Raw genomic sequence first — 144,179 nt, forward strand, 5'->3', positions numbered from 1 at the left:
ACCTCAAGATACTTTAACAATTTGGGGCACCCTGCCCTTCCAGATAAATTTGCTTATTGGTTTTTCTATTTCTGAAAAATAAGTTGTTCAGATTTTGATTGGTATTATGTTGAATCTGTAAATCAATTTAGGTAGAATTGACATCTTAACTATATTTAGTCTTCCAATCCATGAACATGGTATACCCTTCCATCTATTTAGGTCTTCTGCAATTTCTTTTAACAGTTTCTTGTAGTTTTCTTTGTATAGGTCTTGTGTCTCTTTAGTTAAATTTATTCTTAAGTATTTTATTCTTTTAGTTGCAATTGTAAATGGAATTCATTTCTTGATTTCCCCCTCAGCTTGTTCATTACTAGTGTATAGAAATGCTACAAATTTTTGAATGTTGATCTTGTAACCTGCTACTTTGCTGTACTCATTTATTAGCTCTAGTAGTTTTGTTGTGGATTTTTCTGGGTTTTTGACGTATAGTATCATATTGTCTGCAAACAGTGATAGTTTTACTTCTTCCTTTCCAATTTTGATGCCTTGTATTTCTTTTTCTTGTCTAATTGCTCTGACTAGAACTTCCAACATGATGTTGAATAACAGTGATGATAGTGGAGTCCTTGTCTTGTTCCTGATCTTAGGGGGAAAGTTTTCAATTTTTCCCCATTCAGGATGATATTAGCTGTGGGTTTTTCATATATTCCCTTTATCATTTTAAGGAAATTCCCTTGTATTCCTATCCTTTGAAGTGTTTTCAACAGGAAAGGATGTTGAATCTTGTCAAATGCCTTCTCTGCATCACTTGAGATGATCATGTGATTTTTCTGCTTTGATTTGTTGATATGGTGCATTACATTAATTGATTTTTTTATGTTGAACCATCCTTGCATACCTGGGATGAATCCTACTTGGTCATGATGTATAATTCTTTTAATGTGTTGGTGGATTCGATTTGCTAGAGTTTTGTTGAGATCCTACTTGGTCATGATGTATAATTCTTTTAATGTGTTGGTGGATTCGATTTGCTAGAGTTTTGTTGAGGATTTTTGCATCTATATTCATTAGAGAGATCGGTCTGTTTTTTTTTTTTTTTGTAATATCTTTGCGTGGTTTTGGTGTGAGGGCGATGTTGGCTTCATAGTATGAATTAGGTAGCTTTCCCTCCACTTCAGTTTTTTTGAAGAGTTTGAACAGGGTTGGTACTAATTCTTTCTGGAATGTTTGGTAGAATTCATATGTGAAGCCGTCTGGTCCTGGACTTTTGTTTTTGGGAAGCTTTTGAATGACCGATTCAATTTCTTTACTTGTGGTTGGTTTGTTGAGGTCATCTATTTCTTCTTGAGTCAAAGATCGTTGTTCATGTTTTTCTAGGAACTTGTCCATTTCATCTACGTTGTTGTATTTATTAGCATCAAGTTGTTCACAGTATCCTGTTATTACCTCCTTTATTTCTCTGGGGTCAGTGGTTATGTCTCCTCTTCCATTTCTGATCTTATTTATTTGCGTCCTCTCTCTTCTTCTTTTTGTCAATCTTGCTTAGGACCCATCAATCTTATGATTTTCTCATAGAACCAACTTCTGGTCCTATTGATTTTCTCTATTGTTTTCATGTTCTCAATTTCATTTATTTCTGCTCTAATCTTTGTCATTTCTTTCCTTTTGCTTGTTTTGGGGTTAGTTTGCTGTTCTTTCTCCAGTTCTCCCAAGTGGACAGTTTATTCCTGAATTTTTGCCCTTTCTTCTTTTTTGATATAGGCATTTAGGGCAATAAATTTCCCTCTTAGCACTGCCTTTGCTGCGTCCCATAGGTTTTGATATGTTGTGTTTTCATTTTCATTCACCTCGAGATATTTACTAATTTCTCATGTAATTTCTTCCTTGACCCACTGTTGTTTAAGAGTGTGTTGTTGAGCCTCCAAGTATTTGTGAAATTTCTGGCACTCTGCCTATTATTGATTTCCAACTTCATTCCTTTATGATCTGAGAAAGTGTTGTGTATAATTTCAATCTTTTTAAATTTGTTGAGGCTTGCTTTGTGACCCAGCATATGGTCTATCTTTGAGAATGATCCATGAGCACTCTCCCAAGTGGACAGTTTATTCCTGAATTTTTGCCCTTTCTTCTTTTTTGATATAGGCATTTAAGGCAATAAATTTCCCTCTTAGCACTGCCTTTGCTGTGTCCCATAGGTTTTTATATGTTGTGTTTTCATTTTCATTCACCTCGAGATATTTACTAATTATCTCCATGCTGGGGGCGTGGTGGAGACAGAGGAAAGGCTGTAGGCTGGTTTTAATGGCTTCAAGTTGCGAAGTCCTGGGATCTGAATTCCTTGAGAGAGGGATTCCACCTGAGTTGCGTTTCACCCCTCCCGTGGGGAAGTTTCAGGTGGTAGACAGCCCTGAAAGTGGCCTGTTTCTGTACCCGGGGCAGTTGCAGCCTGTGCAATCCTGGTGTCGAGTCCAGATGCAACCAAGCCTCCACAGAAACAGCCCCAGTAGGCTCTGCTTCATCCCCTTTCCTCCCTTTCAGTCAGCCCAATAGGCGACTTCCACCTTGATCAGTTTCGCCTGAGTTGGGGGCCCACTTCTAGCAGTCAGAATTTGTTTGTTAATGCCGCTATTGGTGTTTGGTTGGACCCAGTCCCTCCCACTGTTGGAGACTCTTTTCTTTCCCTCTGGGAAGCTGCCCATGGGGGAGGGGTGCCGGTTGCTGGCCGCTGCGGCTTGTGGAACCCACCGCTCCGAGACCCGCAGCTGGTCTGGAGACCCACAGCCCATCCAGGAAGCTGACTGTGAGGGAGGGGCACTGGCTGCCAGCCTCTGCAGCTTGGGAAAGTGCGTGTGGCTCATGAAACTCACTGTTGCGGAGTCTCATAGCTGGTCCAGCTGGTCCAGACTGGGGTACGCTGTGTGTCCGGTCTCTTTCATGGCTCCGGGAGCTGCTCTGTACTGTTTCTGGTCATTTAGTTGTTGCTCTGGAGGAGGAACTAAAACACACACACCTTACTAAGCCGCCATCTTGGCCCCTCCCTAATTTAGGTTGAATTTATATCTTAACTATATTTAGTTTTTCCATCCATGAGCACAGTATGCTCTTCTATTTGTTTAAGTCTCCTGTGATTTCTTTAAGCAATTTCTTGTAGTTTTCTTTGTATAGGTCTTTTGTATCCTTAGTTAAATTTATTCCTAAATATTTTATTCTTTTGGTTGCAATTGTAAATGGAATTTTTAAAATTTACCCCTCAGATTGTTCATTACTAGTGTGTAGAAGCGCTACAGGTTTTTGAGTGTTGATCTTGTAACCTTTCACTTTGCTGTACTTCTTTATTGGCTCTAGTAGTTTTCCTGTGGATTTTTTTTTGGGGGGGGTTTACATATAGTATCATATCATCTGTAAACAGTGAGAGTTTTACTTCTTTCTCTCCAGTTTTGATGCCTTGTATTTCTTTTCCTTGTCTAATTGCTCTTCCAAAACAATGTAGAATAATAATGGTGATAGTGGACATAATTGTCTTGTTCCTGATCTTAGGGGAAACTGCAGTTTTTACCCATTGAGGATCATGTTAGCTCTGGGTTTTTTATATATTCCCATTATCATGCTGTGGAAGTTCCCTTCTATTCCTATCCTTTGAAGTGTTTTCAACAGGAAAGGATGTTGAATCTTGTCAAATGCCTTCTCTGCATCAATTGAGATGATCATGTGATTTTTCTGCTTTGATTTGTTGATATGGTGCATTACATTAATTGATTTTCTTATATTGAACCATCCTTGCATACCTGGGATGAATCCTACTTGGTCATGATGCATAATTCTTTTAATGTGTTGCTGGATTCGATTTGCTAGAATTTTATTGAGGATTTTGCATCTATATTCATTAGAAAGTTTGGTTTGCAATTTTCTTTTCTTGTAGTATCTTTTTCTGGTTTTGGTATGAATGTGAAGTTGGCTTCCAGAATGAGTTAGGTAGCCTTCCCTTCTCTTCTATTAAAAAAAAATTATTAATAAAACCAATCAACATACAATATGAACATTCTTTTTTTAATCACATAGTTGTATATTCAAGATTTTTTTTTCATGGGCAGGCACCAGAAATCGACCCTAGGTCTCCAGCATGGCAGGCGAGTACTTAAACTGCTGAGCCACCATGGTCTGCCCCTTGGATTTTTTAAAGAGTTTGAGCAGGATTGGTACTATCTGCTTTTTGAATGTTTGGTAGAATTCACATGTGAAGCCATCAGGTGCTGGACTCTTCTTTTTGAGGAGCTTCTTAATAATTAATTCAATTTCTTTACCTGTGATTGGTTTACTGAGGTCGTCTGTTTCTTCTCAAGTCAATGTTGGTTGTTCACGTCTTTCTAGGAATCTACATTGTCGAGTTTATTAGGATAGAGTTGTTCATAGTCTCCTCTCATTACCTCCTGTATTTCTGCAGGGTCAGTGGTTATGTTTTCTCTTCCAGTTCTGATTTTATTGATTTGTATCCTCTCTCTGCTTTTTGTTAACCTTGCTAAGGGTTCCATCTATCTTATTGGTTTTCTGATAGAACTGACTTCTGGATTTGTTGATTTTCTAAATTGCTTTCATGTTCTCAATTTCATTTATTCCTGCTCTAATCTTCATTATTTCTTCCCTTTTGCTTGCTTTGGGGTTAGTTTGCCATTCTTTCTCTAGTGCTTCAAGTGAATAATTAATTCCTTGATTTTTGCTCTTTCTTCTTTTTTGATACAGACATTTAGAGCAACACATTTCCCTCTTAGCACTGCCTTTGCTGCATCCCACAAATTTTGATATATTGTGTTTTCATTTTCTTTTGCTTTGAGATATTTACTGATTTCTCTTATAACTTCTTCTTTGATCCACTGGTTGCTTAAGAGTGTGCTGTTGAACCTCTATATATTTGTGAATTTTCTGGCCCTCTGCCTGTTATTGATTTCCAACTTCAGTTCTTTATGATCTGAGAAAGTGTTTTGTATGATTCCTATCTTTTTAAAATTTATTGATACTTGCTTTGTGACCCAGCATATGGTCTGTTCTTGAGAATGATCCATGAACACTTGAGAAAAAAAGGGGTATCCTGTTGTTGTGAGGTGTAATGTTCTATAAATGTCTGTTAAGTCTAGCTCATGTATTGTATTATTCAAATTTCCAGTTTCTTTGTTAATCCTCTGTCTAGATGTTTTGTTCATTGATAAGAGTGGGGAATTGAGTTCTCCAACTGTTATGTTAGATTTGTCTATTTTTCTTTTCAGAATTTACCTCATGTATTTTGGAGCACTCTGGCTTGTTGCATAAATATTTATGATTCATATGTCTTCTTGTTGAATTGTTCCTTTTATTAATACATAGCATCCTTCTTTGTCTCTTTTAATTGTTCTATATTTGAAGTTTAATTTGTTGGATATCAGTATAGCTTCTCCTGCTCTTTTCTGATTGTTGTTTGCATGAAATATCTTTCCCCAACCTTTCTCTTTCAACTTATGTTTATCCTTGGGTCTAAAATGTGTTTCCTGTAGACAGCATATAGATAGTTCCTGTTTTTTATTCCATTCTGCCAGTCTATGTCTTTTGATTTGGGGAGTTTAATCCCTTAACATTTAGTATTATTACTGCAAGGGCAGTACTTTTTTTTTTTTAACATTTTTCCTTTTGGATTTTACATGTCACATCTAATTTTCCTTCTTTTTTACCTTTACTAATAATCTTCATCTCTACACTCTTCTCCACACCTTTCTCTCTTGTCTTTTCTATGTCTCTAGTACTCCCGTTAGTATTTCTTGCAGAGCTGGTCTCTTGGTCACAAATTCTCTCAGTGATTTTTTTGTCTGAAAATGTTCTAATTTGCCCTTCATTTGTGTGTGTGTGTGTGGGGGTAAGCACTGGGAATTGAACCCAGGCCTCTGGTATAGTAGGTAAGAACTCTGTCTGTCATGGCGAGCCACCATGGTCCAACTCACTCATTTTTGGAGGACAATTTTTCTGGATATAGATTCTTGCTTGAAAGTCTTTTTCTTTTCATACCTTAAAAATATCATACCTCTGTCTTCTTACCTCTATGGTTTCTGCTGAGAAATCTGCAGATGGTCTCATTGAGCATTCATTGAATGTGATGGATTGCTTTTCTCTTGCCACTTCCAAAATTCTCTCTTTCTCTTTGACATCTGACATTCTGATTAGTAAGTTTCTTGGAGTATGTATATTTGGATCTATTCTGTTTGGTGTCTGCTGCAGTTCTTTGATGTGTAATTTTACGTCTTTTGTAAGAGTTGGGAAATTTTCAGTGATAATTTCCTCCATTAGTTTTTCTCCTCCTTTTCCCTTCTTTTCTCCTTCTGAGACACCCACAACATGTATATTCATGTGTTTCATGTTGGCATTCAATTCTCTGAATTCTTGCTCATATATTTCCATTCTTTTCTCTATATTTTCTTTTGCTTGATAGATTTCAGATGTTCTATCCATAAGTTCACTAATTCTATCTTCTGCTTCTTGACATCTAGCATTGTAGGTTTCCATTGTTTTTTCATCTCTTCTACTGTGCCTTTCATTCCCATAAATTCTGTAATTTGTTTTTTCAGTCTTTCAATTTCTTCTTTTTGTTCATCCCTTGCCTTTTTAAAATAATTTTTTATTAATTAAAAAAATTACAAGAAAGAAATGCAAACATCTTTAGTATATGCACATTCTGTTCTACATATATAATCAGTAATTCACAATATCATCACATAGTTGCACATTCATCATCATGATCATTTCTTAGAACATTTGCATCAATTCAGAAAAAGAAATAAAAAGACAACAGAAAAAGAAAAAATATTTTATATACGCTACCTCTTACCCCTCCCTTTCATTGATCACTAGCATTTCAAACTAAATTTATTTTAACATTTGTTCCCCATATTATTTATTTTTATTCCATATGTTCTACTCATCTGTTGACAAGGTACATAAAGGTTTTCACATTCACACAGTCACATTATGAAAGCTATATCATTATACAATCATCATCAAGAAATATGGCTACTGGAACACAACTCTACATTTTCAGGCAGTTCCCTCCAACCTCTCCATTACATCTTGGATAGCAAGGTGATATCTACTTAATGTACAAGAATAACCTCCAGGATAACCTCTTGACTCTGTATGGAATCTCACAGCCATTGACATTTTGTCTCATTTCACTCTTCCCCCTTTTGGTCGAGAAGGTTTTCTCAATCCCTTGATGCTGAGTCTCAGCTCATTCTAGGATTTCTGCCCCATGTTGCCAGGCAGGTCCACACCCCTGGGAGTCATGTCCCACATAGACAGGGGGAGAGTGGTGAGTTTCCTTGTTGTATTGGCTGGAGAAAGAGGCCACATCTGAATAACAAAAGAAATTCTCTTGGGGGGTGACTCTTAGGCCTAATTTTAAGCAGACTTGACCTATCCATTGTGGGGTTAAGTTTCATGTGAACAAACCCCAAGACTGAGGGCTCAGCCTATAGCTTTGGTTGTCTACACTGCTTGCGAGAATATCAATAATTCAACTTGGGGAGTTTGAATTTTCTCCCATTCTCACTGTTCCCTGAAGGGGACTTTGAAAATACTTTTTCACTCACTGATCAAATCACTCTGGGATTCATCAGGGTATCACTCTGGACAAACCAATAAATCTCATGTCCTACCCAAGGTTCAATGTATTTATGTTGTTCAACCAACTATCTACATAAGTTATATTAGGAGATGCACTAGTCAAAATATAAATTTTGTACCAAATAAACATTTTTTATTTAGTCACACATAAGTTGAAATTTTAAAATATTAATTAACATCTATTTTCAGCACCCTGTAGTAATGACATTCCTTTGTTCTTCCTCATGCAAAAACATTTTTAAATTTGTACATTAGTCATTATCACTATACGCTCTAGGCATTTCTAGATTATACCATCTCAATCTTTATTGTCTATCTTTCGTTGTGATTTCATTTATGACCCCAGCCCTCCTCCCTCTATCATTCTCACATTCAGCTTCATTCAGTGTTTTAACATAACTGTATTACAGTTAGGTAGTGCTGTGCTGTCCGTTTCTGAGTTTTTATATTCAGTCCTGTTGCACAATCTGTATCCCTTCAGCTCCAGTTACCCAATATCTTATCCTATTTCTATGTCCTGATGGTCTCTGTTACCAATGAAATATTCCAAGTTTATTCACTAATATCAGTTCCTATCAGTGAGACCATACAGTATTTGTCCTTTTGTTTTTGGCTAATCACACTCAGCATAATGTCCTTAAGGTCCATCCATGTTGTTACATACTTCGTAACTTTATTCTGTCTTACAGCTGCATAATATTCCATCTTATGTATATGCCACAGTTTGTTTAGCCACCCACCTGTTGATGGACATTTTGGGTGTTTTCATCTCTTGGTAATTGTAAATAATGCTGCCATAAACATTGGTGTGCAAATGTCCATTTGTGTCCTTGCTCTCATGTCCTTTGAGTAGAGACAGCATATAGATGGGTCTTGTTTTTTAATCCATTCTGCCAGTCTATTTCTTTTGATTGGGAAGTTTAATCCATTAACATTTAGTGTTATTACTGCACGGGTAGTACTTTCTTCTATCATTTTGCCTTCTGGATTTTATGTGTCTATCTAATTTTCCTTCTTTTTACCTTTACTCAGAGTCTTCCTTTCTACACTCTTCTCCACAACTCTCTCTTCTGTCTTTTCATATCTGTCTCTAGTGCTCCCTTTAGTATTTCTTGAAGAGCTGGTCTCTTTGTCACAAATTCTCTCTGATTTTTTGTCTGAAAATGTTTTAATTTCTCCCTCATTTTTGAAGGACAGTTTTGCTGGATATAGAATTCTTGGTTGGCAGTTTTTCTCTTTTAATAATTTAAATAGATCATCCCACTGTCTTCTCACCTCCATGGTTTCTGCTGAGAGATCTACTCAAAGTCTTATTGGGTTTCCCTTGTATGTGATGAATTGCTTTTCTCTTGTTGCTCTCAGGATTCTCTCTTTCTCATTGACCTCTGACATGGTGATTAGTAAATGTCTTAGAATACATCTGTTTGGATCTATTCTCTTTGGGGTATGCTGTACTTCTTGAATCTGTCATTTTAAGTCTTTCATAAGAGTTGGGAAATTTTCAGTGATAATTCCCTTCATTAGTTTTTCTCCTCATTTTCCCTTCTCTTCTCCTTCTGGGACACCCACAACACATATATTTGTGCACTTCATATTGTCTTTCAGTTCCCTGAGTCACTGCTCATATTTTTCCATTTTTCCCCCTATATTTTCTTTTTCTTGCTGGATTTCAGATGTTGTTCCATCCTCCAGTTCAGAAATCCTATGTTCTGTCTCTTGAAATCTACCATTGTAGGTTTCCATTTTTTTTCATCTCTTCTACCATGACTTTCATTCCCATAAGTTCTGTAATTTGTTTTTTCAGACTTTTGATTTCTTCTTTTTGTTCATTCCTTGCCTTCTTTATATTCTTCCTCAATTCATTCATTTGGTTTTTGATGAGGCTTTCCATGTCTGTTCATATATTCTGAATGAAATATTTCAGCTCCTGTATGTCATTTGAATTGCTGGTTTGTTCCTTTGACTGGGCCATATCTTCAATTTTCCTAGTGTGATTTGTTATTTTTTGCTGGTGTCTGGGCATTTAATTACCTTAATTAGTTTATTATGGAGATTGTTTGCAGGTCTTTTACCTTGGGTTTTCTTGCTGGATGAATTTGTTGTCTATCTGTTCTTTGACATTCAGTTCAGCCATATTTGGACCTCTAGCTTAGGTTTCGTTTAACAGAGGAGAAATTTTCAGTTCTTGTTTTCTTGTTTCTTGCCCTGCTTGTATGGTGCCTTCTTCCCCCCACACTTAGTAGGGTCTACTTAGGTATTATAGACTGAAGCCAGATTTTCCCAGACCACACTGTCCTCCTATCAGGAGGAGAGAGTCACCTGCATCAGTTTTCTCCAAGGGTGAGACCCAGAAGGTTGAAATACTTTCCTGTGAAATCTCTGGACTCCATTTTTCTTATCCTGCCTAGTATGTGCTACTTGTCTGCCTGCAGGTCCCATCAGCATAAGATGATGTGGTGTCTTTTACTTTGGCTGGGGGCATGGTGGAGACAGAGGAGGCATTGTAGGCTGGTTTTAATGGCTTTAAATTACCAAGCCCTGGCATCTAAATTTATTGAGAGAGGGATTCTACCTGAGTTGGGCTTCACATCTCCCCTGAGGAAGGCACAGGCTCCAGACAAGCCCTCATATGAGTTGGTTTCTGCCTATGCCTGGGGCAGTTGCAGCCTGAGGAGCCCTGCTGCTCTATCCAAAGGCAGTCAAGACTTTGTAGAAACACAGCCACAAAGACCTCTGTTTCCTTCTCTTTTTTCCTTTTTCCATCAGCCCTGCCCCCTTGGCACCATGGCAAAAATGAGTGACCTCTGCTTTGACCAGGTTCACCTGAGCTGGGGGCCTATTTTTAGTAGTCAGAATTTGTTAATTAATTCTACAATTGGCCTTTGGTTGGGCTCAGCCCCTGATGCTGGTAAAGTCTCTTTACTTTCCCCTCTGGAAAGCAGCCTGCGGGAGAGGGGCGCTGGCCACCATGGCTTGGGGAATGCATGGTTCTGGGGGGCTCGCAGCTGGTCCAGTTGGGGGTACACTGTGCGTCCCATCACAGACGTGGCCCCAGGAGCTGTTCTGTACTGTGTCTGGTTATTTAGTAGTTGTTCTGGAGGACGAACTAAAATGTGCACATTGTTAAGCCACCATCTTGGCCTGGCAGTCCCCATTCCTTGCCTTTTTTATATCCTTCCTCAAATCATTGATTTGATTTTTGATGAGGCTTTCCATGCCTTTTAGAACATTCTGAATTAATTATTTCAACTCCTGTATCTCAACTGAATTGTTGGTTTGTTCCTTTGACTGGGCCACATCTTCAATTTTTGCAGTGTGGTTATTTTTTGCCAGCATCCAGACATTTAATTTCTTTAATTAGTTTATTCTGGAGATTGTTTTCACTTTTTTTCACTTAAGATTTTCTTGCTGGATGAATTTGTGGTCTATTTGTTCTTTGACATTCAGTTCAGCTTATTCTAGACCTCTAGATTAGGTTTTGTTTAACAGATTGGAATTTTTCACTTCTTGCTTTCTTGTTTCCTGCTCTGCCTGTATGGCCCCTTTTTCCCCTTAGGAAAGTCTACTTAGTATTATGGGCCCCAGTCAGATTTTCCCAGACCAAATTGGCCTCCTCTCAGGAGTAAAGAGTCACCTGCATCAGTTTTCCCTGAGGGTGAGACCAGCAGGTAAAAGAGTTTCCTATGAAGCCTCTAGACTCTATGTTTTTCCTATCCTCCCCACTATGTGGTGCTTGTCTGCCTGTGGGTCCCACCAGCACAAGGTAATGTGGTGTCTTTGACTTCAGCAGACTCTTCCTGCTGGGGATGTGACTGAGACAGAGGAGAGGTTGTATGCTGGCTTTAATCATTTCAGTTTTACAGACCTTTGTGTTTGAATTCCTTGAGGGAGGGACTCCACTTGAGCTGAGCCTCATCCCTCTCCTGGACAAGGCACGGACTCCCAACAAGCTCTCAGACAAGCATAATTCCACACTTTCTGGGGCAGTTGGAGCCTGAGAAGTGGTTCTGGGTGGAATTACAATGATCCAGCTTGTTCAGACTGGTATATACTGTATATCCAGCACTCATGTGGCCCCAGAAGCCATTCTGTACTGTTCCTGGCTATTTACTAGCTGCTCTGAGGGATGAACTAAATCCCACACCTCACTAAACTGTGAGGCCCCTTCCCTCTTAATTCCCAGTCTTGTAATGTACTTATGAAGTTGTATATCCAAGATATGTTGGCTTCATGAAATGAGATCACTTCATTTTTCTGTTATTTGTAAGTATTTTCAGAAGGTTGACATCATTAAATAAATGTATTTAGAAGAATTACTACATTTATGGCAGAAATATATAGCTTTTGTGGGAATAGATTTTCATTAAAATAAACAAAATTCTTCTCCTGTTTATTAATTACATTGTATTTTGAATTCTAAGGAAATAGTTAAATAAGGTACAGCATGCCACAAAATGGTTCTGCATTTTGAATTACCTTATTTTTTTGTTTAATAATATAATGGCATCTCCTTTTGTCAATCCAAGCAACAATAACACTTGTGAATGTAAAAAGCAACCCCACAAAAAGTGTATACTCTAACATTAAAAATTTTGCATTTACATTTCATGTCATAGGATCAGATTTAATGATAAATTGTACTCTTTTGATTGTCTGCCTTACTAAATATTTAGAAAATTATTCTGTAAGATTAATAAATATCCCAAGTTTATTTCTGTATTTTACCTAGGAATTATGAAATGTGGTTGAGCTAATTATAATGAGTTATGGATTTAATAATACCCTCATATTTTCTCATTTTATTGGAGAAAGATTATTTCATATTTGAAAATGGAATAATTAACTAAGACATTAAATCTATATCTTCTCTCTATTATCAGAGATAAAACGATCATTGTGGAAATAATTTAAAGCAGAAATATTCCAATATTTACTGCAATAGAAAGTGAAAAAAATAATAATTTCAAGTAATAAAAGAAACATGAGAGGATGAACAAATATTCCATAGAGAGGATAGAGCAGGTGTCACATTGGGTCATAAATTGTGACAGCAGCAAAGAATGACAATTATTATTTCAAGAATTTTTGGTCCATTTTTTTCTTCTGCTAAATAACATCTATTTCTTATATCCTTTTTATTCTGTACATTGGGAGTTCTTTAATTGGCATATAGTGTTTTACCTAAGAAAAAGATAGAAGTTTCTCAGTGTTATGAAATGGATGTATGTAATAGATGGAAAGGATTTCAGAACAAAATTTGCACTGGAATATTTGTATTTTCAAGTCTGTATATGTGAAATGACTTGTCAATATTAATAATAAATAAATTAAGAATATTAATACCAGTATTGATATTGATACTGTCCACACATATAATTCATTCAGAGATTAGCACAGTTACTTCTCTTTCAATCTTCCAAAATGTTTGTAAATCCTTCTCACTGATAGATGATAAACATAAACTATACAAAGAATGAGATTCATGGAAATGTAATTTGTAGTTTTCATTTACCATGAAACTATGAAATAAGACTTGGGTGTAAGTGATTGGACCCAACAACGGATAACATGCCATATGAAGATAGATTCTCATGTTGAAAATGCTACTATGTGTGCAAAAACTTATGCTAATTTCATGCACTAGAATCTCAGCAGAAAAATCTTTCTCCAATATTTCTTTGGAACAAAACACCACATAAATCTTTTGTCTCCTTTTTTCACTAATGTATTTTAAACCTAATTTAAAATAAATTACACCAAATTTAACTAAAGAAATTAACAAGTTAATTGAAGAATTGCTTTTGAACCCTGATTTTGTTTTAGTAATTACAGTGCTGATATTTTTGTGTTGCTAGTTTGGTCTTGCAGAACAGCCATGATGAAATTAGGATGTGTGCAACACTTTCAAATTGCTAATTGTGAATATACTTGTATTTTTAATGCAATTTTATTGAGATATATTCACTTGTATTTTAACAGTATCTTTAAAATGTTATAGTGCAAAAATGCCAAACTCAAATTTTTAATGATATATGTTTTATAGTTCTGATGCACATCTGACAGAAACAGAGGCCCTGAAGTGTTTTATATATATATATATACATCCATTTTTGACTCCACTACTTGAAATCTGTGTGAAATTGGTCAACTTTTAAATTTAAGAAATTCAGGTTTTATTCATAGTGCCTTTCCAAGAGGAACAATGGGAGGTCTGAGGATTTAATATATAAATAAAGCAATTTTAACTCTGCTTAGCATGTGAGAAGTACTCAATGAAAGTTAAATTAATTTAATATCATACACTCACAAGGACCTTAAAGCTAGCTCTACCTTAAATTAACATCTTTGATATCCCTATATAGCCAGAGATTTCATTTTGTAACAACTCACTTCTGAAGATTGATAAAGATATTTGCCTCCCTACATATATAGAAAACATATATAGAGATCATTTGGGGATTGGAAGGTCAGGGACCTTTAATGAAATGTGTCTATTATACAAATACACAAACAAAAGCAATGATGATGAATATATAAAAATGAAATAGACAAAGTTATCTTTATACATGTAAAATATGTGCTGTGTGAGTATATCTGTATGTACATGTATATTGTTGTTATTTTTAAATAAGATGCCTGATATTCAACAAACTGATGGAGTTAAACATAGCTCATGAAATAAAATGTTTCTACTTTTTAAGGTTTGTCATTTTTGTATTTAATGAAACCAGTCAGAAAAATAAAATTATACATTATGGATCAATCTCACTCCTAATTCTACCAACCTATAAAAATCAAAACTCATCTTCATATTGTGAAACATTTAACATTTTCCAATACTTGTCATTGTTCCATAAGATTTAATTAAGCAATTCACTGTATAATAAGAATTGGATACTACTTTATGCAGCATTTCCTTTTACATGCATAGAGTTTGGGTAATATTTTGAGGTAAATTATAAAAGGTAAATTAGACTATATTATTTCTGAAAAATATATAGGATATAATTTTAAGACAAAAAAATCCCAATGATAATAGGCAAATTGATAACGTTATTATTTTGTGAGTAGTTAATTAATTCAACTATCACCCATGTTTTGGCAGGACAGTTAAATGTAATGATATATAATAGTCAATTCTATTTTGAGTTAGTATAAATATATATGAAATTGAGCAGCTCTTACATACCAGGTTTTTTATTTACCACATGTGTTTGATGCCATATATCCTTCAGAGATCTTCAATAACAAAAGAGGAAACATTGTTTCAAAAATCCTTTGAATTGCAAAATATATTGTTAATATAGCAATTAAATATCTTTTAAAAGGGGCGGTGAAAATATTTATTTATTTATTTATTTACTGTTGTGGAATCAAAGATAAATAATTTTAAATGCTCTAAATGGAAGAATTTTTATTTTTGAATTAAAACATTGCATAAACTTTGATACATTCACCTGGGAAAAATAATAATAAGTATAAATAAATCCTTCTCTCCCAGGACCAGTAAAGCATAAATTAATAATACATAGGGAATAAAATGTACAAATTCACTAGTTGTGGTAAATATGGACAGGTCTTTATTTCCTTCATATTCTTAGATCTTTCTAGTTATTTCTAATGAATAAACTGACTCTTAAGATTAAAAAATACTTCATTTTGAAAGGTAATTAAAAGTACTAATTACTTGGGCAATGGTGGCTCAGTGGCAGACTTCTCACCTGCCATGCCAGAGACCTGGGATTGATTCCTGGATTCTGCCCATACCAAGAAAAGTACTAATTACATATCAATATATTGATGAGAGAAAATATCTTACCAAATTATGGAGCAGTATATTTATAGACAAATGTTATTTTATAGGTCATATTGTGAAAATCACTTGAACAACAAAAGGGAACATTATATGTTATATCAAAACCACAGTGTGTGATTATGCCTACCTCTTTGCATATTGATCTATAGTTCAGTGTTCATTGAAATGAAAAAAAGTTCATTTCCTAAATGAAAACTAGGGAATCAGATACCAAGATATTTGTTGCAAGGAAGAATAGGCAGTACTCCAAACTCCAGAATTCTTATTGACTGCCAAGTCTCTTGATGGATCTGCAAAGCCATTTTGTAGGAGGGAATACACAAAACTAGGAGATGATTAAGGATATAAGAAGAAAGCCCTTTAATAATTAACTATTTTATATTCTATATATCTTACTTAGTTTCTATCTGCATTACTTTAGTTGACACATGTGTCACTAATTCAGAATAACCAATTCCATTCTATACATAGAGTGTATGTGTAAGGTATATATATATAATATACTAAATAAAGCAGTTATGTTTAGAGGTAACTAAATTAATTCACTTTCAAGAATCCAATTGCTTTTAGTGTTTGTTCATGTGATTTTTTTCATTAAATATTTTTCCTCCCACTCTCCATTACTTTAAGACCAAATGAATGAAGTTTTCAAGAATATTGCAAATAAGGCACAGTATAAGGACAAATGCAAAAAGAATCCTGAGTCAAGGATTACTTTTTATTTACCTAAATTGGCTTTTTTGAAGAAAATGCTACAAAATATTGAATAATTTTCAACCATCAACTGAAAATAAAAATCTGAAATAAGCATCATGCATGCTGTGATTTTTAGTTATAGTACATATTATATATTTTACTGTATTTTAGATTCCTTTAATATGATTTGCAAAACAAAATTTTGAAGTAAAACATAAATTATTGAAATACAAATCACAATTCATATATTTTTTAGCAGAGTGGAGCTTCCCTGAGATTAAGCAAAGTTAATGAGTCCATGGCATTTTGAAATACTTCTTGCTGCTCTGTTATCTTGTATTTGTTCACTATTTGTTGAAGAAGTAGTGAGATATATAGGCTCACAGTACTTAAAATAAATATAAATGGTGTAATGCATTATTCTTGCAATCAATTATTTTACTTAAGGGACAATTCTTGTTACATACAGTTTACATACATTTTCCTAAAGAGAGCATCATAAGAGATGGGGGTGCTTCCAACCATGAGAAATGTCACTTAGGCTATGGCAACCAGTGGCTTTGATTATCCCTTTCAGGAAAGAGGTTATTTAATTCCCTGTGGTTTGAAATTTATTTTTTTGATGATTGGTTGTTGTTTCACTACTCCCAAAATTTAGAGGAATATCATGAATAATGTATTGCCTGTACATTAATAATTTTAACAAATCTACTCATTTCATGTTTTTTAATTAGAGAAGCAGTGGGTTTACAGAAAAATCAGGCATAATATACAAGATTCCTATATGCCACCCCACCACCTAAACCTTACATTGGTGTGTAACATTTGTTACACTTGATGACAACCCATTTTAATAATTGTACTGTTAATTAAAATTCATGGTTTAGCTTAGAGTTCACTATGTAGTGTCACCCTCCCTCTTATTCCTATAAAATAACATATGAGTTGATGGAGGTTCTCTCCATGTAGCACCTTCACACTAAGTTATTTCCACTTTGTACTATATGCTTGTTGCTTCCCTTCACACAGAGCTCTACTGGATTATGCACAGATGAACATCCCCGAGCACTCTGGCCAAAGTATAACACTAATAGAATTATGTTCTCAAAATGTGTTTCCATTGTTTTTATGGTTTGTCATATCCTTGACAATCTTTTAAGCAAGTGGAGTCAAATTACTGCATCTCACTCTGCAGGCATCTAGGTTGATAGTGAGCTTTTTCCATCTCATTTAGATGGTTCATTGTTTTCTGCTATCAAATTATAAGAAAGAAAATAAATTCCTTATCTTGATTTCAAAATAAAGAACACTTAAACAATATTTTTCTTTTCAATGCCAATAGGTAACATGCCAAGGAGAAGAAACAAGGAAAACAGAAAATTTTAAATGAAATAGTGGTCCTGGTAAACTGCTGCCTAAATATGAAAAATTTACTTAATCTCTCTGAAAATCAAATTTGCCAAAAGCAGAAGAATAATCTCTTTCAGTTATATTACAAAACTAAAATAGTATATGTAAAACAACTAACATATTTCTCATAGTTGTACATAAGATTACTAAATAACTGCTGGTTCCTTTTCACAGGGAGGTCTTGGAGATCAGGATTAACAAAAGCAGAAAATGTTTTGAAGGGTCTGTGTTGGATATATATAATATGTATAAATTAGCTATAATATAGAAAGATATACTAGGTAAATTATCTATACAGATAGAAATAAGTGCTGGAGGGAGAGAGAAAATAGAAAAATGTATGTGCTCATTTTTAAATCAAATTCTGCTTATTTACATTATCAAAATTTTAAGAATTTTAATTGCATTTCCTTGAAATACCGACAGAGTAGTTTCTTGGCAATTTTGAATTAAACCTTTTAAGTCAGCATGAACTGACATTGCAATAGTATTAGAACAACTTTGTGGTAAACAGATTTTGTAATAGTTGAGACATAAAATATAACATTGTATGCCTAGGGAAGATAATGATTGCACATTATACAATGGAAATAGACCCAATTTTTGGTAGGAATAGAGTGTTGTCTATTGTCTTCAGCCTATTGAATTAAGAATTAGAGATGGACTAATCAGACAAGTGGAACTGACTTTCTTCTCTTGGGCCAATTTCACCGCGTTCAATACCCTCGTCTCCTTGGTCAAATTTTTTATTTTCTTGTGACCATTTTTGACAATATCATGATGATTATTCTCATTTGGATAGATGCCCAACTGCCGCGTCCTCTTTTTCCTCCCCGGTTTGACACGGTTCCCTGGAAGGAAGGGCGGTGGCAAGGCCTTCAACGCCCCAAAAGAGGACGAGGCATAAAATGGTGTAATAGAAAAATACTGGGATTAACGACACTAATTGTGTGTTTCTTGTTGCTGGTTGTGCTCCAAGCATTATATCAAAACGAATCAGAAAGCAAAAGAATTGGAAAAAATGATACAAATTGTACAAATTGCAAAACCTTGTTAATGACTGTTTGGAAAAAATTAGGTTGGGACGCCCCCATTAAGCAAGTCATGCTGCAGATACAGCAGGCAGAAGTGCTTTTAGAACAAGTCACAGAAAAGTACCCCATAGAAAGTAAACACTTACAATTAAAAAACCCTGCATTGAGCCATCCTGGAAATTTACTCCCCCACCACGGCACCAGTCCATTGCTATAAAACAATAAAAAATCTAAGTAAACAATGTAACCTTTTAATCAAAACAAGCTAACCTTTAACCAGACTAAAATAGGTCTTGACATATTGCCTCACCTGTAGAATAATAGGAAAAGAAAGTCTAAACTCAGAAAACTGCAAACACAATGTCTGTGGTTTAAGCCAATATCTTGCTGCTATTAAAATCTTGTGTAAGTGTTCCTAAGAAAATCAAAACGTGTACTTTCGCTTTGCTTCCCTGAACCTGTAACTTTACCTAAAACGTAAGCCATGACACAACCATGATTCTGTGATACCTGTTTCCTTGCCAAAAATAAGGGTATAAAATCAGTTAAGCAAAAATAAATCTAAGCAACTCTTCTCAGAAGAAAATTCTCTAAGCTGTCTCTTGGTGTTCTTCTCGCGCCGACGACCCTCCACACCTTCAAGCCCGTTCCCTCTGCTGCGGCTGGACTGCGGCACTCAACTTATAAAACTAAGTTCTTATCTTAGCCAACTTTCCCTCATAGACCTCTTATAGGCCTCAACATTTCTCCCAAAGATATCCATAGATTTCTTGTCTGGGAAGAATAGCATTTCCTTTACTAATTGTGAAATTAAGCTTTTATTCTTTGCAACCATTATCGGAGCAAAGTACCTTCTTCTGGAAGTATTGGGTTATGACCACTGTGTGACTATATGTCATCTTGTCCATTATTCAGATCTTACATACCCTACAGTTTGTGCCTTCATGGTGGCTGGCAGCTGGCCCAATGCTCTGCTCAGTGCCTTGGTCAATGTAATAAATATTCTAAATCTCCTTTACTGCACCTTCCTGGGCCTCCATAATTTCTTTTGTGAGATCCCCACTCTTTTGAAACTTGTATGTGCTGATACATCTCTTTATGAAACTGGACTTTATGTTAGTTGTGTTGTGTATATTCTCATTCCAATATCTGCCATTATGACCTCATATGGGCAGATACTGTCTACTGTTTTGAGATTATGGTTGAAGTTATAGATGAGAAAGGCTTTGACAACCTCTTTATCCAATATGATTTTGATGTGTCTCTTCTATGGAACAGCCATCATCAAATATTTTCTCCCCAAAACCTATTATTCTGCTGATCTTATTGAAACAATGTCTGCTTCTGCACTATCCTCACTCTCATGCTCAACCCCTCCTCTGTAGTCTTTGAAACAAAAAGTTGGCTGGAACCCTCAGGAAAGTTTTGAGAAGGTAAATCTTCTTAAAATATTGATATCATTTGCAAATAATCCATGAAAGGACAGACCTTATTTACAGAATGGTATTTATAACAAAGTTAGAAAATGTACTAGAAAACATACAACCACAGAAAACCAATGCTTTTCTGCAGACAACTCATGGATAAATTCCTTTAGCCTACCCTTGGTAAAATGACAATGGATCAGATCACTCCTTCCTGCCGAGCTTCACGTGAGTTTAACAGAACTATCAACGGAATGCTGTATTTCAGGAGATATCAAAAACTTGCAAGTCTCACAAACAATAGAGAACACAAATGTCTTTTGACATTAGAAATGAGGAAAAATTCATAAGCTAGGTAATATTGACTCTATGCTGAATTTTACAATTTGCCTTTTTAAATGGCAGCATTATAATATTGTAACATCATTTTAAATAAACAATTGCAACACACTTCTCATAAATTAATATCCTCAATTCTTAAGGTAACATTTGAATCTAAGTATATTATTCTACTATGGCTCCCCAAAGTATATTTTTTCTGGTTTATTTTAGAAGTTATGTTATTTAAATAATTGTTAAATGCACATATATGCTTTAAATATTTCATAATATTTACATAATCAGCAATGAGAATATAGCCTATTATATATGGTAATCTTCTAAAATATTACCACATTTATTGTGTAGGCCCTTTTCCATTTATTTACATATATGCTCATATATGTATGTATATATGGATGCACATTTATATGCAAATACATATTTATATGTATATATGTACCTATATAAATTTATACATAGATATACACAGATGAATATGTATGTATGTATACATATAAATATGAAAGAACACACATATATTTATGTGAATAGCTCTCCTTATTTCTATGGATTTTTCCCTGATGTGTATTCTAAAGTGAAAATATTTCTTAAGTGAAATATTTTCATTTATTATTAAATTACTTATTATTAATGAAAAATCACTAATCCATTGTCTCTCTTATAATTCAGTGTAGCTACCATCTCTTATTTATCAGAATTTCTACAACTTTCATTTTTTACTTTGGTTATAAGTATGTCTCATCACTTCACATTATGTGTTTATTTTTATTCCTAATGTTTGGTATTATCTTTTAAATTTTAATTTACAATTCCACCTTTATCCAACTACCCAGTATGCAATTCTATGTCTAAATAGCCGTCTTTTTAGAGTAGCAGCAAATATTTAATCATCAATAAATTGCCTCTAGACCTCAAAGTGTTAATTGGTTTGATAAAAGAGCAAGGGTACTATTATAATTTGGGTTGGTAAAATGTGGTGCCTTTAGTCAAATCTTCAATTCATAAAACCTTTTCAGGGCAAGTCTCATTTAATAAATTAGCTGGAATAGAGGCTCACAATTTAAGTCAGTAAAAATTGCAAGAATGGTAAGATGACAGTTTATCATGTTCACTGGAGACATCCTCCCCAGTTATTTTATTAGTACCCTGAGGAATAGGCTGGGATAAAGTGATGAGATTTAAGGTAGAAAGTGTAGCATTGGCAGTCTGGGAGTCTGGCCTTGCAACTGGATATAACACAGTGGATGCAATTGGAGTGCTACCGAGGCCCTTGTAGGTGTGTCATTGATGGATTCCTAATTTGACATCCTAGGCTCCTTTGTCATTTTTTAAAGGCAATTAATTTAAAAAAATTTTTTTTTACATGGGTAGGCACCAGGAATCGAGCCCAGGTCCTCTGGCATGGCAGGTGAGAATTCTTGCCTGCTGAGCCACCGTGGCCCACCCTAAAGGCAATCATTATTAAATGTCTATAAGGGTAGTCACTTTTCCAGTGCCCAATCTCACTACAGATGTCACACTATTAAATATACAGCTACAAAGTTTCTCAGCTATTCCATTCCTAGGTATTTACCTAAGAGATATAAAGACATATGTCCATACAAACACCTGTACATGAATGGGGCTTTATTTATAAGCACCCCAAACTGGAAAAAAACCACAAATGTTCATCACAGGTGAAAGGGCTATACAAGGGAATAGTTAGCAACAAGAGTGGAATAAACCATTGATAGATGCAATGAATTACGGATGAATCGCAAAATAATTATGCTGACTAACAAGAGCCAGACAAAAAAGAACACAGTATAGGATTCCACTCGTGCAAATTTTTTGAAAATGAAAATAAATCTATGATGATGGAAATCAGATCCATGATTACCTGGGACCAGTTTTGGGATCAGAAAAGAGAGAGGGTTGATTATAAAGTGCTGTGAGGAATATGTGGAGGTGATGGTGATGGAAATATGATTGTGGTGATGTTTTTATGAGTGTACACAAACGTGAAAACTCACCAAATTGTAGGTTTAAAACTGCCCAATTATGATACAATCAAATGTTTTTAAAAAAAAGAACAGACTAAAAACAGGGTCTCTAATCCCATAAGATGTGCTTCTCTGATATAGATCTGTCTATAGGCTCCCTGGGTGATTCAATCAGGTGATCTCAATGGGAATTCTCCAACGATATGAAGAGACTCCAATGATAAAATTGAGAAAAATATTGATGCCCCATATTCTAATAGAAATAGTTCCTCTTATCAAATTCTGAGAGGAAAAGAAAGTCTAAATATTAAATTACTTTTGAAATTAATTTACCCCAAAATGCAAAGCACAGAACCAAATTATCTTGCCCTTTAAGGTAAAAGTACAATGAAATGAAGGTCCTTCCCCATTTTTTATTCTGCTCACTCACAGCCAGAAATGCTTTATAATACCTAGGTGCACTCCTTCAGCATCTGCAACCTGGGGTGTCTTCCAAAGGAATGAATATGACTCATTTAGGTCCTCAGAAGTTAATTCCAGATCAATTCTATAGTGTTACTCAATTTTTGAAAGGGCTCCAAAAGTTAATAGAATACCAAAGATAATCACAACTCTGGTTTCACATCCAACAAATTTAAAAAGCAGTTTTCCTGGACAAAATTATGCTGCCAGAACCCAGCATTTATTATTGCCAAAGACTATAGCAGAAATTTATGAATCTGGAAGAAAGAGGATAGCTGGAGAAAGCCTTTTAGTTTCACCAGAATGCTGGGAATTTTCTTAATTGTCCAGGGTTCATGACCTGCACATGTAAACTAAATAGGGGAAATTTCTCAGCAAGAGGTTAAATTTATTATTATGCCTATAGTATGCACACTGTATCTTCTCTCTCATAGAGTAGCAGTTGAGACACTGCTATTATCTTGTGAAGTATAAAATTTGCAGTAGTTACACTCCAATCACCATTTCTTACTTGAGGGTCTGATCTTTTTCATCTGGTATGTATACAAAATACCTTTATATTGAAATTTGCTCCTTTGTGCTGCATTTCAATGACTGGCATGAACAATTTAAATGTTGAACTTCTCTAGAACTCTGTACTGCATACAAGTCATCTAACTTGTAAAGACAGCAAATACTAGTAAAGTCATATATTTCTATGAATATTATTTTTCTATTATTAAATCTTTGCTACAGATGAGGTTGCTTTCCAGGGTCTCCACAGCCTCTGATGAGGCTCCTGCTGTTTATACATGAATATGAAATGTAGTTCAAGGTCAAGCTGCAGTCACCTGCACCTTGAGGCTGCCTGAACTTGGCAGTGTCTTTGTAAATTGTTTAAATCTTGCTTTGTTCATGCTTGCCATCCAGGAGACCAGCATTTGGGAGAGCCCCACTCCCACATTCTGTGCTTTCTCTGAAGTCTGTATGCCTCCATGTATCACTCTGGCTTCTTTGCTCAGAAATCCTGAATTTCATTGGCCTTCCTGAATCAAGGTATCTTTCCTTGGATGCCTTAGATTGGACATTTCTACAGACTTGTTTCAACTGGTACATTTCCATGGCATAAAAAACTTAACTTGCAACCGATTAAACTCCCTTTATTAAAAGTTGTTCTGTTTCTGGTGTATTGCAATCCAGCAGCTAGCAAACTAGAACATCTCCTCAGTCCTGCCTCCATCCCTCATTCTTACCTTCACCAATAGAGCCTGCCCTGTACAATTCACAGTACAGAAAGAGTAATCAAAACAACATACTCTCTTGAGGTGGGGCAAGATGGCAGCTTAATGAGGTGTGGAATTTAGTTTCTCCTCCAGACCAGCAAGTAAATAGCTGGAAACAGTACAGAACAACTTCTGGGGGATCATCAGTGACCAGACACACTGCATACATCAGTCTGGACTGAGTAGAATGGCTGAGATCCCACACAGGACCTGGTGCTGCTTCCCCATGGACATGGTAGGCTTATTTCTCAAAGGAAAAGGAAATAGACTTTAGTAGCAACAAGGGCCTACCTAACTCAACCGAGCTCCAATTGTGGAATTAAATAACAAATTCCCACTACTGAAAACAGGTTCACAGCACAGATAAACCTGGAATATGCACTAAAGGTACTAGGAGCTTTTGCCCCTTCAGGGAAAGTGTGGGGCTGATGGGGAGAAAAAACACAGGTATTTTGAGTTGGACAGCATGCAATACTGGAAAAGAGCTGGACCCCAAGAAAAAGGGTCATATAGAACATCGAGATGCTCATACTGTGAACCACCAACTCAAGCTTTTGATCAGCAAATTTGAGGAGTAGGGGTCTGGCTCTGTAAAAGGAATTTTTTTTTCCTTTCTTAAAAACCTCATTAGATAGAACTGCAAGCACTGTCAGGTTCCAGTACTACTCCAGGCAAGGGCAAAACTAAAGCATGTCTTAGAGACAAAGTAACGAGTCAAATGAAAGATATTAATTCCCCAAAGGGTGTATCTTCCCCAAGAAAAGGGGGATGGGCCCCAGTTCAAGTGAAAGCCCTCCTTTAAGGAATTCATGTCTAGGGACTAGAAAACAAAAATCAAAGCCCACTTATTATCTCACCTCTGCCTCAACCATGTCCCTGGCAGGAAGAGTTTGCTGAAGTTAAAAAGGCACTGCATCACTTTAAGCTGGTGGGAAGCTGTGGACAGACAAGCACCACAAGCTGGGCAAGATAGGAAAATCAGAGAGTCTAGAGGCTTCATAGGAATGTCTGACAACCAGCTAGATCTCACCCTAGGGGAAAACTGATATGGCTCCTCTCTCCTCCTGAGCCTTGGGTTGGGCTTGGTGGTCTGGAATAATCTGACTGGAGTCTATAATGTCTAAGGAGATTTTCCTGAAAATAAAAAGGATCCATAAAGGCAGGGAAAAACAGAAAAACAAAAAACTGAAAAATTATGATCAGTTGGACAGAACCTATGCTAAAGGTTTAGAATAAGCTGAACTGAACATCAAGGAACAGGTAGAAAACAAAGTCAACCACCAAGGAAGCCTTAGGTAAAAGAGCGAAAAGAACCTCCAGAATAAACTAATTAAAGAAGTCAAATGCCTAGATGCCAGAAAAAAATGAGTCATTTTAAGAAAATCAAAGATATGGCCCAGTCAAAGGAAAAAACCAACATTTCAAATGAGATATAGTAGTTGAAATAACTAATTCAGGATGTTCAAATAAACATGCAAAATATCATCAAAAATCAAATCAGTGAGTTGAGGGAGGACAAAAGGAAGAAATTGGGTGAATATAAAGTAGAACTTGAAAGATTGAAAAAAACATATTGCAGACCTTATGGAAATGAAAAGCACAATGGAAGAGATTAAAAAACAATGGGGGGTGGGCAACCAAAAGAATAAAATATTGAGGAATAAATTTAAGTAAGGAAACAAAAGACCTATACACAGAAAACTATAAGAAATTGCTAAAAAAATAAAAAATCATGGAAGGTCTAAATAAATGGAAAGGCATACTGTGTTCACAGACTGGAAGACTAAATATAGTTAAGATGTTAATTCTACATGCAACTATGTGATGATATTGTGAATTGCTGAGCGTATGTGTTGGGAATGTTTCTTTCTTGTAATTTTTTTAATTAATAAAAAATTTAAATAAATAAATAAAAATAAAAGAATATACCTATAAAAAAAGATGTTAATTCTACCCAAGTTGATTTATAGATTCAATGCGATACTAGTTAAAATCACAGCAACTTACTTTACAGAAATAGAAAAACCAATAATCAAATTTATTTGGAAGGGAGGATGCCATGAATAGCTGAATATATCTTGAGAAAGAAAAATGAAATGAAATGGGAACTCACATGACCTGACTTTAAAACATGTTACAAAGCTACAGTGGTCAAAACAGCATGGTACTGGCATAAAGATAGATAGACTGATCAGTGAAATTGAATTGAGTTTTCAGAAATATACCTTCTTTTCTATGGGCAATTGATCTTTGATAAGGCTGTCAAGCCAATCCAGCTGGGACAGAAGCCTCATCAATAAATGGTGATTGGAGAACTGGATATCCATATGCAAAAGAATGAAAAAAAAGATCCACATCTCACACCCTATACAAAAATTAACTCGAAATGAATCAAAGACCTAAACATTAACACTAAGACCATAAAACTTTTAGATGAAAATGTAGGGACATATCTTATCAATCTTATAATAGAAGGTGGTTTCCTAAACCTTAAACCCAAAGTACGAGCCTTGAGAAAAGGAATAGATAAATGGGATCTCTTCAAAATTATACAGTTTTGTGCATCAAAGAACTTTGTCAGGAAAGTTAAAAGGTAGCCTATGAAATGAGAGAAAATATTTGGAGAGCACATATCAAAAAAGTGTTTAGTATCCAGAATATAAAAAGAGATTCTTCAAATCAATAACAAAAAAGACAAACAACCCAATTTAAAAATGGGCAAATACATTTTTCTGAATGTTTTCAGAAGAGGAAATACAAAGGCTAAAATGCACATGAAAATATGCTCAATTTCACTGACTGTCAGGGAAATGCAAATCAAAACCAAAATGAGATATCATCCTACACTCACTAAAATCGCCATTATATAAAAAAAACAAAAACAGAAAATGACAAGTGTTGGAGAGGATGCTGAAAAAGAGGCACATTATCCGCAGTTGGTGGGAATGTAAAATGGTACAACTGCTCTAGAAGGGAGTTTGGCAGTTCCTCAGGAAGCTAAGTATAGATTTGTCATATGATCTGGCAATTCCATTTCTAGGTCTATATCCAGAGGAACCGAAGGTAAGGATGCAAATGGACATTTTCACACTGACGTTTATAGCAGCATTATGATTGGCAAGAGATGGGAACAGCTGAAATGTCCATAAATGGATGAGTGGCTAACAAGCTGTGGTACAGACATACAATAGAATACTATGTAGCTATAAGACAGAATAAAACCATGAAGTGTGTTAATGTGGGTGAACATTAGGGACATTATGCTGAATGAAATTAGCCAGAAACAAAAGGACAAAAACAAAGTCTCACTAATATGAACTAATGTTAATGAATGAACTTTGAGAGTTAAGATTAAGAACAAAGGTTATTAGGAAACAGAAGGCTGAGACTGGGCATTTGGTGCTGAAGGAATACAGAATGTACAACAGAACTGATTGTAAAACTTCAGAAATGGATAGCACAATACTACTTCATAGTAGCACAATAATATACATACACTGGATGAAGCTGAATGTGAGTATGGTTGAGGGAGAAGGGCTGTGGACATGGATGAAACCAGAAGGAAAGATAGAGGATAAAGGGAACAATGATGGGATTAAATGTACAAATATAAAACAGTTTTGCACGGGAAAGAACAAATGATTGTCAACATTGTAAGGGTTTGAATATGGGTAGTATAAGGAAAAGGTACAATCAATGAAAATTATGGTTTTTAGCCAATATCAACATTGTTTTTTGAAAAAATATTTTATTGATAAATCTTAACATACATACATTCTTAAAATACAAACATTCCATACTTGGTGTACAATTAATGGCTCCCATATCACATAGTTATGTATTTATCAACAAGATCATTTTTGAACATTTGCATCACTCCAGAAAAAGAAATAAAAAGAAAAAAAGAACTCATATATCTCATACCCCTTATCCCTCCCTCCCTCTCATTGACCACTAGTATTCCCATCTACCAAATTTATTTTAACCTGGCTCCCCATTTTTTATTCATGTTTTTACTTATCTATACATATCCTAGAAAAATAGGAGCATTAGAGCACAAGATTGTCACAGTCACACAGTCACATTGTAAAAACTATATCATTATACAATCATCTTCAAGAAACAAGGCTACTTACTAGAAAACAGCTCTACAGTTTATTCCAGTACACCATAAACTAAAAAGGTATATCTATATAACACATGCAAATAATGTCTTGACTGAGATTTCTCAGCCACTGAAACTTTGTCTCATTTCTCTCTTCCCCTTTAGGTCAAGGCTTTCTCAGTCTCTTAATGCCGGGTCCTGGTTTATCCCAGGATATCTGTCCCATATTGCCAGAGAGATTTATACCCTTCAGAGTCATGTTCCATGTAGGAGGAGGGCAGTGAGTTCACCCGCTGAGTTGCTTAGAAAGAGTGGCCACATATAAGCCACAAAAGAGGTTCTCTGGGGGTAATTCTTAGGCCTAGTTTTAAGTAAGCTTAGCCTATCCTTTGCAGGAATAAGTTTCATAGGACCAAACCCCAAGATTGAGGGCTCAGCCTATTGATTTGGTTGTCCCTACTGTGTGTGAGAACATCAGAAATTCTCCAAGTGGGGAAGTTGAATATTTCTTCATTTCTCCCCATCCCCACAAGGGAACTTTACAAATACTTCTTTGTTCAGTGCCCAAATCACTCTGGGATTTATTGAGACATCGCATTAACCTGAACAAGCAAACAAAATCTCACACCTTATTCAAGATTCTATGTGTACTTAAGGCGTTCAACTAAACTGACCATACAAGTTAAATTCGAAATGCAGTACTCAGTCTTCTGATATATCTTAGTCTTTCTCATTGGCTTCATTCATATCTCTGTTTGATGCCTCATCACTTTTTCAACTTTTTAAACATTTCCTGTATGGGGTACTTCTGACTTTCACAGCATCAGAGCTCTAACTGAGTCTCAGGTGTCACATAAATACTGAGAGTTTCTGGGATCAAACAGGTTATATACAAATAGCTCAGTACACCAGAATTTAGAAATATCAATTACAATATCTGAATATTTTGACTATGTAAGAGCTTACAATCTAGGACCCTTTACAATAGACCCTCGACTTTAATTCTCTGAGTTTGAATATTCTAGTTAGCCTATATGAGTGAGACATGATAATATCTGTCTCTTTGTCTCTGCCATTTCACATACTGTCCTTAAGTCTCATTCACCTAGTTGCAGGCCTCATAACTTCATTCCTTCTTGCAGCCACCCAGTTGTATGTAAACACCACATGTTCCCCTTTTCACACCTTAGTCATTGTACTCTTAGGCCTTATCACATGTAGAGGTATGAATGAAGCTGATCTGGGTAGGACTAAGATTAATCAGAATACTGGGTAAAGGATGATATAGCCCATATTTTCAAACTTCAACCTCTGTGCAAGATCAAAAGGAGAGATGTTTATTTGGTACAAAATTTATATTTTGGGTAGCACATTATTTAACTTGTATGGTCAGTTTACTTCAACATCATAATTACATGGAAACTTGAATAGGGCATAAAACCTTCTTGGTTTGTCCAGGTTAGTGTGATGCCCTGACACATGTCATAGTAATTTGAGTAGAGAATAAAAATAGTATTTGCAAAGTCCCCTTTGGGGACTGGAGAGAAAGGAGTAAATATTTATTGCCCCATCTGGGGAATTCCTGTTATTCTCACAAGCAAGTGGGGACAACCAATTCAATAGGCTGATACCTCAATCTTGGGGATCATGCCTATGAAGTGTATTCCTGCAAAGGAGAGGCTAAGCCTACTGATAATTATGCCTTAGAGTCATCCCCAAACAGCCTCTTTTCTCACTCAGATGTGCCCTCTCCAAGCCAACTTGGCATGTGAACTCACTGCCCTCCACACTACTTGAGACATGACTCCCAGGGGTGCAAATCTCCCTGATAAGGTGGGATAGGTCTTCTAGTGGTGAGCCAAAATCTGACATTGTATGAGAAAGCCTTCTTGACCAAAATGGGGGAGAGCAATGAGAGAAAATAAAACCTCAGTGGCTGAGATTTCAAGGAGAGTTGAGAGGTTATCCTGGAAGCTATTTTTGTGCACTATATAGATATCCCTTTTCAGTTCATGGTATATTGGACTGGCTAGAGAGAAGTACCTGAACCTGCTGAACTTTGTCCCAGTAGCCTTCATTCTTGAAGAAAAATATGTAAGTATATAGCTTTTACAATGTGACTGTATGATTTGTGAAAACCGTGTGTCTGATGCTCCTTTTATTCAGGGTGTGAACAGATGAGTTAAATGAAAAAAAGGATAAAAAATAAATGAATAATAGGGGGAAGAAAGGGTAAAAATTAGGTAGATTGAAATACTGTGGGTCAATGAGAGGGAGGGGTATGGGGTATGGAATGTATGAGGTTTTTTTCCTTTTCTTTTTGTTTTTTTTTCTGGAGTGATGTAAATGTTCTATATATGATCATGGTGAAGAATACATAAGTATGTGATGATATTGTGAGTCATTGATTGTATGTAACATGGTTGGACTTTATGTGCATGAATTTCTCAAGAAAAAATGTTTATTATATATATAAAGTACATGCTCTCTGTAGGCAGGCCAATTCTGGAGAGAAAAGCCTGGCTATTTAGGTGCAGATCCTATTTTCAAACACCATTTAGATAAGCCTGTCCATCTTCTCTGGGTAGGCCAAGTGAGACAGATGACAAGTGTTCGGGTAATGGTGCCTCCTCAATATGGAAACATCAGGATTATATGGCAAGTGTTATCTGCCAACAATAGTGATAAAATACACACACCTTTTTGTAATTTTTTTCCTTAGACTTTTAAATTTATTCCAAGCATTCTGCACTTTGCAACTTTCCTCATGCTCTTTTTGCCTTGAACGCTTTTCTCAACTTTAAAGGTTCTTCTCAAATGTCATCTTAGTTTGACAGGATACTATGGCATAAACCATACAATGAGGTAGCTTAAATAATGGGAATTTATTGTCTCATCATTTTGGAGGCTATAAGGCTTTTCTTCCTCCTGGGATTAGTAGAGTTCTAGCACTTGGAATGCTTAGGGTCTTTGGCTTTTCCATCACACAGCAGTATCCTCAACTTGCTTTCTGGGTTCCCATTGATTCTGTGCTTCTAGCTCCTCACTTCTGCCTCCTTTCTGTGGGTTTCTCTTTAAAGTCACCAGAAATAAGACTAAAACCCAGTTTCATTCAGTTGAGTCAAACCTTAAGTAAAAATAGCCATCTGCAAGAGGTCTTATTAACAATAGGTTCACACCCACAGCAATGCAGCTTGATCTAAGGAAATATTTAAATTAGGGTACATAATTCCATCTATCACATCATCTTATTTATGACTTTCCCTCATTTCTTCAACAAGAAACCTCTCTTCTCTGAGGCTGAGGTCCAATGCTTTGCATGTCATAATCCTCCAAGTACCAATCACATCAGATTCACCAGGGTTGCTGACTAAAATGACCATTACTGAACTCGTCTACACTATCCAAATCTCGGGAGGTAGGACCCTTAAACATACATTGCAAGAAGATCCTGATTATCTTGCACATTTAAGTCTGATCTTTTCATTTGCACTTGATCGTCATTGAGTACATTTTACCCTATGATGTGACCTGGCTATTTGGCATTTAGATCCCTAGAGGATTCTTGAGAAAGGAAGTTTACTTTTTAACAACTCAACATGGAATTTGCATATTGTGGCTGTTCAACAAGAAAATGTTGCCCATAAGAATTTATTTTTATTATCTCTCAAAGGATTTAACTGAAACTCTTTACTTATGTTTTCCTGACAAGATAATGTCTAGAAGTAAAAAAGTACATAAATGAAACAATTATAAAAATAATCCATTCTGCAACCTTCCCATGCAAAACAAAAAATTCATTAAAACAACTGTGCTCTGCTTCATGGTGTATACCACCTTCACCAAGGTGGTCAAATCAAGGCATTCTAGACTGCTTATTTTAAATGAAACATAATGTATTGCATATCTCAGAATTGTTTTCTACACAATAAAGAATTATTCTTTAATAGGTATAGTGTGTCCTTACCATCTCCTATTGAATTTTTTTTGGGGGGTATGCATGGTCTGGGAAATGGCAGTTCATCATTTTTAACCAAAGAAGTTATGGGTTTATGGAATAATCATGCATAAAATATAGGATTTCAATATACCATCCTGCCACCAACATCTTGCATTAGTGTAAAATGTTTGTTAGAACTGATAGACTATTTTTAGTCTATCATCAGACCTTTACTATTAAAGGTCATGGTTTAACTTAGTGTTCATCATGTGTAGTGTAGCTCAATCCAACTGCCCTTTTTTTTAACATGGGCAGGCACCGGGAACCAAATCCAGGTCTCTGTTATGGCAGGAGAGAACTCTGCCACTGAGCCACCATCGTACCACCCTACCCAATTGCATTTGTAAATGCAGAATGAATCAGTTAACATGCAAGGACTCTCTAAAACCTTAATTTAATTTCAGGTAGCATTTTTTACCATTTTAAAATTTTATGTGATATGAGTTATAAATATCACAGTTATTGTACAGTCCTTTAGCTTGTAATGACTACAGTAAAGCTGTTCTCATTTTGAAATGAATCCAAGTGGTCAACACAGGGCAGGAGCAGAAGCATCTCAGTAGCTCTTCTTGGCTCATAAGGGTACCATGAGGAGTAACAGGTTCTAGTAACAATGTTCTTAGTTTATAGGATCCTACAAGATATGGAAAACGTAATTCTTGCTATGACAATGCTGCATTTCCATAGCCATTTAAAAGCTCTTCAACAAATAAGCTATGTGCTTCCATTCAAGGGAATGGGATATCAGCTGAAGTTCTTAAACCAAACTGCTTTAGGACGGCCACATCCTTATAAGGTGGGGGAAGGTAGTTTCAGCACCTAGTTCTGAGTAAAATCTTCTTTACATGTATATTTCCTGCAACATGTACTCAATTCAAAATAAAAACAGATATACAAAGCCCAAGGAAGTTTTTGACTCCCTTATCATTAAAATGAATTTAAAACCATTAACAGCGGATTACCAAATTGAAACATTTCATGGAAATGCATCATTGAAATCTCTGTTCCCTAACTTTCAAACATTTTATTTCACACAAATTTCCTGATACCAAAATGTTACATATTTGAGCATTTGAGCCTGAAAGAAACAGATGGTTCTTTCAGTTCCTCACATCAACCTTTCTTCAGAGGCAAATAAAAAAGAAATTATATTATGTAGAATTCATATAGAAAAATTTCTTTTATAAGAACAAATATATTTTTGACATTTCAGATTACTTAGCAATTCAATTTATGTTGAGAAAAATTATTCAATTATTAGGAGGCTACTGGGGACTGAATCATGCCCCCACAAATGGCACATTTAGGTCCTAACCCCTGGTCTGGTGCATGAGAACCATTTGTAAATAGGGCCTTTGAAGATGTTATTAGTTAAGGTATGCCCAAACTGAATGAAAGCAAACCTTACTTCAATATTGCTGAAGTTCTTGTATGTAAAGGAAATTCGAGACAGAAAGAGAAGCCACAGGGAGTTGCCAAAAGTTGGAAGTTAATGGAACTCAGAAGAGAAAGAAAATGTGCCACCATGTGCACTGCCACATGATGGAAAAGCCAAGGAGCCCCAAAGTTTGCTGGCCAGTCAGAAGATGCCAACTCTGGGAAGAAGCAAGTCTTCTAGCTTCTGAAACTGTGAGCCAATTAATTCCTGTTGTTAAGCCAACCCAATGTGAGGTATCTGCTTTAGCAGCTAGGAAACTAAAAAACAATGCATTAAATCAAAGGAACCCAAGAGACAGACAGCAGATATTTTAACCCTTGATTAAGGACAAAAAGTCTTATTTAATTTTTTCTTGTATTTTTTGAAGAAGATACTCCATTTGTAAATTCAAATTTGGTTGACCATTTTTAGTCTTTTTGCTCAATATTTTGAACATTTCCATTTTCTTCTTTTTGTAGAGCCTGTGAGCTTCTCCTCTCTCTTGTTTTCTTCTCTCAAATTCCTAAAATTTACATATTCCATTAGTAATTAGTAATTTTTGTTACTAACAAACAGCTGACATATTTCAAAAGCTGTTTTTAATATACATCACCACACAAATAGTATAAGGCTTATTCCTTATATTTTGCAAAATATGAATTATTTCCCAGTATTGAAGTTGTACACCCTCTATGCCTTCACACTATAAGGCACACTACAACATGGAATAAATATTGTAAAGTTATTAAATAGTGTTAACTGTGTGCAAAAATAAAATTATAACACAGAACAGAGAAGGCATATATTTATGTAATGATTTCATCACTAAATTATATCCATAACATCTTGTTTCTTCCTCAGTTAGTTATTACTCAATCTTATAGATCAGGTGGTGTGCATGTGGGGGAGGGGTGGGGGGTTGAAGTCTTATACTGTGAAAGAGTTAAAAGGGAATAAGCTTATCTTCCAATGTTCCATTAATGTTGAAATCTTCATTTCCAGAAAGCTGTATCTGGAATTCCTTTTAATATGTCATCTGAGCAATTTAGAGGTTTAAATCAAGAACCATTTATTGACTACTATGTATGTGCAAAATCTTTTGCTAGGTATTATGATTTTGTGTATTTAATAATTAGCATACTCATTTGATTTACTAACATAAAGAATCAAATTTACTTTGAATATAAAAAATAAAAATTCAGTTATAGATAGATCTGGAAGCTTCTACACAAAATGTACTGTGACATTTTTATTAAAATTAAATATAAAAGCTAAACAAAAGTTCTTAAATTATCTTCACCTTACAAATGAGAAACTGATGCTCACCACTATCGAAAGAACCTTGCCCAAAGTTCCAGATCATTGGCAGACTTAGCTAAGAGCTGAGTTTCACTTACAGATCTTTTAAATTCAAATTCTGTCCAATTCCTCATTATACTAAACTATATCACTTAAAATTATACTCCCATATCATAGAGTATTTTATTTATAAAGTACATAGTGAAAAAAACCTTAATATTCTTACTTTCAATTATGAGTCTTTATTTAATTGAGTTCTTAAGTAGATTATAAATATTAAAGAACTTTAATTAAAGTTCTTAATTTTGATTTCTAATGGGTAATGATGCTGGCTGTTATTTTAACATTTGAAATCTGCAAGGGCTAAGAAAATGTCAACTTTGATGATTACAAAGCCTTAGTTTGACATAAAGGAATCCCATTTCTGATCTACTAGTATCACCTCTCTGACACAATATAAATCAAGGAATTTAAGTCTCCCATTCTGCTCAGACAATTCATTCATTCAACAAATATTTACTGAGGGCATACTATGTGCCTGACACTCAGAAATACAGTTTATATACACATTTAGTATACATATGGAAAAATGGATCAAAATACATTTTAAAAGTAGAACTTACTTGTTTCTTAGCAGCACACTTAGCTTGTACCTGTTCATACTCTTCTTGTGCTTTTTGATTTGATGCTTTATTTTTATTTTTCTTTGAAGTAGCAATGGAACTTTATAAAATAAATTAAGACAAGTAAGTCACAAGGACTAAAAACAATATAACCACAATTTTGACAAGCATGGAACAAAAAATCTCAGTAACACAAATAATTTGAGGGGGGAAGAAAGAAGGACATTAACTTATTAGTAAAATATACAAGTAATAAGATTTTAAAAATACAGCTACAGCTTTCAGATTGTAGATTAATTCAATAGCATTACCTCAACCAGGAAAAACAGAAAATTTTGAAAGACACTTAAAAAAGTAAACATATGAATGACATTGGAAAAGGCATTATATTGAATGACATTAGGAAAGTTGTGTACATAAACTTCAATCTCAAATTTCCTTGACCACCTCCTTTCTATCCATTTCATCTATTCAGTCAATAACAACACCATGGACTTAGTCACCATTTAAAATTGTTCCATCTTCACCTTTCTGAAGGTGGTCCACCTTGTCAAGTCTAATTCAATCACTTTGGCCTAGATTCTGTCCATTTCTTCAGGATACCTGATCCAGCAATAATCCCTTTCCTTTTTCACCACATCAATTCCATAATTACAGAATTATGTTTTAATAGCTCCCTTTTTAAAGTATACATTACCAATCATCAGATTCTATAGTACCCTTTTACCTACCAATCTCTCATTTCCTTTCCTTTCATATTCAATTTTCTGCCCTCACCAAGATCATTATGACCAAATATGATTACAAAGTTAATGAGCACTTTTCAGTCTTCATTGAATTGACTACTCACTACTTTTGAAAACCCCTTTCCCTTAGTTTTGGTGACATTCTTCTCTTCTGTTCCTTTTTAACTGCTCCTTCATAGTTTAAGACTTTATACAGTTAGAGCCTCTTTCTCTTTCTCACCCAAAGTTTTTCCCAAGAAAGTATGAAGACACACCCAAGTTTTACCCCAAGGTGTAAGGATACAAGATGTACATAGAGAGTTTCCATATTCTCTTTAGGCAGTCATATCCATGATCATGGTTTCAGCTCCACATATATGTATCAGGGACCGCCCCTCATCACTCTCCTGAAAATCCTCTGTCAAAGTCCCCAATAATTGCCTAGTCAACAAAGAGCTGATTTTAGTCCTAGTCTAGTCCACAAAGACATGATTTTAGTCCTATTATCCTTGGGCTTTATAGTATTTGACAACTGAACAATCTCTACTTCTGAAAAGTTTCCTCTGCTGATTTAGTTTTCACTGTCTTTACCTATTTCTGACTGTTCTATTTAACTTCTTCAATGACAGCATTTACCTGTTTTTACCTCATAATAAGTAATAACTAAAAATTATTTTTGCCATCTTATCATGTCTTACAACTTAACTCTTGTAACATCAGTTATCACCAGTGCTAGTTTTTTGTCTGAGCTTTGTATCCAATATTCAATAATATGATGGACAAGTCTATTGAAATACTTTTCATGTCACTGCCTTTATCTCCAACTATACTTTTTTCTGGGTTCCTATTTCCTGTTATTTTTAGCACAAACAGCTAACAAGTTTAAAGGACAGAATTTCAGTGAAGTAAAAAATTTGATTCCATATAACACCTGGCTTCTTTGCAATTTTAGATTTTAATGTTGCTTTTTCACTTGTGATAAGTGCAGAGATAAAAGAGTTGGTGTCTTCAAAACCAAAGGGTTCTGAAGCTGTGCTGTTTGTCTTATAATTGCACCCACACACTTATCTTCTAAAAAAAATAAAGATTAATAGTAGTTGTAGCTAACACTCATGTAACACCATGTATCACACACTTTTTTAAAGCATCTTTCATAAATTCATTTATTTAGTTTTCACAATAATATCATGTGATAAGTCAGGTATGCCAAAGTCTATCTGCATGATCCATCCTGGGTAATTTAACACTGTGGTGCTGAGTTACACGTTAATGTTCTCCCCATTTCAGAGAAGAGTGCTGAGGCACCAACATGTTAAGTCTGGCTTCAGAATCCACACCATTAACTACTACACTATAATACCCCTCAAAAATTAGTTTTAAATAATTTTAAAACTGTGGTCCAAGGAAGTTAATAGCACTTGGGAGACAGAAATCCCAAATCCATATCTCTTAATTCCTATTCCATTATTTCTTCAATTAAATTAAACCACCTAATTTAGTAATTTCAGCTAAAAGAGTCTTCCTGAAAATATTTTTACCTAATAACTGTGACTTCTAAAATGTTTAAAATAAGAAAAATTCCAATTCTTCATAGATTTATGCCACAAACTCTTTAATAAAACACTACCTACATTTAAAGTAAAAGATTTCAAAAGAAAGAAAACATACTTTACTGCTTTGATACTTTGGGTGCTGGTAGAGGCTGGTCAATGTTACATTGTTCTTCAGATAAAGCCAGATCAATGCTACATTGTCCTGGCAAAGGTTAGTCAACTTGTTTTTCAGAGGAAGTTTGGTCAACTTTTTAAAGTTGCTTTCTAAGTCTCTCCTCTTCAGCCAAATAGAGATGTTTCAGATAATCAGGATATTGATCTGTGAACTGGGATTCTTGTGATGCTTGAGCCTTTTTTGTCTTCCACAGTAACTTCTTGTAATTTTGCTGAATCTTCAGTTTTCCTCAAAAAGCAAAGCCTTGCCCTATATTGAGGAATGTCAGCCATAAATTACTTTCACAGAAAACAAGTTGCATAAAGTGTAGCCAATAATTTAAAAAATGAAAAAACTTTTTACATCATCACATTCAGATGGTAGTTACTTTGCTTTGCTTTAAAAATTACCACATGAAACAAATCTAAGGTAATTAAATGTAAGGATTAAATAGCACGTTGGCCCTTTGCAAAAAAGACCAGGCTAACTTTAGCCAGTGCAGACACCCAACTAAGAAGAATTTCAAAAAAGGAAAACTTACCAACCTGGGCTGCTGTATAACTTCAGTATCATATTCACAAATCAAAACAAACTCTCAACTCGTTTAAAATACTTAATCCGGGTTTTAACAAATACTTGAAAATAGAAAAAAATTTCAAATATATCATTTTACTTCAGAAAAAATTAGTTATATACTATTTTTGAAAATACTTCCACACAAAAGAAAAAAGGTGGTATGTGGCTTCCTGAACAATTATCAGGACACCGAATTTATTTAATATTCTAAACATCTCAAACGGGACTTGAAGGAACTTACAGACAGCAGGGCAAAAGGACAAACAGGACAAAAAGGAAAGGAACAGTAAGTAGAGTGGAATGCTGCCGGAATATTTCTACATCCAGGGTTTTGGGTCAGCGTGTTTCTGGCTACCTTGTCATTCATCCTAATACATACACAAATTCCTATACGTAATACATACCCAAGTAGACCTGTGGACGCTCTCCGCTTACGGTTTCACGGGGGAAAAGGTAGAGGGAAAGACTTTGACCCAAAAGTAGTCAAGTCCGGGAAAAATGTTTAAACATTTAATTTTAACAACACTGTTCGATCTTCCCAAATAGAGATAGGTCTGGTTCCTAAATCCTTCCGTGCTTTACTCTTTGCAAATCTGAGGCCTTTAAAGAGGCTGCCTTCTTACGTACCCTCATGGACACTCCCAGCATGGACCTTCAGATGGTTAGGATTCCACTTCTTCTGTTTCACGTTCTTATTCTTGCACCCAACCGGAGAAACTCCTTCGTAACGTGACCCAAAACTCCCAACTTCCCACCTTGCTGCCGGCCTCACTGGCGCCATTACAGACAACTCACTTTCCCAGAAACCACAACCGTCGCTGTCCAAATGCGTCATCAAGCCGAAGCAATCCGTTTTCGAAGCAATTGAAGCACTGGGTTCAGCTACAGTCTGACTCGGAGTTCGACTTCTCCAGCCTGTACCATATCGTGACAAGCGCTCGCCTCACAGCCACGTGTGCGCCACGTACAGCCCGGGAGGTGAGCGTCATGGTGGCTTTTTGCTCTCTCCCGGAGACCCAGGACTTGCCTACGCTGCGTGCCAAGCTGCAGGGCCTCCTATGGTTTCTGAGGGACGCCCTGCCAATTTCCAATGAGCATACGGTGGACTTTTACACGGGGTCCTTGTGGGAGCAGTTGGTCGACTTGTCGCCGGCGATCGTGCTGTCTGTGCTGAAGAGGTCGGCGATGGAGGCGGACACGGGGGCGCACCCCCTGGTGGAAATAGAGGGGAGATCATGTGAGCTGCGAGGTGGGCAGGGAAGTGGACAAGGCCCCGCCCCTCGGAGCGCGTCCGCTAGTGGAAGGTCCAGAGGCCTTCAGGTAGGCTAAGGGTTGGGGTCCAGGGACCCCCATATGCACATTCGGGGCGCCCTTCCTGGACGTTGTTCTAGCCCCCATATGTTTGTGTATATCTGTAAATACTCAGGAAACCAGGTATGGGAGTTCGTTCATTTAGTAATTCAACAGTAATAGTTTAGGGGGAAAAATGAAACAGGCTCTCACAGAATTTATAGAATCTATGTGGTAACACAGCAGAAGAGAAATCAACAGTTAATGAAATAAATAAGAAATGATGATAATGGCCACGAAGAAAATAAAACTGTAAAATGTGATTGTGTGTGAGGAGGCTGCTTTAACTTTAGATGATCAGGAGAAGCGGTGTCAGTTAGCTGCTGGGAGTGATTCTGCCCCCGGGAACCACAGCGGAGGCCCCGAGACATAAAAGATCAGGGCTGGTTGAGGTTGGGGGAAGAAAGCTGGTGTGGCTGGAGCTAACTTAGAGGAAGCCACTGGGGCGGTAGGGAGGAAGGCTGGCTGGATCATGCAGACCTTTCTTCTAGGCCTTTGAAGGAGTTTGGGATTTTGAGTGTGATGAAAACGGTTGGAGCCATTTAGGCAATATGATGGCCTAATCTAATTTAGATTTTAGAAATGATGCTAATGATATTCTGGTAGTTATTTGAAGAATTTACTAGTAGAGGAATATATTTTGGAGATGGCATTGAGAGAACACTAAACAGTCTCCTGGAGTTATTTCTCTGACAATGCTTCGGGACTTAACCCAGCTTGCCCCGCTAGTGAATTTTATTCATTGGGCATTCTCTGAAAGCACCACTAGAGGGTCTCCTAGAATAGCATTGAGTAAAGATTGGTTGACTTGAAGTCGTTGTTTATTGTTGGAAAGTTTGGCACCTCTTAAATTTGTTCTCATAATACCCTGTACTTATGCAACTTTACTCATAGTCAAGAAGAGCAGGGACCACGTTGGTCCTGTCAACTGATGTATATACCCAACACTTGGTAAAATACCTGACATACATTAAGTTCTCAATGACTGCTGAATGAGTGAATTAATTAGTAACTCATAGTAGTTTACCAAAACACACACACATACACAAGTGTTTGTTAAGTATAAAGCATGAGACTTTCATATGAGTTTAGTGTGGTCTTTGTACCAGATGGCAGAATTAGATTGCCATACATGTCCTAATAATAATAATGATGATGATGATGATATTAATTTATATTTACTATGTACCAGGAATTGTACTAAGTGTTTTTGAGCATATTTTCTGATTTAATCTTTACATCAGCCTTACAAGATGGGTTCTGTTATCACCAATTTGTAAAATTGTCACTTAATGAGTTAAATTGCCAGGGACACAGCTTGTAATGGATGATTATGTTAAATAAAATTACCAGACAATTAATTTAGTCAAGCTGTCAGAAAGTTTTACTTAGCAAATCACACTGGGCAACCCCAAGTCCAATGAGCTGGGAAGGAGTTCCACAAACAAAGATGTGGGGGGGGGGGATTTTATAAGTAGAACAAGGAAACATAGCACAGGGAATTCTTGTTGGTTGTTAAGAGGCTTTTACCCTAATATGGGATGTTGCTGGATAGTTAAAATTACTTTATAAAGGGCAGGATGAATTATTGCTTTAGGATTGATTCATCTCAAGTTTCAACATTTGGGAGCACTGACCTGAGTTCTGATGTACTGACACAGAGGTTAGCATGAGTGACTCTACTTTGGGCCTTCTGAGCTTTGTTAAATGATTCAAACCTTGGTCATCTAACTTCAGAGTCTGAACTTTTCATCATCATGATAGAAATCTATTCTGAATTATTTGAGAATGAATTGCTCAGTCCTTTTATTATCAAAATCATTACTTTTGACATGATTGCATTCCTTGTTTTTTTTTTACTCTCTTTTCCCCTTCAAGAATATAAGAATTATTTTGTTCACTTCTGTATCCCTACTGCCTAGAACAATATTTGATTAGAATAGGTAGTTAATAAATATTTGTTGAAGAAATGGATGACACTACTTGTTATTAACATCTTTTGGGAAAACCTTGTGATCAGTTTTGTTTCTCACCAACAGTATTGGAATCTAGATGAGATTGTTCACCTTTGAAATGTCTCTGGCCCTGGAACTTTTTTATACAATATACTAATTTTTGCAAATGGTCAGCAGCTTTTAGTATTACGTGAATCAGCCAGTATTTACTGTGGATCTGCTATGTGCCAGGCACTTCTCTAGGAGCTAGGGAAATAACAGATAAGACAAAAATCCCTACCTTCATCTCACTTACATTCTAGAAGGGAAAGACAGGTACTTTTTTTTTAAGTACCATAGGGAATATTAAAGTAGATAAGGGAGGAAGTGATAGAGGGAAGGTGTGAGGTGGAGAGAGTATGTTTGCAATTTTAAGTAGATTTTTCTAGCAAGACATCATTGATATGACTTTGTAAAAAAGATCTAAGGGGGGAAATAAGCCACAAGGATATCTGGAGGGACAACATTCCAGATAGTGGACACAGGGTGTAAAAGCCCTGAGGGAGGAGCATGCAGGGAGACTGGAATGGAGTCCCATGAGGGACTCACAGGCAGTGTGGTTTTCTGCTAGTTCTATAGTAGGGGTTATAGGGGTTATAAGTAAATACAATTCCCAGAGCTGCTGTGAGTTAGTGTACAGTGTATGAAAGAACACGAACAGATGTTTGGCACAAAAAGTTGGTGTTTTATGTGACAAAGTTGTTTCTAAGACTCGTCTGAGTAGCCATTAGAGATTTCCTTTGCCAGATGATTTTCTGGCTTAGTCAGAGTCCCAAAGGCTTCTTTTCCTTTGTTTATCTAAAAAGAACTAGAGAATTTTTTTTTAATTTCTCCAAAGTAAAATGGAAAGATATTGAAAATAACTAGGCATTCAAGGGCATAAATTATGGGTATGTAAGCAGACTGCCTGTGTTAAAATCCTGCCTCTGTTGTGTGTGAACTGTTTTAACTTGGGCAAGTTGGTTCAAACCTTTTTACTTCAGTTCCTCACCTGTAAAATGGTGACAATTATAGTGCTTACCTCAGGGAGTACTATAAAAGTTAAATGAGTTGATATATAGAAATGGTTAAGAATAAAATCTAACAAATAGCACTTAACTATTTTATTTGACTAAATATTTAACACCTTCTATCTTTCAGGTGCTGTTCTAGCTCTTAAGATTATGGCACTGAATACAACAAAGTCCCTGCCTCATGGAGCTTACATTCTAGTGAGAGTAGATACATAGTAAATATATACTTTGAAAAAAATAGTACCAGGTGGTGAATACAAAGAAAGGCAAGACAAGGAAGTGAAGTGAAGAATGAGGGTTTATATGTAGGGTGGGGTGTGGAGAGGTGGTGAGGAATGCTAGTTCAGATAGGGTAATGTGGTAATTTTTCTCTAACAAGTTGAAATTTGAGCAGAGACCTGAAGAAAGTGAGGGAGCTAGATATACCTCTCTGAGGTAGGAATGTTTCAGGCCAAGTAAACAGTAGTTGCCAAAACTGTAGCACACTTGGTCTGTTGAAATCTTAGTGTGTTAATAAGAGTTGAGGTTAGAGAGGTGGCAACTTCACATAGGGCTTATAGGTCATAGTAAGGAACTGGATTTTACTCTGGGTGTAATGGAAGCTCTTTGAGTATTTTTGTAGAAGTGTGATATGATGTGATTTGTGTTTCAAAGGGATGATTTTGGCTTCTGTATAGAGAAGTCCTGGTAGGAAAGTGAGGATGGAAGCAGGGGATAGAATAGAAGGCTATTGAAATAGTCCAGAGGCTTCAGGTAGTAGCCACTAGAAGAATTCAGGCAGTTCTTCTTGAAGGTAGCAGTGATTAAAAGTTGTCTAGAATTGTTCATTCTGGCTCTGGAATTAAAGGCACTGTATAATGATGAAAAGCAGACAGGAGCATGAGTTTACTGTTGAAAGACTGCTACTGATGAGGTAAAAATTGGGAGTTATGAATTTCTTACTGAGGGTGAGCCCAACCCCTTAGATCTGGCATGGAAAATCATATTCTTATCAGCTGAAGATATTGATGGCACAGATCATTGATCAGAGCAAATGGAGATATGAGAGTACTTCTGGAACTTGAAGAGCTACAGAAGGGCCGAGATCTAAATTTGAGTCTAAGCCATGCCTAAATCCCTGGATGACCTTTAAATTAGAGATGCATGGGGAAATCTAAAGAGCCCAGCAGAAACCCTGACAAAGACTTGGGATGGGATTGTGACAAACCCTTGAAACTCAGAACTCTTAGTGAGATTTGCAAGTTTGCTGTGCTTTTGACAGAATATGTTACCCAAAATGCATATAGCTTAGAAGGCAAAAAGAGGAAGGCAAAAATGGATTGACTATCAAAGGGCAGAATTGAGTACTGGTAGCAACTGGAAATTGAGGTTGGGGAGCCCTGGAAACAAGGGAACCACAAAGAGACTGAGCTGCCAAATCTGACTATAAAATTTACCTGAATCTTTGACTGCTAAACCAGGCTTAGGCACAGGGAAATCCTTATTGGGCAGACTAATAAGGCAGCAATTGAAGAGAAACATCAGCTGCTGTGCACTGAAGAGAAGATGACATTTCACAGTTTGAGTTCAGGCAAGTTAACTTCTTACTAAAGAAGTTACAAAAGCAACAACAAAAAACAATAATCCTTAGAAAAACAAAATGGATTCATTGTAACATATTATCCACAATTCTGCTTTCCAATCAAAAATTGCTAGATGTGCAAAGAAACAGGGAAATGTGATGCTTAGTCAGGAAACTGATTCCAACTATGCCTTGATGCTCAATTTAAGCAGCTATGCTCAAAGAATTAAGAGAAAGTAAGACCTGTATTCAGGAAAAACTGAAACAATAGAAACTGATTCTGATTGGTCTCACATTGAATTTAAGCAGCTATTATAGTATGTTTAAAGAGTTAAAAGAAAATATAATTCAAGAATTAAAGGACAACAATGAATGTTTAATTATAGTGCTTACCTTATGCTTCTTTTAACTTAAAAAGTACATAGTCATTGACACATAATTAATGTATATTGTCTATTGCTTTATAAAAGTGGTTTATAACTACAATAAACTGTTCTCTTACACAGTTTCTCTGGGTCGGGAATTCAGGATCAGATTAGCTGGATGAATCTGACTCAGGTTCTCATGAGGTTGCAATGAGGTTGTTGGCTGGGATTGTGGTCACTGGAAGGCTTGATAAAGGCTGGAGGATTCATTTCCATGATATCTCACTCACATAGGTGGCTAGTTGGTGCTGGTTGTTGGCCAGAGGTCCTAGTTCCTTACCATGTGTATTGGTGTGCTAAAGCTGCCAGAATGCAATACAGCAGAAATGGAATTTCTTTAAAAAGGGAATTTATTAAGTTGCAAGTTTACAGTTCTAAGGCCATAATGATGTCCAAACTAAGGCATCCAGAGAAAGATACCTTGACTCAAGGAAAGGCCAATGATGTTCAGGGTTTCTGTCAGCTGGGAAGGCACATGGCATTGTCAACTAGCTTTTTTCCCAGCTTCTCACTTCAAACAGCTTCCCTGGGGTGTTTTCTTTCTGCATCTCCAAATCTGTGTCAGCTCTTTCTGCTCTTTTCAGAATGGTTCCCTCTTAGAGAACTCCACTAAGCAACCTCACCTTGAATAGGTAGAGATACATCTCCATGGAAACCACCTAATCAAAAAGTCCTACCCACACTTGGGTGGATCATGTCTACATGAAAACAACTTAATCAAAAGATCCCACCCTATGAACTTGAATTAGGATTCAAAAACATGACTTTTCTGGGGTACAAAAATGGTTTCAAACCGGCATACCATGTGAACTTCTCCATGGGGCTTTTTGCATGTTGTCACAACAGGGAAACTTTTCTCAGAATCCAAGAGAGCCAAAGAAAAAGCTGGATTGTCTTTTATGACCTAGATTTTGAAGTTGGACATTTTCACTTTAGTTAAACAGGTCAGCCTTTATGCAGCATGGGTTGGGACTACACAAAGATATGGTCACTAGGAGGAGACACTTATTGGGGGGACATCTTTGAGGCTAACACAATATTATATGTTTATGTATCTTAAATTTTCATATAGGAGGCAAGAGATATGAAGGAATTAATGCTGTAATTGGTAAAGAAGCAACAGTCATTCCTGTTAGCAGGAAAAGGGGGATCTTCTATCATTTTTGTGTTTTTGCTCAATGTTCTTATTTTATGTGTGCTCAGACATGATTATAGAATTGTGATGGTTACAGATCTTGTCTGATGTTGGCATACTGTGAAATTTTTCTTGTTCAATAGGGAAGTCCATGCCCTACCTCTGAGTGTCAGGCAGCTATGAGCTGACATCTGTCTGTTGTGAATGCTTTTTTTATTTTTTCCATTCTCAAAAGTGAGGATAATATTACCCACCTCACAGAGTTGTAGTAGAGATTAAATATGATGTATATATATGCCTCCTGACATGGACCTGAGAATATAACTTGGGTTCAATAACCTGAAGGTAATAAGTGATGATGGTGATGGTGGTAGTGGTGATAATGATAATGTGGTGATGGTGTTCATTAGGTCTTTCTTGGGGAGAATAAATTGTCAGGATCTCTAAGAAATGTGTGTATTCCTATTACAATCTGTATTCTCTTCCATTTTAGCACATGTCATATGTTGTTATTGACTATTGGCTTATAAACTCTCTAAAAACATGGATACAGCTTTCATTGTTATAGTCCCAGCACCTTGTGCAGTTTCTGTCATATAAGTGGGCAAAGTAAATAATTCTTTAAAGAACTTCTGAAGTGTAAATTTTTAAGGAATGTTATTGAAGAGACTCCTTGCAAATATACTGAACCTGACATCTATTATTCCTGCTTATGTTATGTTTATGATCACTGTTTACATATAATTTGAACCAAATAGTGGGTTTTTGAACTTTACTTTGGGGAAATCAAAATCCGTAGCTATTTTTCTATCTGAAAATGTGCACTTTCTAAAAGTTATAACATGGATAATATTAATCATCTGCAAAAGAAAACCATAAGACATAACTTCTAACTGTATTTCTGATAGGATAAACATGTCTCCTATATCACATTTTGGAGATTAAGATCATGCTATAATCCCTTCAAGGAGACCAGGCTATGTATTGTTAGAAAATAATGACTACATATATAAATCTGTAACATTCTCAACTGAATTATCTATTGGTCTTCAGAAACTAATTTATCTTCATATAGTTTAGAAAATTCTTCCTAAAAAGCAAGAGAGATGAGATACTCTGAGTTAGGATAGTCAAAGTATTTTATGAAACAGAAATAGGGCTAGACTATACATGCTAGTATACAAGCTTCACCAACTATGAAGCTTGATTAAAATTTTCTTTAAAAATATATAACTTTACTTATTTTAATTGTAATTCTAAAATTAGGAGATTGTATTCTATATCCTAGAACAGTGTGAGTTTTTGTTATAAGTATATATATATATATATATATATATATATATATATATCAATGTAAATTAAGAAGTTTGTATTTCAAAGCCAATTTCTTATGACTTTGAAAACCTAATCAAGTCTCAGGAAATCCAGTTTCTGTACCTTCAAACTGTGAATCAGAATTTGTCCTTGCTTTCCTCTAAAGCTGTGTCTGATCCTTCAGAGTCTCTCTTTTGACTTTTGACTCTCTTTCTTCCAGTTTACTGAGACCATTTACTGTTTTGCCTAGTTCTTGTCATCATCATTCACATGATGTAATGAGATTGCTGAAAAAAGGTTTATAGAATTATAACCTTTTGGTGAGCAGCAATGTAATTAATTTACTATCATTTTAATTGAATAATAGTATGTCTATGGTAAAATTGTTGTTTTATCCAGCTTTCCTTTAAATTATTTTTATTTCATCTTAAGGTACTAAATTTCTTCTTGGCCATCTGTCCTTGTTCATTTCCTAGCTGCTAAAACAAATACCACACTATATATTGGTTTAAACAATGGGAATTTATTGGCTCAAGGTTTTAAGGCTAGGAGAAATCCAGAGCTAAGCTTTCAGCAAGATGAAGATTTCTCCATGAAATCAGTGGCATTCTGGGGGTGGCTGCCAGTAGTGTCTTCACTTTTCTGTAACATGACAGTGCACTTGTGGGCTGTCTTCTCCTTTCTCATCCAAGTTTCATTGAATTCCACCTCTGTCTGCTCCCTGTGGCTTCTTCTGTGTCCAATTTCTTTTGCTTACAATGACTTCAACCATTTTTATTAAGGCCACCCACATTCAGTTTGGGTACAATTTAACTAATAATATCTTCAAAGTCCTGAAGAGCTCACACCCATAGAACCAGGGGTTGGGACCTGAATGTACCTTTTGTTGGTGACATAATTCAATCTGCAGCACTATCCCAAGTAGTTTGTGGTGGTAGTGGTGTGGTGTATTGAAGTTACACTCACATTTCTTTTTTTTTTTAATTAAAAAAATTAACAAAACATTTAGAAATCATTCCATTCTACATGTACAATCAGTAATTCTTAATATCATCACATAGTTGCATATTCATCATTTCTTAGTACATTTGCATTGATTTAGAAAAAGACATAAAAAGACAACAGAATAAGAATTAAAACGATAATAGAGTGAAAAAAAACCTATACCTCACATGCAGCTTCAGTCAATGTTTTAACATAATTGCATTACAATTAGGTAGTATTGTGCTGTCCATTTCTGAGTTTTTATATCCAGTCCTGTTGCACAGTCTGTATCCCTTCAGCTCCAATTACCCCTTCTCTCTTTTTTTTTTTAATTAACGGAAAAAAAGAAATTAACCCAACATTTAGAAATCATACCATTCTACATATGCAATCAGTAATTCTTAACATCATCACATAGATGCATGATCATCGTTTCTTAGTACATTTGCATCGGTTTAGAAGAACTAGCAACACAACCAAAAAAGATATAGAATGTTAATATAGAGAAAAAATAAAAGTAATAATAGTAAAAACAAAACAAAACAAAAACCTATAGCTCAGATGCAGCTACATTCAGTGTTTTAACATGATTACTTTACAATTAGGTATTATTCACATTTCTTTTGAAATACATGAAGCCAAAAAGCATGTTGAAAATAGAAAGTGAAAACAGAGAAATAATTAAAGTGGCCTGGTGCATTATGTTATGTTTAACTTTTATTCATTCACTTTCTTTAAATATATTACTGAACTCCATTTTCCCTTTTTCTGTATTTCTGGTACTTTTTAGAAGACTTTAATTATGGAAATAACATCACAGAGCCACAGAGCCAAGATAGTGGCTATTGTTAGTTCTATTCCTAGGGAGCTACTGTGATCATGAGTAAGGGAGAGTAGCAATACAAACATATCTTTGGGAACCAGGGATCATTCATCCCTGGTTCTAAGTATGAGACTAGGTCTTACACATAGTCTGTTGAAATCTAGAAAGTACTTTCAGTGCACTTCTTTTAGATGAGACCATTTAGACCTGAAATTTGCATTCTAATTTTTAACAATATTCCCCTTACTACCATCCCTCTCCTCTGATTATTAGAAGTAAAACAAAATTCATGGAGATTTTGCTCATCTATGACATTTTTTCTTTTATCTACTTAAATTATACTGATGTTATCCTATGTTTAGACAATTAAAATAATCTTGTTCCTATTTGTTTAAAATTGTACGTTAATATATGTTAAAACCTACCATTTATATTACCTTTTTTTCACTTTTACTAGAATCATTACCCTTTTACTAGAAGTTTGCAATTATGATCACCTCTCTTCATGATTTAGATTCCTTCCCTGGCAAAAACTCACCTATGTGGTTTGATGCCTACTTAGGCTATCTTTTCGGCTTTACCTCATCACCTCAGTAGTTGAAGACCTTCTCTATAAATGACATCATCATCCTTCCTGTTACCCATGCTCATAATTTGCCAATTCCTCTTCCCTTTGTCTTACATTTCCTCTTTCCCATTCCCATGGTGAATAGTTTAACAGCCCTCCCTTTTGAATCCTGCAACACCATTTTATCAATAACTTCCAAACTGTTCTTGTTGAAACTCCTCCCAGATATATCTTCCAGGATCATACTTCTGCTCTTGTCATTAGTCTTCTCAAAAACCTTTAATAGGTGTCCATTTCCTGTAGAGTTTTTCAACTTCTGGCCTTATCTACTGTCACCTTTCCAGCTGGAATCTTGGCTATTAAGATAAACCAATAGCATGAGGAAGAACAAAGGAATGTCATTATTGCAGGGTGCTGAAAATAGATGATAATTAATACTTTAAAATGTCACCTTATGTGTGAGACTAAAGCAAAAAATGTTTATTTGTTACAAAATTTAGATTTTGACTAGAGCATTTCTTAATATAACTCATGTAGATAGTTTGATTGAATGTCATAAGTACTTGGAATCTCAGGTAGCACATGAGATTTTGTTGGTTTGTCCAGAGTGATCCCCCGATGAATCCAAGAATGATTTGATCAGTGACTGGAAAAGTATTTGCAAGCCCCCTTCGGGGAATGGTGAGAGTGGGGAGAAATTCAACTTCCCCAAGTTGAATTCTTGATATTCTCATAAGCAGTATGGACAACCAAAGCTATAGGCTGAGGCCCCAGTCTTGCGGTTTGTTCACACGAAACTTAACCCCACAAAGGATAGGTCAAGTCTACTTAAAATTTAGGCCTAAGAGTCACCACCAAGAGAGCCTCTTTTGTTGCTCAGATGTGGCCCCTCTCTCCAGCCAACACGACAAGCAGTCTCACCACCCTCCCCCTCTCTGTGTGGGACATGACTCCCAGGGGTGTGGACCTTCCTGGCAACATGGGACAGAGATCCTGGAATGAGCTGAGACTCAGCATCAAGGGACTGAGAAAAACCCTAGAATGAGCTGAGAATTAACATCAAGAGACTGAGAGAACCTTCTTGACCAAAAGGGGGAAGAGTAAAATGAGACAAAGCGTCAATGGCTGAGAGATTCCAAACAGAGTTGAGAGGTTATCCTGGAGGTTATTCTTATGCATTAAGTAGATATCACCTTGTTGTTCAAGATGTAGTGGAGAGGCTGGAGGAAATTGCCTGAAAATGTAGTGCTGTGTTCCAGTAGCCATGTTTCTTGATGATGATTGAACAATGATATAGCATTCACAATGAGACTCTGTGAATGTGAAAACCTTATGTCTGATGCTCCTTTTAGCTACTATATCAACAGAAGAGTAGAACATATGGAATAAAAATAAATAATAGGGGGAACGAATGTTAAAATAAATTCAGTTTGAAATAGTGGTAAATGAAAGCAAGGGGTAAGGGGTATGGTATGTATAGTCTTTTTTTTCTCTATTATCATTTTATTTCTTTTTCTGTTGCCTTTTTATTTCTTTTTCTAAATCGATGCAAATGTACTAAGAAATGATGAATATGCAACTATGTGATGATATTAAGAATTACTGATTGTATATGTAGAATGGAATGATATCTAAAGGTTTTGTTTGTTAATTTTTTTAATTAGTAAAAAAGTTTTAAAAAAAAGATAAGCCAATAGGAAGCAGCATGGAAAGAAAATGGACTTTGGTGCCAGTCACATCTAATTTTTGAAGCCCAGCACTTGAGTGCTATAAAGTTCTGTGTTAGTTAATCTTGTGAGCCTCATTTTTCCTCTTCGAAAAATTGGAATCATAATTCCTACGTAAAAACTTTGTATGAAATTAAGTGAAATATATGTTAAAACCTACCACATAAATGAGTAGTCATCTCATAGATACTGGACATCTTCTCCCTATTCTCCATCCCTCATAAATAGGCAGACTAGATTCACAGTCAGAAGGCCTGTTTCTAATCCATTTTGAACTCTGATTAGCTATGTTATCTCGCACAGGATATTTAACTGTAAGCCTACTTTCCCATTCAAAAGTAACTACTAGGTGTTTCTCTGTGGCACAAAATAGATGAACAGGTCACTTGGCTTATAAATATGCTTTGTATCACCACTATAGCATTCACAATTTTTGAGCCAATATTTCAAAATTGATAGATTTTATACATACAAATATCTGGAATTGCAGCTTCTCTTGAAAAATCAAAAGATCTGACCATCTTGTTGCATTTACATTTATTTGTGTAGCAAATAGCTGTTTTTAGGTAGGTGTATCCTCTTCTAGCTTTCTTCACTAATTGGAATCATCTGCCCAGCCCCTAAAGGGACCAGAGGTTATTGCCTTCAGTTTGTGGGCTTCAGTTAATTCATTTGTACCTCCTGAAAGTGAATTCAGCAGTTTACTTCACATTTTCAAAAGGAACTGAGAAACAAAATAGTTATGGATCATTTAGCTAAATGATATCTGGGTCTCTACTAGTTCTCATATCCTATAAAAATGTGATGATTTAAGGTTTTTGTATCCAGACCTTATTATCCCCTGCTGTTAAAATTATGGTCATGTTTAAGGGCTGAGCCAACCTGGATTTTGATGTGAAAGAGCCTATGACCAGTCATTATTGGGCCAGCCAAATTAATAAATGAGCAAACAACCTTACATAATCTGACCCCAATCTTTTATTTAAAGATGGTCATACTACAGACATGGCTTTTTCCAATAGAAGAACCCACCCTATCCAGCTGTACAAAGAAGAAACGTGTGTCTCAGTGAGGAGGTGATTTTATTGCAAGTGCACTGGCAAGGAACTGGAGGAATCTTCCCCAAACCAGTTTTAAGTGGGAATGTGAATTAGGGTTTTTATAGATAAAGAAAAGGAGATAAGGGTCAGAAACTAAAGTAATAGCTGCATGATACATTCTTGTCATGTCAGCAATGACATGGATTTGTGAGGAAGGCATGGGCAAATGTCTTAATCCTGTGTTGTCTTGTTCTATCTTTAGTGATTAGATTTAGATGCAAGCTCTTGTATGCAAGTCTTTATGACTCTTTCAACCTCTTGTCTTTTGAGGAGGAAGTCATTGATTCAGTGGGCTGCGGGGTATTCTTGATCCTATTCTGTTATCTTATTTCTGTAAGCAAAACTGAGAAGGTCTGATTAATGTCCTTGTGGGTACTGAGTATAAAGAGTAGTTGTAAGTAGTATTGAGTTCAGCTGGGGTAAGCATATTTTCCAAACTATCAATAGGTAAAATATTATGATGTCAGTTCTCAATTTTTAAGACATGGCTTTTACCAATGTTGAAGGGAAGAAGTAAGAGAGAGTGCCGTAGTATTATCAGCATTTTTCTCAACATTCTTTCCCTAACAGTAAACATTATACTTCAGCTATGTTGTTCCCCAAATGTTCCATGCATTTTTCCCATCCCTGATTTTGTCCATGCTACCTTCTATACCTGTAAATCCCCCACCTCCATCTATTTAATAAATATCCACTTATTTATCATCATCTTTCAAAGCCCAGGTCAAAATTAAACTGAATTAAGAACAAGGCAATATTAGTCATTTGTGTATTATTTTATGTCTTTAATACAGCACTTAATGCATTGTGTTAGAATGATTTGTTTTATTTTTACTTTCCAGCATGTGAATTCTGATGTCTATTATATAGCAAGTGCCACCTACTGAATTTAATATGGCTACGTAGGAAATTTGAAGCCAGAGTAAGCAAAAGAGTGGAAATAGAAAACTGTAAAGCATATTTGGGGACAGTGAGGAAAAAGGAGCAATATATTCATAAATTCTTAAATAATTGAAAATGAGGTCAGGAAAAAATATATTGCAGCCCAATTCTAGAGGCTAGGCTATTAAACTGTTGGGAATCATCCTTCCAAAGACACTGGTATGGTTTGAATCATGTCCTCTTAGAAAAGACATCTTCATGTCTTAAGCCCTGGTCCTGTGAATGTGAACTCCTTTGTAAATAAAATCTTTGAAGACGTTATTAGTTAAAATGTGATCAAACTGGCTTAGTGTGGCACTCTATTCGATTTGATAGGTATCCTTATAAGCAGAGGAAATCTGGGCACAATTAGTAGGAGACAGATGGAGAAAGAGATGACCATGTGACAGAGTCAGAGATCAAGTTTTGAATGACAGTGTCAGTTATTAAAGTAGTGTCCTTGTTGAGGCACTGTGGGGCAGTGGATCTGACAGTGGTATTCAGAAATGACACCTGAGGTGGAAAATGAGACGTTTTTGGAATTAACAAGATAGGGGCAGGAAACTGATTTCAAAGCACTTCCTGCACTATAATATCTTCATTTGAATGTATCCTTTGCAATTATAACATCACTTTTTAAAGCTTTACAATCTGGAATTTATTTTGTATTTTACTGACAAAGTCATATTTGATATATTAAATTTAAATTTATTATTTAATATTGACAAATATTTAATTTATTCTTAAATACTAATTTTAAGTGGAGATCAAAGTTACTGAATTTCTAGGAATCTATGCTCAGTTTTGGTTAATTTCTGAAAATAAAGATTTAAGAGAATAGAAAATTAAAATAAAAAGCAAATTTGAAACTCTCCTCTAAATTCTTTAAGGCCTAGTCAAGATTATAACATATCTCTCAAGTTTCACATCAAATTCAATAAGTATCATTGGTTCTAAAGTTCTCTCCCATACTTTAAAGTAGATACTTGGACATGGTGCCCCAGGGCTAATCACTGGATTCCCAAACACTGAGTAATTCTTGCTTTAATCCTAGCTAGAATGTGTTACCCCTCTGTTGACTCTTGAATTGTGCCTTCATTTAATGGTAGAAATCTTACACCCAAATTCCAGAGGTCCAGTGTCCTTTCCCCTAGTGGCTTCACATTTATAAACTGAGTATCCATATTGAACTTTGTTTTAAGTTTTTTTCCCAGTAGATTCAATAGTGTTCTGAACCTAAATATTTAGAATTTTCCATCCCATATTCCAACAAAGCCCCAGCTATTAGAAAACTCAGTTACTTGTTTGAAGCTTCATGGTTTGGGGATTGCCTACTATGTTCTAGGCTCTGTGTTAGAAATATATATGTATATAATTATATAAATACACATATCTTTGTGTGTCTACATGGTGCATGTATGTTATATGTATATCGATATGTGTATATTCCTTAAAACTATATTATAAAGAAAGTGTTTTCTCCCATTTTATATATAAAGAAATTGAGTCTTAAATCAAGTATGTAAATTGCTCATGGCCATAGGTACAAACAATCTGAGAACACAAATTCAAAGCCTACTTTATCTCTCATATTCATACTTGCTCATCATTTTATTCATTCATCAATTGAGTAACTATTATGTGCCTGACATTATTCTAGGTTCTGGGGATACAGCAGTGAATAAAAACCTTTGATCTTACATGCCGTATCAGGTGGTTACAAGTGTTGTAAGAAATTTTTTTTCATAAAGGATTGGAGGGAAATATGAGTTGACTGGAGATGGAATTTTAAATATGATTGTCAGGGATGGTTTCACTGAAGTTATAATTGAAACTTCATAACTTCAATTGAACAAAATTCTAAAGGAAGTAAGAGGATGGGCCATGAAACTTTCTGGGGAAGTTGGTCTCAGACAGAGGGAAAAACAAATACAAGGGCCTATATTAGGGAAGCTCATATGTGTTTCTCAGTAGAAGTGTACCTGGAGATTGAACATTTGTTGACATCATGCTATGTAATTGTAAGATATCATCCCATAAATGAATTTCAAATTGTAACTGTATTCAGGTTCAATTAGTACCTTGTACATAGTAAGCATTATTGGAATTGTTAATTTTTAATTGAGTTTTTTATTTAGCAAGTCAAAGCTCAATTTCTGCTTCTTTTTTATAATATTTTCTTTTCTGTTCAATTAAACTATGAAAAAGGTCTGTTAGAGTTAAAATACTGTGGTTAGATTTTCCTATTTTTATATTTAATGTCACCTGTATAAATAACTTTCTTGTGAAAATGCTTTTGAAATGGTTAAATTACTTTATATATTCGGTGTGGTTTAACATTTGCATAGTAAGGGCATGCATGTGAATTCTTTGTTAATTATATTTTATTCTTTCCAAAAGCATGCTTTACATGTTGAAATAATTTATTCCTTCATTTCCTATGGAACCATAAATTAAGCTGGCATAGAAGTTTCCTAGAACATAATTGGGCAACATGAATTGATTTCTTTTACAAAATAATAGTTGATATTCTATTTTCTTTCTTAGGTAGATTATAGAATTATGAATGTACTCAAACATTCAAAAAATTTAATTTCTCCCACCTTTTATTTCCAAAATTCAATAAGACAGACTTTAACTTTTGGTCAAACTCTACAAGTATAAAAGATTGAAGCCTAAAAGCAGTCAAAGCCTTAAAAATGTGTAATTAAGTTTGCATTGAATATAAGTAAATTTTCATTTACAAATTATTCATTTCAACTCAAACAATATTTATTGCACATTGGTGCTTTGGGAGTTTTGATAAGGGAAAAATCAACTATGGATCTATTATAGTAGCATTGCTTAGAGTTAATAGATGCTCAAACCACAGCAGTAACATAACAGTGGGAGAGCTCCAAGTAAAAGACAATTTGATAGTAGGGATTGATGAGTGGCTGGATAGGCAGATGGAGGGCACAAGAAACATCTAAGATCATGAAAAGCTTTTAACTTCAGTACTGGGTGAGTGATGACACTATTAAACCAAATGGGAAATAGGAAAAGGAAAAGGAAAAGGTTTCAGCAACATGAAAACATACAGTTCAGTTTTGAACCTTCTGAATTGGAGACATCTGTAAGACATTCATATAGAAATGAATACAAAATGATTCTATGCCCTTGTGAGGATCATTATTAAGAGTGCACTGTTGAATTTTCTGAAGAAATGTTGGGCAGTGGGACAGTTCTAAGCTGTGTGAAAATAGTGTTAGTAATCATTCCCTAGCTCCTGTGACACAGTTAAACCTCAAAATTTAGCACATAGTTGTCTTTTATCTTATATCACATTACTAAACATTCTAAAATACTCTTAGTTCACCCTCAGATTGTAAATGTTATGGTTTGGATATGAATTATGCTTTTCCAAAAGACTCAGCTGTGCTGTTGAAGTTCTGTTAGTGGCCTCAGTGATTACTAAATCTAGGAGAATTTCTGTTTGTCCCTGTGTAGCTGGTGGTGCCGTCCCTGTATAGTTGGTGATGCTACACTTGTAAATACATTGCAGGATTATTTCCATTCATGCATTCATTTATTCATTTCCTTTTAACTGAGGGCCTGCTGTGTGCAAGATACTGTTGGTTTACAACTGAGCATGAAGCAGTAGGATTACTTTGTTTCTAGAAATAGATTCACAAGAAAATATTATCATAAAACATCTTTATTCCCTTTTAAGAGACTTGTCAATGGTTTTATAAGTAAGAATTATCTGAGATATATGCACTCGCCATATTGTCCATCCAAAATGTACAATTAGTAGCTCACAGTACCATCATATGGTTGTGCATTCATTGAATTACTTTTTGATTTCTTGAAACTTTAAGATCACTTCTGGTGGAAAGCAGGGTATTGATGCAAGTGAAGAAAGTAGATGAATTAAGAAGATAAAACAAATGTGAAATATGTTAAGATTTACCATGTGTTGATCTTTTCCAGAGGGGATTTTTGCCAGACCTGATGCTGACAGCCAGGTCTACCTAATGCTTTTAACTGCTGTCTTGAGTGATTTCATTTGTTGGCACTGTATTTACTTCTGTGATATACTAATTAAAGGTGGGAATTAAAAGCAGGCTCTAAAGTCAGACAGCTTTAGTTCACATGCCTTGGTATTTAATGTCTGTGCTAATGCAGATAAGTTACAGCCTCCCAGAGTCTCAGTTTCTTCCTCTGTAAATGGGAATAAGAGCACTATGTAATTAGCTCATAACACTGTCACATTAAATAAAGTGTTTAGCACAGTGCCTGGCCTTATAGTACATCAGTGTTAGCAATAATAGTGATGAATTATTGGGAAACTGACAGTAGTTTTCTTAAATGCTATATAACATTCAAGTAAAGTAACAGATATTTATTTTTGAAATTTTATTTTTATTTATTAAATTTAAATGTTCTTTGTTTTTGTTAGTTTTGAAATTTTATTGTGCATTTCTCTACCTTGAGAGTTTTGTAACCCACCATATGTATACATGATTTTTCTGTCTTTTGCTTGTGCATTAATCTTGGGCATAAAAATAGATACAAAGATAATCTCATCTCCACTTTATAGAAAATAATTTCCCCCTGCCCATCCCCCAACTCCCATGCTCTCAAGCCCAAAAAAGAAACTTCTGAGAATGGTATTAGAGGGTGGACAAAAAATAAGAGAAAATAAAACAAGTAAGCATGTTATAAAGCAGGACAGGTACTCTCCCAGTAGAGGGAGATATTGGCAAAATAATCATGCTACTTGATATGTATGTGTAATTGTCAGCAAATTTCAAAACAAAGCTTTCCCTGGGGGGAAAGGTAGCTAATTTAGAATTAACTAAATATAAGTGAATGATGTTTTTGCCATTTGCAAAATCTAAATTTATTATACAAGTACCTAGGGAAGTTCTATGACCACTAAATATACTGTTACCATTGCCACATAATTTTTCTCATGGATTTTTTCAGAAATGAAAGTTAAGACAAGATCATTGAACCTCCCTCTCTGTTACATTTAAAAATAGAATAGAATGACAATTACAGGCTGCATCACTTGAAAACAAAGAAAGAATAGCAGCTATGTTTCTGTAGTTTAAATATTTTTTATGGCATTCTAGAGTAACTGAGCTAAATAGTTCAGCCCTAAATGACATAAACTATTGGACTGAATCAGAATAGTATCTTTTTTAAAACAGTATCTTTTTTAAAAAAAAAAAGGAACAAACTTTGTGATTTGGGCTGCTACATTTCATAAATTACTGGGAGGCTTATAATTAAAACCAAAATAATAACATTTAATTCAGTTGAATTGGAATTTTTTCAACTATTTTCTGTTAGGATATTTAAGTTGATTAGAACCTTTGCTTTTCCAACAGAAACACTGCATTTCTTTCTGTTGGCAACATTGTCCAATAACTGACTACTATAATAGTCCCTCTGCACATTGAGATTTAATACTCTTATTCTATCACACTCTAAGAAATTGCTTTTCTGAGACCTGGGGATGTTGAGATGTCCCTTAAATCTGAATCTTACTTAATAGTTGACTGAGCTTTCCTGTCTGTATCATGGCTTACTGTTTTGATGTGGATTTTATTACTTTTGGCTGCATTATTAAATTCAGTTTGTAAAATATCTGAAGAACTCTATGTAATACACAAAATATATCTTAAATAAATTCACCACAGTATTTCTATTTTAAATATTTACCTAGTTGATTCAAAAATGGAAGTTACACATCTCATATTATTTTATTCTGATTATGAATTTGGCAAACATTACCACCACCAATTTAATAGGTATTAGCTTTAATATGTAGTTTTAATTTGGAATTCTGCCAATCTTTGTTAGTTATCTTGCTTTTAGGTTTGGTCTGGCAATATCATGTTTTGTGTTAGGTGGATTTTTATAAGTTCATAAATAACTGTGGAAGATCAATTTTGCTAGAGTAGACTTCATAGGATATACTGTGGTTTTTCTTAATGAGTCATGATTTCACATGTTGAACATTTTACTTAATTGATTTAACCACTAGATGTGAGTTTTCTTAATTATTAAAAATAATTCTTAAGAAAGGGACTTAATTATACTCCTCCACTAAGACTTTCCTGAACAGCTACCAACAAATTAGAGTGCCTTTTTTTTACCCTTGTAAATAAATTAACTTGCCTTAAAAATGTCCATAAAAAGAAGAGATTGAGCAAATGAAAATCAAATCTATCAGGCTGCTTTTGTGTATTCGTTAGAATGGACAAGATTATGTTGTAATAATAATCCTAAACACATAGTGACTAAAAATAACAAAGTTCCATATGTGCTGCATGCCCATTGTAGGTTGCTAGGATTGCTGTCTTTGTCATTCAGGGACTCAAGCTTGGGAGGTTCCATCTTAAAACAAGCTTCTGCAATTACAGAGTTTGGAAAATAAAGAAAGGTGAAGCTGAAGCTTCTGATGCTCTTAAACATTCTAGCTGGAAGTGGTTCATTTGGCATTTGCAAGATGTGGCTACACCTTTTGGCCTCAATAAAAGTGTATGATCTTCACACAGAGAGGGGCACCAGATGTTTGTGAGCAGTAAGACAGTTAGCTATCATTCTAAATGAAGGAGCATTTGGAAATTAACAACAATTATACTAAATTTATAGAATATTCTTCTCATTTGCTAGCTTCTGGAATGCAACGCACCAAAAACAGATTGGCTTTCAATAAAAGGGGATTTATTTAGTTGATCTATAGTTCTTCAGAGGAAGGCAGCTTAACTTTTTTTTTTAATTTTTTTTTATTAATCAAAAAAAGAAAAGAAATTAACACAACATTTAGAAATCATTCCATTCTACACATGCACTCAGTAATTCTTAGTATCATCACATAGATGTATGATCATCATTTCTTAGTACATTTGCATCGATTTAGGAAAAGAACTAGCAAAACAGCAGAAAAAGTTATAGAATGTTAATATAGAGAAGAGAATTAAAATAATAATACTAATAAAATATATATATATATATATATATATATAAAGGAAAAAGAAAAAAACAAAAACAAAAGATACAAACAAACAAACAAACAAAAAACCATATTTCAGGTGCAGCTTCATTCAGTGTTCCAACATAGTTACATTACACTTAGGTATTATTGTGCTGTCCATTTTTGAGTTTTTGTATCTAGTCCTGTTGCACAGTCTGTATCCCTTCAGCTCCAATTACCCATTATCTTACCCTGTTTCTAACTCCTGCTGGTCTCTGTTACCAATGATATATTCCAACCTGATTCTCGAATGTCAGTTCACATCAGTGGGACCATACAGTATTTGTCCTTTAGTTTTTGGCTAGACTCACTCAGCATAATGTTCTCTAGGTCCATCCATGTTATTACATGCTTCATAAGTTTAGTCTGTCTTAAAGCTGCATAATATTCCATCGTAGGTATATGCCACAGTTTGTTTAGCCACTCGTCTGTTGATGGACATTTTGGCTGTTTCCATCTTTTTGCAATTGTAGATAATGCTGCTATAAACACTGGTGTGCAAATGTCTGTCTGTGTCTTTGCCCTTAAGTCCTTTGAGTAGATACCTAACAGTGGTATTGCTGGGTCATAATCCATTCTGCCATTCTATGTCTTTTGATTGGGAAATTCAGTCCATTAACTTTTAGTGTTATTACTGTTTGGATAATATTTTCCTCTACCATTTTGCCTTTTGTAATATATGTATCATATCTGATTTTCCTTCTTTCTACACTTTACTCCATACCTCTCTCTTCTGTCTTTTCGTATCTGACTCTAGTGCTCCCTTTAGTATTTCTTGCAGAGCTGGTCTCTTGGTCACAAATTCTCTCAGTGACTTTTTGTCTATAAATGTTTTAGTTTCTCCTTCATTTTTGATGGACAATTTTGCTGGATATAGAAGTCTTGGTTGGCAGTTTTTCTCTTTTAGTAATTTAAATATATCATCCCACTGTCTTCTAGCTTCCATGGTTTCTGCTGAGAAATCTACACATAGTCTTATTGGGTTTCCCTTGTATGTGACAGATTGTTTTTCTCTTGCTGCTTTCAAGATCCTCTCTTTCTCTTTGGCCTCTGACATTCTAACTAGTAAGTGTCTTGGAGAACGCCTATTTGGGTCTATTCTCTTTGGGGTGCGCTACACTTCTTGGATCTGTAAATTTAGGTCTTTCATAAGAGTTGGGAAATTTTCAGTGATAATTTCTTCCATTAGTTTTTCTCCTCCTTTTCCCTTCTCTTCTCCTTCTGGGACACCCACAAAACGTATATTTGTGCGCTTCATATTGTCATTCAGTCCCCTGATCCCCTGCTCAAGTTTTTCCATTCTTTTCCCTATAGTTTCTGTTTCTTTTTGGAATTCAGATGTTCCATCCTCCAGTTCACTAATTGTAGCTTCTGTCTCTTTAGATCTACCATTGTAGGTATCCATTGTTTTTTCCATTTTTTCTTCTTTGTCCTTCACTCCCATAAGTTCTGTGATTTGTTTTTTCAGATTTTCTATTTCTTCTTTTTGTTCAGCCCATGTCTTCTTCATGTCCTCCCTCAATTTATTGATTTGGTTTTTGAAGAGCTTTTCCATTTCTGTTCATATATTCAGCATTAGTTGTCTCAGCTCCTGTATCTCATTTGAACTATTGGTTTGTTCCTTTGACTGGGCCATATCTTCAATTTTCCGAGCGTCATCCATTATTTTCTGCTGGTGTCTAGGCATTTGATCAGATTTCCCTGGGTTTGGGACCTGGCTGGTTGAAAGGTTTTTCTGTGAAATCTCTGGGCTCTGTTTTTCTTTTCCTGCCCAGTAGGTGGCGCTCGTGGCGCTCGTCTGTCTGCGGGACCCACTAGTAAAAGATGTTGTGGCTCCTTTAACTTGCCAATCCGAATCTCGCAGTCAGCCTGGGAAACCGCATGTGGAGGGGGGTCGCCGGCCGCTGTGGCTTGGGGTAGTGCCAGTCCAAATTGCCCAGCTGGCCCGAGACACCAAGCGTGGTGGGAGGGCCCCACTATCCAACGTTCCCAGTCAGACCGGGGAGCCACGTGCGTGGAGGGGACCCCAGTCGCCAGCCGCCCCGGCCGGGAAAACGTGCACCCCTCGGGTATCTCACCGCAGCGGATTCTCCCTGCCCGTTCAGCCGTTCCAGAATGGGGTACGCTGTCTTTTTTGTCTCTGTCGTGGCTCCGGGAGCTGTTTCGTATTGTTTCTGTTTCTTTAGTTGCTTTTCTGGAGGAGGAACTAAGACCCACGCGTCTTACTAAACCGCCATCTTCTCCGGAAGTCAAGGCAGCTTAACTTTTAACTGAGGTTCTTTCTTACTTGGAAAGGCACAGGACGATCTCTGCTGGCCTTCTCTCCAGACCTCTGGGTTCCAACATCTTTCCCCGGGGTGCATCTTTCCTTTCTGCATCTCCAAAGGCCTGGGCTGAGCTGCGAGTGCTGAGATGAGGTATGCTGAGATGAGGTATGCTGAGCTGCTTGGGCTGTGCTATGTTGAGTCTCTCATTTAAGCACCAGCAAATTAAATCAGATATCATTCATTGCAGCAGGCATGCCTCCTAGCCAACTGCAGATGTAATCAACAACAGATGAGGTTCACATGCCATTGGCTCATGTCCACAGCAATAGAACTAGGCACTTTTACCTAGCCAAGTTGACACTAGAATCTAACTACCACAAATACCTAGTTTAAAATTGACCATTGGAAGAAAATGAGCTTTTTCATCTTTTTATAAACTTGTTAGTTTTAGAACTCATTTTGACAGTGCATTGAATGCACCTCAACACACAATAATTTACCTGGTCCAAATGAGGCAGGATCTGTTTTACAATAAATTTACAGTTGTAGGTAAGCCAGGATGATTCATAAATTTAATGGCCACATTACTATTTAGTAAGTTATTATTGTTATTTTTTGACTCTTGGAACAACAGAAAGAAAGGCTAAATTTTATATTTAGAGTTGAAAATTTAATTGAATACAATATTTAAAGAAAACAGGGTTCTGTAAATTGCTGATCATCTAAATGACAAATAAAAATGGAATCACTGGATAGATATTGCTAAAGTGCAAACCAAAATGAAAATAATATATTTTGTTTTGAAGTCTGTTTTTTATTTGTTTTTCAAACTCTCACAAAATAGCTATTGTTTAATTATTGCTAACATTTTTCTTTCTATCCTGATTTTTTCAGATATTACTAATTTTCCCAAAATATTTTGTGAGACTTCTAAGAAGCTGGTGAGTGTGAAAGACTTTGCTCTGGCTGCAAAATATTATTCTGTACAAAGCTTGGGAATATGCACTCCTTCTGAACAATTACTTATAGCCCTTCAAGGAAACAAAAAAAAGAGAACTGGTATGTGCTTTTATGTGTATGTGTATATGGTGGGGTTTTTTTGGGGGGGACTTAGAAGCAATATATTATCCATCTATGTATATCTCCCCAACATATTTTTAATTAATTGTTAGATCTTATATCATGAACCCTGATAGATCAACTTGTGCCTAAATAAATAGGTAGTCTTATGCACTGTATTAAGCAGAACAATTTAGTTATGGATCTCCACATTTTTTCTTACATTAGCTTGTGGCAACTCTTTCTCAGAAAATTCCTGCCCCTGAATAAAGATTGCAGTGGGCTACTGTAAATTTCAAAATCCTTACATTCATTTTTGCTCCCATATCAGTATTAAATTAAATATAAATAGATAAACATTCCATTTAAAAGTCAGAGATTAGAAGGCTTATGTAAAAGAGGTTACTAGTCAGGGCTGTGATGAAGAATCACCTTTAATATTAATAGTAACTAATCTCAGCTCCTCTTTGGTATTATGTTCTATCATTCACAGAGCTCTTTTATATCCAGTATTTCAATTGATTATCATTGTTTTCCTATCTTTTTATTTTGGAAAGTTCCAAATCTATAAAAAAGTTGCAAGAATAGTATGATGAACCCTGTGTACATTTCACCAATTGTTGACATTTTGTCACATTTGTTGTTTTTGTTCCTTGCACACATGCATACACTTTTCTTTTCTGAATCCTTTGAAAAGAATTTACAGATATCATGACCATGCTAGTATATGTGCTAGTATATGACTGTATTGTATATGTTCAAACTAAGCTCACAAATGACATTAATTCTGTTAATTTGGAACAGTTCCTCAGCCTTTCTTTGTTTTTCCTAACACAGATACTTTTGATGTATATAGGCCAGATTTGTCCTATTATATTCCCATGTTTAGATACAGGTGTACTTTTTTTTTTGCTGTATGGAGAAGGTCACATTTCATTCTTTTTCCCCTTATTGCAACACCATTTTTTAAATTTTTGTTTGTTTGTGGGTTTTTGTTTGTTTCCTTGCTTGTTTGTTTGATTTGGGAAGTGAGTGGGCTGCAAATTGAACCTGGCTCTCCCACATGGCCAACAAGAATTCTACCACTGAACTACACTTGCACCACTAGGTGTACACTTTTATAGAAATTCTCCTTAAGTGATATTGTTTCCTTTTCAGTTCATTATTTCAGAAGATGTCTTGGTGATGCTAAGTTTGTTCATATGGTAAAGGTGTGTCCACTAACACAATCAGAATCAACAGGGAACACTTGCAAATATAAAATTTATAAAAGTGTCTCATGTGACCACAGGAATGCAGAGTCCAGAATCCATAGGGCAGGCTGCGAAGCTGATGACTCCGATGGATGGCCTGGATGAACTCCGCAGGACAGGCTCACCAGCCAAAGCAGGAATGGGACCGACAGGAGGACTCCTCTGAGTCTCCTTAAAAGGCTTCCCATGATTAGATTTAGCATCACTAATTGCAGAAGACACTCCCCTTTGGCTGATTACAAATGGAATCAGCTATGGATGCAACTGACGTGATCATGACCTAATCCTATGAAATGTCCTCATTGCAACAGACAGGCCAGCGCTTGCCCAATCAGATAAACAGGTACCACAACTTGGCCAAGTTGACACGTGTCCCTAACCATGATTGTCCCCCCCCCTTGTCAACTTGGCACCTATATATATATCACCTTAAACCATACTTAATTTCCAAATTAAAACAAATAAGCACACATTTTTTCTTTTACCTGACAATACTCAACTGTCCTGCATATAACTGGAAATGCATTACATCTCTCCAGAATAGGGTGCAAATCCTTGGGCAACATTCATTCTTAAACTTGATATCTTACAACTTAAATAATATAACATGAACAAAACAGCATTACAGTCCTCATTTCTGTAACTGATCACATGGTCGAAGTTCATATTTATCACTTCCTTCTTCCACAACCCATTCCATGTTCCCTTTACCCTCAGCAGGCACTTCAGCTGGCCATGGTTCTTTGCCTGGTGGGGTGACCCAAACCTTCATTCTTGAAGTTTCAGAGCCATTAGTAGTCCTGCCTGCATTGTGTTGTTACAGTTTTCCATTGATTTTAATCACAGGGCATGGTAGACGCCCTAGGAGATCTCCTATATTCCAAGAAAACTCTTCTTTACCTCCATTATGTAGTTGCAGTCCTACTTCCTTATGATAGTCAGGGTCAATTATCCCAGACAATAATGTAATCCCTTTCTTGGCTTGTTGATCCAGAGGCATAAGTAGCCCAAAGTAACCAGGTGGCAATCTTAACTTCCAGTTCAGTGGTATCACTGTTGATTCTCCTGGAGGAAGCACACACCATTTTGGAACTAAAACCTGTAGACCAGCAGAACTCAGGGTAGCAGGGACAGGAAGCAAAAGTTTTCCTAGTGGATCACTAGGGGTAATAGTGAGTGGTACTATGCCCATTTCCACCCCTTGGTTCCTGGACCCATGGATCCTGGCTATGGGAGAAACAGCACCATACAGCAGATGCTGATTCAGAGCATACACAGCTTCCTGGAGAATATTACACCAGCCTTTCAAGTTTTTGCCACCTAGTTGGCACCGTAATTGAGTTTTCAAAAGGCCACTCCACCGTTCTATCAATCCAGCTGCTGCTGGATGATGGGGAACATGGTAAGACCAGAGAATTCCATGAGCATGCGCCCATTCCTGCACTTCATTTGCTGTAAAGTGTGTTCCTTGATCCGAAGCAATGCTATGCGGAATACCATGATGATGGATAAGGCATTCTGTAAGCCCATGGATGGTAGTTTTGGCAGAAGCATTGCGTGCAGGGAAAGCAAACCCATATCCAGAGTATGTGTCTATTCCAGTTAGAACAAATTGCTGCCCCTTCCATGAAGGGAGTGGTCCAATGTAATCAACCTGCCACCATGTAGCTGGCTGGTCACCTCGGGGAATGGTGCCATATCGGGGGCTGAGTGTGGGTCTCTGCTGCTGGCAGATTGAGCTCTCAGCAGTGGCTGTAGCCAGGTCAGCCTTGGTGAGTGGAAGTCCATGTTGCTGAGCCCATGCATAACCTCCATCCCTACCACCATGACCACTTTGTTCTTGGACCCATTGGGCAATGACAGGAGTTGCTGGGGAAAGAGGCTGACTGGTATCCACAGAACGGGTCATCTTATCCACTTGATTATTAAAATCTTCCTCTGCTGAAGTCACCCTCTGGTGTGCATTCACATGGGACACAAATATCTTCATGTTTTTAGCCCACTCAGAAAGGTCTATCCACATACTTCTTCCCCAGACCTCTTTGTCACCAATTTTCCAATTATGGTCTTTCCAAGTTCCTGACCATTCAGCCAAACCATTAGCAACAGCCCAGGAGTCAGTGTACAAATGCACCTCTGGCCAGTTTTCCTTCCAAGCAAAATGAACAACCAGGGGCACTGCTCAAAGTTCTGCCCACTGGGAGGATTTCCCCTCACCACTGTCCTCCAAGGACAACCCAGAAAGGGGTTGTAATGTTGCAGCTGTCCACTTTTGGGTGGTACCTGCATATCGTGCTGAACCATCTGTAAACCAGGCCCGAGTTTTCTCTTCCTCAGTCAATTCACTGTAAGGAACTCCCCAAGAGACCATAGCTCTGGTCTGGGAAAGAGAAGGTAATGTGGCAGGAGTGGAGACCATGGGCATTTGTGCCACTTCTTCATGTAACTTACTTGTGCCTTCAGGACCTGCTCTGGCTCTATCTCATATATACCATTTCCATTTTACAATAGAGTGTTGCTGTGCATGCCCAACTTTATGGCTTGGTGGGTCAGACAACACCCAACTCATGATAGGCAACTCAGGTATCATGGTAACTTGGCGGCCCATGGTTAAGCATTAAGTCTCTACTAAGGCCCAGTAGCAGGCCAAAAGCTGTTTCTCAAAAGGAGAGTAGTTATCTGCAGCAGATGGTAAGGCTTTGCTCCAAAATCCTAAGGATCTGCATTGTGATTCTCCTATAGGGGCCTGCCAAAGGCTCCAGTCAGCATCTCTATTTGCCATTGACACTTCCAGCACCATTGGATCTGCTGTATCCAAGTGGCAGAGCAGCTTGTACAGCAGCCTGGACCTGTCACAGAGCCTCCTCTTGTTCAGGTCCCGACTCAAAATTAGCAGCTTTTTCTGGTCACTTGAAAAATGGGCTGGAGTAGCACACCCAAATGAGGAATATGTTGTTGCCAAAATCCAAAAAGACCAACTAGGAATTGTGCCTCTTTTTTGGTTGTGGGAGGGGCCAGATGCAGCAACTTATCCTTCACCTTAGAAGGGATATCTCAACATGCCCCACACCACTGGACACCTAGATATTTTACTGAGGTGGAAGGCCCCTGTATTTTTGTTGGATTTATCTCCCATCCTCTGACACACAAATGTCTTACCAGTAAATCTAGAGTAGTTGCTACTTCTTGCTCACTAGATCCAATCAACATGATATCATCAATATAATGGACCAGTGTGATGTCTTCTGGGAGGGAGAAACGATCAAGGTCTCTGCAAACAAGATTATGACATAGGGCTGGAGAGTTGATATACCCCTGAGGTAGGACAGTGAAAGTATATTGCTGACCTTGCCAGCTGAAAGCAAACTGTTTCTGGTGGTTCTTACTAATAGCTATTGAGCAAAAAGCATTTGCCAGATCAATAACTGCATACCAGGTACCAGGGATGTATTGATTTGCTCAAGCAATGATACTACATCTGGAACAGCAGCTGCAATTGTAGTTACCACCTGGTTGAGTTTACAATAATCCACTGTCATTCTCCAAGACCCATCTGTTTTCTGCACAGGCCAAATAGGAGAGTTGAATGGGGATGTGGTGGGAATCACCACCCCTGCATCTTTCAAGTCCTTAAGAGTGGCAGTAATCTCTGCAATCCCTCCAGGAATAAGGTATTGCTTCTGATTTACTATTTTGCTTGGTAGGGGCAGTTCTAGTGGCTTCCACTTGGCCTTTCCCACCATAATAGCCCTCACTGCATGAGTTAGAGAACGAACGTGGGGATTCTGCCAGTTGCTCAGTATGTCTATGCCAATTATACATTCCGGAACTGGGGAAATAACTACAGGATGGGTCCGGGGGCCCACTGGACCCACTGTGAGACGGACCTGAGCTAAAACTCCATTGATCACCTGGCCTCCATATGCCCCCACTCTGACTGGTGGTCCAGAGTGACGTTTTGGGTCCCCTGGAATTAATGTTACTTCTGAACCAGTGTCTAATAATCCCCAAAATATCTGATCATTTCCTTTTCCCCAATGCACAGTTACCCAGGTAAAAGGCTGTCGGTTTCCTTGGGGAAGACTTAGAGGAAGATTAACAGTATAAATTTGTGACAGTGTAACAGGTTTCTCCCCCATAGGGACCTGGCCTCCCCTTCATTCAAGGAGCTCAGGGTCTGTAAACTGGTTCAAATATGGAAACTGATTAAGGGGCCGTGACTCTGTGTTTTTGTAATTCAGGTTAGACTTCTGTTCCCTTGACCTAGAACTCTTTTGTTTATACAGCTCCAACAAGAATTTAGTAGACTGCCCTTCTATTGTATTTCTAGGCACCCCATGATTTACTAGCCAATGCCACAAATCTCTGCGTGTCATATAATTTTGATGCCTTCTTTGAGTTTGTTGTCTATTATAATAGCCATGTCTACCCTGTCTTTAGTGATTGAGTGCTGCCACCTGGCTTCTGCCAACTCAGGATCCTGTCATCCCCATTGTGTTTAAGGATTCCAGCTCAGTGACAGCAGTTCCTACAGTAATATCTGACCTACAGTGAAGTGCAACCACAGAGCTCTTGAGGGAAGATGTTGCTAGTCTCACAAATTTATTTCTCACTGTTCTGGTAAAAGGTGCATTCTCTGGACATTCCTGGGCTGTAAGAGCAGGCTTTGCATGATAAATCCACTCTAACATCCCAATCTCTCTAAGCCTCTGGATCCCCAAATCTACATTATACCAGGGCAGTTCTGACATTTCAACCTCAGGTAATGTTGGCCACCTTTTGATCCATGTTTCAACCAACCACCCAAACAAGCTGTTAACACCTTTTCTAACTGCTTGAGCTATAACATTGAATGCAGAATCTCTGCTTAGTGGGCCCATATCAATAAATTCAGCCTGATCCAGCCTTATATTCCTCCCAGCATTATCCTACACTCTTAAAATCCATTGCCACACATATTCCCCTGATTTATGTCTATATAAACTGGAAAACTTACACAGTTCTTTTGGAGTATAAAGTACCTCCTCATGTGTGATACTTTGTACTTCACCTTTAGGGGTCTGTTGGGACTTTAGTCTAGTTATAGGTCTAGAAGAAATGAGGGTTTGTGGGAGTGGGTCATGAAAAGAATTAGAAATATCTTCCAAGCCATTTGCTTCAGGGCCTTCATTTGCAGTTTCATCTGGTGAAACAGGATTAATCACTCTAGGGCTAATCCCTTCAGGAGGAGGCTAGGTGGCCAATTCCTCAAGGCAGGCTGGAGGTGGGGTGGCTATGTCCTCAGGGCAGACTATTACAGGGTTATCTAGAGAAGACTCAGCATGGCCTAGGGTTTCAACCTTGCCCCCAACATCATTATCAATCCCTTTGTCACCATCCCATTTTTCAGGGTCCCACTCCTTTCCAATCAATGCCCTCACTTTAACGGCAGACACCATGCAAGACTGAGATTTCAGTTTATGTTGTAAAGTTGCTACTCTAACAATAAGATTCTGAATCTGATTTTCAGAGATCTCAAGTCTACAGCTACAGAAAATAAGATTTTCCTTCAGGATACTCATAGAAACGTCTACATCTTTCAGACACTGCTTAAGGTTCTCGGTTGAAGCCTTAAGCCCATCCCTTTCACCCCTTAATGTAGACAGTGTATCTAACAACAACCAACCAACATTTCTATAACTCTTATTTCTACAAAACTCTGTAAAGATGTCAAAAACATTATCCCCCAGAGTCTGGCTTCGTACAAGTGAAGCATTAGGAAGATCGAATGATGATATTTTGACTATCTCCTTTGCCAACTCACTCCATGGATTGGGAGTGTCATTCTGATTATGGGAATCAGAGTCCTTAGTGTCTCTGAGTCCAGTCAGAGTAGAAAACCATTCATAAAAACCCATTTTTAAGATTCTGTTTCTTAAGAACCACTCCTGGTACCAAGATGTATTAGTTAGGATTCTCTAGAGAAACAGAATCAACAGGGAACACTCAGAAATACAAAATTTATAAAAGTGCCTCACATGATCACAGGAGTGCAGAGTCCAAAATCCACAAGGCAGAGTCCAAAATCCACAGGGCAGGCTGCGAAGCCAACGACTCTGATGGATGGCCTGGATGAACTCCACAGGAGAGGCTCACCAGCCAAAGCAGGAATGGGACCGACAGGAGGACTCCTCTGAGTCCTCCTTAAAAGGCTTCCCATGATTAGATTTAGCATCACTAATTGCAGAAGACACTCCCCTTTGGCTGATTACAAATGGAATCAGATGTGGATGCAGCTGATGTGATCATGACCTAATCTTATGAAATGTCCTCATTGCAACAGACAGGCCAGCGCTTGCCCAATCAAGTAAGCAGGTACCACAACTTGGCCAGTTGACACGTGTCCCTAACCATGATACCATCATTTATCTGCAATTCAACAATATTGAACCCTATTGAAGTACTATGCTGGAGGTAATATTGAATAAATTCTGAAGTTAGACTTCTAGAATTCAAACTTTGGGCAGCTTATTTAACTTCTCTGTACTTTAGTTTTACCATCACTAAAATGGAGATAATAATGGGACCTGCAACATACATACCACAATATAATACTGCATTATTTTGGTCTAACCAGATGTTTTTGTTGCTGCAAACTGAGAGATGATTTATTTAATCCATTTGTTGAAACCCTGCTCTATGTGAGGTACTATGCTAGACACTGGGGATATAGTCAAGAATAAAATAAATATGAACTATACTCTTGGGCCACTCAGAATAGTGGTCTCAAACATATTTTTAAATTTCACACCTCTATGAATAAATATATTTTTGAACATGTACCCAGTAAATGAATATTTAATTACTTAAAACTGGCATAAATTAAAATTGAGACGAGGTGAATAACTAGAAATAAAGATTGTAATATATTCTCTTTCCCTTAGAGTATATTCAACCCCTTTGGAATCCATTGCTTAAAATAGCAAGGGAGAGACAGACAATCAGAGAAACAAACATGAATAAGTAAGAGAAACAAGGAAAGATTGTTCCATGGCAGGAATGCCGTTTGATCTAGAAGGCTGAAGAAGACTTCCTTTAAGAAGCAGTGTTTGAACTGAGATCTTAAAGGAGGCTTTTGGGGTTCCCTAGGCAAAAGGACTGAGAGTACAGTGTTCCAGGAATAGTGTTCATATGCAAAAACACAGTGTGGTCAAGAAATTGAAAGAAAACCATTGTGACTGAAGAGGCAGTGCAGTATAAAACAGATTTGGAAATATAGAAGGATCAGATGAAACAAATGTAAATGATTTAGATCTTAAGCCTAAGAGTCATGGAATGCTCTTGAGAAGTTTAAAAAGAAGTAACATCATCAGATAATCACCCTTCTACTTCTATTTCAGTGGTATTTATCTTTCTGAATTTTTATTGCTAAAAACAGATCTAAAATAGTACAGATTAACAAAGAATTTTTTAAGTTTTTTGTAGCAAATTCTTGCATAACACAATAAAAGAAACTTATAATAATCATGCTAAGATTTTACAACAATAATAGCTAGTGAATTCTGAAAAGGAAAGTAAGACAAGGGCAGATTAAAATTGAAAATGTTTCTCTTATTTTCAAACAGCCTAGAATACAAAATTTATGAAGCAAATAAGTACCACTCTTCATTATAATATCTAGCACTTTGTGAGCATCCTACTCTAGTTCTTTTAACTTTATAGTCAAAAAGAATCCAGAGTATAATTTCAGTAATGATAATAGCAATGATAGTGATGATAACAGCAGTGATAATAATGATAACAAAAATAGCAGCTCACATCATGGTGGGGATCTGAACACATCACATGTGTAATCTAATTAAATCATCACAGTGACTCTGTGAAATAGTACTGTTAATATCCCATGTTTATAGATAAGGAGCTAGTAAGTGGTATAGCCAGTCTGACTGGAAGCCAGACTCTTTTCTGCTGTGCTGTGATTTCTCTCTTGAGAAATTCCATAAGGTAGTGATTAATAGTATAAAATAAGAACCAGAATCACTGGTTCATGGGAAAGAGTTAATTGCTTGCCTCTTTCCAGTTAACAAAGGAAAAAAAAATTCAAGGCTTAAAAATCCTTTCTAGGCTCTAGCAAGAAGTTAATAAATAAAATGGAAAGAAATTAATATTAAATAGCATCCTTTTCAGGCTGCACAGTTAATTTAATATTCTGTGATACATAAGATATATATCTGCTATCTGACATCAGTTATACATAAAATACATTTGCTATGTGTACAATCTGAGAATGTTAGAAAACCTATAAAATATTGTTTCTTATTCCTGGAAACTGCACCAATCAAATAACTGTTAATTTAGGCAGTGGTTAAAAAGCAAATGAGTAGATGAGAGAAACAAGCAATAGATATTCAAAACTAGAAATTCAAAGCTTATGTCACAGAAGAAGAATACAAAACTTAAGCATGGTCTTAAAGGATGGCTCCATTTCTTCTAAGCTAAGGAGATAATGAGGGGACTTACAGCCCCTCAGGAAATGACTACATGAGCAAAAGCACCAAGGCTGAAATATGAAGGGATGGCCTGAAAACATGAGTAGACTTATCTAATTAGAGAAAAACAAATTCTGAAATTTAGTAGGATTTGAAGTTGGGAAAATGTGGTTATAGCTAGAATATGATGGGCCTTGATTGCTTAACTAAGGAGTTTCAAATTTATTCCCAGATATCAGAGAAGGATATAGCAGGGATATAGCATTGCAATAATCAGGACCTGAGATAGTAATAAGTAGAGTTGAAAGTGGTCTTCTTGAAATAGAGCTGAAGGAATGTAATTTAGATATATTTCAAAGAAAGAAGAGCTTCATGTCTAATTAGTCATGAGAATGTTTATACTACCAAAAGTAAATGAGGAAGAAAAGAAAAAAAAATTAAATGAGGTTTTATTCTTTATTTTTGATAACTTGGAGGTGGAGATTTTTTTATTCCCTTGTTTTCACCTAAACAACCACCAAAATTATAAAATGAGATAATCTAGCAATGTATTAAGTTCAGAACCATTTTGTGATACTTTGTTTAAACTATAATGAAAACCTGCAGAATATAAATGAGGCCACATCAGACCCAGTTCAGCATATGATACTTGATCAGTAGCTGGCATTAAAGAAGTTCTCTTTGTATAGCTGTTAAATTATTGCCACTATTAGCAGGCATTAGAATAAAGTGTGCACTGTAATGTTCAACCAGTAAAATAAAATGTGTTTCATAGCAGAAAGGCAACTTTTGAATACCTATAGTTCCATGAAAAAATGAGGTTTTTAATATGGTAAGTTTAAAACCTGCTTTCTCATGTTATTGTCTTCCACTGCTGTATGTTGAAAGAATTCTTAGAAGCATATTCTGAACACTTTATAATATGGAACTTTAAAAATGTTCCAGATTATATTTTAAAATCATATCTTGTGCCATATCCGCCGAATATTTGAAAATATTGTGACTGAATTTAAAACCATCTTTAATTTAAAGTGGGAAAACAAAATGATTCAATTTTATTTTACAGTGATCAGCATGTTGGTAAAATGTATTCCAAGTCCTCTTCCTTTCTGAATTATGTCAGAAAGCCTCCAAAGAAGCTTGAATTAGATGAGTCCAAGGTCAGTATAAGAATACCCATGATTTTTAAAAATACAGAATGTCTCTGTGGTAATGAATTGAAATAGAATAAAATAATTTGCCCTAACCATTTCTCCCATTTGTGTCATCTGTCTAAGCTATATTGAATCTAAACCTCCATTACCTTAAATTTCAGTTTTCCTTTCCTGTCAATGTAGATAATTTGCTGTCATACATCTCCAAAGGGATTCCCATTTAAAGCTTATTCAGGTGAAAACGTGCAAATTCTCAAATCAAAATTGTTATAAAGTAAGATAACAGTACGAAAGGGAATTAGAAGTAAAGCAAACAAGAAGGGTTTTAATTTTGAAATGTATTTATTTAAAGCTTGTAGAACTAGGTGACAAAACTAATATGTTTTTCATAAATCTCTTTATTTAGTCACTAAAATGAAGATCCTTGTCATATATAAACAAATTAGCATAGAAATGGTTATTCTAGTTATTTTATTTTTTTTATGTTTTTAATAAATCAGACCAGTCTTCCTCCCAATTAGTTTTAACTGAGGTTTTATTATGTGTCTTAATTTCCCATCTTGCATTTAATATCAAAAACAAAGACCTAAGCATTAGTTTCATGAATAAAAAACTGAAATCTTACTTAAACTAGAAGTTGATCATCCTTTGGAAGAAAACTAACAGTAAAATCCAGGAGGAATGTTATTTTCCCCCTCTCAGTTTGTCTTCACAGATTAGTCTTTAATAATAACCATAATAAGTGTTTCTAAATTTATTTATCAGTATATAACTAATAAGAATATCAATGATGGCTAATACTAATTAGGCACTAACTACATGATAAATATCATAATAAAGCATCACAACATTATCTCATTTACTCTTCACAAAAACACTTATGGGGTGGTTCAGTGGCAGAATGCTTACCTTCCGTGTGGGAAACCTGGGTTCATTTCCCAGACCATGCACCCAAAAAAATAAAAACAAACTTATGGTAGGTACTATCACTATTCCCAATTTAATGATCGAGAGAGGAATTCAGAAAAGATAGTCATTTTCCCAGAGTCAAAAAGTTAGCAAGTAGTACAACTGTAATTGAACATAAATTCAACTAACATTAGAACCTTAATTCTTCACTGCCACTCTACTGAGAAGTGAAATTTAAACAAAAGAAAAAAGACTAATGTAGAAAAGTATCATCATGTGAAAGGAAAGTCTTAAATAAAATCATTACCTTTATTAGTTGTAAAGGCAATTGTGTTCCACTTATTTTCTGATATACTTTTTAAACTCATTGACAGCAAATATGTAGATGTCAGGCCATGGTGGTTCAGTAGGCAGTTCTCCATAATGACTAATGAAACTGCAGGTTTGATTTCCGATGCCTGCCCATGCAAAAAAATATATGTATATATATATATAAAGAATATGTAGGAAAAAGGAATAGGGAACCCAAGCTAGAAAAGATGGGAAAAGGAGAATGAAGAAGAATGTAAGGTGCATAAAAGGATGAACTGGTAAAAGGAAGAAAATAAGTTGAAGTATATGCTTTTGGTTTTACTTTTAAGCAAGAAGCATTTAGGCAGTAGTAACTTTTATGCAGAAGGGTTGGTATTAGAAAAAGCTTTTAAAATCAAAGTTATGTTTCAGGACCAATACAAATAAATGTCCTATTATTTTACTTTTGCTCCTATATCATGAAGTATCAGTACTAAAATGAAACTTTTTGTCAAAAATACAATGAAAAGAGATTTGTGTAGTTTTATTTTTTAAATAAATTTAACCTACCAAAATTTATCTACTAAAAAGTATAAAACCATTCTAAGTAAAATATTAAATATAGACTTCCGGAGAAGATGGCGGCTTAGTAAGACGCGCAGATCTTAGTTTCTCCTCCAGGACAGCTACTAGGGGAGTAGAAACAATACAGAACAGCTCCCAAAGCCACGATAGAGATAAAAAAGACAATGTACCCCATCCTGGAATGGCTGGCTGGCTGAGAGAACCCGCTCTGGTGAGATCGCTGAGGGGCGCGGGCTTCACCGGGCGGGGCGGCAAGCGGCCGGAGTCACTCCCTTCCCCCTTCCCGGGCCGGCTAGGAGAATTGGACAGGCGGTCCCCTCAAACCACAGCGGCTGGCGCCCACACCACGCGCAGCCCCCCGGACTGAGAGAATTGGATCAGAAATCCCCAGGCTGTGAAGAACGGTAAGGGGGGAGGCCCCTTCCAAACCCGTGACTCCCCGGGAACGTGCACTCTCCCGGGCGGGCCACTGTGGCTGGCGCCCTCCCATCACACTTGGCACCGCGGGCCGACTAGGAAATTCGGACGGGCGCTTTCCCGGGCTGCGGCGGCCAGTGACCCTCCCCGCGTTCGGACCCCGGGCCGGCTGGCACTCTTCCAAGCCGCTTCAGCTAGGGAACCTCCCGATGGCAAGAGTTTTCCAAAGTTAAAGGACCCACAGCACCTTTTACTGGTGGGACCCGCAGAAAAACATGTGCCACGAGTGCCACCTACTGGGAAGGATAAGAAAAACAGAACCCAGAGATTTCACAGAAAAATCTTCCAAACTTTTGGATCCAAAACCCAGGGAAATCTGTCTAAATGTGCAGACGCCAGCAGAAGATAATGGATCACGGTCAAAAAGTTGAAAATATGGCCCAGTCAAAGGAACAAACCAACAGTTCAAATGAAATACAGGAGCTGAGACAACTAATGCTGAATATACGAACAGAAATGGAAAACCTCTTCAAAAACGAAATCGATAAATTGAGGGAGGATCTGAAGAAGACATGGGCTTAATATAAAGAAGAAATAGAAAAACTGAAAAAACAAATCACAGAACTTATGGAAGTGAAGGACAAAGTAGAAAAGATGGAAAAAACAATGGATACCTACAATGATAGATTCAAAGAGACAGAAGATAGAATTAGTGATTTGGAGGATGGAACATCTGAATTCCAAAAACAAACAGAAACTATCAGGAAAAGAATGGAAAAATTTGAACAGGGTATCAGGGAACTCAAGGACAATATGAAGCACACAAATATACGTGTTGTGGGTGTCCCAGAAGGAGAAGAGAAGGGAAAAGGAGGAGAAAAACTAATGGAAGAAATTATCACTGAAAATTTCCCAACTCTTATGAAAGACCTAAAATTACAGATCCAAGAAGTGCAGCACACCTCAAAGAGATTAGACACAAATAGGCGTTCTCCAAGACACTTACTGTTAGAATGTCAGAGGTCAAAGAGAAAGAGAGGATCTTGAAAGCAGCAAGAGAAAAACAATCCATCACATACAAGGGAAACCCAATTAGACTATGTGTAGATTTCTCAGCAGAAACCATGGAGGCTAGAAGACAGTGGGATCATATATTTAAACTACTAAAAGAGAAAAACTGCCAACCAAGACTCCTATATCCAGCAAAATTGTCCTTCAAAAATGAGGGAGAAATTAAAACATTCTCAGACAAAAAGTCACTGAGAGAATTTGTGACCAAGAAACCAGCTCTGCAAGAAATACTAAAGGGAGCACTAGAGTCAGAAATGAAAAGACAGAAGAGAGCGGTATGGAGAAGAGTGTACAAAGAAGGACAGTCAGATATGATATATATAATGCAAAAGGCAAAATGTTAGAGGAAAATATTATCCAAACAGTAATAACACTTAATGTTAATGGACTGGATTCCCCAATCAAAAGACGTAGATTGGCAGAATGGATTAAAAAACAGCATCCTTGTATATGCTGTCTACAGGAAACACATCTTACACCCAAAGATAAACATAGGTTGAAAGTGAAAGGTTGGGAAAAGATATTTCATGCAAATAACAACCAGAAAATAGCAGGAGTGGCTATACTAATATCCAAAAAGTTAGACTTCAAATGTAAAACAGTTAAAAGAGACAAAGAAGGACACTATATACTAATAAAAGGAACAATTAAACAAGAAGACATAACAATCATAAATATTTACGCACCGAACCAGAATGCCCCAAAATGCATGAGGAATACACTGCAAACACTGAAAAGGGAAATAGACACAAACACCATAATAGTTGGAGACTTCAATTCCCCACTCTCATCAATGGACAGAACATCTAGACAGAGGATCAACAAAGAAATAGAGAATCTGAATATTACTATAAATGAGCTAGACTTAACAGACATTTATAGGACATTACATTCCACAACAGCAGGATACACCTCTTTCTCAAGTGCTCATGGATCGTTCACAAAGATAGACCATATGCTGGGTCACAAAGCAAGTGATAACAAACTTAAAGAGATTGAAATCATACACAACACTTTCTCGGATCATAAAGGAATGAAGTTGGAAATCAATAATAGGCGGAGTGCCAGAAAATTCACAAATACGTGGAGGCTCAACAACACATTCTTAAACAACGAGTGGGTCAAAGAAGAAATTGCAAGAGAAATTAGTAAATACCTCGAGGCGAATGAAAATGAAAACACAACATATCAAAACTTATGGGATGCAGCAAAGGCAGTGCTAAGAGGGAAATTTATTGCCCTAAATGCCTATATCAGAAAAGAAGAAAAGGCAAAAATGCAGAAATTAACTGTTCACTTGGAAGAACTGGAGAAAGAACAGCAAACTAATCCCAAAGCAAGCAAAAGGAAAGAAATAACAAAGATCAGAGCAGAAAAAAATGAAATTGAAAACATGAAAACAATAGAGAAAATCAATAAGACCAGAAGTTAGTTCTATGAGAAAATCAATAAGATTGATGGGCCCTTATCAAGATTGACAAAAAGAAGAAGAGAGAGATGCAAATAAATAATATCAGAAATGGAAGAGGAGACATAACTACTGACCTCACAGAAATAAAGGAGGTAATAACAGGATACTATGAACAACTTTACGCTAATAAATACAACAATTTAGATGAAATGGACGGGTTCCTGGAAAGACATGAACAACCAACTTTGACTCAAGAAGAAATAGATAACCTCAACAAACCAATCACAAGTAAAGAAATTCAATTAGTCATTCAAAAGCTTCCTAAAAAGAAAAGTCCAGGACCAGATGGCTTCACATGTGAATTCTACCAAACATTCCAGAAAGAATTAGTACCAACTCTCCTCAAACTCTTCAAAAAAATCGAAGTGGAGGGAAAACTACCTAATTTCATTCTATGAAGCCAACATCACCCTCATACCAAAACCAGGCAAAGATATTACAAAAAAAGAAAACTACAGACCAATCTCTCTAATGAATATAGATGCAAAAAGCCTCAATAAAATTCTAGCAAATCGTATCCAACAACACATTAAAAGAATTATACATCATGACCAAGTAGGATTCATCCCAGGTATGCAAGGATGGTTCTACATAAGAAAATCAATTAATGTAATACACCATATCAACAAATCAAAGCAGAAAAATCACATGAAAATCTCAATTGATGCAGAGAAGGCACTTGACAAGATTCAACATCCTTTCCTGTTGAAAACACTTCAAAAGATAGGAATACAAGGGAACTTCCTTAAAATGATAGAGGGAATATATGAAAAACCCACAGCTAATATCATCCTCAATGGGGAAAAATTGAAAACTTTCCCCCTAAGATCAGGAACAAGACAAGGATGTCCACTATCACCACTATTATTCAACATTGTGTTGGAGGTTCTAGCCAGAGCAATTAGACAAGAAAAAGAAATACAAGGCATCAAAATTGGAAAGGAAGAAGTAAAACTATCACTGTTTGCAGACGATATGATACTATACGTCGAAAACCCAGAAAAATCCACAACAAAACTGCTACAGCTAATAAATGAGTACAGCAAAGTAGCAGGTTACAAGATCAACATTCAAGCGGAGGGGGAAATCAAGAAACGAATCCCATTTACGATTGCAACTAAAAGAATAAAATACCTAGGAATAAATTTAACTAAAGAGACAAAAAACCTATATAAAGAAAACTACAAAAAACTGTTAAAAGAAATCACAGAAGACCTAAATAGATGGAAGGGCATACCGTGTTCATGGATTGGAAGACTAAATATAGTTAAGATGTCAATCCTACCTAAATTGATTTACAGATTCAATGCAATACCAATCAAAATCCCAACAACTTATTTTTCAGAAATAGAAAAACCAATAAGCAAATTTATCTGGAAGGGCAGGGTGCCCCGAATTGCTAAAAACATCTTGAGGAAAAAAAACTAAGCTGGAGGTCTCGCGCTGCCTGACTTTAAGGCATATTATGAAGCCACAGTGGTCAAAACAGCATGGTATTGGCATAAAGATAGATATATCGACCAATGGAATCGAATAGAGTGCTCAGATATAGACCCTCTCATCTATGGACATTTGATCTTTGATAAGGCAGTCAAGCCAACTCACCTGGGACAGAGCAGTCTCTTCAATAAATGGTGCCTAGAGAACTGGATATCCATATGCAAAAGAATGAAAGAAGACCCATCTCTCACACCCTATACAAAAGTTAACTCAAAATGGATCAAAGATCTAAACATTAGGTCTAAGACCATAAAACAGTTAGAGGAAAATGTTGGGAGATATCTTATGGATCTTACAACTGGAGGCGGTTTTATGGACCTTAAACCTAAAGCAAGAGCACTGAAGAAGGAAATAAATAAATGGGAGCTCCTCAAAATTAAACACTTTTGTGCATCAAAGAACTTCATCAAGAAAGTAGAAAGACAGCCTACACAATGGGAGACAATATTTGGAAATGACATATCAGATAAAGGTCTAGTATCCAGAATTCATAAAGAGATTGTTCAACTCAACAACAAAAAGACAGCCAACCCAATTACAAAATGGGAAAAAGACTTGAACAGACACCTATCAGAAGAGGAAATACAAATGGCCAAAAGGCACATGAAGAGATGCTCAATGTCCCTGGCCATTAGAGAAATGCAAATCAAAACCACAATGAGATATCATCTCACACCCACCAGAATGGCCATTATCAACAAAACAGAAAATGACAAGTGCTGGAGAGGATGTGGAGAAAGAGGCACACTTATCCACTGTTGGTGGGAATGTCAAATGGTGCAACCACTGTGGAAGGCAGTTTGGCGGTTCCTCAAAAAAGCTGAATATAGAATTGCCATATGACCCAGCAGTACCATTGCTGGGAATCTACTCAAAGGACTTAAGGGCAAAAACTCAAATGGACATTTGCACACCAATGTTTATAGCAGCATTATTTACAATTGCAAAGAGATGGAAACAGCCAAAATGTCCATCAACAGATGAGTGGCTAAACAAACTGTGGTATATACATATGATGGAATACTATGCAGCTTTAAGACAGGATAAACTTATGAAGCATGTAATAACATGGATGGACCTAGAGAACATTATGCTGGGTGAGTCTAGCCAAAAACTAAAGGACAAATACTGTATGGTCCCACTGATGTGAATGGACATTCAAGAATAAATGTGGAGGGCGGGCCGCGGTGGCTCAGCGGGCAAAGTGCTTGCCTGCTATGCCGGAGGACCTCGGTTCGATTCCCGGCCCCAGCCCATGTAACAAAAACAAAGAAACAAAATACAATAAAACAAGAAAATGTTTAAAAGATGTTTCCCTTTCTTCCTTCCTTCCTTCCTTCTATCCTTCCTTCCTTCTCTCTGTCTTTCCTTTAAAAAAAAAAAAAAAAAAAAAAAAAAAAAAAGAATAAATGTGGAATATGTCCTTGATAATAGAGTCCAGCAGGAGGTAGAAACAGGGTAAGATAATGGGCAATTGGAGCTGAAGGGATACAGACTGTGCAACAGGACTAGATACAAAAACTCAAAAATAGACAGCACAATAATACCTAATTGTAAAGTAATCATGTTAAAACACTGAATGAAGCTGCATCTGAGCTATAGGTTTTTGTTTTGTTTTGTTTTGTTTTTACTATTATTACTTTTATTTTTTTCTCTATATTAACATTCTGTATCTTTTTCTGTTGTGTTGCTAGTTCTTCTAAACCGATGCAAATGTACTAAGAAACGATGATCATGCATCTATGTGATGATGTTAAGAATTACTGATTGCATATGATGAATGGTATGATTTCTAAATGTTGGCTTAATTTCTTTTTTTCCGTTAATTAAAAAAAAAAAGAGAAGGGGTAATTGGAGCTGAAGGGATACAAACTGTGCAACAGGACTGGATATAAACACTCAGAAATGGACAGCACAATACTACCTAATTGTAATGCAATTATGTTAAAACATTGAATGAAGCTGCATGTGAGGTATAGGTTTTTTTTTCTCTCTATTATCGTTTTAATTCTTATTCTGTCATCTTTTTATTTCTTTTTCTAAATCGATGCAAATGTACTAAGCAATGATGAATATGCAACCATGTGATATTAAGAATTACTGATTGTACATATAGAATGGAATGATTTCTAAATGTTTTGTTAATTTTTTTTAATTAATAAAAAAATATATTAAATATAATAAATACTTAGAAGATCTTTGAGTAAATTCATAATCATTTTGCACCAAACTTTTATATATAATTGGACTTGTGATGAATGCATTGATTTGTTTCTGCTATTTAAAGCACATCTGTTCATATTCAAAAAACTATACACAAGTGAACTTCCTAGAAAATATCCTAACATGTTCTGAAAATGGTCTTAGTCCCAAGAAATCACTTTTAAATGTGGAACTAAACAAAGAAACTTCCCAGACAAATCATCATTCTAAAGGAGATTACAGCTGCATGTATTAGGTATGTTAGTGGGTCATCCACAACTTGAAAGATTAATCTAAGGGAATATATCCTATAGTCAGTTGTGAAAGACTTTCCTCAATGCTACACACTGAAAAAGAACACAATACTCTAGAATTCTAGTTTTATTCTTTCTTCAACCAAAAAAAAAATCTGATGAGGAAGAAAACAACTAAAATTAAATTTTATTACAACTATTTTCTTATTCAAAAAAGTTTTATTACTTTCTGCTTTTCCCTAAAGTAACCTCATAGCAGTAAATTAACTTACAGCAGTGTTTCTCAAATTTGGCAGTGTTGACATTTGAATAATTTTTTTTTGCATTGTAATATGTTTAACACCATCATTGGCTTCTGTCCACTAGATGTCAGTAATAGCCCCCAGTCATAACAATTTTCAAAACGTCTCCATTGCCAAATATCATGGGGAGGAAGGCAATAATTGCCCCCACTGGTTGAGAACCACTGACTTTGAGAGTTTGGCATCTTAGTGGTTATATTTGCAATCATCTAACACTCCCATTATAAAACCCCATATTTTTTGAAAAAAATGCTGTTTTACATGATATACCAAGAAACATGGGAAGCTGAAAGAGGGAGTGGTGATTACAGTATTCTGTAGTTTCTTATATTTTTAAGATTTTTTTAATTCAAAATGGTCTTCTTGATCTTTCATCTTGTACAGCTCTAACCCCATAAGGGTGATATTGTTTCAACCCTGCATAAAATATAGGTCTGTTTATTCTACAATGTAATTAAACCTGATTCCATACCACTGAAAGCAGAACATATTAACTACCATGTATCACCAAGTATACTGTTTCTAATAGGTGGATTTCTTAGAATGAACTTTTAACAATAAAAGTCTCATATAGTTCGATTACTTTTTTGTAAAACATTAAAATAAAACTTTAAAATGTGTAATACAAAAAAAGCTAAGTAATGAGTTTTGCCTGGACCTAAAAAGCTTTTTTTTAAAAAGATCAGGTGTCCTCAGGTTTTAACCACAATCCCCATCTTGTCATCTCACCAAATTTTAGAAAATCTCCAAAATCCTCTTTAAGAATTCAGGATTTCCTCATGATCCACAGCATATTATTTTCCTTTGTCAATTGATATTAATTTTCTGCTTTTTTGTCTTTTTCCCCCATGCATATACTAAATTCACATAGGCACACACACACACACACACACACACACACACACATCCATAGGATTTTAATATCTGTTTCTTTCTAGACAAAGAATGGATTGAAGTGTTTCCTCTCATAAGAAAAGGAAAATAAAAAGAGCTTATATTCTAGAAGGGAGTACACATATACAAATAATTAAATGAAGAAGGTAATTTCAGATATTGAGAAGTAACATGAAGACAAAGCAAATGGTGATTTATATACAAGGAAGGTGGCTGAGGTGATGATGTTACTTTAGGGAAAAGCAGAAAATAATAAAACTTTTTGGAATAAGAAAATAGTTATAATAAAATTGATTTTAGTTGTTTTCTTTCTCATCAGGTTTTTTTTTTTGGTTGAAGGAAGAGCAAAACTAGAATTCTAGGATATTGTGTTCTTTTTCAGTGTGTTGCATTGAGGAAAGTTTTATTCCCACCAAATATTTAAACTTAACAGTTAAGAGTGAGCAATGAATGTATCCTTAAACTTGGCTGCTTGTCATAATCGCCTGAAGAGTTTAAAAAGAAAACTGCTGGTCTGTCCCATCAAGGTGGTAGAGAAGCTTCAGGGCCCTGTACTGCTACAGAAGCTTTGAGCAACCATTAAGAACTGGCAGAAACATATTTTTCAAAGCTCCAGAAATCAGCAAAAGAACTGCAGTAACAGGACAAGTGCTGAGTCAACAAAATCACTACCTAAAAGTCATAGGATCTTATGTTACCCTCACCAGCCCATCTGGCTCAGGCCACAGACAGCTTACACCTGGTTCCAATTCCAGATGGAACAGAGTAGCCCTCATTTCCAGATGGAACAGAGTAGTACCAGGAGGAAGGATGTCAAGCTCAGTCTGTATGGTAGTGGCTGACTCACTGTCCAAGAATTTACCCTGCATTTAGTAGGTGGTACAGAAAGTTCTCCTACAGAAGGCTGTGGAAAAACAGTCAAGTGGCTGCCTAGAGGGAAGGGTTTTGAGTTGTAAGACACAGTATAGTGTCCTGGACAAAGAGGAAACTATTTCCTAGTGAAACACACAAATTCCTAGGCCCAGAAATGCATGTCCAAGACAAGATGCATGCCCAAACAAGACACATACATGTAAAAGACCAAGGAAACACTTTCACTTTGGTCTGGAGCTATTCTCTAAACTCTTTGTATGGCAAACCTCTGTGGGAGATCACTCACACACATCGATCTGCAAAGACTGGTGTGATAATTAAGTTCATGTGTCACATTGGCTAGGTGTCCAGTATTCTGGTCAAACAAGCACTGACCTGATTGTTACTGTGAGGAAAATTCATGAGTTTAAGTCATCTATAAGTTGATTGTATCTATGGCTAATTGCATCTATTATCAACTAAGGAGATATAGAGGAGATTGCATCTAACAATGAGAAGTCTGATGCTATTAATTGAAGTCTTGATAATCTCAGCAGTCAGAAGGAAGACTTTTCATCTCTACTTTAGTCAGCCAGCTTCTCCTGCAGAATTTATCAAAAACCTTCATTGGAATAGCTATCGACATCTAGGAATTTAGTTTATGGGAATACAGCAATAAATCCAAGCATGCAGCATTGTTTGTGACAAAACTAGATCAATGAAAATGCCTGTCATTAAGGGAAACTGATTAAATAAGCAATATATTGATTATACATGATTTTATACAGCTACTGAAAAGGGTGAAGGAAATTTGCATGCACTGACATACACGGATGCAAGACACATTAAATGAAAAATTTGAAAATCAAGTTGCAGAACAGTTTGTATAGGACAATGCCAGGAAATTTCCCCTAGGGAGAGGGGCAAAAAGTGAATAGAGTTGGAGAGCAGAATTTATTTTTACTAGTTTAATGCGATTCTGTACAATTTGAGATTTCTACCCATAAATGTGAATTACTCTTTTTTGGGTGGTCATTCTTATCATTATCATTCATTTATCATTATTAATTAATGTTCTTTCCCTTTTTCATCTTTCAATAAACCTTTTATTTTAGAATAGTTTACAGAAAAAGAGAGCAGAGAGTACCCCATACCCAGTTTCCCTTACTACTATATCTTATATAAGTATGGCACCTTTGTTACAATTAATGAACCAATATGATGCATTATTATTAACTAAAAATAATATAATATATACTAAATATAAAATAATATAATAAAGCTTATGCTTTACACAGGTTTCTTTAGTTTTTAACCCAATGTCCTCTTTCTGTTTCAGGATCCAATTGTTACATTTAGTCACCTTATCTCCTTAAGCTTCTCTTGACTGTGAATTACTTTTTAAAATTTTTCTCACATTTTATTTTGAAATAATAATAGATTCACCAGAAGTTGCAAAAACAGTATTAAGTGGTATGAGGCACCATTCCCCAGCTTCCCCTGTGTTTTCATCTCAGATCACTGCTATGTACCATTGGAACCAGGAAATGGATTTTGGCCCTATAGAATGAAATAGACACCAGGCCTTATTCAGTTTTTACCTGCACTAGGGTTTTCGTGTGTTTTTTGCATGTGTTAATCCACTTTTTAAAACATTCTTCAATGTGAAATATAACATATATGCAAAAAAGTGATAAATTTCAAAGTACATTTTAACAAGTAGCTATAGAATGAATGTCAAAGTATAGTATGGGTTATATTTTCATAATTTCAGGCTTTTCCTTCAAGCTGCTCTAATACACTGGAGACTAAAAAGAAATATCAATATAATAAAAAAACAGACCTTCATTGGAGTTCTCAACTTGGCCTGTCCTATGGATTTCAGACTTCCGCATCCTCACAGTTGAGGAAGCCAATTCCTTTAATAAATCTTAATATCTGCTTTTGTGGAGAACAACCCCAACTACTGCAATAGGAAAGTTGTTTTCTTTTGCTCCATCTTCTTTGTTTCTTTTTTAGGTTCTGGCATTCAAGGAAAGCTCTGTCATAACATTAGCTTAAGGAATTCAGGCTTAAAGAATAGATGCTTCAGAGTCTAAATTCCAGAAGTAATATATTAAAATATCAAAATGTCCAGGTTAAAAGATTACAGAACATACAAAGAGGCAGAAAACAATGGTGTAGGCAGAGAAGAATAAACATTAGAAACTATCAATGAGGAGGATCAGACTTGGGACATTCCAGACAAAGACTTTAAAATAAATGGTTCTAAATATGCACAAAGAGCTAAAGGAAAACATGGACAAGGAACTAAAGAAAATAAAGAAAATGATAGAAGAACACAAGGAGAACATCAATAAAGAGATGGAAATTATGAGAAGGGACAGATGTGACTGAAGATCACAGTAACAGAAATTTAAAATTTCTTAGAGGAGTTTAATAGCAGATTGGAGCTGGCAGAAAAAAGAATCAGTGAACTGAAAAATAGGGCAATTGAAACCATGTCTGAGGGGCAAAAACAAAGAAGAATGAAAGAAAGTGAACAGAGTCTAAGAAACCTGTGGGACACCATTGGGAAGACCAATATGTGAATTGTGGGAATCACAGAAGGAGAAGAAAGAGAGAAAGAAGCAGAGAGAATATTCAAGAAATAATGGCTGAAAACTTACCAAATTTAACGAAAGACCTGAAAATGCATATCCATGATGCTCAGTGAACCCCAAACAGGATAAACCAAGATAGACCCACACTGTACCCTGTTATAATCAAACTAATGAATGCCAAAGATAGACTTCTGAAAGCCACAAGAGGGAAGCAATTTGTCACATTCAAAGGATCCTCAATAAGATTAAATTCTGATTTACATCAGAAACAAAGAAAGTAGTTGCTTAAAGCGCTAAAAGCAAAAAATTCCCAACCAAGAATTCTATAACCAGCAAAACTGTCTTTTAAGAATGAGGGAGAAATTAAGATGTATCCAGATAAACAAAAGCTGAAGGACTCATCACCATTAGACTGACCCTGCAATAAATGGTTTAAAGGGAGTTCTGCAGTTTGAAAGGAATAACAATAGACAATAAATTGAAGCCACATGAAGAAATAAAGATCTCCAGTAAAGAAAATGCATGAGTAAATATAAATTCTAGTACTATTGTATTTTTGGTTTGTAACTGTTTTACTACTTATAAGATTTGAGGTACTCATAATATATAAACATGTAATTTGTTATAAGAGCTACATAATGATTAGAGGTTGGAGGGATATAAGAACATAGTGTGTGTATACTATTGAAGTTAAGTTAGTAACAAAGCAAATGAGAATGTTATAGATTTAGGATGTTAAATTTAAGTGCAATAGGAAGTTAATGCAAAATGAGTATAGGGTTTCTGTTTGGGGTGAAGGAAGAGTTCTAGTAATGTATGGTGGGGAAGGACTGCAACATACTGAATGTGATTAATCCCATTGAATTGTAAGCCTGTGAGAGGGTTGGATGGGAATAGTTATGTTGTATATGTTTCCATGATTTAAAAAGAGAAACTAAAGAGATAATATCAGTTAAATGCAATACATGATACTTGATGGGACCTAAGAATGGAGGAGAAAAAGCTCAGAAGGGCATTATTGGTACATAAGAAAAAATGGAAAATAGACTATTTTACATCAGTGTTAAATTTATTGAATTTGATAATTGTACTTAACATGATAACATAAATGAATATTCTTTCTTTGTAAGAAATGTACAGGGATGTATTGTGTTGAGGAGTGTGGTGTATGCAGTCTGATCTAAAATGTTCAGAAGATGGATAGATGGGTGGTTGGGCCATAAAATAAGTCTCAATAACTTTAAAAAGTTTGAAATTATACAAACCACTTTCTCTGAATATAATGGAATGAAGATGGTAATGAATAACAAGCAGAGAACTGGAATATTCACAAATACCTGAAGGTTAAACAACACACTTACTTAAACAATCAGTGGGTCAAAGAAGAAACTGCAAAAGAAATCAGTAAATATCTCATGACATATGTAAATGAGAATATATTTCAGAAATTATAAGATGCAGCAAAAGGCAGTGCTGAAGGAAATTTATAGCACTTAACACTAACATTAAAAAGAAAGAAGAACTAAAATCAAAGATGTAACAACACCCCTGGTGGAATGAAAAAAAAAGAACATCAAACTAATCCCAAAGCAAGTGGAAAGAAATAAATAAAAAAGATTAGAACAGAAATAAATGAAATTAAGAACAAAAAAAATAGAGAATCAACAAAACAAAAAGTTGACAAACACTTAGCTAGACTGGCCAAGAAAAAAAAGAGAGAAATATAAATAAAATCAGAAATGGGGGTGTATTACTATTCACCCCACAAAAATTAAGATCATAAAAGCATATTATAAACAACTTTATGCTGATAAATTGGACAACTTAGATGAAATGGACAAATTCCTAGAAACACAAAAAACCTTCACTAAGTCTACAAGAAACAGATTACCTCACCTGACCAATTACAAGTAAGAGATTGAATCAATCATCAAAAAACTAACAACAAAGAAAGCCCAGAGCAAGATGGTTTCACAGGTGAATTCTACCAGTCATTCCAAGAGGAATTAATACCAGTACTGCTCAAACTTCAAAAAAATTGAAGTGAAGGAAACACATTAGCTAACTCATTCACTGATGCCAATATCATTCTAACACCAAAAACAGATAGAGATACCACAAGAAAAGAAATTATACACCAATATTTTAATGAATGCAGATGCAAAAATCCTCAACAAAATACTTGCAGATTGAATCCAATAGCACATTAAAAGAAATAATACACCACGATCTAGTGGGTTTTATTACAGGTACACAAGGGTGGTTCAACATAAGAAAACCAATGTAATATGCCACATTAACAAATTGAAGGGGAAAAACTACATCATCATCTTGAGTGACACTGAAAAGGCATTTGACAAAATATAATGTCCTTTTTTTTTTGCACATGTAGGCACTGGGTACATCCTTCCTTGACTAAAAAAATCTTTGAAAGATAGTTATAGAGGAAAATTTCCTCACCTTGATAAAGGACATGTTTGATAAACCCACAGCTAACATTGTACTCAATGGGGAAAGACCAAAAGCCTTCCATTTAAAATCTAGAACAAGACAAGGATGTCCTCTGTCACCACTGTTATTCAGCATTGTGCTAGAATTTCTAACTAGAGCAGTTAGGCAACAAAAAGAGAGTAAAGATATCAAAATCAGAAAGGAATAAGTTTCAGTATTTGCAGCTGACATGATCTTACATATAAAAAGTCCTGGAAAACCTACCACAAAGTAATTAGAGCTAATAAATGAGTACAGCAAGATCAATATGCAAAAATCAGTAGTGTTTCTATATGTTAGTAATGAGAAAGCTGAGGAGGAAACAAGAAAAAAATTGCATATTCAATAGCAACTAAAAGAATCAGATATTTAGGAATAGAAATCAAAGAAGACCTCCATAAATGGAAGGGCACTCCATTTCATGGGTTGGAAAAATAAATATTCTTAAGATGTCAGTTCTATCCAAATTGATTTACAGATTCAATCCAATCCCAATCAAAATTTCAGTGGCCTACTTTGCAGAAATGGAAAAGTCAATTATCAAATTTACATGGAAGGGTACAGGGCCCTGCATTGCCCAAAATATCTCAAAAAAGAAGAATGAAGTGGGAGGACTCACACTTCCTGATTTTAATGCATATTACAAAGCTACAGTGGCATAAAGATAGATATATTGACCAATGGGGTCAAATTAAGAGTTCAGAAACCCTCACATCTCTGGTCAATTTACTTTTAAAAAGGCTGCCAAACTCACTCAAATGGGACAGAATAATCTCTTCAACAAATGCCCCTGGGAGAACTGGATATTCATACTCAAAAGAATGAAAGCAAACTCCTATCTCACACCATATACAAAAATTTACTCAAAATGGATCAAAAACCTAAATATAAGAGTCAGGTAGGAAATCCATTGGTAGAAAATCTAGGGAAGATCTTGAAGATCTTGTGATAGGTGATGGTTTCTTAGACTTTACACCCAAAACACAAACAATCAAAAAATATATAGATAAATGGGACTTCCTCAAAATGAAATACTTTTGTGCTTCACAGGACTGTCAAGAAAGTGAAAAGGCAGCCTACTCAATGGGAGAAAATATTTGGAAACCATATATTTGATAAAGGTTTAGTATCCAGAATATATAAAGAAATCCTACAACTCAATTATAAAAACTTCAACAATCCAAAAGAGTTGAATAGACATTTTTCCAAAGAGGAAATACAAATGGCTAAAAAGCACCTGAAAAGATACTCCCAGATGCCATTCAGTATGCACTTTCAACTTGTAAGTTTCTATTTATTTTCTTGCTTAAATATGATCTGGACCAGGCAGTGCCTCTGTTCTGATATCTTCCTTTTTCTCAGGTAAGTTGGCCTGCCTAGGCTTTCACTGGCTTTAATATGTAATAACTTTATCTATAACATGAAATCATGAGTATAAGTATCTTCAAATTGATGTTAAGATTAAATGGCATAGGGGGTGCAAGGGTTGTTCAGTGGTAGAATTCTGGCCTGCCATGTGGGAGACCCAGGTGTGATTTCCAGTCCATGTACTCCCCCCCCAAAAAAAAACCAACCAAACAAAAATTCAACAAATGGTGTGGCAATAATGGGATACTCATGTGAAAAAAAGAATGAAATGTGATCCTGCCACACAGCATACAAAAAAAAAATTAAACTGTGCTTTTAAAATTTTCATCTAAGCTCTGTGATCTAATCTGATGAGAATAGTAATGAGCATTTGATTTAAAAAGTTGATTAAAGCATAGAATCATACATTAAACATTGAATTTTCACTTAAAAACATACATACACTTCTATTCATCAAATTTTTTTGACATACACTTCTATTCATCAAACAGGGCCAGGCCACTGTTTTTGCACACCTGTTTGCACACCATTTCACTATTTGGAGTCCTAACTTGGTATTAGTGCATCTAGCATACCCACAATGCACAGTCCACAGTTTCCAACTTTTGTTCACTTAAAGTTTATCAACAGACTTCCATTTTTTTAACTAGGAGAAAAAAGATGGTCTAACTTTTGCCTCTCCAAAGTCACACAAAAGCAACAATTAGAATGAGAAACAGAAGCACAGACTCTCTCTTTGATAAAATCAGAGAACATTTCAAATACTAACCATGTGTATTATGAAGTATAATGAAGGTTAAAGTGGGATGCTAGAAGATGCCAAGAGAAAATTTCCAGTGTTACAACTCTCAGACAAAATCGACAGAACACATTTCTCTAAAGTAACATATCCTGAAGAGCAAAATCAAAATCAACCATCCCTGGTCTGGAACAAATGCAACTGATGTCCAGGATTGTGCTTCCCAGTTTGTCACAAAGAAACAGAAAATATTAAAGAACACAAAGACTCACATTGAAAAACCATGTTTGTAGGAAGCAGTATGCTGGTGAGGCAGGATGGAGAAAAGATTGAGTTGTGAGTTGTGCTACAGCTACTGATCTCTGATATCAGGAGAGAAGTAAAACCTAAAGGCTGTAATTCACACATGAACACACAGTTTGAGAGAGGAGAATTTTTGCAGGCTTGAAGTGCAGACCTGGAACCTGCTTAATACATTCAACTGCAAAAATTTGGTCCAGGGGCATTCATTCAACTCAAAGTTGAGCAATTTTTTTAAAAAAGGGAAAAGGTAATCTGCATAATTCAGTACTAAAGGGGAGGAAAAAAGAAAGAATTGAACATATTCCAAAAAAAATTAACCACAAAAATTGTAGCTCCACGATAATAAAAATTGTCACCAAATGTATTACTATGAATTTTTAAATTTTTTTTAAGTTTAAAAACAGAAAAAGTAAAACTATGTACAGAATGCTACCATGTGACCACACGTAATTTGACAGCAATTTCTTCTGGCTACTTTTTTTTACCATGCCTTTGACAAAGGCATTCAATTTATAAAAACAACTTTTCCTTTTGCTTTCATATTTCATTGATTATATAATATTTATTTATATCATTACAATAATTTAACTGACATAAGTTTAGAAACAAGCACAATTTACTCAATAAGCATAAAGCTCAACTTACAGGAGCAGAAATACATAAGGAAATCACTTGCTAACCACAATGGTCCAGCATGCAATGGACAACATATGTTTTAGGAAAAAAGCACAAAGTGCTTTTTGGTAAATTTGTTAAATGTGTGGTAAAGGACATTACCTTAAAAAATGATCATATGTCATTATTGTGTTATATTCCCTTTAAATTATTCTGTAGGATATATAGTTTTAGATTTTAATCTTATTCAGTAGTTATCCTACTATTTGCCCCAAGAATAGTAACAAGTGAAAGTAAATGTTTTATCACTATGTATTGGAATACGATTAATAGGATGTTGCTAGCTATGTTATTTATATTTTGAAAAACCTTTATCATTGCAGAAGATTTAAGTGAAAGAATTCAGTTATTTGACTTGCTTCATGAATATCCTTAGAACTTTTCAGACACCTCAGATTATTTTAAATTGTTTTAATGTTTATTTTACTTTAAGAATATTAAGAAAATATGCTTATTTTTAACTATTGAATTTATTATTGTGGTTTTTTTGTCCTGAAGATGCCAGAAAAAATTATAATGGACTACTCTGAGAAGTACAAGCCTAGAATGAATGAGCTGGAAGATTTTAATATGGTGAATCTCAGAATTAAACATATTAAATTGGATATTTTGCTAGACTTGAATATGACTCTATTAAAGTGCATTATTGGGCCAATCAATCTATGTTGTTATTCCCTTAATATAAAAACCTGTTTGGATCATTTCTTATTTTAGAACAATATTAGGTGTCACTAATGTAATAAAGAGCACACATAGTAAATTTCTCTTAAAGTGTATTATAAGTGCCCTGCAAGAAGTTTCAGACTTCTGTGAACACAGTGGTCTCGATGCAGTTATTTCACAAGCACTTCTTTTAATGAATTTCATTCCTAATGCCCATTTAAAAGCTTTCTGTCACATAGATGTAATCACTTGTTAGATTAAACTTCAAAGTAATTTAGAGGACATTCTTATTTTAAAAAAAAAACATTTGGATCTCTACAGTATTCATTTTCTGAAAATGTACACTGATTACTGGAGATTTTAGACCTATATAAAGTTTTCTAGATACATTTTTTTTAAATATGAGTGTTAAGGAAATAATCTATTTTTTTAAGTGGCTGCTATCCCATCTTACTCTTTCTTTTAGTTGAAAGTTGTATAGCTCCTTGTATAGAGGCATTGATTCTTCTGGATCGACTTTGCTACCTGAAAGAACAGGTAAATGATTTTATTCTTGAAATGTATAACAGATATTTTTATTAACTCCAGAAATATTGATTCATTTATCTCAAATTTTCTTTCACATAAAAGTAGTAAGATAATTTTTCCTATTATATTTTCAAACTCTAAGTATTCACTCCATCTCTTTTTAGGTATATAAACATATGTATAGCAGATGTTTTCAGCAAAGCTACTAAAATAGGTTTTCAGCAAAGCTGCTAAAATAGTTTATTCTTTTACTTGCATGATAATTACTCCTCAGCAGACAGCAAATACAAAATCCCATATGTGATGAGACAGTGTATAGTTAAAATTAATAAATATTTGATATAAAAGATATATATATACTTCATTTGTAGGACTTTGCCTTAGAATTCACTTTCAGATCTTTAGACATGTGCACACTGCAGTATAGAAACTTCTTTCTGATCAATGAAGATTACTTCTATTTTTTCACAATAAACAGCTGTTTTATCTTTGTTTAAATGACAAAAATATTGTCTTTTTGTTATCTTTAGGGAAAATATTTTTCACAATTTTCTCCTCTGAGCTGTGGTCAAGATGAAGTTTTGTGACCTTTTAAAATTAAACCCATTAGTGGGTACAGCCTTAAGTATCTGCAATAAATCCTTCAATTTATCAATTTTATTTTATTTTGTGGGGAACTTTATTTTCTTCTTTTCAGCAGGCTACTTGCAACAAATGGATTATAATAAATGTTTGTTGCCATTATAATTGGTATTTTCATGAAGAAAGGAAATTTTTAAATATTTTAATAATTGTTTATTTTCCCAAGCTGCCACCTTACTCAACATTATTGAAGAGCTTTGATTCCCTAGTTGGTAGGTGACAGAATCAGGCCAGTTTTACCAAAGGGATACTTGTTTTCCCTTTCAAATCAGATTATTGACCTAAGTACAATTAACAGGAAATGGTATGTAAGAAAATTAATAGATTGGTAATGAAGTGATAATAATATTTAAATGTTAATTTTAGTATTTAAATTAATGTTTATTATTATAAATGTAATATATATTATAATAGAAAAGTTCCAAAGTGAAGAAAAAATGTAAAAGAAGAAAATTAAAAGTAACCACAATCCTACCTTTCAGTATTAACTACTCAATTTTTTGTGTACATTTAGTGCTTCTTTCTAATATATAAAAGCAAATTTACATCCAAGTTATTTGTTGTGTGGGATATATTTTAGAATTTTCCTATATCATTAAATATGCTGCAGAAAATAAATAATGTCCATCATATAATTATTTAACTGATATCCAATTGTTGGCCACTTTTAATTTGCACAAAGGAATGAATAACCTCACTGTAGTTCACTATATACATCTTTATTTCCTCAGCATGAATTCCTGAAGGTGAAACTGCTAAATAAAGGATATACAACAGCTTTGAGATATATTTCCATAATGGTTATAATAATTTATATATTGTCTAGCAGTATTTGAGAATGCCCATTCCACCATCTGTCTTTCCTTTAATAATTTCTGAAAGAAACCCTTCCCCATGTCATTTGATGAAGGAAAATATCAGATAGAAAGATCTAAGAAATGTGTAAATAACTTTTAGCTTTTTCATTTTTGCAGTAAAAGTTCATTTTATTCCAGAAAGAATAGTTTTACATAGTTTGTTATTTCTGTAGTTTACAGGCATACCTCACTTTATTGCAGTTCACTTTATTGCCCTTCAGAAATATTCCATTTTTTTTTTACGTATTGAAAGTTTGTGGCAACCCTGTAACAAGCAAGTCTTTCTGCACCATTTTTCCACCATTAGCCTGTGCTCACTTCATGTATCTGGGTCACGTTTTGTTAATTCTCATAATATTTCAAACTTTTTCATTATTATATCAGTTATGGTGGTTTGTGATCTTTGATGTTATTATTGTAATTGTTTTGGGGTGCCACAAACCATGCCCATATAAGACAGCAAATTTGATCAGTAAAAGTTGTTTGTGTTCTGACTGCTCTACCAATCAGCTCTTCTCCTGTCTCTCTCTCTCTCTCTCTCTCTCCCTGGGCCTCCCTATTCCCTAAAATGCAGCAGTATTGAAATTAGGCCAATTAATAACCCTACAATAGCCTCCAAGTGTTTATGTGAAAGGAAAGTTACACATATCTCACTTTAAATCAAAAGCTAGAAATGATGAAGCTTAGTGAGGAAGGCATATCAGAAGTCCAGATAGGATGAAAGCTAGGCCTCTTGTGCCAGTTAAGGAAGTTGTGAATGCGAGGGAAAAAGTTCTTGAAGGAAATTAAAAGCGCTGCTCCAGTGAACACACCAATGAAAAGAAAGCAAAACATCTCCATTGTTAATATGGAGAAAGTTTTGGTGGTCTGAATAGAAGATCAAACCAGCCATAACATTCCCTTAAGCCAAAACGTAATCCAGAGAAATGTCCTAACTCACTTCAATTGCATGAAGGCTCAGAGAGGTGAGAAAATTGCAAAAGAAAAGTCTAAAGCCAGCAGAAGTTGATTCATAAAGTTTAAGGAAAGAAACTGGCCCCAAAACATAAAACTACAAGGTGAAGCAGCAAGTTATCCAAAAGATTAAGCTAAGATAATTGATGAATGTAGCTACACTACACAACAGACTTTCACTATAGGTGCAACAGCCTTATATTGGAAGAAGATGCCATCTAGAACTTTCATACCTAGGAAGGAGATGTCAGTGCCTTGCTTCAAAGTTTTAAAGGAAAGGCTGACTCTCTTTTTAGAGGTGAATGCCATTGGTGATTTTAAGTTGAAGCCATTGCTCATTTACCATTCTGAAAATCTGAGGGCCCTTAAGAATTATGCTAAAACTACTCTGGCTGTGTTCTTTGTATGGAACAATGACGCCTGCATGATAGTACAGCTGTTTATAGCATGGCTTACTGGATATTGGAAGCCCACTGCTGAGACCTATTGATCAGAAAAAAAGAATCCTTTCAAAATATTACTGCTCATTGACAATGAACCTGTTCACCTAAGAGCTCTGATGAAGATATATGAGATGAATATTGTTTTCATGCCTGCTAACATAACACCCATTCTGCAGCTTGTGGATCGAGGAGTAATTTCAACTGTAAGTCTTATTGAAGAAATACATTTTTTAAGGCTATAGCTGCCATAGTGATTCCACTGATGGGTCTGGGCAAAGTAAGTTGAGTAACTTCTGGAAAGGATTCACCATTCTAGATGCCGTTAAGAACACTCATGAGTCATGAGAGGAAGTCAAAATATCAACAGTAATAGGAGTTCAGAAGAAATTAATTCCATTCCTCAGGAATGGCTTTGAATGGCTCAAAACTTCATTGGAGGAAGTAGTTGCAAATGTGGTGGAAATAGCAAGAGGACTAGAATTAGAAGTGGAGCCTGGAGACCTGACTAAATTACCGCAAGTTCATGTAAAACTTCAATAAATGAGAGTTGCTTCCTATGAAATCAGTAAAAAAAAGTGGTTTCTTGAGTTGGAATCTTCTCCTGGTAAGATGCTGGGTGAATGTTGTTGAAATGATAGCAAAGAATTTAGAGTAGTACATAAACTTAGTTGGTAAAGCAGCAGCCAGCTTTGAAATAATTGACTCCATTTTGAATGACCTTCTACTGTGGGTGAAATGCTATTAAACAGCATCACATACTACAGAGAAATCTTTCATGAAAGGAAGAATCAATTGATATGGTAAACTTATTTTAGGAAATTGCCATAGCCACTTCAACCTTCACCAACCAACACCCTGATCAGTCAGCAGGCATTAACATTAAGGTAGCAAAAACATTACAACTCTCTGAAAGCCAGATGATGGTTAGCATTTTTTAGTAATAAAGAATTTTTTAAATAAGGTATATACATAGTTTTTTTTAGACATAATGCTGTTGCATACTTAATCGATTACAGTACAGTATAAACAACTTTTATATGCACAGGGAAATTTAAAACTTCATGTGACTTACTTTATTTGTAATTTTCACTATATTGCTGTAGTCTGGAACCAAACCTGCAATATCTCTGAGGTATGCCTATATATTACAATATATAGTCTGACTCTGTCACTTCTTTTTTCTTTAACAAACTGATATAAATCTAAATAATTTATCAATTTGCAGGAAGACATTGCATGGTTTGCACTTGTGAAGTTGTTTGACCCTGTGAAATTTCCCAGATGTTATGCTATTATTGCTCTAAAGAAGCAGCAATGATTTCAAGTTGAAGCAAGTTATTAGATGTATCCCATCAATAGGTGAAATCTGTTGGTAATACCTTTTTTCTAAGCATCAATTTCATTATATAACGGTTTGAAAATTATTATATATTTTTTAAATAATGAAATAATGGCTAACAACAAAATGCCAATCCATTTTTCCATTGTCAAAGTGTACATTAATAAAATGAGAACCAGTAAAAAAATTGTATAAAAGAGTTGGTCTGCTTTCCTGAGTTAGTATGTCAGTAGGGCACTATAATGTGTCTTGTTTCTAGTTCAGTATTTGTTATATGCTACATCACATTTTGACTTTTGATGACTAAAAAACAAATGAAAAAATGTAGGTGTAGATGGAATAAAATTAGTTGGTGTTGGTGTGGAAGGTCATTTGCATTTTCATCCACATTTTGGAAGGATTTTATGTTACCAAGAGGGAAAAATCCACAAAGAGAAACAATGCTCAAGAACCAGGCCAGATAAAAAGTGACTAATAAAAAGCATGTTTTACACTCTGTCACAATCTAAGTTACTTAGAATATTCTATGGCCTTTAAGAATCCTCCTGCTTTGGAGGGAGACTTCAGGAATGTGCATCTTATAAGATATTCACTTTAAGGATTCTGGTGGCTGTTCTTACTAAAATAATGAGTTGACATTTAATGGAATTACCTTGAGCTGTGTAAAAAAAATCTAAGTAAATCAAGAGTGAATGGGAGGGGCAGGCCACGGTGGCTCAGCAGGCAAGGACACTTGCCTGCCATACCAGAGGACCCATGTTCGATTCCTGGTGCCTGCCCATGTAAAAAAAAAAAGTGAATGGGAGAAGGTCAGCAGTCTTCCTAGTGTGATTCAATAGCAGAAAGCTTGAGGTTTCTTATGCACACAGAAGTGTTGGACAGCTGGAATAAAGCCTCTTTGATTCTCAGCTAGAAAAACTACATAAAATTCTTCCAAGCAGAAAGCATAATTGCTTTGCAAATTTGAAGTCTATCCACAGATGAGAAGAAAATCATATTGCTTTTGGTTATGATATTGAGCTTACTGCCATTATATATGTGAATGATCAGGTACTTTTTATAGCTAGTACAGTACTGGAAATATAAATCATTTTTTAAATTTTTTTACTGGAAAATTTGAAACATATCCAGAAATGGAGAGTAGAGTATAATGAATCCCCATGTATTTATCACAAGCTTCAATTATTAGCATTTTACCAATCTTGTGTATGTACATGAGCACACAAATGCACACTCTCCACCCAGACCCACCTTGGAGTACTTTAAGGCAAGTTCCAGGCAATTTATCATTTCAGGTAAATACTTTGGTATATAACAGTTAAGAGGTTTTTCTGTTGTAATATCTATTACTTGTTCTCATTCAAATTTCCATGATTGACTCAAAGTCTTCTATATCTGTTTGTCAATTCAGAATCCAAGCAAGGGTTCACATATTTATATTTGGCTGATTTATCTCTTTAGTTTCTTTTAATATAAAACAATTTCCCCCCTTTTATTTTGTGTAAATTTTTTTTAAGAAACCAGGTCGTTTATCCTACAAAATTTCCAATTCCAGATTTATGTGATTGTGCCATCAGCATGCCATTTAATCCATCTGTCTATCCCAAATATTTCCTGCAAACTAATAATTAGCTCTAGAAGCTTTATTATATTTGCGTTCTTGTGCATTTGTTTGACCTTTGGCAAAATTACTTCATAATTAGTGTTATGTGTGACCTGTTGCATTACGTAAGTCATATCACTACATTTGGTGATAATAAGATCAATCACTGATTTCAGATATTGTGACCTTAACTTACACAGTGTAAAGTTACCCATCAACTTTTCTCTTAATGGTTTTAGCAGCCAATAACAGTGATTAAAAACAAAAAGAAAGGTCATCCTCCAGAGCAACTAATAAATAACCAGAAACAGTACAGAACAACTGCTGGGGCCCATCAGTGACTGGACATTCAGCATACACCAGTCTGGACAAGCTGAGACCCTACACAATAAGCCCCCCAAGCAGTCCCCTTTCCCATGGAGTGGTTCCCCAAGGGGAAAGGAAAGAGACTTCACTAGCAACAGGGGCTTAGCTCAACCAACTCCTGCAGAATTAATTAACTAATTAATTAATTACTTAAAATAGGCCTACAGCTCAGATAAACCTCAAATAAGAGTGAAAGGTACTAGGAGTTTTTGCCCATGGCACAGAGGGAGGCAGGGGTGACCAAAAAAATAACAAACAGGTTTTTTGGATCATACAGCATAAACTAATTGAAAAGGGCTGGTCCCTAAAAAAGGAGGGGGGCACATAAAACCTGAACTTGGAGATACAAAGAGCAACATACTAACTTAAGCTCTTGATTAAGAAACCCAAGGAATGAGGGTCCTGCTCTAAAAAGTTTTTTTTTACTTTGTTTCTACTACTTAACATCTCATTAGATAGAACTGCAAGGCTTCTCAGGCTCCAACTACCCAAGGCAGGGGTGGAATTAAGCTTGTCTAGGAGACAAAGAAACTGATCAGGTGAAAGGAATTAATTCCCTGGATTCTGTACCGTCCCCAGGAGAGGGGTGGGGCCCAGCTCAGGTGGGAACTCTCTCACAAAGGGTTCAGACCCCAGGGACTGGAAAACTGAAGCAATTAAAGCCAGCCTACAACCTCTCCTCTGTTTTGACCATGCCCCCAGCAGGGAGAGTCTGCTGAAGTTAAAAAGTTACCACATCACTTTATGCTGGTGGGAAGCTGCAAGCAGACAAGCACCACATGCTGGGCAGGTTAGGAAAAGCAGAGTCTAGAGGCTTCATAGAAAAGCCTGTCAACCTGCAGTGTCTCACCATCAGGGAAAATTGATGCAGGCAACTCTTTCCTCCTGAGAGGAGGCCAGTCTGATCTGGGAAAATCTGACTGAGGTCTGTAATATCTAAGCAGACCCTCCTAAGGAAAAAAAGATAATGCTCCATATAGGCAGAGCAAGAAACAAGAAAACAAGAACTGACAAATTCTGATCCATTAAACAAAACCTATGCTAGAAGTCTAGAATAAGCTGAACTGAATGTCAAAGGACAGATAGAGAACAAAGCCATCCAGCAAGAAATTCCTAAGTAAAAGACTGAAAAGAATCTCCAGAATAAACTAATTAAGGAAATCAAATGCCTAGACACCAGCAAAAAACAACAAGTCATAATAGGAAAATTGAAGATATGGCCCAGTTAAAGGAACAAACCAACAATTCAAATGAGATATAGGAGTTGAAACACTAATTCAGGATGTTTGAACAAACATGGAAAATCTCGTCAAAAATCAAATCAAGTTGAGGGAGGATATAAAGAAGGCAATGAGCAAACAAAAAGATGAAATCAGAAGTCTGAAAAAAACAAATCACAGAACTTATGGGAATTAAAGGCACAGTAGAAGAGTAAAAAAAAAACAATGGAAACCTACAACATCAGATTTGAAGAGGCAGAAGAAAGGACTACTGAACTGGAGAACAGAACATCTGAAATCTGACAAGCAAAAGAAAATATAGGGAAAAGAATGGAAAAATATGAGCAGGGACTCAGGGAATAGAATGACAACATGAAGCACATGAATATATACATTGTGGATGTCCCAGAAAGAGAAGAAAAAAGGAGGAGAAAGACTAATGGAGGAAATTATCACTGAAAATTTCCTGTCTCTTATGAAAGACATAAAATTACAGATCCAAGAAGTGCAGCATACCCCAAACAGAGCAGATCCAAATAGACATACTTCAAAACACTTACTACTCAGAATATCAGATGTCAAAGAGAAAGAGAGGATTTTGAAAACAGCAACAGAAAAGCAGTCCATCACATACAAGGGAAGCCCAATAAGATTATGTGTAGATTTCTCCACAGAAACCATGGAGGCAAGAAGACAATGGTATAACATATCTAAGAATCTAAAAGAGAAAACTGCCAACCAAGAAGTCTATATCCAGAAAAATTGTCCTTCAAAATTGAGGGGGAAGTGAAAACATTTTCAGACAGAAAATCACTGAGGGAGTTTGTGACCAAGCAACCAGCTCTGCAAGAACTACTAAAGGAAGCACCAGAGACAGACAGGAGAGAGAGGTGTGGAGAAGAGTGCAGAAATGAAGACTATCATCTAAGATAAAAAGAGAGAAAAATTAGATATGATATAAAATGCAAAAAGCAAAATGGTAGAAGAAAGTACTGCCCTTACAGTAATACAGTAAATGTTAATGGCTTAAACTCCCCAATCAAAAGACATAGACTGACAGAATGGATTAAAAAGCAGGACCCTATTTTATGCTGTCTACAGGAGATGCATTTTAGACCCAAGGACAAACACAGGTTGAAGGTGAAACATTGGGAAAAGATATTTCATGCAAACAACAATCAGAGAAGAGCAGAAGTAGCTATATTCATATCTGACAAATTAGACTTCAAATATGAACAATTAAAAGAGACAAAGAAGGACACTATGTATTAATAAAAGGAACAATTAAACAAGAAGACATAACAATCATAAATATTTATGCACCAAGCCAGAGTGCTCCAAAATACATGAGGCAAACACTGAAAGGAGAAATAGAAACATCTAACACAATAGTTGGAGACGTCAATTCCATGTCCTCATCAATGGATAGAACATCTAGACCAAGGATCAATAAATAAACAGAAAATTTGAATAATATAATAAATGAAATAGACTTAACAGACATTTATAGAATGTTACACCCCACAACAGCAGGATACAACTTTTTCTCAAGTGCTTATGGATCATTCTCAAGGATAGACCATATGCTGGGTCACAAATCTCAATAAATTTAAAAAGATTAAAATCATACAAAACACTTTCTCAGATCATAAAGGAATTAAGTTGGAAATCAATAACAGGGAGAGGGCCAGAAAATTCAAATATGTGGAGGCTAAACAACATACTCTTAAACAACGAGTGGGTCAAGGAAGAAATTACAAGAAAAGTCAGTGAGTATCTCAATGCAAATGAAAATGAAAACACAACATATAAAAATCTGTGGGGTGCTGGGTGGTTCAGTGGTGGCTCAGTGGCAGAATTCTTGCTTATCATTCTAGAGACCCAGCTTAGATAACCAGGGCCTGCCCATACCTAAATTAATAAATAGATAAATGGGATGCAGCAAAGGCAGTGCTAACAGGGAAATTTATTGCCTTAAATGCCTGCATCAAGAAAGAAGAAAGAGCAAAATTTGAGGGATTAAATATTCACTTGGAAGAACTCAAGAAAAACATTAAACTAACCCCAAAGCAAGCAAAAGGAAAGAACTAAACAAAACAAAAAATGACAAGTGCTGGAGAGGATGTGGAGAAAGATCCAACTTATCCACTGTTGGTGGGAAAGTAAAATGGTGCAACCACTGTAGAAGGCAGTTTGGTGCCTTCAGGAAGCTAAGTATAGAATTGCCATATGATCCAGCAATCCCATTGCTAGATATCTATTCATAGGACATGAGGGCAGGGACACAAATGGACATTTGCATACCACTGTTTATGGCAGCATTATTTACAATTGCCAAGAGATGGAAACAGCCCAAATGTCCATCAACAGATGAGTGGCTAAACAAGCTGTTATATACATACAAAGGAATATTACACAGCTATAAGACAGAATAAAGTTATGACACATGTAACAACATGGATAGACCTTATGGATGTTATGCTGAGTGAAATTAGGCAGAAACAAAAGGAAAAATACTGTATGATCTCACTGATATGAACTACCATTAATGAGTGAATGTTAAGAATTTTAGTTAAGAACAGAGGTTATCTGGAGATAAAAATAGGGTAGAGATTGGGCAATTGGAGCTGAAGGGATACAGACTGTTCAACAGAAATGATGGTAAAAATTTAGAAATGGATAGCACAATACTACCTGATTGCAGCACAATAATGTAAGTATACTGAATGAAACTGAATATGAGTATGATGGAAGGAGGAGGGCTGGGGGCACATATGAAACAGAGGGAAAGATACATGATAAAGAGTGAGATGGTATAATCTAGGAATGCCTAGAGTGTACAATGATAGTGACTAAATGTAAAAACTTAAAAAATGTTTTTGCATGAGGAAGAACAAAGGAATGTCAGTATTGCAAGGTGTTGAAAATAGATGGTCACTCATCTTTTAAAACTTCAACTTCTATATGAAGCAAAAGCAAGAAATGTTTATTTGGTACAAAATTTGTATTTTGACTAGTGCATTTCCTAATTTAACATATATGGACAATGTAATTCAACACCATAAGTACATGGAACCTTGAATAGAGCATGAGATTTTGTAGGTTTGTCCAAGTTAGTTTGATGCCCTGATAAATCCCAGAGTGATTTGAACAGTGAATAAAGATGTATTTGCAAAATCCCCAAGGGGGAATTGGGAAAAGGGGAAAAATTCAACTTCCCCATTTGGAGAATTCCTGATATTCTCACAAGCAATGTGGACAACCAAGTCAATAGGCTGATAATGGGGTTTATCCCTATGAAACTTAGCCCTGCAAAGGATAGGCTAAGCCTACTTAAAATTAGGCCTAAGAGTCACCCCCAGAGAACCTCTTTTGTTGCTCAGATGTGGCCTCTCTCTCAGTCGAAGTGGCAAGCAAACTCACTGCCCTCCCCTTCTCTATGAGGGGCATGACTCCCAGAGGGTAAATCTCCCTGGCAATATAGACAGAAATCCTGGAATGAGCTGGGATTCAGCATCAAGGAATTGAGAAAACCTCGACTGAAAGGGGGAAGAGAAATGAGACAAAATAAATTGTCAGTGCTGAGAGATTTCAAACAGAGTCAAGAGTTTATCCTGGAGGTTATTCTTATGCATTATATAAATATCCCCTTTGTAGTTTATGGTGTATTAGAGTGTCTAGAGGGAAGTGCCTGAAACTGTAGAGCTGTGTTCCAGTAGCCATGTTTGTTGAAAATGATTGTATAATAAGTTTTTGCAGTATGCAATTGTGAAAACCTTATATCTGAGGCTCCTTTTCTCTATGGTAGAGACAGATGGATAAAAAATATGGATAAGAAATAAACAAACAATAGGAGGAATGAAGGTTAAAATCAATTGAGTAGATTGAAATACTGGTGAATGAGGGAGGAGTAAGGGGTATGGCATGATGAGTATTTTCTTTTTTCTTTCTTTTGCTGGAGAGATGCAAATTTAAAAAAAATTATTATGGTGGGATGAATACACAACTATGTGATGATATTGTGAGCCATTGATTGTAACGAAGTCAAGAATGATGTTTGTATGTCAAGAATGTTTTATGTCAGGAATGTTTATATGTTTGTTCATTGTTTATAATAAAATATTAAAAATAAAAATAAACAAAAAGAAAGAAAAGAATGACATACTACAAGTTAATTTCTCATATTCATATTGATTACTTGAGAATCCTCCTCTGGTTTCATTTTAGCTATTGCATTATATCTTGCTAAATTGCCTTGCTGTATTAAGTATGCTGTTTTTTTATTTCCTCATACTGTTTGCTGTATAAGTACCACTCCAGTCTACTCTCTTTCCTTTCATAATTTTATCTTTCATGTAAAATTTTAATTGCCTTCCTTGGTGCCCAACTATTCATATAACATTAATTTCTCATTGCAATAAAGAAAAAAAACTATATGTTGTGCTGGTTTGAAAGACTTTATGTACACTAGAGATGCTATCTTTTAAGCCTAATTCCATTTTGTAAAGACAGCCATTTCTTCTAATCCCTGTTCAGGGCTATATATTGGACACTTTAATGACTATCTCCATGGAGATGTGACTCAATCAAGTGTGGATATTAAACTTGATTAGGTGGAGATATGTCTCCACCCATTCTAGATGCGTCTTGGTTGCTTAACTGGAATCTTTTAAAAGAGGAAACATTTTGGAAAAAGCTTCAGAATGACATAGCCACAAGAAGCAGAGAGTTCACCAGCAGTGACCTCTGAAGATGAAGAAGGAAAATGCCTCCCGGGGGGCTTCATGAAACAAGAAACCTGAAGAGAAAGCTAGCAGACACCCCATGTTTGCCATGTGCTCTTTCAGCTGAGTGCAAAACACTGAACGTCATCGGCCTTTTTGAACCAAGGTAACTTTCCCTGTATGCCTCTGATTGAACTTTTAAATAGACTCGCTTTGATTTCGGATATTCTCATGGCCTTAGAATTGTAAACTTGTAACTTATTTAATTCCCCTTTTTCAAAGCTATTCTAAAAAACAAAGTCATTCTGTTTCTGGTATATCACATTCTGGCAGCTAGTAAACTAGAACTTATGTGTAAAGCACTGTTTAGTACAGAGAGGTAAGTTACAATTGTTTTATCCCCATGGAAACTTTATAGTATCCTCCCCAATTTTAAGAGTTTCAGAAATTGCATTTATCAATTAATGTTTCACATTTTATTAATAATAAACAAATACATGACTCAAGCTTCTAGTCAGCATGAGACAAACTGTATGATCACACTGACAAGGTAACATTTCAGCAAAAAAGCAAAGTAGAGTATTTTAACAGGACTTCAGATTAATATAAATGGATCCCTACTGTAATGTTTGTAGACCCCCATGTCATAAAAAACTGCTGTTTGAGAACTAGTTTACATTTTGCCTAAAGAATGTGATGAATTGACATGAGCACCATGCTGTTATTTTCTGGGTGAGCTAAAGGAAGGCCCTCAGCATCTCAGAGCCTCATCTGTAAAACTGAGCTTCATTTGTTTTTTTTCTTTTTTGGCATATGCAACCTTCAGGAATCTAACCCAGGTCTTCCACATTGTGGGTGAGAATTCTAACACTGAGCTACCCTTATACTGCCACATTTGGTATTCATTTTATAAGCATTTATTAAAAACCTACCTGTACCAAAGATTATGTTAGGCACTGGGAATATGGAAGCAAACAAGGTAAGTCCCTCTCCTCAAAGAGCTCACAGTCCAGTAAGGAAATCAAATATTAAAATTGATAATTGCAATATGAGCTAAGTCCTATAACAGAGATTCAATGAATTTACAAGGAAGAGCACCTGAGTCTTAGCTAATAAAAAAGTGTTTCTAAAAAGTGGTGACCCTATAGTAGATTCTTTAAGCAGTAGGACTTAACCTGGGAGCAAGGAGGAGGACATTCTAGGCATGCCCAAAGATTGGGTGTTCTGGGACATGTAAATTGTTTTATTGGGCTTTAATGAAGGTGAACATAGAATGATAAGCCTTAATGTTAATCACAGCTAGCATTTATTGAGTACTTACTATATTCCAGGCTAAGCATTTTGCAAGATCTTCATAACAATCTGAGAGAATGGCACTATATTGTTCAGAAAATAAGGTTCAGGCAAAAAATCTTACCCAAGGTCACACAACCATTAAATGACAAATCTGGAATTATTTTTTTAAGCCTGATTTCAAAATCCATTTCTTCCCACCAGATGAAGCTTGAAAGTTAAGGCTCTAGATCATGTTAGATTTTTCTGTGTCATTGGGATTTAAAACTTTGATTCTAAAGGTAATCATCTGCCACTGAAGTCACTAAAGCACCTGAGTCAAAGTGAATCATACAGTTGATAGGATAAACAAATAATGTAGTAGCTAATTAAAAATACAAATTTTATTATTCATCAGTCATCCTAAAAGATTCATATACTAATGAAATCAAAAGTAAAAGTATATTAAAACTAAATTGTGAATGTTTTTTTTATGAGATGTGTTAGTACCATCCCACTTTCTTGTGCTAATACAAGAGAAAAATTGCTGAATATTAAATTGATAACAATAGAATTAAAATGTATGGTCTCAGGATTGGCCATGGTGGCTTAGCAGGCAAAGTTCTCACTTGCTATGCAAGAGACCCGGGTTTGATTTCTGGTGCCTGCCTGGGCAAAAAAAAAAGTATGGTCTCAGTTGTTCTCAAAACTGCCAAGATCATCAAGAGCAAGGAAAGTCTGAGAAACAGTCACAATCAAAAGGAAGCTAAGGAAGCTATGCCGGTTTGAAAGGATTATGTAACCTAGAAAAGCCAGGTTTTAATCCTAACCCATTTTATGGAGACAGCAGTTTCTTTTAATCCCTATTCAACACTATAGGTTTGGGAACTTGATTAGATTATCTCCACGGAGCGGTGACACACTCAATTGTGGGTGTTAACCTTTGATTAGAAGGAGATGTGACTCCACCCATTCCAGGTGGGTCATGATTAGTTTACTGGAATCCTTTAAAAGAGGAAACATTTTGAACAGAGCCAAGGAGGCACAGGGCCCATGCAGCCAGAGACCTTTGGAAATGAAGCTCCCAGGGGAACAAGAAGCCTAGAGAGAAAGTTAACAGACATCACCATGTTTGCCATGCACCTTTACAGTTGAGAGAAACCCTGAACATCATCAGCCTTATTGAACTAAGGTATCTTTAACTGGATGCCTTAGATTGGGCATTTCTATACCCTTACTTTAATTTGTATATTTTCATAGGCTTAGAACTGTAAACTTGCAACTTAATAAATTCCCCTTTTTGAAAGCCATTTCATTTCTGGTATATTGCATTCCAGCAGCTAGCAAACTAGAACAGAGAAAAAGGATGACTAAATGTAATCCTTAGTTATCTTGGAATAGAAAACTGAAGAAATATGTGTAGAGTGTGGACTTTAGTTAATAATAATGTGTCAGTATTGGTTTATTAATTGTGACCAATGTATTATACTAATGTAGGATGTAAGGTATTAATAGCAGAAACTGGCTATGGAATATGGAGAACTCTCTGTAATATCTTTGCAATAGTTCTGTAAATCTAAAACTCTTCTAAAATCTAAAAAAAAATTAATATTAAAAAGTAAAAACAGAACTCAAGACCCTGCTATGATAAAATTTGAAATTTAAAATCTAAAAAAAACACTTTTGAGTATGATCTCTTATCTTCAGTGAGACCCTCCCAGGCCACTGTTGTGGAAACTGCTATAACTTGGTCATAAAGAGCCTCCCCTTAGCTCCTTCCCTCTTTGTTCTCAGCCTCCAGGATTGGGCTGAGAAGAACTTAAGATTCTTCAGAGTTTTACTTCAGATCTATAGGAGGAAGATAGACTCAGTAATATTACCACAGAGATTAGATTCTTGTGAGTTAAACTACTTTGCATCCTTCAGCAAGTCACCTCTTCCATGTGCTTCAGTTTTCTTCTCTATAAAAAGAACATAAGAATAGAGTACTGCATAAGGTTATGAGGATTAAATGAGTTAATATGTTATTGAACTCCCCAAGATACAACCAGACAACTTGTTAATAGAGCAAAACTAACTTATTAGAACTTACTGCAGTAACAGAGGACAGTACCTTGACAGTATTGAGAATTCTCAAAAGGTGGAGTTCAGTGCACATCTTGAAGCATGTCTTCCTAAGTAAACTGTTACTTGATAAGTGGGTTCTTTGTCAAGGTGAACAGATTGCTTGCCTGAGATAAATTAGTATATAGGAATTTTCTTTCCTGGGCAAAGTTCTCCTGTAACAAATAAATCATGTTGACACAGGTGGTGTCAGTACTTAGACCCAGTAGTTCTGTCATGTTGATGCAGATGGTTGCAGTTCTCAATGTAAAATACTTAATTCCTGATATTTAATGTGCAATATGAAAGGAATGGTTATGTGTGTGAAGTATCCTTGAGTGACAGAAATTGGAATTTAGCTATAATATTGACTTTGCAGAGGAAAAAAGGGAGTTCTAAGTTCTAATGAAACAACTTACAAATGGACTTTTGGAATTCCCATTCAAAATCTGGGGAATTCATATTAACCTGTACAATCCAACAAGATCTGATGCCCTATTCAAGATTCTACATACTTATGGTGTTCAACTAAACTGACCATACAAGTTAAGTTATGTAATGCCCCGATATATCCCAGAGTAATTTTAACAGAGGATAAAAAAGTGTTTGCAAAGTCCCTTGGGGAGACTGGGGAGAAAGGAGAAATATTCAACTTCCCCATTTGGGGAATCCCTGATCTTTTCAAGCAGTGGGGACAACCAAATCAGTCTCAGGTTGTGTCCCTATGAAATTTATTCCTGCAAAGGAGAACTTAAGCCTAATTACAATTGGCCCTAAGAGTTGTCCCCAAAGAACCTCTTTTAATCAGATTTTGGCCTCTCACTAAGCCAACTCAACAGGTGAACTCACTGCCTTCCCTCCTACATGGGACAGACCTCCCAGGGATGTAAATCTCCCTGGCAACATGGGAAAGCACTCCTGGGATGAGCCAGGGACAGGCATCATTGAATTGAGAGAGCCTTCTTGACCAAAAGGGGGGAAAGAGAAATAAAAGAAAATAAAATCTCAGTGGCTGAGAGATTTCAAACATAATCAAGAGGTTATCCTGGAAGTTATTTGTACACATTTTATATTCCTTTTTAGTTTATGGTGTATTGGAGTGGCTAGAGGGAAGATCTGAACTGTTGAGCTGTGTTTCAGTAGACTTGATTCTTTTCCATTTTTAATTTTTTAAAATAATTTTGTTGAAAAATCTCCACATACATACAAGTCTGTTCTGGTTAGTAAGCTGCTGGATTGCAATATACCAGAACTCGAATGGCTTTTAAAAAGGAGAATTTAAGTTACAAGTTTACAGTTCTAAGACTGTGAAAATGTCTAAATTAAGACATCAAGGGAAAGATACCTTAATTATAAATAAAAGGCCGATGAAGTTCCGGGTTTCTCTCTGAGCTGGAAAGCAACATAGTAATATCTGCTAGCTTTCTCTCAAGGCTTCTTCAGTGGCTTCCCTGGAGCTCTGTCCATTCTGTTGACCCTGTGGTTCTGGTGGCTCTCAGCTTTTTACAAAATGGTTCCCTCTTAAAGGACTGCAGTAAGCAATCTGATCTTGAATGGGTGGAAACACATCTCCATGGAAACCATCCCATCAAAAGGTACCACCCACAATTAGGTAGGTCACATCTCCATGGAAGCAATCAGAAAGATCCCACCCAGTAATATTAAATGAAGATTAAAGAACATGGCTTTTCTGGGGTACATAGTAGCTTCAAACCCACATACAGTCTAACCATGTTATGCAATCAGTGTCTCACAATATCAACATATAGTTGTGTATTTGTTAACATGATCATTTTAAGAATATTTGCAGCACTCCAGAAAAAGAGATAAAAAGAAAAGAAATAACTCATACATCCCTTATCCCTTACCCCTCCCTCTCATTGACCACCAGTATTTCAAATCTAACCAATTCTTTACCCTTTATCTCCTGGTAATATTTATATATTTTTATCCTTTTTTTTTACTCATGTGTCCATTTCCTTTACTAAAGGTGCATCAGACAACAAGGTTTTCATAATCACAGTCACATTTATAAGTAGTCCTCTTCAAGAATCAAGGCTTCTGGAACACAGTTCAGCAGTTTCAGGTACTCCTCTCCAGCCACTCCAATACACCATAAACTAAAAAAGGATATCTATAGAATGCGTAAGAATAACCTCCAAGATAACCTCTTGACTTTTGAAATCTCTTAGCCACTGAGCTTTTATTTTATCTCATTTTTCTCTTCCCCCTTCTGGTCAAGAAGACTCTCATTCCCATGATTTTGGGTCCCATCTCATCCCCAGGAGTCAGGCCCATGTTGCCAGTAAAATTTACACCCCTGGGAGTTATGTCCCACGTAGTGTGGGGAGGGCAGTGAGTTCATCTGCCGAGTTGGCTTAGAAAGAGAGGCCACAATCTGAGCAAGAAAAAGATGTTCTCTGGGGTTCGCTCTTAGGTATAATTATCAAAAGGCTTAGCTTCTCCTTTGTGGTAATAAGCTTCATAAGGGTGAGCCCCAAGATTGAGGGCTCAGCCTATTAATTGGTTGTCCCCACTCCTTGTAAGATTATCAGGAATTTCCTAGATGGAGAAATTTAACATTTCCTACTCCCCCCACCCCTGTCCCCCAAGGGGACTTTGCGAGTGATTTTTCATTTACTGCCAAAATTATTCTGGAATATATCAGGGCATTAGACTAAGCTGTACAAACCAACAAGGTGTCATGCCCTATTCAAGATTCCATTTAATTATAGTATCAAGCAAACCGACCATGCAAGTTAAGTTAATAATGTGCTACCCAAAATGTACATTTTGCACAAAATAAACATCTCTCCCTTTGGTTTTGCACAGAAATTGAAGTTTCAAAATATGGGCCATATCATCCTTTACCCAGTATTTTGATTTACCTTAGTCTTATCCAGATCAGCTTCTTTCTTAACTCTAGACAAAGTTTGATCACTTTTTCAGCTTTTTAAACATTTGCTGTATGGGATAATGGTGACTTTCACAGCTTCATTGCTCTAACTCTGAGTCTCAGATGTCACATGAATATCTAAAGTTTCAGGGATGACCAGATTATATACAGATAGATCAGCATCTCAGAATTTAGAACAATTAGTTACAACTCCTAAATATGTTTGACTGCTGTAAGAGCTTACAATCTAGGAATCTTTACAGTAGGCCCCATGCTCTTTCAATTCTCTGAGTTTGTATATTATACTTAGTCCATATGAGTGAGGCATGATGATATTTGTCTTTTTGTTTCTGGCTTTTCATTCGGCATACTGTCCTTAAGGTTCATTCACCTAGTTGCATTCTTCACAACTTCACTCCTTTTCTGCAGCCATTTAATAGTCCCTTGTTTGTAAACACCATAATTTCCCTTCCACTCCTCAGTCTTTGTACCCTTAGGCCACCTCCATCAATTGCAAATCTCTGACACTGCCTCCATAAACATCAGTGTGTAAATGTCCATTCATGTTCCCACTTCAGTTCTTCCAGGTATATACTTAGCAAAGCGGTTTCAAGATTATATGTCAACCCCACCTCTAGGCTACTGTGGAACAACACAGCCCTCCAGAGGGCCTGCACCTCTCAGCTCTTCTACCAACAGTGGAAAAGTACATCTCTTTTTCCATGTTGTCTCTAGCACTTGTTTCTCTCTGTTCATTTTTAAGCAATTTTAATCACATATTATACATGCCAATCTAAGTAAATAGAAATATCTTTGCCACCATAATCTATATGAGGACATTTCTTTTTCTTCTGCAAAGAATTCAGACACCTCCCCCATGCCCCCCACTTGTTGACATTCAGTGGAAGCCCATTACAATGTTACTGTTGATTATAGACCCTAGCTTGTATTGATTGTACCTGTATACCATGCATTTTCAACACCTTGCAATATTGACATTCATTTGTTCTTATGCTAAAATATTTTTATGTTTGCTCATTTAATCACCATCACTGTCCACTCTAGGCACTCTAAAGTTATACTGTCTCAGTCTTTATCTTCAATCTTTACTTCTGGTTTCATACATGCCCCCAGCCCTTCTCCCTCAGCCATACTCTGCCTTATCAAAGATCAGTTGTCCATATGAGAGGGTCTATTTTTTGAGCACTCAATTCAGTTCCATTGCTCAGTATATATATCTTTACACCAATACCATGCTGTTTTGACCATTGTAGCTTTGTAGTATGCTTTAAAGTCATGTAGTGTGAGACTTCCCACTTCCTTTTTCTTTCTCAAGATATTTTTGTCAATTTGGGTCACCTTTCCCTTCCAAATAAATTTGGTTATTGTTTTTTACATTTTTGCAAAGTAAGTTGTTGGGATTTTAATTTGTGTTGCATTCAATCTATAAATCAACTTGAGTAGAAATGACATTTTAACTATACTTACTCTTCCAATCCATGAACACAGTATACCCTTTCATTTATTCAGGTCTTTTGTGGTCTCTTTTAGGAGTTTTTTTGTAGTTTTTTGTGTATAGATGTTTTGTATTTATTCCTAAATATTTTATTCTTTTGGTTGCAATTGTAAATGTAATTTTTTTCTTGATTTCCTCCTCAGATGGCTTTTCATTAGTGAACAGAAACACTACTGATTATGGGGTGTTGATCTTTTACTTTGCCACTTTGCTATACTCATTTATTAGCTCTAGTAGTTTTTTTGTGGATTTTTCAGGATTTTTGACATACAATATCATGTCATCTGCAAATAGTAAAAGTTTTACTTCTTCCTTTCCAATTTGGATGCTTTTTAGTCTTTTTCTTGTCAAATTGCTCTGGCTAAAACTTCCAGCACAATGTTGTATAACAATGGTTACTGTGAGCAACCTTGTCTTACTCCCAATCTTAGAGGGAAAGCTTTCAATCTTTCCCCATTGATGATGATGTTAGCTGTGGGTTTTTCATATATTCTCTTTATCATGTTGAGGAAATTCCCTTCTATTCTTGTGCTTTAAAATATTTTAATCAAGACAGGGTGTTGAATTTTGCCAAATGTCTTTTCTGCACCAATCAAGATGTTCATGTGGTTTTTCTGCTTTGACTTATTGATATTGTATATTACATTAATTGATTTTCTTTGTGTTGAACCATCCTTGCATACCTGGAATAAATCCCACTTGGCCATGGTGTATAATTCTTTTAATGTGGCTGGATTCAATTTGTGAGTATTTTGTTAAGAATTTTGGCATCTATATTCATTAAAGAGAATGGTCTCTAATTTTCCTTTCTTGTAGTACCTTTATCTGGATTTGTTATTAGGATAATGCTGGTTTCATAGAATGAGTTATGTAGTTTTATCCCTCTTCAACTTTTTTTTGAAGAGTTTAATCAGGGGCACAGATCAGTTTGGTCAATCATTGGACTAGCTTTGTTTGTTGGCTGCAGCTCTTTGTTGGAGTAGCCAAAGTGCACATTGGTGGAAGAATTGGTTTCAGACCTTGGCTTTGGGTAGAGGAAAATGGCCTTATCCAAGCAGACTGTTTATAAATCCACTGTGAGAAAGTCCCCCTCAAACAGCTGGCCACCAAGGCTGCCAAGAGAAGTGCCCCCTCAACCAGAGTATTAAAAAAACATCATTACAGGCCTGGAAGTGTTGTGCTTTGACAGATTCATTTTTACCAGAAGTTGACTGAGCTTCTGATCTACAAACTGCCTTTCCAGGGTTTGGTAAGGGAGATTGCCCATGATTTCAAAACTGTCTTGAGGTTTCAGAGCATGGCCATTGGCACACTTCAGGAGGCTGCTGGGTTTATTTGGAGATACCAATCTGTGTGCCATACACACCAAGAGAGTCTCCATCATGCCCAAAGACATCCAGTTGGCTCACCCAATATGGGGAGAGAGAGAGCTTAAGGGAAAGCAGTTTATATAGGGTTTAGTTGTAAATTCTGTAAAGTACTTTGGTTTAATTTGTGACTTTTTCATAAGAAATTATTTACGCTATGTTGCATTTGTACTTAAGTCATCCCATCTTTCACTCAAGATGAATGCACAGTGACTGTCCATAGACCTCAGTGATGTGAGAGCTGTTGCTCAGGAGTGACAAGTTGCTAATATACAGAAGGGGTGTGTGATGTTTCTTGCTTCTCATGATTCATGACTTGTTGGGTAGCTATTAAGGTATGAAATGTGTACAGGGTCCTTTTGCAATAAAACTGGTTATGAATGGATCCAAGTGTTTAACAGTTGGGGCTGTTAGGTCTGACCATACATTACTGTGATAGAATGTGGGCTTTTTCAAGGGTGAAGATATGAGTCTTAACCACAGTGTAACTTATAGTTTTCTTTAAAAAAAGAGTAAATCTGGCAGCTGTAGAATACACTATGTGCATTTACAATAACTGTTTTCTATATTGTAGTGTCAGCATTTTAAAATTAAATTTTTTACATTCACATGTGTTGGGGAGTGCTGTTATTAAGATGCATATAATTTTAGGGTCCAGTTGGTTTTCTCCTAACTAGACTGCACTTGATTTCATAGTAGAAAATCCTATGCCACATTATACCTTGCAAAATTCTTCATTCTACCACGTTAAATAACCCTCTTGCTGATAATGCAGACACTAATGGGAGATGTATTTATAAGGACCTTAGAATATACAAGTTTTTCACACCAGCATCATCTGTTATTAAAAATCTGAACTAGTTAGATTTTCAATGAAAAAAAGCTTTTCATTGTGTCATGGTTGGTCTCATAACTAGGTTGAGTTTTTTATCTCTACCAAAAGGAAACAATACCGAAGTTCTTTTCCTTGTGTTGTTTGTATTATAGTAGCCCTTAGAATAAACTTGCTGTGGAGAAGGGCAAACAGCTCCAACTTATTGAACTTTAGCAAATTAAGTTGTCAGGTTAGGTTACATCTAGTATACCATCCTGGGAAAATTACTTTTGTAGAAATGGCCTTCAAAGTGGTTTTAAAATTTATCTTCTTGTATTGAAGTTTATGGGTCAATTATGTGTGTTGACTAAATTTACAAATAAACTTGTTTATTAAACCTAAGTGCCACAACGAAATTGAATGTGCAAAGCTTTAATAAATCCATCACTTAGGTTCTTTGTAAAAAAAAAAAAGAGTTTAAGCAGGATTGGTACTAATTCTTTCTTGAATGCTTGGTAGAATTCACATGTGAAGGCATTTGGTCCTAGATGTTTCTTTGCTGGAAGCTTCTTTATGACTAATTCAATCTCTTAATTGTGATTGGTTTGTTGAGGTCAACTATTTCTTCTCAAGTCAATGTTTGTTGTTCATGCCTTTCTAGGAAGTTGTCTATTTCATCTACATTGTCTAGTTTATTAACATATAGCTGCTTTATAGTATCCTCTCATTACTTCCTCTCCTTTTATTTCATTTTTTATTGTCAGCCTAGCTAAGGGTCCATTGATTTTATTGATTTTCTCAAAGGACCAATTTCTGGTTTTATTGATTTTCTTGATCATTTTCATGTTCTAAATTTCATTTATTTCTACTCTCCACTTTTTCTTTCCTTTTGTCTGCTTTAGGGTTATTTTGCTGTTCTATCTCTAGTTCTTCCAAGTGAACATTTAATCTCTCCATTTTTGCTCTTCTTTTTTAATATAGGCATTTAAGACAACAAATTTCCTTCTCAGCACTACTTTTGCTGCATCCCATAATTTTGATATGTTGTGTTTTTCATTTTCATTTGCCTCGAGATATTTATTGATTTTTTTTGAAATTTCTTCTTTGACCCACTGGTTGTTTAAGAGTGTATTGTTTAGCCTCCATATATTTGTGGATTTTCCATTCCTCTGCCTGTTACTGATTTCCAACTTCATTCAAGAAAGTATTTTGTATAATTTCAATCCTTTTAAATTTATTGAGACTTACTTTGTGACCCAACATATGGTCTATCTTTGAAAAATCTATGAACACTTGAGAAAAATGTGTATCCTGCTGTTATGAGGTGTAGTGTTCTATAAATGTCTGTTAAGTCTAGGTTATCATACTATTCAAGATTTCTGTTTCCTTATCGATCCTCTGTCTAGATGTTGAACTCTCCAATTATTATGGTACAGATGTCCACTTCTCCCTTCAGTGTTGTCAGTGTTTGCATCATGTGTTTTGGAGCACTCTGGCATGGTGCATAAATATTTATGATTGCTGTCATCTTAATGACTTGTTCATTTTATTAATATATAGTGTCCTTCTTTGTCTCTTTTAATTGTTTTACATTTGAAATCTAATTTATTGGGTATTAGTATGGCTACTCCTGCTCTTTTTTTTGTTATTGTTTGTGTGAAATATCTTTTTGCAATCTTTTTTTCACTTTCAGCCTATTTTTCTCCTTAGGTCTCAATTGAGTCTCCTGTAAGCAGCATATAGATGAATCCTGTTTTTAAATCCATTCTGCCCATCTATGACTTTTTTTTTAATTTTTTTATTAATCAAAAAAAAGAAAAGAAATTAACACAACATTTAGAAATCATTCCATTCTACAAATGCACTCAGTAATTCTTAGTATCATCACATAGATGTATGATCATCATTTCTTAGTACATTTGCATCGATTTAGGAAAAGAACTAGCAAAACAGCAGAAAAAGATATAGAATGTTAATATAGAGAAGAGAATTAAAATAATAATACTAATAATATATATATATATAAAAAGGAAAAAGAAAAAAAACAAAAACAAAAGATACAGACACACAAACAAACAAACAAAAAACCATATTTCAGGTGCAGCTTCATTCAGTGTTCCAACATAGTTACATTACACTTAGGTATTATTGTGCTGTCCATTTTTGAGTTTTTGTATCTAGTCCTATTGCACAGTCTGTATCCCTTCAGCTCCAATTACCCATTATCTTACCCTGTTTCTAACTCCTGCTGGTCTCTGTTACCAATGATATATTCCAAGCTGATTCTCGAATGTCAGTTCACATCAGTGGGACCTTACAGTATTTGTCCTTTAGTTTTGGGCTAGACTCACTCAGCATAACGTTCTCTAGGTCCATCCATGTTATTACATGCTTCATAAGTTTAGTCTGTCTTAAAGCTGCATAATATTCCATCATAGGTATACGCCACAGTTTGTTTAGCCATTCGTCTGTTGATGAACATTTTGGCTGTTTCCATCTCTTTGCAATTGTAGATAATGCTGCTATAAACACTGGTGTGCAAATGTCCGTCTGTGTCTTTGCCCTTAAGTCCCTTGAGTAGATACCTAGCAGTGGTATTGCTGGGTCGTAATCCATTCTGCCATTATATGTCCTTTTGATTGGGAAATTCAGTCCATTAACTTTTAGTATTATTACTGTTTGGATAATATTTTCCTCTACCATTTTGGCTTTTGTATTATATATATCATATCTGATTTTCCTTCTTTCTACACTTTACTCCATACCTCTCTCTTCTGTCTTTTCGTATCTGACTCTAGTGCTCCCTTTAGTATTTCTTGCAGAGCTGGTCTCTTGGTCACAAATTCTCTCAGTGACTTTTTGTCTATAAATGTTTTAATTTCTCCTTCATTTTTGAAGGACAATTTTGCTGGATATAGGAGTCTTGGTTGGCAGTTTTTCTCTTTTAGTAATTTAAATATATCATCCCACTGTCTTCTAGCTTCCATGGTTTCTGCTGAGAAATCTACACATAGTCTTATTGGGTTTCCCTTGTATGTGACAGATTGTTTTTCTCTTGCTGCTTTCAAGATCCTCTCTTTCTCTTTGACCTCTGACATTCTAACTAGTAAGTGTCTTGGAGAACGCCTATTTGGGTCTATTCTCTTTGGGGTGCGCTGCACTTCTTGGATCTGTAAATTTAGGTCTTTCATAAGAGTTGGGAAATTTTCAGTGATAATTTCTTCCATTAGTTTTTCTCCTCCTTTTCCCTTCTCTTCTCCTTCTGGGACACCCACAACACGTATATTTGTGTGCTTCATATTGTCATTCAGTTCCCTGATCCCCTGCTCAAGTTTTTCCATTCTTTTCCCTATTGTTTCTGTTTCTTTTTGGAATTCAGATGTTCCATCCTCCAGTTCACTAATTGCAGCTTCTGTCTCTTTAGATCTACCATTGTAGGTATCCATTGTTTTTTCCATTTTTTCTTCTTTGTCCTTCACTCCCATAAGTTCTGTGATTTGTTTTTTCAGATTTTCTATTTCTTCTTTTTGTTCAGCCCATGTCTTCTTCATGTCCTCCCTCAATTTATTGATTTGGTTTTTGAAGAGTTTTTCCATTTCTGTTCGTATATTCAGCATTAGTTGTCTCAGCTCCTGTATCTCATTTGAATTATTGGTTTGTTCCTTTGACTGGGCCATATCTTCAATTTTCCAAGCGTCATTCATTATTTTCTGCTGGTGTCTGGGCATTTGATCAGATTTCCCTGGGTGTGGGACCCAGCTGGTTGAAAGCTTTTTCTGTGAAATCTCTGGGCTCTGTTGTTCTTTTCCTGCCCAGTAGGTGGCGCTCGTGGCGCTCGTCTGTCTGCACGGCAGTCGGCCCAGGAAACCGCGCGTGGAGGCGGGGGTCGCTGGCTGCCACGGCTTGGGAGAGTGCCGGTCCTAATTGCCCAGCTGGCCCAAAACGCCAAGCATGACGGGAGGGCCCCGCTATCCAACGTTCCCAGTCAGACCGGGGAGCCACGTGTGTGGAGGGGACCCCAGTCGCCAGCCACCCCGACCGGGAAAACGCGCCCCCCTCAGGTATCTCACCACAGCAGATTCTCCCTGCCCGTTCAGCTGTTCCAGAATGGGGTACACTGTCTTTTAGGTCTCTGTCGTGACTCCGGGAGCTGTTTCGTATTGTTTCTGTTTCTTTAGTTGCTTTTCTGGAGGAGGAACTAAGACCCGTGCGTCTTACTAAGCCGCCGTCTTCTCCAGAAGTCCCAGTTGACGATTTCTTGGTGATAATCTGTGGCTATTTCAAAACAGAACCCAACAGTATGCTGACACCGGAGTCGTTTCCTCGTGTGAACCAAGCTGCTTCTTGGCCCTGTTTATTTCTTTCTTTCTTTTTTTTTTTTTTTTACATGGGCAGGCACCGGAAATCGAACCTGGGTCCTCTGGCATGGCAGGCAAGTATCTTCCATCTATGACTTTTGATTGGGGAGTTTAATCCATTAATATTTAATATTATTACTGTAAAATCATTACTTCTGACATTTTGTATTCTGGATTTTATATGTCATATCTAATTGTTTTGCTCTTTCTGCCTTTACTGATAGTCTTCATTTCTACACCCTTCCACAGACCCCTCTCTTCTGCTTTTTCCATTCTGCCTGTGGTGCTCCCTTTAGTATATCTTGTAGAGCTCATCTCTTATTCTCAAATTCTCTCAGTGATTGCTTGTCTGAAGATATTTTAATCTCCCCCTCATTTCTGAAGGACAGTTTTTCTGGATATAGAATTCATGGTTGGCAGTTTTTCTCTTTCAGGATCTTAAATATATAATATCACTGCCCTCTTGCCTCCATGGTTTCTGCTGAGAAATTCACACATATTCTTATCATGTTTCCTTTGTATTGATGGATTTCTTTTCTCTTGCTGCTTTCAAAATTCTTTTTGTCTTTGACATTTGACACTCTGACTAGTAAGTGTCTTGCTGTATGTCTGTTTGGATGTATTCTGTTTGGGGTATGCTGCACTTCCTGGATGTGTAACTTCATGTTTTTCATAAGAGATGGGAAATTTTCAGTGATTATTTCCTCCATTAGTCTTTCTTCTCCTTTTCCCTTCTCCTTCTGGAATACCCACAATACATACATTCATGTGCTTCATGTTGTCATTCAGTACCCCGAGACCCTGTTCATATTTTTCCATTCTTTTGAAAACATTTTTTCTTTCATATGTTGGATTTCAGATGTTCAGCCCTGTAGCTCACTATTCCTTTTTTGTGCCTCTTCAAGTCTATTGTTGTAGGTTTCCACTGATTTTTCATCTCTTCTATTGTGCCTTTCATTCCCATAAGTTCTGAATTTTTTTTAAACTTTCAGGTTCTTCTTTATGTTTGCCCAATGGCTTTTTTATATCCTCAAATAACTCACTGATTTGGTTTTTTTCTATATCTTGCATGTCTGTTCGGATATCTTGAATTAGTTGTTTCAACTCCTGTATCTCATTTGAAGTGTTATTTGTTCCTTTGACTGGGCCATATCTTCTATTTTCCTAGTATGACATTATTTTTGGCTAGTGTGGTAGTTAGATTCAGGTGTCAACTTGGCTAGGTGAAGGTGCCTAGTTCTATTGCTGTGGACATGAGCCAATGGCATGTGAACCTCATCTGTTGCTGATTACATCTGCAGTTGGCTAGGAGGTGTGCCTGCTGCAATGAATGATGTTTGATTTAATTGGCTGGTGTTTAGATGAGAGACTCAAAGTAGGATAGCCCAAGCAGCTCAGCATACCTCATCTCAGCACTCACAGCTTAGCTCAGGCCTTTGGAGATGTAGAAAGAAATCACCCAGGGAAAGTTGTTGGAACCCAGAGGCCTGGAGAGAAGGCCAACAGAGGTCACCCTGTGCCTTCCCATGTAAGAAAGAACCTCAGTTGAAAGTTAGCTGCCTTTCCTCTGAAGAACTAATGAAATAAATCCACTTTTATTAAAAGCAAATCTGTCTCTGGTGTGTTGCATTCTGGCAGCTAGAAAACTAGAACAGCTGGCGTTTAGGCATTTTATTTCCTTAATTAGTTTATTCTGGATGATGTTTTCAGTCTTTTTCCAAGAGTTTTCTTGCTGGATGGCTTTCTTCTCTATCTGTTCTTTGTCATTCAGTTCAATTTATTCTAGACCTCTAGCATGGTTTCTGTTTAACTGATCAGAATTTTTCAGTTCTTGTTTTTCTGTTTCTTGCACTGCTTATATGGAACCTTTTTTTGAGGTGAGTCTGGGTATTATAAACCCCAGTCAGATTTTCCCAGACCAGTCAGGCCCATGACCCAGAAGGAAAGAGTATTCAGCATCAGTATTCCCTGAAGGTGAGACCCAGCAGGTTATCAAACTTTCCTATGATACCTCTAGACTCTGCATTTCCTAATCTGCTTGGCACATGGCACATGTCTGTCTGTAGCTTCCCACCAGCTTAAAGTGATGCAATGCTTTAATTTCAACAGAGTCTCCCTACCAGTAGTGTGGCTGAGACAGAGGTGAGGTAGTAGGTGGACTTTGATTGCTTCTGTTTTCTAGATCTTGGGGCTTGAATTCCTTCAAGGAGGGATTTCACTTGAGTTGGGCCCTGCCCACTTGTCTTGGGGAAATTATGCCCTTTAGGGAATTATTCCCTTTCACCTGACTAGTTATTTTGTCTCTCAGACATCCTTAGTTCTATCCTTGCCTGGGGCAGTGCTGGAACCTGGGAATGCTTGCAGTTCTATCTAAGGAGCTGTGTAGAAGTAAAAAAAAATGCTTTTCACAGCCAGACCCCAAGTAGGGTATGTATCTCCAGGATCTATGGGCCCACTTTTCTTGGGATCCAGTCCTTTTCCAGTATTTTGTGTTGTCCAACTCAGAAAGCCTCTTTATTTACCATCAGCCTATCTCCTGTCTGCTGGGGCAAAATCCCCTTGTTCCTTTAGTGCTTAATCCAGATTTATCTGTGTGGGGGTCTGTTTTCAGCAGTCATAATTTGTTAATTAAGTCCACAATTGGAGTTTGAGTGAACTAAGCCCTTGATATAAGTAAAGTTTCCTTTCCCCTTTGGGACTCAGCCTGCTGTGCTTATGGGGGAGGAGTGCTTGCGTTTGAGGCTTGTGGGACTTATAGTTCTGTGTGGGTTCTCAGCCATTTCACCGATTCCAAACTTGTGTATGCTGTGTGTTCAGTCACTGATTTTTCCCCAGCAATTGTTCTGTTCTAGTCCTGGCTATTTGCTACCTATTCTGGAGGATGAATTAAATTCCATACCTCACTATACTGTCATCTTAATAGTTTTAATTCATGGCTATTTACTACCTATTCTGGAGGATGAATTAAATTCCATACCTCACTATACTGTCATCTTAGTAGCTTTAATTCCCAAAAGCAATTATGTAATTGTATCAGTTATACAATGTGACTGTGTGATTGTGAAAACCTTTTGTCTGATGCACCTTTTATCCAGGGTATGGACAGATGAGTAAAAAAAATAAGGATAATAAATAAATAAATAAATAAATAATGGGGATGGGGGATAAGGGGTAAAAAATTGGGAAATATACTGGTGGCCAAGAAAAGGGAGGGGTATGGGGTATAGGATTTGTGAGTTGTATCTTTTTCCCTCATTTCTTTTTCTGGGGTGATACAAATGTCCTAAAAATGATCATGGTGATGAATATACAGCTATGTGATGATAATATGAGCCACTGATTGTGTACCAGGTAAGGAATGCATGTGTGAATATTTCTCAATAAATGATGTAGTGTCTGATGGATGTCTATGTTTATAAATTAGAAAACATTAGCTTTTGTTTAAATACTGTTCCAAGAATTTTACATGGATTAATTTATTTTAATTAATGAATTTAATTAATTGTATATATGTTATCTTTCACAAAAAAGTTTTTTAACTATTTTATTAATAAAAAAATTAACAAACATAACATTTAGATATCATTCCATTCTACATATACAATCAGTAATTCTTAATATCATCACATAGTTGCATATTCATCATTTCTTAGTACATTTGCATTGATTTAGAAAAAGAAATAAAAAGACAACAGAAAAAGAAATAAAATAATAATAGAGAAAAAAAGGCTATACATACCATAACCCTTACCCCTCGCTTTCATTTACCACTATTTCAAACTGAATTTATTTTAACATTTGTTCCCCCTATTATTTATTTTTATTCCATATGTTCTACTCTTCTGTTGATATAGTAGCTAAAGGGAGCATCAGACATAAGGTTTTCACATTCACAGAGTCTCATTGTGAAAGCTATATCATTTTTCAATCATCATCAAGAAACGTGGCTACTGGAACACAGCACTATATTTTCAGGCAATTCCCTCCAGCCTCTCCACTACATCTTGAACAACAAGGTGATGTCTACTTAATGCATAAGAATAACTTCCAGGATAACCTCTCGACTCTGTTTGGAATCTCTCAGCCATTGACACTTTGTCTCATTTTACTCTTCCCCCTTTTGGTTGAGAAGTTTCTCTCAATCCCTTGATGTTAATTCTCAGCTCATTCTAGGGTTTTTCTCAGTCCCTTGATGCTGAGTCTCAGCTCATTACAGGATCTCTGTCCCACATTGCCAGGAAGGTCCACATCCCTGGAAGTCATGTCCCACACAGAGAGGGGAAGGGTGGTGAGACTGCTCATTGTGTTGGCTTGAGAGAGGGGCCATATCTGAGCAACAAAAGAGGCTCTCTTGGGGGTGACTCTTAGGCCTAAATTTTAAGTAGACTTGACCTATCCTTTGTGGGGTTAAGTTTCATGTGAACAAACCCCAAGACTGTGTGCTCAGCCTATAGATTTGGTTGTGCACACTGCTTATGAGAATATCAAGAATTCAACTTGGGGAAGTTGAATTTTTCCCCACTCTCACCATTCCCCAAAGGGGACTTGCAAATACTTTTCCAGTCACTGATCAAATCATTCTGGGATTCATTGGGGGATCACTCTGGACAAACCAACAAAATCTCATGTGCTACCTGAGATTCCTAGTACTTATGACATTCAATCAAACTATCTACATGAGTTATATTAGGAAATGCTCTAGTCAAAATCTAAATTTTGTAACAAATAAACATTTTTTGCTTTAATCTCACACATAAGGTGACATTTTAAATTATTAATTATCATCTATTTTCAGCACCCTGCAATAATGACATTCCTTTGTTCTTCCTCATGCCAAAACATTTTTAAAATTTGTACATTGTACATTTCACTATTATTATACACTCTAGGCATTCCTAGATTATACCATCTCAATCTTTAACATCTATCTTTCTTTCTGGTTTCATTTATGTCCCCAACCCTCCTCCCTCTACCATTCTCACATGCAGCTTCATTCAGTGTTTTAACATAATTACATTGCAGTTAGGTAGTAGTGTGCAGTCCATTTCTGAGTTTTTGTATCCAGTCCTGTTGCACAGTCTGTATTCCTTCAGACTTTAATTAATTTAATTTAGTTTAAAAATTTAATTAAAATTTAATTTTATTAAAAGTTAATTTAATTTAATTAATTGTATATATGTTATCTTTCATAAAAAAGTTTTAAAAAAACAATAATGTGTATGTTAAAAGATATATAGAATTAAAATAATAATCAACTACCAGGAGCCCACAGGAGAAGATAGTAAATGGAGTTCAAGTGTTCTAAGAAGGTCTTTACCACTGCCACACTTAGAGTAGGCAGAACCTCAGGTAACTATGTTTGCAGGACACCTGTCTATATAAACAATGTTACTTACCCAAAATTAGCCTGTCGGCACCATCCTGGCAGCCCAATCTTTCAGTGCATCCTGGGAAAATATATAGTATCAGCCAGCAAGAGCAATCTGCCTACTTGATTGCCCTCCTGCAATATGGCTCAGCCATGGGCCCCAAGTTGACCTTATACGAATGAGTCTCATAATTCTTTGTGACATCTGGTTGAGACCACATATGAAATTGATGGTAGGACAGTGACCTTCCACTTTGGGCCATTCTTCTATCATCTACACCACATGTGGGCTCAACTATATGTCTGGTCTTGGGCTGCCCTACCCGGAGAGTACTATCTGCACACATGGTCCCTGGTACCAGAGAAGGACTTTAAAAACACCACAGATGGCAGGGTGCTTTGAGACATGGGGACTCCTGGGTTGCAGGACCCAGAACAGGAACCCTGATTTCCAAAGTCTGAGGGTGATACTGATTCTTTTTCTCTAAAAAAAGGCATAAAAGAGAAAAAAAGGAAATAGAGAATAGGCAGGACATATAGAAAGCAAATAATAGGTTAGTCAACTTAAATCCAGAAATATTAGTAATTCCATTATATTTAAATGGATTAAATGCCTTAATTAAAAAGGAGAGATTGGCTTATTAGAAAAATAAAATCCAACTATAGGCTTTTCAGAAGAGATACATCTAAAATATAAAGAGTTGGAAAGTAATAGGAAGGAAAAAGATGTATTTGCCAATACTCATCAAAACAAGTTAGTATAACTGTATCAATATCAGGCAAAATAGACATGAATTATTTTTTAATTACCATCATGTAAAAACTATTCTTTAAGATAAGGAGGAACCCTTCATAATGATCAAACTTTCCTTAACATAATTACCAGGAAAACTAGATAAATGTATAACCAGGCTGGGAGACTTTTCATGATCATGTAGTATCTGATGATAAAAGCTAAGAAAGAACAAAATTGATAAAAATAGATTTAAACAATAATATAAGTTAAAGTAATTATACCCAGGCCCTGCAGAGTACATAATCTTTTCAAGCCCACGTGGATCTTTTGCAAGATTGACCATGTGTTGGGCTTTTAAAGCAAATTTCAACAAAATTCAAAGGATTGAAATATAGAGTATAGTCTGACCTCATGTATTTTAGCTAAAAAAAATGTTTTAATGATAAGTAGAAAATCTCCACATGCTTTAAATTTAAGAATTAAATATCTAAATAATAGGTCAAAGAAGAAATCTCAGTAGAAATCATAAAATATTGTAAATTGAATAATAATGAAAATATTACACATCAAATCCTGTGTGTGACTGAAAACCACATTATTAGGAAAATACATAGCTTTGAAAATATCTGTTAGAAAAGAAAGTAGATTGAAAATCAAAAGGTTAGTAATCAGGACAAGAAAAAGCAAACACACATTGATGATTATCATATGGAAAAATTGGTTCTTGGATAATGCTAATAAAATTATGCAATTCTAGCAAGACTTATTTAAAAAGAAAGAAAAATGATCTTTCAAACAACTATTATCAAGATCAGAAAAGGGAACATTATTCTAGTCCCTTCATAAGTAGAAAAGTAATAAATTATGAACAACTTAATGCCAATAAATTTGAATGAAATGGATATATTTCTCAAAGAGATGCAAAATTGCCTAAGGAAGAAAAAGAAAATGAATAATTATATATCTGCTAAAATGAATCCCCACTTTGTTATATAATGTAGATTCATCCCTACATTAATTCCCTGCATCTCAATAAAAGTACTTTGTGGGTGTTGCATATAATCGATAACAATTATCTTTTCATTAGCTACTACATAACTAAGACTCCACTAGACACTGAAGGTTGGGGAAAGAATTTTAAAGCCATGATAGTTTCTGATCTTCCAGACCTTATAATATAGTCGTTGAAACACATCTGATAGGATGTGGAAGAGTTTTGACTTAGATAATGACATGTAGGAGGAGAAAAAGAAAGTCTTTACATAAACACATAATCCTTTATCATGTACTGTGTCCTAGAACTGTTCACATCTGTCACATTCTCTAGAGTAATTATATTTTCTTTCAGATTACTTTTGTATATATTTAGTAGAATGGCTTATTTTCATAAAGGGCTGTTTAGGATTTATTACGCTGTATAAAATGTGTGCTCTGGTTAACCTGTGACCAAAGGAACTGACACTCCCCAAACCTCCCCAGATGATTTATATTTGGTCAGTGATGCTACTGGCTGCATGTATGGGAATTTATTTGTTGATATACTTATCTCAATGTATTGCCTCATTAAGTTTGCAGATGTTCTGTCAGTGGATAACCTTCCTTTCAATTTTACTGTTTTTATTAGAATTTTCCAGTGTGCAATCCAGCATAAGAGAGTTAACACATTTCAGCACAGAATAAAAAAGATATATCAAGTCACATGGAAGGGAAAGCTTTTAAGTTCTACTAAGGCAGTTATAATTAAATACAAATTTTAAGGAAAAAATTGTGTGGTTATGCAAATTGTAACCTAGAATTCACCATGTTTCCAGTTGGTTCCCATGTGATTTGGTGTGCATCGGCTAATCATGTTGAACTAAATGCACACATATTCTGAGGTAGCTGCCCTTTTGGAAAAGAATCCACAGTCTTCTAGTATTACTGCAACTTTTTAAAGAAAAAGACTTGATTTGGGTGGTGATTTTCCATCAAGTAAAGTATGCTCAAAAAACATGTTTCAAGGGAAAGATAAAACAACTCCAGATACCATCTGAGTATAACAAATTACGTTTCTAGTGTTCTAGTGGTTTCAAAATATTTGTCCTTTTAGTAGACAATGTATCTTGTTCAGATAAACTTGTGAATAAAGGCATTAGAGATACATTTTTAAATCATAAGGGAAGATAAAGTATTAATGCTTTTTGCCACTTAAAAGGACAGAACTAAAAAATATTGACGGCAAAAGAGGGTTCACTTTTTATGTATATAATGTTGAACTTATCTTTCTATGTATGTAAACAATGCCTTTAATAGTCTACATTTGAATTCACACTACCAGCTTTCACTTGGTTTAGGAAGTTCTAGAAGCCATTCCATAAAAACAGGTTATACTGTACTAAAAAATGATTTTAAAATGTTTTGAGGGTCAATGGTTAGAGTATAAGAAAAAAAAGTTTTCTCAAAGTAATTTTCTTGGATATGTTTTCTCACAATAGCAAATACTGTTGTATATCTTGAGGATAAACAGGTTTTAAATCCTTCTAAATTATGTTCCATATTTTATTGTAACATCTAGTTTTGTTAATGAGATTATTGGTAATGTGCTTGTAGGAGAAAGGATTTCATTAAAATTGTTGCTGTGAATAGCACAGCTTCTACCTTTAAGATTAATGAAACAAGGATAAATTCAACCAAAATCTCCTTAACTTTTTTATTATGAAAATTTGAACTAAATCTCCTGGAGTTTTGTTTAGTTATGTAAATAAAGCCATCTTACTGAGCCAGTAATGATCATAGTTGCTTTGTGGAATTATATATACATTTAGGAAGATCAGTGGAAACCAAGGTCCCTATGTAAGTTATTAACTTTAATTTTAAAATAAAACTTTTGATAATTAATGAAAATAAACCCTCACATAATTGCTAAATATTAAATACTAAATCTTTTGGCATTTTATGTATCATAAATGGAAAGGTCACCAAAAGAATCACAGAGGATTCATAGAGAGATTTATTTATAAATGAAATCTGAAAATACCAAAGTATATTTTCAAAAACAGCCAGCTAAAAGATGCTCAAACATTGTTATATTAAGGCAATAATATTCCAAAAAACTGGTGGGCATATCAATGCCTAAGTCTTCTATATTAGAGTGATAGAGTATATTTCTTGGTCATCAATACTCATATTTCTGAACATTAGAGTGCTAAGTAAAATTGTAAGAAATTTTTCCAATATACAGCGTGTCATTTTTCATTGATGTCCACACCAATGGCATGCTTCCCTGTTCAAAGCTTAGTTTCCAGTTATAGAAAAAATATGGGGAAAAAGACTTAGCAGGGAACTCCCTACACCACTTCCTTCCTCAGTAAAATGAACTTAGTAAGTCTTGCTACTCAAAAATACAATCCAAGCGGAAAATAGATTGGAGGTTATCAGGCACTGGGGAAGGGGAAATGGGGAGTTATTGCTTAATGGGTCTAGAATTTCTGTTTGGGAAGATTAAAAAGTTTTGCTGATGGATGGTGGTGATGGTAACACAACACTAATTAATGCCACTGAATTGTACATTTAAAAATGATTAAAATGGCAAATTTTATGGTATACCTATACCTAAATAGAGATTAATTTTTTAAAAAGTGCTGTGTAGGAACCAGCAACATCAGCACTATTGGAGTCTGGTAAGAATTGCAGATTCTTGGGCCCTACCCCAGACATAGTCAGTTAGAATTAGCATTTTTAGAAGACCCCCCAAGGCTTGCCTAGATCCCCAAGTGCTTGAAGTGGTTCCTCTGAGATTGTTTTATGCCTAAGAACACAGAAGACCCTGCCAGGCTCTGTAGGGTCTACTGCATTCCAAGGTTGAATCACACAGATCCCCAAAGCACCTACAGCCTTGCCCTAAATGAACTCACATCTTGTTTCATGCTCAAGAGGTCATCTTTAAGAAGATTAAACCCTCAACCTTTAGCTGACATCCTTCAACAGGCTTAACTTCAAGATAGTTTGTTAATAAATTTTGATTTTGAAGTATGTTTTACTACATTCCTCACAGTCGATTATAACTATGTCCTTTAATTATAAGGTAAAATGTTCATTTTTAAAGTAAAACTCAAGAATGTGACAATATTCTGTATTATCTATATATTTACCATAAGAACCTAACTTCTAAGAAAGTGGTGGAAATTAAAAAATATATAACTTTTCAAAAGACCTTCATTATCTTTTGATGACCTCTCCACACCACATACTGTGCTTTTCCTATTTATTTCTAATTATGCTTTCTTTCTGCCCTTAAGATATTTTCATGTTAATAAAGAGAGTAAACCAGTTGGCACTGGAGATTGTACAGAATTTATTAAGAAAATCAAGATACAATGAATCTGTTGAGGCAAACACGATCAGGTTCTTGGGATGAAACTCAAATTGCCTTAAATATAAGCTGTCATTTTTATAAATCTATGAAAAATGTGCAAGGAAATCAGCTCTTGAATAATATGGTCATGCCATTTAAAACTTTATTTTTTCGGGTTTTGTTTTTGAAAATGAAAAAAAAATTACTCATATTCCCACCACCAACTTGATAACTTGATCCAAATATATTAATTGTTTATATTTGCCTTACACTGAATATACCATTTTAAATTCAGCCTGTTTTAATTAGTGTTATATATAAATATTTCTCCATGATTCTGCACTGCCTTCATGATGATCATTTTTATTGACTTTATAAAAGTCTGTCATAATGAGATATACTGTTTACCTCTATTTTGTTGTTAGATCCTTAGGTTGCTTTAGACATCTTACCTCAAACATCTCACTGTGAATGCCTTTGAGCATAAGGCTTTTTTTTCTGTAATTATTTACTTTCTAAGTATATGTTCTTAGAAAGAACTTAGCTGTTTTTAGACTGCTAACAGCTGATAATTTTAATAAATTCATTTGATACTTTATATTTTGAAACTCTACTTTTCTCTAGCCCCTTGAAAACTTCCAGGCCAAATTTCCCAGTTTTAAACAAATGTATGGGAACCTTGAATTTAGTTGTTTTCTCATGAAAGCTGATGGATTGGAAAATCATGGGTGTTTAAACACAGAATCACAGTCAATTTTGGGACAATGAACTGCAAATATTGAATATTCTTCTATCTGGATATAAGTATGTAAAATACAGGAAAATAGGCAAACAATCTACCTATGACTTGACAAAATAATTCAAATAGCTAAAGTCTTCTGCAGAAATGTGTCAGTAAATTTAATAAAAATATACCAAAATAAATGCACAAGTGACCAGTCGTCAAATATATACATAGTATTTTCTATGCACCCCAGTGATTAAACAAAATAGCCTATAATTTAATCTGTATTGTATACTATTATGTCTGCCCCCCAAAAACTTCTAATTTAGTAAATGCTGAAAGTAAGTAGCTTAAGTGAAAATAACAACACATACATATCCCCAATTTAACAGATGTCAAACAAACAAAAGTTTCCTCATTTACATATATTAGTTAGTAGTTAAATTATCAAAATGGGGCGGGCCGCGGTGGCTCAGCGGGCAAAGTGCTTGCCTGCTATGCCGGAGGACCTCGGTTCGATTCCCGGCCCCAGCCCATGTAACGAAAACGGAGAAACAAAATACAATAAAAAACAAGAAAATGTTTAAAAAATGTTTCCCTTTCTTCCTCTCTTCCTTCCTTCTATCCTTCCTTCCTTCTCTCTGTCTTTCCTTTAAAAAAAAAAAAAAAATTATCAAAATGGCCAGCTTGTCAGGAAGAGAAGAATGGGGACACTTCACTTTCAGATTTCATGGAATCCCCCCAGAAGTTCCATTTTTATTGGTCTCTTTATTTACTCCAATGGTGTTGGAAAAGCTCCTTCCTGGCCTGCAGAGATGAATCATCAATTTCTTTGACAGTTTTGAAAGTTTAATTCAAGTTACTGTTTCACCATCCCAGTCTCCATGGAAGATTCAAATATGCTAACATAATCTCAAACTCACTATTCTCAAGTGTGCTGGCATCTGAGCTATTCTCTCTAAAGAAGTCTCCTTGAGTGGCCAGAACTATTTAAGAAATTTTAAAAGTGACAACTTTATATTCATATACCTATATCTATATCTATATCTACATCTATATTATCTCTCTCTCTCTCTCTCTCTCTCTCTCTCTCTATATATATATATATATATATATATATATATATATATATATAGTGTATATATATATACATATACTATTAATTCAAAGCATCCTTGGGAGCTACTCAATTTTTAAAAGGTTTCTAAAATTCCATATGGCATGATGGAGTATAATAATAATGTCAACTATTTATAGTGTACCTACCCTGTGCTAGATACTGTTCTAAGTACGTAATATTTATTAACTTATTTAATCCTCACAAGAATCCTAAAAGCAAGGAATTATATTATTTCTTCCACTTAACTGACACAGAAATTGAAATACAGAGAGGTTGAGCAATCTGTTCTAAGTAGGAATAGGTAGAGAAAATTATTAAATGGTAAAGTCAAGATCCAAACCCAGGCATCTGATTCCAGAGTCTATCCACTTAACCATCACAGATACTTACTTTATCCCTTTATTATTTGAGCATCTCATTTGAGTGGTAGGTTTTCTTCCACTTTTTCAGTTTCCTCTTGAGAAAAGCAAGATATAGTGGAAATGTAACACTACAGACTTCAAGCAACTGATGATGTTTTAGTGTTCTGTCTCTAAATGAGTAGGTCCTAAGGGGACACTCTCATAATCTGCCAATCAAATGGAACTGTTTTTGCAAATGAGTAGAATGATATTTGGTATTTCTTAGACATAAATCTGAAATGTTACTCATGAAAATGAGGAAAATATATGTACAACTAGAATCATATATAATTTGACTTTGAATTTCCTGGCTAAAGTAATGGTAGGTATTCATTTATTTTTTTTACATTGGAAAATTAAAATTGAAAATTAAAACCTCTTTTCCAAAAATTATCCAATTAAAAGTTGAATATACTAACAGTCAAAACCAATAGCAGTTATAGACAGTATTCTTACAGGACCACTCAATAACGTCTGGAACAAGACAGACAAGGCCATTCTAAACATCTTCCTGACAAAGATGAGAGATTGCTACTTCTTTAGCAGTGACTCTAGACACAACTTATCCCCCTGCCTCCTGGATAAAAATCAAGACCAGTCATTTATTTGCCCCATTTTCTTAATAGCAACCAATCCAGAACTGCCCCCCCCCATTTAATTCCACCCTATGATTATCCAATACAAGTTCAAATCCTATAGGAAGCTTCTGCAACAATCTATGGTTCTTATGGAGTGCATTCTCCTCCCCTCCTGCATAAGCTAACAAATCTAACTTGGATTGCAGGGCTGTTCCTGGTGGTCTTTGGTCAACAAGCTCTAACAGTTTCTAGATTGGTTGACTAGATGGGAGGTGGTGCCATGGTACACAAAGGGCAATATTTGGGAGGAAAAATGCAAATTTCATTTGAATATGTTGAGTTTAGAGGCATTCAAGTGATGTAAAAGGGGCACTGATCATAAGGCTCTGTGGCAGAAAGGAGAGGTCTAGCTTGGAGATACAAATTTAAAAGGTATCAACACTCAGGTGGGAATTGAATCCCTCAGAGGGAAAAGCATGGGGAGAGAAGAATGGAGGAACTAGGACTGACTTTCAATCACATCAATATGCAGGGTGGGTGGAGAAGGATGAACAACAGAGACTGAGAAAGAACTTCCAGAGATAAAGCATCAGGACCAAAAGGATATCCACCTGAACCAAGGAAGGAAATGTTTCAATACCTTTAGAGTAACCAATGACCAAATGCCTTTGAGCAATCACATAAGAAGAAAATTGAAAATGTTCCTTTGGAGTTAATCATTGATACAGTTTGTGAGAGATTTTTCAGAGTAGTGTTGGAAGTAAAAGCTAAATCAAGCAGATGAGGACTAAGTATTAGGTAAACTAAGTGTGGTAGTTAGATTCAGTTGTCAACTTGGTCAGGTGAGTGTACCTAGTTTTGTTGCTGTGGACATGAGCCAATGGTATGTGAACCTCATCTGTTGCTGATTTACATCTGCAGTCAGCTAGGAGGCATGCCTGCTGCAATGAAAGACATTTGACTTAATTGGCTGGTGCTTAAATGAGAGACCTCAATGTAGCATAGCCTAAGCAGTTTGGCATTCCTCATCTCAGCACTCACAGCTCAGCCCAGGCCTTTGGAGGTGCAGAAAGAAGTCACCCTGGGGAAAGTTGTTGGAACCCAGGGGCCTGGAAAGAAGGCCAGCAGAGACCATCCTGTGCCTTCCCATGTAAGAAAGAACCTCAGTGAAAAGTTAGCTGCCTTTCTTCTGAAGAACTAACAAAATAAACCCCCTTTTATTAAAAGCCAATCTGTTTCTGGTGTGTTGCATTCTGGCAGCTAGCAAACTAGAACACTAAGTGAAGAAAGAAGGGCCTTCCAGAAGAAGAGAGAGTGGCTAAGAGTATGGACTGTGAAGGTACTTGATAAAATGCAAATCCCACTTTTTCCCTTACTAGCTGTGCAACCTTCATCATTTTATTTAACCTATTTATACCTCAGTTTCCCTATCTTTCAACCATGGGTCAAACAGTAACTGATCATATAGGGTTATAAGAAGGAATATATTAATTACTATAGATCCTTGAATATAGTAATCTCTCAAGAATGATTAGCAGCAACTATTACAAAAGCATGACACTAATATGGGTCTGAAAGGAGATCAATGTAGTTATTTGGGGATAAAACCAGAGAGGCTGATAGAGTCCTAGAATGCCATGGATTAGAATAGAGGACTTTGAATGCCATGCTAGAGTTGCATATTGTCTTAGAAATTAGGATCCTTTGAGAGGGTTTAAGAGAGGGGATGATGTGATTATATTTCTATTTTAGAAAAAAATCTGATATCAGGGTACAGGATGGATTGGAGTAAAACCAAGCTGGAGACTGGAACAGTAGTTAGGAGCCTTTTTCAGTACTCTAAATGAGAAGTGATAATGTCAGAAATGAGGTGGAGAATATAGAAATTAAGAAGAAAAAAATAATGAATGTAGTCAAAGAGGTAAAATTATTATGATTTGGTTACCAGTTGGACGTTGTAGGTGAGGGAGAGAGTGAAGTCTATGATAGCCCACTCAAGTTTACAGATTAGATGATGAGCTGTGCAGTGCTGCCATTTACTGAAGCAGAAAATCCAAAAGGAACAAAGGGCCATGGGCTTGCTTGGGGGGTATATGCATGTTATTTAAGTCAAGACTTATCCTTATAACAATGATGACAAGACAGAGATATGGCAATTAAAAGTTTCTGGTAGTTCAAATAGAGTTCCTGAAAGACCTCTGACAGCTGCTTTTTATCTCTGTGATAGAGGACACTATAATCACCTAGCCAAGATAATAGATGTTGCATGGTTAGACCAAGTCAGACTCTTTTCTTTCCCTTCTTACCTGGTAAGTGCTACTCATGTTTTAAGACCCAACACAAATGTCACTTTCTCTGAGAAACCTTCCCTGATTGACTCCTGTAGGCTTATTCTTTTCCTTTCTCTAAGTATCAGTGGCATTTTGATATACCTATAACATTGTAAATAAAATATCTTCACTCTACAGTGGCATTCAAAGAATTGTACATGATTTGTCCAAGGCAACTCATGCTTTCTGACTCCAAGACCAGTGCTCTGATTTTTCCCCCTAGGAACAGAGAAGAACACCATACCTATGAAATGTAGCAATTACTTATGATATTTGATTAGAAAACATTAAAGTGTATAAAGATCTGTGTTCGATAAGAATTGCTTTGTAGCCTATATTCTGATTACCCAATTATGAGATGTTTTATGCCATGGTGGCTATAGCTAGGATGGCTACAGGTAGAATGGAGCTTGGGTTAGATTAGGACACAGGCTTGTTGGGCTAACTCAGAGACAGGTCTTTTGGTATAATCATTTGTTATTGGAGGCAGGAGATTAAGAAGTAAGTGGGAGAAATTGTTATACTTAAAAAATAACAACATTGAAACTAGAGTTGGGAAGCTTGTGTTCTATCCCTGGTTTTGACACAAAATATGTGACTCTGGACAAGTCACTTCACCTCTCCAGATCTCAATTTCCCTATTTATAAAATTATTGAATTAGAGCAGATGATTTTTGAGGTCTCTTTTAAGTCACCCATGATACCACAACCATGTCTAGTTGAGGGCAGTGTGCAAGCTGGTTGACTGCCTCAGAATACAAATCTGGCTAAAAACCCTGTGCATAGGTCAGCATCATGGATGGCTATACTGTGAGGTGAGTCTGCCAGAAGCCTAGCTTTACCTGGTGAGATGCACTGACAGGATAAAACCTGCTCAGATTAAAAAGCCTACGACAGTTAATGTACATTTGACTTTCCTATGAGACCACTTTGGTGTGAACTCAGGATCAGCAGGAAACCTAGAACAGGAGGAGAAAGGAAGAGAGTGAAGGAGGGGAAGACTTTACATTGTTGACTTCAGTGTCCTTTGCCAACTTCTTATCTTTCCTACAAATCACTCACTTCAACTTCTCCTTCCCTCCTTCCCCACGGTCTCATTTAAAGAGATCCCTTCTACTTTTTCTAAGGCTATTTCTGTCATCTGTCTCATAAGCCCAGACCCTCCTCTCCACTACAGAACAAGCTCAAATATCTAAAATAAAAAACACATGTTTAATAAGAAAACAAGGCAATTACAGACTCTGCATCTTCCTTTACCACCCCTTACCCCATTCCTCCTTTCCTTTATACTATAAAGTTCATAGTAAAGATGCCAGTTGAAGATAACCACAATTTTATGTCTCCACTTCCTTCTCTCATTCACTGGCAACTCACAGCAATGATGTTCTCTCCCACCATCCCAGCAACTTTCAAGTAACCCAGCTGGCATCCATATTGTCAAATTCAAAGGTCACTTTCTTGACCATACTGCAGTGTCTGGCATTGTTAAGGACTCTCTTCCTTAAATTTTCTTAATAAACTTTCTTAAACTACAGTTATTAGCCATTAAACCTGACTAACCACATTTTTTGTTCCTCTTGCCCATATCTCCTGTCAAAGGGGTGAGCCCAGGCAGCCATGCTTTATACCCAAGATTCTCAGAACCACAGATGATATGAGTAGGAGTAGGCATCTAGCTCAAGGAAACTTAGGTCCTTGATGTGACATGACTCAAAGAGAAGTGTTAGACCTAATCAAAGTCTCTGTCTCAGGAATTTGAAGTAGAAAATACAGAGAAATGGGAAGTGAAAGTTCAGGGTATGTAGAGGTTAGAGAGACAATGTTTAACCATGTGAAGCCAAAATTATGAGGAGTCAGCAATGGTGAATAGGCAGAGAAAGAGATAATAAGAGAGAAAAGATGAAGCAGACACAGAGAGGAACAGAAAGCCCATTCAATATACAGACATGCAGGGGGCACTAACCTCCCAACTGCCACCTCAACTACAGACAACTTTCTGTTGCATCTCCATGTTTTCTTTCAATAGCTCCCTTTTCTCTAAGAGAAGGTGAGGGAGACTCTATTGAGGAAGCAGAAGAGTCATTGCTCTATTTGTTTTTCTCCTCCCACTATCAGTTTCCTGCCAGACTTTCTTCAGACTCTCTCTCTTTGTCCTTTAAATATTATTTTTCTCCATCAAGGGCTCTGCCCTTAGGCCTTTTTCAATGTATACACTTTCTCAAGGGGCATGGCCATGGCTCCAGTACTGCTTGTATGCTAATGATGCCCAAATCTTAATTTCCTGGCTAGATCTCTCTCCTGAGCTCTATCTATCTGCCTGGTGAAATTTCCCCAGGGATGTTCTTCTAGCTCCTCAAAAATCAATATGTCTAAAACTGAACTTTCCTATCAAACCTGTTCTTCCTCAAGTACTCCTTTTCAGTAAATGAAACTTCTAGACTTCTCTTCTTCAGACCCATTTGGATAGTTAAATTCTCTTCCCTTTCCTCTCTTCTCCAAACTCACTGCTAGTATCTAAATTCAGTTCCTCATAATTGCCCTCCTGGTTTCCCTGGCATCAGTCTCCTCCCCTTCTATGGCCTTCCCATGTTGTCACAGAAGTCCAGACTTTTTTAGCATTGCATTCAGATCTCTCATATGACACTTCTGGCTACTTCTTCATCATAATCTTTTGCTACACCCCATATAACCTCAGGTTTCAAACTGTCCAGACTTTCTGTGACTCTCACATCTCCAGTTGTTTTCTCCATCTGGACTTAGCTCTTCCTTTTCCCACTTCCAGAAAGGCTGACTTCCCTTTCTCTTCTTGTCAACACTTTCCTATGTTGTCCTTCCATATTTATGATACTGTTCTCAAATTTATGTTACTCTCATTTTTATTATGTCCTAACTTTACTGTGTACAGATGACTATGAGAGCATTGCTATAACTCCCTGTACTTAGTTTTAAAACTTATGTCTATCCCTATTCATCCTGGAAGGGAAGAAAATGTATCATTTTTACATTTGTCCTTTGCCTAGCAGTGAAAACATTCAGAACATGCTTTGGAGGGAAGAAAGGAAATAAATACACTGATCCTCCACGGGGGGAAAATAAAACTAGCCTAAACTCTAAAAGAAAAGAATAAAAATGAGGTGAGGTCATGCAATTTTATGGTCATCATTTAAAATGCCAACCCAAAGTCCAAAATCAAACAACTTCCCACAGAGGACAAGAAGGGAAGTGCACTCCCCTCTCCCTCTGAAAGGGTAATGGAACCACAGCAGTTTAAGCAGAAACCCCTCAAAGATAGGCAGCCTGTTTCCTGTAAGGATAAGTGACTGAGAGGACACAATTTCTTGAGTTAAACAAAAAAATCCTTGGAAACAAAGATTTTTTTATCCACATACCTATTTTAGTGAGAAGACTGCATACTAAGAGGATAGAATTTGCTTCATTTAGGTACTGATAAAATGAAAATGGAGCCCTTCCCACAGCATCAGTCCTGAGTACCCTGGCAGAGAAGCAGCAGGCAAGACTCTGTCAAGGCTGTAACAATGCTAAAGAGTCAATTATTCCCTCATTAGCTGCTGCTGCTGCTTGGCTTGAGGAAATGCTTTGGGGACAGTTTATATAGGAACGTCACTGAGTAATAATTTCTGTTTAGGAGGTAATAAATAACTCACTTTATCATGGATGTGAGAGGACCGCACTCCTGGATGTGGCCACATCAGCAAAGGAGCTGAAGAAGAATTTACTGCGGTGAGTCTGTACCCAGGTGTCCCTATCATTTGCCCAATTGGCTATGTGCACATCCATGCATCACTTTCCAATCCAGGAGTGAGGCGACCTGGGGGCTGAGGCAGGCTGAGCAAAAGCACAGAAAATACAGAGGGATCCCTGGAGTGAAAAACTTCTTCGGCCAAGGACTCTGCACCTTCTTCCAGCCTCTGGGAAAATAGGAGCTGAGAAAAAGAGCATTTGCCTCTCAAAACAGAAAATTTTATTTGAATTAGATTTAAAAACATGTTTTTGGGGGGTACATACAGTTTGAAACCACCATATCTCCATATATTTAGTCAGTTGATTTTTGATAAGGGTGCCAAAGCAATTAAATGAGGAAGAAAGAATATTATTTCAACAAATTCAGCTAACAGTTGGATATTCACATGCACAAAAAATGTAGGAAAAAGAAAGAAACTCAAATACCTAACCAGACTCTATATAAAAATAACTTGAAATAGATTTTATGCCCAAATGTAAAAGTGAAAACTAAAAACTTCCAATTGAAAATATAGGGGGAAAAATCTTTGTGATGTTTGGATAGGAAAGATTTCTTTGGACACAAAAAAGCATGGAGGATAGGCAAAACAAAAAAATTGACAGATTGAATTTCAAAATTAAAAATACCTGCTCTTCCAAAGATATTGTTAGGAAAATGAAAAGTCAAGCCATATGTGATAGAGTGACTTATATACCCCAGAAAAAAATATACGTTCTTAATCTTAATCCGCATTCCTGTTGATGTAAACCTATTGTAAACAGGACCTTTCGAAGATGCTCTTTTTAATTAAATTATAGCCAATTGAATTGAGGTGGACCTTAATCTGGAGGCTTTCTAAAAAGAAAGTCACATATTGGGGGTGTGAGGGAGTTCAGTGGTAAAAGTCTCGCTTGCCATGCAGAAGACTGGGTTCGATTCCTGGCACGTGCACTTCCTAGAAAGCCAACAAACAAACCAATAAAACACACAAACAAAAATTCAACAACTGGTGCCGCAATAACGGGATACTCACATGGAAAAGGAATGAAATGTGAGCATGCCATACAACATTTAAAAAAAAGCCACAGGTAGGAGCAAGAAGCAGGACATCATCAGAGCCCAGAGAAGAAAGGAGAGGACATTGCCATATAACAGGAGGCAAGCCAGGAAACTGCAAGTATTGCCAGCAAGTCAGGAACAGAATGCCACAGTCTTTGGGGAGAAAGAAAGCCTTGCTAAAAATCTTGATTTGGAACTCTTCTTGCCTCAATCCTAAACCAATAAATTCCTATTGTTTAAGCCAACCAACCCATTGTGTGGCATTTGTGGTAACAGCCTAGGGAGACCAAGACATCATGGACTGATTGACTGTATTTGCAAAGTATGCATTTGTTAAATAACTTATATACACAATATATAAATAAAAAGAAGACAAGAACTTAGTAAAAAGAAAGGCAAAAGATTTGAACAGACATGTCAACAATGAAGACAGACAAACATATGTAAAGATGTTCAACATCATTAGTCATCAAGGAAATGTAAATTAAAAGCACAAGGAGATACCACTACACACGGATTAGAATGGCTAAAATTTAAAAGACTGATAATAACAATTCTTGAGAGGATATGTTGAGAGCAATTGGAGCTCTCATGCATTGCTTATGGGAATATAAATAATGCAACCACTTTGGAAAACAACTTGGCAAATTGTTATGAAGTTAAACATATACTTACCATATGAGCCAACAATTCCAGTCATAGATATTTACCCAAAAGAAATGAAAACATATGTCCAAACAGAAAACATTAATAGTTGCTTTATCTATAATAGACAAAATTCCATCAACAGGAAAATGGTTAAGCATATTGTGATATGTTCATATAATGGAATACTTCTCAGCAATAAAAAGGAATGAACTACTAATACCCAGAACAAGATGAATGAATCTCAAAATCATTTCACTAAATGGCTAAGTGAAATAAACCAGATACAATAGACTATATACTATATTATTCTATTTATATGATGTTCTGGGAAAATCAAAACTGTAGAGAAAGAAAACATCACTGATTTCCTGAGGATTATGAGTGAAGAGCATGAAGGATGATGAAAATATTGTATGTCTTGATTATGGTGGATATATGACTAGTGTATGTGTCAAATCATTGAACTGTATTAAAAAGAGAGAATATTATGGTTTAGAAATTATATGTCAATAAACCTGACTTTTAGAAAAATCGTAAGGTTTTATCAGAGAGAAATTATAAGTGATATTTTGTGTTAGAGCAAAATCATCCTTTCAGAGAATTCAATCACAGGATCCCCCCTCCAAAAAAAGATTATTACATGATCTAAATACAGATAGAAACAGATACATTGGCTCAGCATCTTTCTGAGTTTGCATGCTAGTTGGAGGTTGGATTGCTTTGAAAAATCACTTGATAGCCAGGAACAGCATTAAGGGATTATTTGTCCACCCTGATTTTAAATTTTTCCATAATGATAAAATCATTTGAAATAAAAGAGTGCAACCAAAGTAGTTTTACTCAGGGAGATATTATTTCGTACATAGACATGTCAGAAACAAAGTGAGAAAGAAGAGGAAATGAACTACAATTTAAAATTTTTTCCGCTTACTTTAAGTGTTATAAGAAATAGCACCAAACAATTTAATACCAAATAGCACATACTTCAGAATTCCTTTTAACCCCTATCATCTTAAAGATTTGAAATCATCTGTGGATGTGGGTGTCATAAACTTCACTTTACAATTTGAATCTTTACTTCTCAGTTCACTTTAATATCTGCTTTAATGCTAAGTATTTGAGGATGCTACCAGATTATATTGCTGTTTTGACTTGTTTATAATGTTTTCCTACTGCAGTATAGAACATTTGCTTTAATAAAACTCTGTATAGCTCAAGAAGTTTTTGCAAATAAGTGATATCTTGTTCAATAATGCAAAGAAGATTTAAAATCTTCATAAAGGTGGTTTTTAAATTTTATTTTTAATAGAACATTATCTGCCTTATACAAAATAGTTTATTTTCCAATCTACAATTCATAGAATTAAGAACCACTGCTTCTTTTAAATAAGTCCCTGTATAAGTATCAAATTAAACAAATTAAGTTTTATCATTAGGCCTTTTGAAAATATTAGGCCTTTTGAAAGTATTGTCATAACATTAGCTATTTTAATGAACCATGTTCTAGTTTGCTAGCTGCCAGAATGCAACACACCAGAGATGGATTGGTTTTTAATAAAAAGGAATTTATTTTGATGGTTCTTCAGAGGAAAGGCAGCTAACTTTCCAATGAGGTTCATTCTTACGTGGAAGGCACAAGATGGTCTCTGCTGATCTTCTCTCCAGGTCCCTGGGCTCCAACAACTTTCCCCAGGGTGACTTCTTTCTGCATCTCCAAAGGCCTGGGCTGAGCTGCTAGTGCTGAGATGAGGAATGCTGAGCTGCTTAGCAGTGCTACATTGCAATCTCTCATTTAAGCTCCAGCCAATTAAGTCAAACATCACTCATTGCAGCAGACACACCTCCTAGCTGACTGCAGATGTAATTGGCAACAGATGAGGTTCACGTACCGTTGGCTCATGTC

The 144,179-nt window shown here is 35.9% G+C and overlaps 1 protein-coding gene and 1 pseudogene across 2 annotated transcripts; one reads left to right on the top strand and one right to left on the bottom strand.

Annotated features, from left to right (window-relative positions):
- Positions 1-33,897: 33,897 nt before the first annotated feature.
- On the bottom strand, positions 33,898-39,724 carry LOC143672738 (thyroid transcription factor 1-associated protein 26-like; annotated as a pseudogene). The gene is made up of 5 exons (XR_013170013.1): positions 39,128-39,724; positions 37,891-38,194; positions 36,919-36,924; positions 35,493-35,592; positions 33,898-34,093 (listed from the first exon to the last, which is right to left on the bottom strand). The product of XR_013170013.1 is annotated as a thyroid transcription factor 1-associated protein 26-like (transcript).
- On the top strand, positions 39,366-95,956 carry LOC143672737 (uncharacterized). The gene is made up of 5 exons (XM_077147275.1): positions 39,366-39,820; positions 63,607-63,653; positions 74,559-74,652; positions 94,071-94,145; positions 94,702-95,956. Exons 1-5 carry the CDS (start codon positions 39,488-39,490, stop codon positions 94,714-94,716), a joined length of 564 nt encoding a protein of 187 aa, XP_077003390.1. The 5' UTR covers positions 39,366-39,487; the 3' UTR covers positions 94,717-95,956.
- The last annotated feature ends 48,223 nt before the right edge of the window (positions 95,957-144,179 follow it).

This window comes from Tamandua tetradactyla (assembly GCF_023851605.1).
Source record: "Tamandua tetradactyla isolate mTamTet1 chromosome 9 unlocalized genomic scaffold, mTamTet1.pri SUPER_9_unloc_2, whole genome shotgun sequence".
NCBI classification, from domain to species: domain Eukaryota; kingdom Metazoa; phylum Chordata; class Mammalia; order Pilosa; family Myrmecophagidae; genus Tamandua; species Tamandua tetradactyla.

Bases quoted from the DNA above. Each gene is read 5' to 3' on its own strand.
- LOC143672737 (XM_077147275.1), top strand. From the start codon at position 39,488: ATGGTGGCTTTTTGCTCTCTCCCGGAGACCCAGGACTTGCCTACGCTG. The intron at 39,821-63,606 runs GTAGGCTAAGGG...TGATTTTTTCAG, and splicing joins GAAGGTCCAGAGGCCTTCAG to ATATTACTAATTTTCCCAAA. The intron at 74,653-94,070 runs GTCAGTATAAGA...TTTGTCCTGAAG, and splicing joins TTGAATTAGATGAGTCCAAG to ATGCCAGAAAAAATTATAAT.